General features: G+C 36.0%; 11 protein-coding genes across 13 annotated transcripts in view; 9 read left to right on the forward strand and 2 right to left on the reverse strand.

Annotated features, from left to right (window-relative positions):
• Positions 1-852: 852 nt before the first annotated feature.
• Positions 853-7,004, forward strand: LOC145237524 (synaptosomal-associated protein 25-like). Its single transcript, XM_080100427.1, has 7 exons — positions 853-1,102; positions 1,538-1,579; positions 1,995-2,043; positions 3,665-3,782; positions 4,010-4,147; positions 5,320-5,464; positions 5,792-7,004. Exons 1-7 carry the CDS (start codon positions 1,031-1,033, stop codon positions 5,855-5,857), a joined length of 630 nt encoding a protein of 209 aa, XP_079956553.1. The 5' UTR covers positions 853-1,030; the 3' UTR covers positions 5,858-7,004.
• A 19,593-nt stretch (positions 7,005-26,597) lies between these two features.
• LOC145204873 (uncharacterized) lies at positions 26,598-28,029 on the forward strand. The gene has a single exon (XM_080077488.1). The coding sequence runs from the start codon at positions 26,659-26,661 to the stop codon at positions 27,631-27,633; it is 975 nt and encodes a 324-aa protein (XP_079933614.1). The 5' UTR covers positions 26,598-26,658; the 3' UTR covers positions 27,634-28,029.
• Positions 28,030-30,073: 2,044 nt separating this feature from the next.
• LOC145214194 (uncharacterized) lies at positions 30,074-32,740 on the forward strand. The gene is made up of 3 exons (XM_080082712.1): positions 30,074-30,361; positions 30,894-31,432; positions 31,966-32,740. The coding sequence occupies exons 2-3, from the start codon at positions 30,926-30,928 to the stop codon at positions 32,554-32,556; spliced, it is 1,098 nt and encodes a 365-aa protein (XP_079938838.1). The 5' UTR covers positions 30,074-30,361; positions 30,894-30,925; the 3' UTR covers positions 32,557-32,740.
• LOC145214280 (dehydrogenase/reductase SDR family protein 7-like) lies at positions 32,722-34,800 on the forward strand. The gene is made up of 3 exons (XM_080082811.1): positions 32,722-33,277; positions 33,542-33,704; positions 33,965-34,800. The coding sequence occupies exons 1-3, from the start codon at positions 32,723-32,725 to the stop codon at positions 34,195-34,197; spliced, it is 951 nt and encodes a 316-aa protein (XP_079938937.1). The 5' UTR covers position 32,722; the 3' UTR covers positions 34,198-34,800.
• A 1,495-nt stretch (positions 34,801-36,295) lies between these two features.
• Positions 36,296-36,992, forward strand: LOC145214370 (U6 snRNA-associated Sm-like protein LSm3). Its single transcript, XM_080082913.1, has one exon. The coding sequence runs from the start codon at positions 36,367-36,369 to the stop codon at positions 36,682-36,684; it is 318 nt and encodes a 105-aa protein (XP_079939039.1). The 5' UTR covers positions 36,296-36,366; the 3' UTR covers positions 36,685-36,992.
• A 33-nt stretch (positions 36,993-37,025) lies between these two features.
• Positions 37,026-78,424, forward strand: LOC145214060 (lysosomal-trafficking regulator-like). Of its 2 annotated transcripts, none has more exons than XM_080082531.1 (64): positions 37,026-37,091; positions 38,041-38,123; positions 38,317-38,437; positions 39,282-39,369; positions 40,723-40,842; positions 41,258-41,379; positions 41,727-42,084; positions 42,368-42,534; positions 42,925-43,042; positions 43,208-43,958; positions 44,333-44,608; positions 44,984-45,109; positions 45,487-47,026; positions 47,450-47,598; positions 48,296-48,510; positions 49,214-49,435; positions 49,674-49,856; positions 50,333-50,442; positions 50,878-51,100; positions 51,492-51,590; positions 51,708-51,849; positions 52,140-52,269; positions 52,579-52,775; positions 53,341-53,506; positions 54,113-54,292; positions 54,674-54,903; positions 56,193-56,403; positions 56,898-57,017; positions 57,385-57,481; positions 57,827-57,958; positions 58,413-58,571; positions 58,823-58,948; positions 59,412-59,630; positions 60,281-60,543; positions 61,470-61,672; positions 62,011-62,314; positions 62,699-62,824; positions 62,934-63,050; positions 63,178-63,297; positions 63,660-63,745; positions 63,954-64,223; positions 64,312-64,419; positions 64,849-65,004; positions 65,209-65,286; positions 65,358-65,496; positions 65,886-66,029; positions 66,588-66,782; positions 67,033-67,221; positions 67,569-67,708; positions 69,425-69,643; positions 70,154-70,298; positions 70,523-70,675; positions 71,064-71,308; positions 71,675-71,830; positions 72,118-72,323; positions 72,967-73,070; positions 73,521-73,634; positions 74,100-74,277; positions 74,357-74,436; positions 74,831-75,090; positions 75,538-75,706; positions 76,142-76,379; positions 76,754-76,985; positions 77,319-78,424. In XM_080082531.1, the coding sequence occupies exons 2-64, from the start codon at positions 38,044-38,046 to the stop codon at positions 77,461-77,463; spliced, it is 12,459 nt and encodes a 4,152-aa protein (XP_079938657.1). In that variant the 5' UTR covers positions 37,026-37,091; positions 38,041-38,043; the 3' UTR covers positions 77,464-78,424. The 2 variants fall into 2 exon arrangements, with proteins under 2 accessions (XP_079938657.1, XP_079938730.1); XM_080082604.1 differs by having other exon boundaries at positions 62,970-63,050.
• A 553-nt stretch (positions 78,425-78,977) lies between these two features.
• Positions 78,978-82,736, forward strand: LOC145227120 (mevalonate kinase-like). Its single transcript, XM_080092339.1, has 7 exons — positions 78,978-79,235; positions 79,630-79,878; positions 80,138-80,297; positions 80,455-80,611; positions 80,985-81,075; positions 81,142-81,252; positions 82,046-82,736. The coding sequence occupies exons 1-7, from the start codon at positions 79,107-79,109 to the stop codon at positions 82,319-82,321; spliced, it is 1,173 nt and encodes a 390-aa protein (XP_079948465.1). The 5' UTR covers positions 78,978-79,106; the 3' UTR covers positions 82,322-82,736.
• A 247-nt stretch (positions 82,737-82,983) lies between these two features.
• Positions 82,984-87,816, reverse strand: LOC145227078 (small ribosomal subunit protein mS27-like). The gene is made up of 9 exons (XM_080092335.1): positions 87,686-87,816; positions 87,151-87,367; positions 85,950-86,140; positions 85,463-85,645; positions 85,212-85,313; positions 84,840-84,922; positions 84,538-84,633; positions 84,052-84,306; positions 82,984-83,297 (listed from the first exon to the last, which is right to left on the reverse strand). The coding sequence occupies exons 1-9, from the start codon at positions 87,759-87,761 to the stop codon at positions 83,145-83,147; spliced, it is 1,356 nt and encodes a 451-aa protein (XP_079948461.1). The 5' UTR covers positions 87,762-87,816; the 3' UTR covers positions 82,984-83,144.
• LOC145227094 (membrane progestin receptor gamma-like) lies at positions 86,105-95,538 on the forward strand. Of its 2 annotated transcripts, none has more exons than XM_080092336.1 (9): positions 86,105-86,170; positions 89,083-89,233; positions 90,271-90,402; positions 92,048-92,193; positions 92,952-93,125; positions 93,439-93,598; positions 93,724-93,878; positions 94,527-94,650; positions 94,949-95,538. In XM_080092336.1, exons 1-9 carry the CDS (start codon positions 86,164-86,166, stop codon positions 95,088-95,090), a joined length of 1,191 nt encoding a protein of 396 aa, XP_079948462.1. In that variant the 5' UTR covers positions 86,105-86,163; the 3' UTR covers positions 95,091-95,538. The 2 variants fall into 2 exon arrangements, with proteins under 2 accessions (XP_079948462.1, XP_079948463.1); XM_080092337.1 differs by lacking the exon at positions 86,105-86,170 and adding an exon at positions 87,860-88,243.
• Positions 95,539-114,235: 18,697 nt separating this feature from the next.
• LOC145217370 (sodium- and chloride-dependent GABA transporter 3-like) lies at positions 114,236-117,479 on the forward strand. The gene is made up of 6 exons (XM_080084669.1): positions 114,236-114,428; positions 114,910-115,014; positions 115,545-115,794; positions 116,311-116,443; positions 116,505-116,639; positions 117,336-117,479. Exons 1-6 carry the CDS (start codon positions 114,236-114,238, stop codon positions 117,477-117,479), a joined length of 960 nt encoding a protein of 319 aa, XP_079940795.1.
• A 4,743-nt stretch (positions 117,480-122,222) lies between these two features.
• Positions 122,223-122,254, reverse strand: part of LOC145217460 (receptor-type tyrosine-protein phosphatase C-like) — a 6,387-nt gene continuing 6,355 nt past the window's right edge. The window contains exon 17 of the mRNA XM_080084765.1: positions 122,223-122,254. This exon is cut by the window's right edge and continues 46 nt beyond it. Within this exon, the coding sequence (XP_079940891.1) occupies positions 122,223-122,254 (32 nt within the window).

Consider the following 122,254-nt stretch of genomic DNA (forward strand, 5'->3'; position numbering starts at 1 on the left):
GTAGAGAGTTTGTTTAAAAATCTATTTTTAGTAATTCGTGAAGTTGAAGTGATGTTTTTTCTATTTTTAAATGCGAAAATCGAAACGGCGAACTTGCGTCCGATGAGACATACATCGTCATCCAAGAGAAGTAGATGCTCGAGAAAATATTTACATTTGAGATTTGAGTTCGGTTCAGCGGTTCTATGAACTTATTTAGTTTATGCACAGCATAGGCTGGTTTTTCTGTTTATAGATGCGATTTTTCTCGATAACTCGGCCCGTTGGTGATGGATATATTAACTTCTTTTATGTAAATTAGGTTAGAGACGACGGTACGACCTATTTAAATTGCAATTTGCATTATTTAGTGAAATTTTCGAAGACATAAGAACGTTTTAAGACATACTGATCTATTTTAATTTCACTTACTAACAATAAGCTGATGGATGAACTGCAGTATATTATCAGACAGTTAAAAATGCCTGCTTTGTTTTTTTCCAAGAATGAAATTAAACCACTAAGTTTTAAATACAATAATTAGTTTAATATTAATATTGTGTTGTTGTTAATCCTGATCAATATTTTGATTTTCTATGTCTTCGTTTTTAAGACTTTAACTTTTTTTTTTCTGTTTGAAATATAATGTTTTGGAATTATATGACAATTGAGCGAATCAAAAAAACTGATCAAAATACTCTTAAAAATAAGTTAAATATAAAATAACATATCATTTGACCTTATTCCTTAAATTTCACTTAGAAAAAACTAACTGGTTCAAGACCAATTTTTGACATTTTAGATACGGTGGGTTTTGTGAAAAGAGCTGCTTTTATTGTGCCATGTATATTTTGGTATTTCACTCATTTCAAAATAATTTTTTATTACCAGGGTGTTTTTTAGGCTTGTAACACTAATCTATTACCATATATTTACATTTTCAAACTGAGAAACAAAACTTTTTGTGTGGCTCAATCGTTTCTGGTAGAGGGCAAGAGGAACTAGTAAACATTTTGTTTCTGGAAATACAAACAAACCGACGTCGACAGCCATGGATAATGACGATGATGTCAGAGATGAACTTGCTAACATGCAACTGAGAGCGAACCAAATCACAGATGATGTAAGTATATGTTATGTATTGTTAAATCTTTGGTTTGTAAGCCTCCAGTTAATAGGAAATCAACAATACAGTTATATTTGTATAAGACATAGATAAATAGCAGGGACCAGCCCCAAAGCATCGATGCTATTTTGGTGAGATGCTTTAGGCCTGGTATAATATTATTTCTATATTTGTATAATACGCATTATTTTTTTTTTTAAACACTGATTATATTTACATTTGAGACTGTTTATCTAAACTTTGAACCATTTCTGTACCTAAGGTTTTTGACACCCATTGTTTTTATAGTACTTTTGGATAAACGTTTTTGTAATATTATTTGTACCATAAGTATTCTAGCCAGACAATCTTTTGTGCAAAAAAGTATTTTTTTTAAATCAAGGTAAAACTAGCCTAGTTTTTGGATATTGATGTTATCCATTTTCATTTCAGTCTCTTGAAAGCACTCGGCGAATGGTGGCACTCACAGAGGAAGTAAGTATTGATTTTGTTCTAATCTATAAACTGCCGTGACTAATAGACATTCACTGATATTGCTTGGTAGCAGCCATTGTTCCTCTGTTTAAAATTTCCTTCTTAGAAATCAGCTGTCGGTAATATAAATCTGTTTTTTTCTTTCGCTATGCATTTCCCGTTGTTTGGTAAAAAGTGTTTATTCTATCAAGCCAAAAAACACATTAATTATATACTTGTTACATCTAGGGTCTTTGTTCCACCACATTTTCGATTTGAGTCATAAATAAATAATTTATATTTCTGATCAACAGCTGTTATTTCCTTGGAAACAATCTATTCTGTACTTAACATGTCCTCTTATCCCCAGCCCACAAAAACCCAAGAGAATATTTTGTATTGATTTTGCTTTAAGAGCTCTTTTGTTCATTTATAGACTCAAGATGCTGGTATTCGAACTCTTGTTATGCTGGATGAACAAGGAGGTCAGTTGATTCACTCAAATGTTTTTTCCACATACTCTTCACGCTTGCATTTGTCATTTTGTGAATACAAAAAAACGACATAAACTATTTGTTTGTTAGCAAACCTTTCAAATCTTTATGACATATTTTATATATATGCGAGATTTTACACAGAAATTATATATATGTATCTTAAATGTACAATTAAATTTGATTCATTTTAATGGTTTTGTAGAACAATCTTAGATTTTTCTTTCGCTCTCTTGCTGATTTTTTGTTTAACTTCAACATTTAAAGATGGAAATTCTTGTATATTGCCTATGTGTATAGAGAGAGTAATTTTCACTTTTACCCGGATACATTAGTTCACAAATTCTTAGTCAAATGAGTATATCCTTGTTAGTCGTACATACAGTACCTATAAAGTCTTCCGGGAAACTTGTTTCAACCCTTACGTCTGTTTTATTACTTCCTTATGCTGAACATTATGTGTAACCATCCAAAGGAAGGTACTAAAACCACTTAACCACAGGATTGGAGATATATGCCTGAAAGTCCTTATTTTTCCTCGTGTGTCAAAAGCACCGTGTAATAGAGGCAACAATAAATAATTTAAACACCTTTATTTCTTAGGGTTTAAGTCACTGTTGCTCATGTTGTGGCAAAATAGATTGAAGTAAATTTCAAGCCTGTCTGGACATTTTTTTTTCATGTGCTCTGTGTGTTATTGACACAAAAGTGCTTGGAAATTGTTCGTAACATAAAAACACAAACAGTTTAATTGGATTGAATGTTTTTGTTGTGTTATTGGGTTTGTTTGAGACAAATGTTACAACATGTGTCATGTACTGCACAAGGTTGATTCATTACTGTTTTTTATTCCACTAATGTGTTTGACACAAATGGAACAGACCTGCACATAAATCATCACGTTTTTACATTTTCCAACATCAACCATGGTGTGAACTTTAATATTTATGGGATAGAAAAATATGGGATAGAAATGTCGTATGGGATTGAAATGCCTAGTTTTTGTGCATAAAATTTTCTGTAAATTTACATTATTCTCTTTGCCATAAAACTGCTTTTACTTCTCATTTACTTTGTATGTAAACATTTTACTTTATATGTGTAAGAACTTGACCTTCAGTGTGGTTTTTACTAGTGATGCACCGAACCCGCCTAAAAAAGTTCGGGCCGAAACCGAATATTTGGCCACGAGGCCGAATAATTTCGGCCGAATCAGGCCGAACCTAAAATCCCCGTTTATTATGGATGTTTTCAACTGAACCTTGGGTCGTAGATGCGAGTGAAGTGAATTATTCCAAGTCAAAGCCACTTTCACAATGCGAAAGTTTGACTAAACTTGTAATATTTTGTAGACAATGTGGCTCGTATTTTATAAACACAACAATTAGGTAATTTATTACGTTTCGAATAGGCGAAAATGACAGTTTAGGCATTAACTCCACGCAATCAAAAAAGTTCGGTTTCGGCCGAATTTCCAAAAAAAGTTCGGGCCGAAACATCGAAAAACAGCGTATTCGGCCGAAATGTTTCGGCCAACCGAAACTTCGGTGCATCACTAGTTTTTACCTTCAAAACCAGACTGTTACAAAAGTTTTGTAATTTTTTTATTCAGAACAACTGGACAGAGTTGAAGAAGGAATGGATCAAATTAACAAAGACATGAAACAAGCTGAAAAGAATTTGGAGGGATTAGAAAAATGTTGTGGGCTGTGTGTCTGTCCATGGAACAAGTAAGAAAAACAATCTCTTCACAATTAAAAAAATAATATATAAATGTCTATGTCACTTCTAAAATTTGATTTTATGTGTTTAGTCCAGTTTACACCTTTTTTATATTTATGTTTCAAGTTTTGGATTCTTAATTTTAGAGTGTCATAGGCTTTTGTTGCATAATGTTGAGTGACCTTAGACAAGAACATAAGACTCATTTTATATTTAATGACACTTCTTCGTTTAGAGCCAAAAACTTTGAGAAAGGTGACGAATACAAGAAAACGTGGCAGTCGAATGAAGATGGAAAAGTTGTCAGCAATCAACCGCAACGAGTACAAGACCCAAGAGAACAAGCTCAAGTTGGCGGCACTTACGTACAAAGGTAATAATATATATTAACAAGGCTTGCAAAAAAATTGTAAAATTGGACAACCCAAAAAAGTTATTTTCTCAAAGCTAAATGTTGCTAGGTAGAAAAATTACATGCTACAAACTATGTAATTTACAAAAAGTTTTACACAACTAAAAATATGCTCAATTTTGTTTTTGTGTGATAAAAAAACACTTTTGATGACAACAACGGTGAACATTTCAAAGTGTGCAATATGGTGTAACTTGCATACAAGAACCCTTGCATTTTCGTTACATATAAAGTTTCTTTTTGTGTCTGTTGATAGTGATACACATGCTTTTTTGGGACATGTTGTCAGAATTAGGCTATGTTTTTACTGTGTTATCATAAAAAAACCCTTTTGATGGGTAGAGATTTGCGTGCTTTTGTGCAACTGTGTACACAATAGTGTACACAATAGCTATGCTCTATTTGTTCTTGGCGAATAATGGTTGTGATTGGAATGACACACCCTTAAAAGAATTAAATGGATTAAAGCAATATGTAGTTTCATTAACTTGTGCAATGTTACGGTGTTCAAAAATTGTTTACTGGCAAATACTTTAAATTTACCACACAATGCATAAATATATCTAATGCAAACATAAATAGAATCATTTTTTGGTCATTAATCGTATGTACTATTTGTTTGCCCTGTCTTTTGTTTTTTACTTTCTAAAATGTACATATGCAATATATATATGTTGACAGGTTTTTTTTAAGGTTTGGTTTGGGTGACCGCTAAGTAGTTTTAAGAGACCGCAAGTGTTTCATTTAAATACCAAAAAATAGCCATATTTGCTTAAACGAATTATTTATTAGGCTACTGGCAAATTTTGGGAAACCGCTGGAGAAATTTGGGACACCTTAAAAAAAACTGTAATGTTGATATAATACAATTGCACCATAGCCAAGCAGTCAAACTTTGCGTTACTGCATTATACATGCACGTGGGAAGAGTGATGATGTCATTCCTAACATATTATTTGCTCCATCTTTTATTATTACTTGCTAAAATTTTACATAAAATATGCAATATATGTTGGTGTAATGCAATTGCACCATAACCAAGCAGTTTAACTTTGCGTTACTGCATTAGACATGCAAGTGGGAAGAATGATGTCATTTCTAACATATCATATTGCACTGTGTGTTTATGACAGAATCACAAATGACGCTCGAGAGGACGAAATGGAAGAAAACCTCAACCAAGTTGCTGGTGTTATTGGAAACTTAAAACACATGGCTATTGATATGGGAAATGAAATTGGCGCTCAAAATCAACAAATCGACAGAATAAACACTAAGGTACTAATCTTGCTATTTCCAATTTTCCATACAGTATCAAAGTTTACGGTACATGTTTACTCAATTTTTATACAGCTATCAATCAAACTTTTACGGTCATCAAAAGTGGTCTTTTATAGGTCATTACTAATCAAGTAGAAAGTTGTCAAATTTTAATGTACTATTTGTAGTCTGTTTTTAGCCAAACAAAATTGGTCAAATTGACTCATTTTGCCAATTTTTCTGTTTATAGTACTGTCTTATTATCTGCCAAGAACTTAAATTTCAGATTTTATTTTTTGTGTTACTGTTCTGCTACCATTCACCTTTTTGTTTTTCCCCTTTCAGGCTGAATCAAATAACATGAGGATCAGCCAGGCAAATGAGCGTGCCACCAAAATTCTCAAGAACTAAGGCAAAACTTATTGATTTGCTAAAATGTTCTATTCATATACTTGATTGTATGACAACCACAACTCCAGTATGCAAAGGAATAACAGACAGTGTTAATTTCACACTTTGGAAAAATAGTTCATTCTTTATTCTGCTTCAATTTCTGGACTATTTTGTTGGTAACGTGCAATTTGTTATGTATATAATATACATATATTCGATAGATGTAGTTTATGTTGTTTGCGAAAGAACTACTCAATTTTCCAAGTATTGATCATCATGTGTTTTTACAATTTTTAGGCTGTGATAAGTGCTTTTTATCTGAATAGAAATGCCAACAAAAAAGTCAATTCAAAATATTTCATGATCAATTTTGTAGGTAGAAAATTTAGAGAAAGTCTTCAAATTTATTGTTTATTAAAAGTAAGAAAACTAAGGCAAAGCAATGAACTAAAATAGTAATAATGTACCCGAAGTTTTTTGATTTGTTTTTGCTGTACATAACGCTAATAAATTTTGTTTAGTGATAAGTGAAAATTGTATTTTTCATCCTAACGATTTTACTTGTTAACGTTTGCGCAGTTTTTATTGTGAGCCCTATTTATTTTGGTGTTAATACATACAATTAAACAACAAAAGTTACTAGAACTGTTCGTTAGATGTGTAGTGGTAGCGGGTAGTGCAACAAATTCTTTTAAATTTTGCACCTTTTGTCCAGTACAGGCAGTGTTTAGTTGCAAAAACTAACCTAGATATTGTTTTACTAATAAATATGCATTTAGCAGAGGTAGATTATAAATTGTACATTAAAAACTTGTTGTCAATGATATACCAAACTATCATTTCATCGACTAGAATTTGTTTTGCATTTGACAAATTGATTGATTAATAACATTCCTCAATAACAATTTACATTTTTTCCATTAAATTCGACCTTATTTACTGGGTATTGCAATATTTATGGTCATTAGAAGAATTGGTTTATGTCTTGAAGAGTGTGGCTGTCATTGTGATGTAATGTTTTATTTTGCAATAAACTTATCGATCGTTCATTTCTCGTGTATTTTCAGCCAACTGCCGTCACAGCTTGTGTCATTCCAGAATGTCACGTTTGTTTTCGTTAATGACGTCACACTTTCCATTGTTCAATAAATTGAATGTGTTATGATTCATGAAAATGTTAATTTGTTTTGTCCACCGAGGTGACCTTTGCCAGTACCAGAAATTGGAAACCATAATTTGATTTGGGAAATGTGTTTTTCATCAGATACTTCCGATATTGCGGTTTTGAAGGGCACGTTAGGGTTGAATAGCTCTTCATATAAAATTGGTTTTCAATCAAAACTTTTGACAAGTTTCGCTACACATGACTGACCAAAGCTGGTTTCTTAACTGACACAACATTATGTAACAAGTAATTATGCCCTTTAGGCTTCAGGAAGAGGGGCCCATATTGTTTTTGTCCGCATTTTTTTCTGACTTACGCTTGTTTGTTCCACGCGTTTGGTCAAGAAAAAATGCCTCAAACTTATTTAAGTTTACACACATGTTAGTTGGTTATGCAAAGTTTGATTCTTGATGACCCAACGATTCACTAACAGGCCCCAAGACGTAAAAATTTAAACGACTGTATTACTAAAGTACATGATCCAGGAGGTTCATACTTTGTTGCTTGGTGCATTGTAAAGTATTTTAAATCATTAAATTGAGTTTTAAAGTGGGAAGTATTACCGTTTTTGAGGGCCGCTGTCGATTTCACTCGATTGCATTATGTTACAGTTTTACGATGCTTTGACAAGTAGATCAATACATCGATTTCCAAATATATCCTTACTGCAAGACCTCTACAATCTTGCTTACAGTCAGCTATTTAAACTTTATCTGATCGCGGTTTCACCCACTTTAATGGATCACTTTTATGGCCGTCTTGTGCCTGCAAAACTGCCCCGAGATGCTCTGGATAATGAATTATTTAAACTCTAAAACTTGCGCATTTGACAAACTGAAGGACAGGCACTGATTTTGCCCGTTATATCAATTATTTAAAGCCAGCGTCGTTTAACAAGAGTCAAAACCACGAAGGACTTTTCGATTTTACTGCTTATAATAAGTACGTCGTTTAAAATCACAAGGGTATTTTGGAAGGGTGATAATCTTTTGAACAGTATCACATGCTTTTGACAGCTATAGGGACAAGATTTAATGAAGAGAACAAACTAAATTCCAAGTAGGCCTATATTTTATCAGCTAAAGGTTGGCTGTATCGAACACATGTATGAATTTAATGTAGCAATGATTTCAGAAAATGCTCTGGTTTCGCCAGCATACACAAATTTGTAATAATTGTGAATACACCAACAAATCAGCTGCCCAACTGAATGATCCAAATAAGTATTTTTAGAAAGTGTCAAATAGGACTTTTTAGCCAGGCAAGTAGCAAATATTTTGTGAAAGGTTTTTGGCATTGAATAAAATTTGCTAATGTCTGTATGTTAAATCTGATTTTTTTTATGCGTCGTCAACAAAACCATGTCTACATAGTGACATCTTGTGGCGAAATTAATTTGTACGAATTAGGCTATAGAACAGGGGTCACCAAACTACGGCCCGCCAGGTCATTTCATCCGGCCCGCGACCACATTTTTTGGTTTGTCAAATCGTTTTGATAACTTTGTAACATAAAAAAATTATTCTACTCCTCACGAAAGTTGTTGCGATATGTAGAATTTATATTACCTAGTTTCATAGAATTACAACGCCCAGGATTGATTCAAAGCCTGTTTATTACGTGCGGTAATAAAACTACGTTGAAATTCGTTTCTGTGCAACGTGCCGGTTGAAAAAAAGTTTCAAAAGTGAGACATATTCAAAAACATTTCATGTTTAGCTGCAGACAGTGCACACTGTTTCGACCTATAAGGTCTCATCAGCCAGCAGCTGGTGACGAGAGATCGGCCGCATTGGCTAGTGTAGCCATCCAACGGCACTCCAGTTTGTTGGGAGCAACAGGGTACAACCCCATGCATCACCTAGTCTGTGCGATGCCACAACTGGGCATACAGCACAGATGAAACTTATCATTTATTGGCTCTATGCTTTTACATTTCATGTTTAATGCTTTGAATTTTTAAAGTTTTTGTTGCGTTCAGGGGGTAAAACTAACCACTCGCAGTAGGAAAAGAGGATACGAGTTCGACAGGTTCATAAATCTTTCAAATAGTTTATAGGTTGTTACTGTAGGAAGCTGCAACAGTACTTGCGCGTGCAAGGTTGCTTTTATCGATATGCTACAATCTGAAATGTCATCCATAAAGGTCCTAGATCTTCATGTATTTTTGACGTTTGTGTGGTTAAAGGTTTTGTGCAAAAATGAAATCGATTTAAGCCGATTTGATTAAAAAGATCTTTCTTGAATTTTTTGCGAAAAGAGATGTCGCACGTGATTCGTCAATCAAAATTCTTGGCAACGTGCGCCGTGTCAGATAACCTTAGTTCAGACCCAATCGCATATGCAGTGTTGAGGTTATTGTTGATGAGAAACAATACAGGACTATATTACGGAACTATATTGTATGAGATTACAGCTTGGTAGATAAAAACTGTAATGAGCCGGATGTCCACATGCAGATTTAAGTTTATAAAAAACGTTAAGTCGTGCGAATGACTTAGGCCCCATCCACACTGTTTATTCTTTGTTTATTAATGTTTTTTTTGTCGTGCGTCGCTCGCAGCCGAATTGAAAATCCATTGTTCGGGCAGCGCGTGCAGGCAAAAGTGAACGAATTTGCTATGCAGGGGTTGAGCCACATGGTGTTTATTTAATAAATTATTTCGTTCAACTGGTGTAATTCTAAACAAAATACTAGTTGTTGTTTTCAAGAACTTGTATTTTTGCTGACGTTTCGTCCACCAGAACGGTAGGACTTCTTCAGAGCAATGAACGAATAATACAGCGGGCACAGAGACGAAAATGTATGGAAACAGCGGGATACGATGCACAATAATTACATTAGGACAAAGGCTTTCCGTGAAGAGTTGCGTGTGCTACAAAACCACAGGGCGTAACTAATGTCGGATTTTTGATGGGGAAGTCGGACGCAAAACGTCGCGTTCCAATTAATGCGGTGGTCGCATTCCAAAATGTGTTCGCATAAGGCAGACTTGCTAACATCCATGTTTTTGACAGCCGCTTTATGTTCTTTGAGGCGTGAATTTAGATTTCGCTTAGTTTGGCCAATGTATACCATATTACAATCACGACAAGGGACCTGGTAAACAATTCCTGTACGATGTTGTGGTATAGTGGCATCTTTGGGTTTTGGTAGCAATTGTCCATTTGTTTTAAAGAGGTTTCATCGCCACTTTTACCCCAGCGTCGTTCAGGATTCGTTTTAGGCGTTCAGTTACACCCTGGACGTATGGTAAGCAAGTGAACGATTTGAACTGTCTGTTTTGTGCGGTGGTTGTGTTACGTGTCAAGTTGTGTAAGTTTCGCGGGAAGCCGTTATTCCCTAACACGCGTGCAATGTTCTTGCATTCGTGTTTGCGAATAGCCGTATCCCTGATGTGTGTCTTGACTCTGTTGTAAAGTGTTTTGGCGACCGTAAGCTTTTGGTGCCGAGGATGGTGCGATGTGTAATTTAGGTATCGATCAGTGTTCGTGGGTTTCTTGTAAATGTTTGTGGTGAGCTTTTGGTCTGGCTGCCTGGTGACAGCCACATCCAAAAACGCAATGGTATCGTGTTGTTCGGTTTCCATGGTGAAAGCTATTGTTGGTGATATGGTGTTCAGGTGTGAGTGAAATGTGTTTACCATGTTACTGTCTATAATGGTGTTTATGTTAGTAAAACTGCATATATTTGTTCTTTGACATATTTTGTGTATCCCAAACGATGTTACATAAATACCAGATAATGTTTAAACTCGTTATGTTGTGCTAGCTTGTAATCACAGATCAGCAAATATATAGCAATGAGTAATACAGCAAATATTATTCAGGAAAAATTATGTTTAATAATCTTATGCGGGATTTCATATCATTTAGTCTTGACAAAATGTTAGCAGTCAACCAAGCATGAAGTAGACAATGTGGTCAACGCCGACGCAATTCCAAGCCAAGCGAGCGATCGTGCGTGCGAGCAATCAACCAGTGTGTTGAAATGAACTGTTGTGGGAAATTTTCGCTGTTACTGTTGTTTGCCCTAAGTGTTATTACTAACCTGGTGTATATCTTTTACGCCTAAATTGTTTCTTCACTACGTACAATAATCCAATACTGCATTACCTACGCAACGTGCACCTAATTGCACTAAACAAAAAAGCATTACTAAAGTGCATCTGTGATTTAATAATAGATGAGTGATTGGAAATGGTGCCAAAATCTTTTTATTTAGCAGCAAAACGTAATGGATCGAGGTTAGGGCATTTTCAGGTACTTCCTATCTAACAGAGCAAAGGGTCGCGTTGACGATTTAAAAATAACAACTAGCCTAAAAAGGAAGTTGACCAAGTAATGGGAAAAAATAGTCGAAACATGGTTGTCGACACGTAGAGGGAATAAAAGGCCAGTAGTGTTTTCCTGGAAAAATTTTGGCTTGTCACCGCGTGCTTGAAAAGGTTGCACATTTATACTTCCCACAGTATAAGGCAAAACCTAAGGTTAATATGCAGCGGTAAATATGCCCCAAAATCGTTTAAACATAATTGAATAGTTTGTTTTACGATTTGAAGCATTTTACACTATTTTCAAGCATTTTTAGAGCTGTATTGAGCCTAAAGTCGGACAAAGTAGCTGGTTCTTTGAAAAAATGTGACTTTTGTTGAACTTTGTGAACCATCTGTTGTCACATGTCGTCATTTCCACACCGACCCATGCACACTAGAAATAGTTTGCGGAACTCACTACGTAGTAACGTGCCTTTGTTGGACAAACCACAGCCCAGTTAGAAGCAGGAAAAGCTTTAACCTAATTGCATTAAAATGCCTTTTTGCTCTGTTTGTTATACAAGCCAATTACTGTTGAGCTGCATAGAGTGCAAAGCTAAACTGCAACATAGATCTTTTTCAAAAAGCCTTTTAAAATGGGATTTGAAGTTTGTATACACTCTTAAAAGAGCCATAGCTATGCTTCAGTTGCATGCAGCTGAGTGTTTCCTGGTGTGCTTCTCAATATTGTTTTGTTTCGGATGGCTGTATATGACAAAACTGGGACCGTCAAATTTTAGTTTTAAAGTGTGTTGTGCATCAAAACAGCTTGTTATTTTAGTGTTACGTCAGAAGCTATACAGTGGTCATTTTTTCAGAAAACCAGTATACTTCTTTCTAGGCGCTGAAAACCTGAAACATGTAACCAAGACACCGTGTTTAGCTGGCAAGTATCTTTTTAAAACCTCACGTTGCAATATACGCTGTAAAGGGTACCTTGCGGTGTATAGTAATTTGCGCAAACGTTGCACATTTCCAATTAACAAGATACGTCACTTTCTGATCTTAAAATACAGCTTCGATGTAGCTCTGAAAGAGACAAGTTGCTCATAACTAATGTTTGTGTAATTATTCGCAGACGATCACTTTTGCAAAGAGTGAAATTTGGTTTATCAGTAATCAAAGACATTTTAGGTTAAAGCAAAGTTGGGCAAGGTTTTGGCTTGAGGACAATCTGCTGTAACAATCGTTGCCATAACTGGGTGCTTAAGGTTTGGCAAACTTAATACTTTTGTAACATGCCAGAGAGCTTGTGTATATAGCGTGGAATATTTATTTCTAATAGAGCTATTACAATCGCATATCATAAATATCCATGCTCAATCGCTGCAACATGTCCTCGTAATAGCGCTGTTATATTTGTGATTAAACTACTTGAGATTAGTCAAGTTATTTCGCTTGGTGAGAGAACGCATACAATTGCACTCATATAACACAATCACCAAGCCGGAAATAGCTGCGCAACGTTAAAACGGTATGGTGCGCATGACAATAGATGGCACATTGGTGAATCATGACTAAACGCGCTGCAGCTACACCGTATTAAGAAGCGTTGTGTGACTGGAGCTTACAAGAGAGTAAGTTTTGTATGAGTAAAATATGTTCGTGCACAAATCAAATCCATGTAGAGCAGCGGTTCTCAAAGTGGGGTCCGCGGTCCATTAGGCGTCTGTGAGGCAATTTTGCATAAGTAGCTAAATCGTGTAATCAACTTTCGTTTTTCTGAAATATACATTCAGGTTTAAGGACCGCGAGCCCTCGAAATAATGGCGAAGGGACCGTTTTGAAAAATTAAGAACAAGTTTGAGAACCACTGGTGTAGAATGTTACTATTACTTACAAATTTAGTAAAAAACGAAAATTCTGGTCAAAGCTGAAATAAGCTGCAAAACACACCTTCATCTCTAATTATGGGTCCCCTTCCCTGAAGGGGACACATATTGTTTTTGTCCATATTTTTTTTTTCTTTTTTTCTGTTTTCTTTTTTCTTTTTTCTTTTTTTTCTTTCTAACGCAGATTTGTTCCCACGTTTTGATCAAGAAAGAATGGTTCAAACTTTTTCAAATTTACACACATTATAGATATTGGTCTAAAGAGGGTCCATGTGAATTTTGACCCCGTTTGATCCCTCGGTTCACCCACAGCCCCCCAAAACGTAATTTTTTTAAAACGGCTATACTTGCTAAAGTACTTCATTTAGGAGTTATATGCTTTGGATTTTGGTGCAATATAAGGTATTTCAAAGAATTTTGTACCTTAAAAAAAGATTTACCCATTTTCACCCCTTAAACCCCCAAAATATTCGTTTCTATCCAACACTGGTTTGTTAATTGCGTTTGGTCAAGAAAGATTGCTTTAAATTTATTCAAATTTGCACAGATGTTAGTTATTGTTCCAAATTTGATCCTCCTGAAGTTTGACCCCAAACGACCCCAAAACGAAAAAAATTTAAAACGGCTGTATTGACCCAAGTACATAATCTAAGGGTTTCATGCTTTGTTGGTTGGTGCAATGTAAGCTATTCTAAATAATTTTGTAACTTTTTATTGGATTCACCCATTTTTACCCCTTAAACCCCAAAATAATAAGTTTTAGGCAAGAAATACAAGCCCTAATGTGCTGAAATGTTAAACAATTGTTTGCAGTAGGTTATTCGTTTAGTATTTAAAAATTTGCCTTAATCGGCCAAATAGTTACTTTTGCAGCCCATAATATGTGTACACTGTCAGTCAGATTGAAGTCTCAACTCTCAAGGGAGTAATTCACTTGTTTACGATTAAGGCGTGTGAATGCAGCGGGAGTGCTCAGCTTGACGTCCGCCGGACGTTTTACGAGACAGTCGTGTTGGTGATTAGATATTAGCTGTTTTTGCGCAGCTATGCTATGTCGTTTTTCACTTTACACATTTTCACTTTTTTCCTTAAAAATCTAAAAATAACCAGGATGTTTGTTTACCATAAATCCGCACAAACGCGCGTGTGGGGACCCATTCGTTTTTGCTTGCAAAAACAATCATATGTGTAGATCAAATGATGTGTATAGTAAATTGGTAAATATCTAACAATGATTGTGCCCTATTTTTACTGTTACCAATTCGCATATTCATATGTGTGGGGACCCATTAGATTATGCTTGCAGAAACAATTATGGTATAAAGTGCCAGGAAAAAGATAGGGACCCAATGAAATGTAGGTGCCAAATATATATCCATTATAAATATAGTAAATGGTATATGTGATACATCGTTAAATATGATATAGTATATATAAACTGGCAATATATAGAAAAACCACTATTCTAGTTTATTATTGTTTTCGTCTAATCTTTATTTCATTATCAATCAACCGCAATCAGTGGCAAAAAATCGCAACCCCCACCTATAATGGACAACAAATTAGGATGACGCACTTTGACGTGAATAGACGGTAAGGTAAAACCACCGGACGTCGTATATAAGTTTTTTGTTTACGGTATTAGATTATAGTGGGTATTTTTCTTAGCCAAGGTAACCGTTAAATGCCACAGGTAAAAAATTTTGTGTTTGTACCTAATTCTTCATTTAGAACATCGTTTGAAAAGTGTCCTTGCAAAAATGCACAAACCAACAGAAAGAGTTGACTTTGTTGGATTAGCACACCCAAGAGAGCAAACAAAATTTTTGCAAAATGTGCATACAAGCCCCGAGAAGTGGCGCATGAATCTACGTTAGGGTATACGCAGGATTACCATACTCTCCTTATTTCTAAAATTTCTCAATATTTTGAAGTGCAATGTCGTAGAAACGTCCTTATTTTGGGATCCATGTCGATGGCAACCCTATAGGTGTAAACATAACTCAATAAAAGAATTATTGTTGGATAACGTTGGATACTGACTGATCTCAAATATTTCGATTTTTAAAGATACCTGAACAATATACAAACAATTCAATCACCAAGCAAGAAATACCCGTGCAACGTTAAAATATACATATGCCCTCAAACTAAAACTGGTTTAGGGGGCTTTCAGTTGTTTATGTGCTCTAACAGGTTTCTTTAACAATATGAAAATGTATACAACACGCATATTGTGAAGTAAGGTATGTTAGCAGCATGTGCGATCGGTACAAACTGTTAATATGTGTTTTTTTTTTTATTTGGGCAGTTACACTTTGAAAGAAATGTCAATGCAGCGTTTTTCTGTGTTTTGGTTTCTGATTGCTGTTTATACTTTATTGTTACCCCCAAAGAGCTTTGACGGTTTAGTGATCATATTGAAGTTTTAAATCATCGTTTATAAAATCATTATCGTTTATGCGACCTGTAAACTTCGGATTTTGCACAGTATGCTTTCAGTTTAAACTCGTCGCATTTCTCTTCACACCACACAGGTTTAAAAGGCATTTGTAATACGGTTTTCGAAAATAAACGAAATCGTTCAAACATATATATATACACCAGTATAAATAATAACGAGTTACCAAATTAACAACACTCACTAACTGGTTTTTGCACAGGTCGAAGAGCAAATTCCTTTTTTTAATTTGCACAAGCGGTTTAACGTCTGTAAGCTGCAACATGTGTAAAGTAGAACAGCACTTTGTCTTCCCAGTAAACCTAGCATTGTAACCGTTTATGACGTCACACACAAACAATGTGATAAAACTACAATCACCCGATAAACGTTATTTAACATAGAGATATTGCATTGTTAATTAGTAAAAACAAAACGTGCTAGAGCCATTGGTTTAACGTGTACTTGATGTCACTTTGGCATGATATTGGTTAGGCAGGAAACATCTGGACCTCGTTGGCTAAAACCGCTGTATAGGAGAAACAACGTTTTGAGGCTGAAGAAACTGATCATCTCAAAAGCGGTTTTATTGTGTTAGAAACTGAAACCGCTAAAGATTCAGTCAATATTGATTCTTGCAAGTTCCCTACATGGTCTTTGTTTAGTAAGTTTAGAAAGTGTTGATAGTTTGTTTTGTTTTTGTGTTGTTTTGCGTTTTTGTTTGTTGTTAATATCGGCAGAAAGTCTTAGCATTGAAATTGAAACGTGAGCATAATGGTAGAGAAAGGCATTTTGAAACGTCAGCCAAAGTTTTAAAAAGTATAAGTTGAGAGTGTTTTTTATTTGATGGCTTGTTAAAAATTAATAAAACGTGTTGTAATTGTTCCATACCAGGCACATTGCCATGCAAAAATGCACAAACCAACAGAAAGAGTTGACTCTGTTGGATTAGCACACCCAAGAGAGCAAACAAAATTTTTGCAAAATGTGCATACGAGCCCCGAGAAGTGGCGCATGGATCTACGTTAGGGTATACGCAGGATTACCATACTCTCCTTATTTCTAAAATTTCTCAATATTTTGAAGTGCAATGTCGTAGAAACGTCCTTATTTTGGGATCCATGTCGATGGCAACCCTATAGGTGTAAACATAACTCAATAAAAGAATTATTGTTGGATAACGTTGGATACTGACTGATCTCAAATATTTCGATTTTTAAAGATACCTGAACAATATACAAACGATTCAATCACCAAGCAAGAAATACCGGTGCAACGTTAAAATATACATATGCCCTCAAACTAAAACTGGTTTAGGGGGCTTTCAGTTGTTTATGTGCTCTAACAGGTTTCTTTAACAATATGAAAATGTATACAACACGCATATTGTGAAGTAAGGTATGTTAGCAGCATGTGCGATCGGTACAAACTGTTAATATGTGTTTTTTTGTATTTGGGCAGTTACACTTTGAAAGAAATGTCAATGCAGCGTTTTTCTGTGTTTTGGTTTCTGATTGCTGTTTATACTTTATTGTTACCCCCAAAGAGCTTTGACTTTAAATTCTTTTTGGAACAGAACTGCAAACAGTGCATAATATATTATTGTGACAGAGACATTGAGAAAGTAAGTTTAACAAATGTAAACAACATGATGCACTTCAGTTTAGACAGTGGGATATCATGTGATATTATAACTTCGTGCAACAAACGTAACGGAGGCCAGGAACCTAATCATACAACACAACCGAGTGGTGCGGATGGCGACCTTTAAAGTTATTACTTGTTGCAGGAAGTCGGAGTTGTTGTTTATTGAACGAGGCTATATGATGAACACATAAAGCAAAGCTGTTAATGTGGTTACTTTCTGTATTTGGAGATATAGATTTTATATGTTCAGCATTAGTTACAGCTTTCTAGGCTTTGTACAACAAGTTTTGGATTATGTTTGTAGTTAGAACAGTCACCGCAAAACATGCAATTTTAGGAGTCGATTTTAGCAAAAACTCTATTTGATCAACAATGTTTTATGTTTCAACATTTTTTTGTTGATTGTTAAGACAAATATACTGCAAGGTAACCGTCGAAGCAAAGCAATTGTAAACTGTCAAAAAGTTAGTGGTTTAACAAAATCTGCGTAACTTCCTTGTTGAGCGCTTTTTCAAAATGGAAATTCCGTGTAAATGTTGCCATTGCTTATTAAAAAGTAAATTCGGAAGCGAAACAAAGTATGTTTTTCTACAAATTAATATCACTGCACAGTATGCACTGCGCAGGACTGAGTTTTGCACCAAGCATCTGACAATTTGTGTAAAGTTCTTTTTGAGACATCACATGCTTTCAGTATTCGTGAAACTTCGGACATTGTACAGTAATAGTAATTTTGGCTTAGAGGGAAGCGCTGAAATTGGGTCGTGCCTTGTGTTCTATAAGCTGGTAAACAGTTTGTTGTTTTCTGTTTTGAGATTAGTATGACTGAAAACTAGAAACATAGTTAACAGTTTGTGTTATATAAAAGCAAATTAAAGTCAAAGTTTGTGTCACTTAATTTACATTTACTGTATTAGCTTATAATGCTCGCATTGACATTTAACAAAGGTTTAGTACTTGAATTAAATAACCGCAATTGATGGATACATTATGCGTCATAATGGGCCATTGTGTTTCAGCAGAAGTGATGAGTTCTAAAAATACTTGCCAACGCATTAAAGTTTAATGCAAAGATATCTTTTGTTTACGAGCTGCTGCACAATTTCCGATGTAAAAAACGAAATTAAAGGCAGTCGAAGAAAGATAGAATGCAATAATGTGGCGGAGGGCATGAACTGCGAGCACTTAAAGGAAATTAAAGCCTGGTTTCTTTTTAAGCTTGTGGTTAAGGTCAGCCCCTCAGTGACACGCACTCTTTGACAAATCCACTCCTGGTGTTATACATTAATATTAATTGTCAACGTAGGTCGCCAAGCTCTCATGGGTTTTAATGCCTATAGATCAGATGTATTATTAGCGCTGGGTGAGCAGTCTTGACTCTTGCTAATGATAAAGCGATAAAGGGAATTTTAGAGTCAGGGTGACAGCTACGACGGACAATGATTGTATTCTATCTGTCTAGTTTGGATTATGACCAGTAACAAAAAGGCTTATGCTGCGTTTTTTATTTTAATTTAAACGTAGCAATAACATGCTGGTACGCTGTTTTTACTTAAATAATAGCAATAAATATAATAGATGCGATACATTGGTATTTTTTGGTAATGTTGTTATGTAACAGATTTAGGTAAAATATTTATCACTGAAAAAGTACGTCGCTGTTATCCAGATATTTTACATGACTTGACGTTTTGTGATGTAAAACTATTTTTCTCAAAAATTTTAATTAACACGTTTAAGCTCATAAATAGCATTAGTTATTCTTTGCTTTTTGAGAAGTGTTTCGCTTTTTTAGAAGCAGTATTCATTCTTGTAACAAACTTATTGAAATAAAAACAAACAAATTTAACGTGCGTAAAAAACGAAGCTGTTTCCTCAGATACCGCCGAAGTATCGAACGCGTCACACAGTTTACATCAACGGGTTTCGGTGCGGAAACAGTAATATCATATTTTAAAGGCGGTTATGATGATTAAGTCTTACTTCAAGACGCTCAGTGATAAACGTCTTTAGCAAATTTACTGGCAAACTTATTGTAACAGTTTTGTTGCCGCTGTGTATTTAAATTAAAGCATAATTTGTCAGAGGGTGGATATATCAGAGGCCAATGTCATAACCATGTAACCAAAGTTGTTTTGATTTGAAATGGAAAAACATTTTTTAGACTGCAGAAAAGTGCATCTTTTAGTATTTTATTTGCTCTCACTCTTTTTTGCCTTTATTTGTCCTTTTCGGCAAAAAGAAAAAGTGACTTTGTCAGTCACTTAAATTAGGATTTGTGTTTGCTGGATCAAGCTCTCTAATCTTATCCACGCGCAAATAGTTAAGATCCATTTTAGTTTGCAGTGCTGTGACAAACATTTTGCAAGATTATCTTGTCAAAAAAGCTTTTTTCTGACAATGTCCATGCGCTGGCATAGTAGGCAAATCTTATTGTGTGTTGTAATGTGTTGCTTAATTCGCGAAATTATCAATAAACTTTAATGACAATAAGGCATCAAGAATGTCATTACATTCAGACTGAGTGTGAGGGTTTGATTTATTCGTTTAAACTTTGTTTTACTTACTTGGACTTTGCACATTAAAATATCATTTTGATGATGCAAACTGTATAATGTCATAAGCCTCATTGGAGCATGCAGCCAATGAGAAAAATACTGTGAGGCAGAATTTTGCTAATTAGGTGTCTTTAATTAATCAAGATTGCAGACCTAGATTTGTAAGCAGGGTTGAAATTCAGATTCGGTTTGGTTTACCAAGATTAAATTTGGAAAAAATGAGGCCAAGTGCAAAGTAATGACCGAGTTTAATTAAAGCTAAAGATTCGACTTACAACACTGGTTTTAAGTTATCACCTTGATCGGGGCTCTTGAAAGGCTGTTTCGTGGAACTTTATGGTACACCGAGTACTACTCGCTGCGGTTGCATGGTTCCGCCGTGGTTTCCCGAGATTTGTGGTAAAACTTTAAACAGAAATAATTTATACGTTTTGTTACAAACAGCAACGATCAGCAGTACATTGCGTTATTTTTGTGACGCGCATAAAAGCAAAAAGTGTCGTTTTTTCGATAAAATGTTACGAGGATGCAGGTATAAATTTCATTCTGGGTGGAACCACTTAATTGTGTCTGTTTTGCATAATTTGGGTTGCTGTTAAGTTATAACTTTATAACTTAAGAAAATTTCGTTATTGGGTGAGAAAGATTTCTTGTTCAAACGAATCTGACATACAGCGTGTGTACATAGAAAAATCGTTTTTCACACCTTTTGGAGAATCTGGTACGCAGTTTATATCCTTCGCAAGTTTGGTTAAGGTTGTTCATAAAAAGCAGGGGTGTCCAACACGTGGCACGCGGAACATTTGAAAATGGCACGCAAGCTTTTGCACAGTCAGGTGGATTTGTCAGGCAATTATTTTTTTTCTATTGATTCTTCTTGGCCTTTATTCTGAATTTAGTAAAGATATTAGTATCAAGGTTACATAAACCCACTAATTTAATTGGTCGTTTTTTGAGCCCCGATGCAAACTATTTGTATCCTGTGTCGCATAAACGGAAGTGTAGGTTTCTGGTGTATCATAAACAAGTTTACTCGCTTTCGACGGCAATGCTTTTAATTTTTTTCTAAATAGTTAAAAGGGTTTTATATATTGGAAAATTTTTCGGATTTCGTTAAGACGTTTAAACATGGTTTGGAAAAAGTACCAAACGTTGGCACGAGGACACATTTCAAAACCAAAATTGGCACGGCGGTGTTTTTGAGTTGGACACCCCTGATAAAAAGCAATAATAAATGATGATTGTCAGCTCACACCTTCCACTTCATAGGCAATATTAAAATTGTCCATACTGTTATAACGTGTGTGTGTTCAAAATTGGACAAAGAACCGCACAAAAAGTTTTCAGCGTTGTAATTACATAATGAATTTTTCATGATGTTTTTAGGATGTGAACAAGACCGCATTTTCTGTTATTTTTGTACTTCGCTACTTAAGCTTTTGACAAGCCAACTCAAGACGTACAATAGGAAAAAAATTTAAATCAGTCAAGTAGTTCAAAAAATTCTTGTGGTAAATGCAGCGAAAAAGTTTCTAGTTTGCCACGAAATACTTATTTTAGCAGGGTGCAGCTATTATCATAGATTCAAGGCTTGATGCTGGTGTACATGGCATCGCTAGAATTGTTACTAAAACGGTTTAGTGATCATATTGAAGTTTTAAATCATCGTTTATAAAATCATTATCGTTTATGCGACCTGTAAACTTCGGATTTTGCACAGTATGCTTTCAGTTTAAACTCGTCGCATTTCTCTTCACACCACACAGGTTTAAAAGGCATTTGTAATACGGTTTTCGAAAATAAACGAAATCGTTCAAACATATATATACACCAGTATAAATAATAACGAGTTACCAAATTAACAACACTCACTAACTGGTTTTTGCACAGGTCGAAGAGCAAATTCCTTTTTTTAATTTGCACAAGCGGTTTAACGTCTGTAAGCTGCAACATGTGTAAAGTAGAACAGCACTTTGTCTTCCCAGTAAACCTAACATTGTAACCGTTTATGACGTCACACACAAACAATGTGATAAAACTACAATCACCCGATAAACGTTATTTAACATAGAGATATTGCATTGTTAATTAGTAAAAACAAAACGTGCTAGAGCCATTGGTTTGACGTGTACTTGATGTCACTTTGGCATGATATTGGTAAAGCGGTTGCCCCCTTTGCGGTCCAAGTACCTCCCTGGGAGGTCCTTATGGTTTGTGTAATAAGATCCAAGTACCTCCCTGGGAGGTCCTTTGTTTGCGCCAGCGTTTACAAGTCCAAACACCTCCCAAGGAGGTCTAAGTTGCGCCATCGTGGCTACTGCGGAGCAACGGAGAGGAGCAACGGCGCGGCGCGGAGCAACGGCGCAACTCAAGCGTTGCAAAGGGAAAAAAGGGGCTGAAGTCTATGCAACTAAAACCCGGGTATTGCTTTGAGCTGTATCACACGCTTCAAAGTTACAAACGGTGACTTTTATGTGCAATATCATCGTTTACTTTTGTTGACTGAACAATAAACTTCATGTTTTTTGTTTGGTGTATGGTTTTGGTTGATTTTAGAATTGATTGGTTTGGTAAAAAATAAGGCTGTTTTTGCATTGGCTACATAGAAAAAAGCCATATTTGAAATGTGCATAAAAAAATAAATCATTTGTATTGAGGAATAAAACCTTTTATATAGTGTTTTGTGTGTATTGTGCTATTTGAAAAAACAAAAAAAAGAATTTGGACCTCTATGACTTTTTGGGTCAAAAAAATTTGGTCTGCAAAGGGTTAAGGCCCGTTTACACTATGCGTATCGCACTCGCTCAAACCTGCGTAAGTTTGTTTGTTTCATTTTTTCTGTCTGGCTTCGCGCTTGACTGATTTCGGGCGCTCATGCTCGTAGAAATGAGCGAGCGATCGCCTGCCGAGCGTTTTTCTGCGTATCAAGCTGCTTGAACCTGCGCAAACGGTTCGTGATATCGCTGTAGTGGTTTCTGATTTGAAAAAGTTGATTCATTTGGGCAAAATAAATGATGGCACGCCATTTGCCTTCAATTTAATTATTTATTACATGGTTATAATTTCATGTTCTGTTTTTTTGTGTTTAAATATTGTAATTAATTGCATTTAAAATGTACATTTACCCTAGCACAGTGGACTACATGTTGTAGAAACATAAAAGTAAGATAAACATGCCACCAATCTATACAACAACATCTCAAACAATCCTGTATGATTACCAAAATACAAAATCATGTTTACTAACAAACTATGATGTAATTTACATTTATGTAAAGCTTTTTCGATCTAGAATAGGTAACAATCAATTTATGCGATGATTTATGTTCATCAACAGTCACTGTGAGCTAAAAATGACGTCGAGTATGTTTCTTAGTACACTTAGGTACGCACCGAAAATCACAGTGTAAACGGAAGGGGTTGCAAGGTAAGGTTAGGTTAGGTTAGGCGCCGCTAAGCATAGTGTAAACGGGCCTTTAGGCAGGAAACATCTGGACCTCGTTGGCTAAAACCGCTGTATAGGAGAAACAACGTTTTGCGGCTGAAGAAACTAATCATCTCAAAAGCGGTTTTATTGTGTTAGAAACTGAAACCGCTAAAGATTCAGTTAATATTGATTCTTGCAAGTTCCCTACATGGTCTTTGTTTAGTAAGTTTAGAAAGTGTTGATAGTTTGTTTTGTTTTTGTGCTGTTTTGCGTTTTTGTTTGTTGTTAATATCGGCAGAAAGTCTTAGCATTGAAATTGAAACGTGAGCATAATGGTAGAGAAAGGCATTTTGAAACGTCAGCCAAAGTTTTAAAAAGTATAAGTTGAGAGTGTTTTTTATTTGATGGCTTGTTAAAAATTAATAAAACGTGTTGTAATTGTTCCATACCAGGCACATTGCCATGATATTACTTACGTTCAAAATACTAGATATGTTTATAATTCTTTTAATAGTTGCATTGACCCGATGGAATGGGCGTTTTTACGATTTTGCAGCCTAATGTTTACCACTTTTTCGTCTAGTTTTTATTATTCTTGCTAATACACTTTACGTATGTTTGATTGTGCTTACTAAATAAACCAAACCAATAGGTAAGCGGTAGTTCATCGGTAATATGGCTTAGGTTTTTGGAAATCCCCAGGTATTGTGTACAACTTCCAGGTGTTGCGTTTAACACGGCAGCGCACCTTTGTTACGAAATCCCCCGTTCGCGTTTGTCACAGGTAAGGCGGAACTTCCAACTAAAACCGTGATGAAGTCAGATCCTCATTATTGTGTCGAAAACCACTGATGCGTGACTCGTTGTTCAACTAAGGGTGACCTTTTTCACATTCTTTCAAGCGATTTTTGTTCACTGAGATTAACTCCCGTTTAGGAACCGATTCTCTAGTCTATTCAAACCACGCTGGCAGCTATCGTGTGATTCAAAATAGCTTGGTTGTTTTGTTTCATTGCCATTCATGCAATGCCTAAGCGTTAACTAGTAGCTGCCTGTGGGCATTTTCAGGAACTAGTAAACAGCAGATTTTTGTTTAGCGTTAGTATACGGTGTTTTATTAAGTGTAGTTAGATGTGTAGGCTTGGAATACGTACGTTTGTTTTAGGTCGTTGTCACGTCACAAGAGTTAAATGAAACAACAACATTTAACTCTTTCTACATTTTCAAGCTCATAGTTACGTCACAAGTGTCAGTGGCAAAAACAACAAACAATAAAATATTTTCTTTTATCTTGCTATTTTGGACCAATTAAAGTACCCTTCATAAGCAATATTATTAGAAAAAGTTGTTGTGAAGCTTTGCATTCTTGGACAAGTGTATAGGGTGTTATGGTAGGATTTTCTTAATATTAGACGGTGTATATTTTCTTTTTTCGGTTTTCAGTTGCCGCGTAGTTTTAATATTGCGTTGTTCGTCATGCTTGGGAAGTCACGTGGTAAAACGTTCCCATTTAATACAAGCCCCAGAAATTCTTCGTTGCATGTAAAGCATGGACTTCGTATTTGGTTGGACATAACAAATGGAATCTCACCACCAATTGTCCGATTTTAAAAGAAAACTTCCCTAATTTGATGAGAAATTACTTTTAGTCTATTTTAAGCCCACTTGATTTAGCGGTGGATGTTTTGTATCGCGAATGCTAAATAAAACTAAAAAAAACTTCAAAAAAAACAACAAGTCAAATTCTTTACAGGCTGGTTTGAGTGTTCATTTCCATTTTACAACAGACAGCTGCGCATTCTAGTTCAAGTTTAAGTAGATGTTTTGACTGTATAGGATCTGCAAGTGACTCGACAAATATGCGACGTGCAAAAACCGTGAACGGATTAGAATGCAGTGGCCTTGCAGCAATTTATAAACCGACATTACCAACTGCAGTTTTAAGTCAGAACAGTTTTTTTAAAATAGCATGGCCCTTTTTATCTCTACGTGTTTTGTAGACTTAATTATGCAATGTAGCGTTTCCTCAGCAAAGTTTGTGTTCGAAACATACTCATACATAGTGTGCAAGCAAGCCGTAATGTAAAGTTTATAGAATCACTTTCAGTCAATGTTTAGGTAGCGACTATACCAGGTCGGCAATTTCCTTGTTGGGTCAATAGTAATGACTTAGAGTGCTAACTTTACTGTTTGTAATAGTGGTTTTGGCCAGCTGATTAGAAAGCTGACATATTTGTGTTTATAGTGGGCGTTTTTGAACCGATTTAAAAACAGAAAACAAGCGGCATAAAAAGTTTTAATTTTGTCAAACTATACCTAAATGTGAAACCTAAAATAAATTGGCGTGCCATGAAAACTTACCTCGCGTGCCAAGGTTGACTCGTGCACCAGAGGTTACCGACCCCCCCACTGTAGCGTGTTATTATGAGGAGGGAACTGGGAACATCAACTCTCGTTTTCGAAACGACCTTGCGTTTTGTTCTGTTGTATAAATTATGTTTTTTAGTCCTAAATACTGCATTACGAACAGTTGTTGTTAACCCAGGTGTTTGTAGGAGTAATTAGAGCCAGTTTCCGAGTTTAAACGGGTAAATTTCCTATGGGGTTCCCATGCTTCTCGTATTATTGCTTGTAATTCGAACCAGCACAAGCATTTAAATATGCTTTTCTCTTTACTGGATACAAAGCTCAATCAAGTGGGCGGTCTTGGCCGGGTTGTAAATGACTGACACTGGAGGATTTGTAACTATGTCAACAAAGGTGTAATTGATAACCTACATCATTTTTCACCCTACCTCATAAACATAGGCATGTGGAAACCAAGTATCGATTGAGGCCCAGTTGAATGACATAGGAGCTCTCTTAAAAACAGTGTGAAGATAATAGGTTTTATCGGAAAGCATTGACCGAGTAGCGGTTACTGGCAATGACGTCTGAATTACGGAGGTTTTGTTGAAAAGCCGAAATGTTATTGAGATTGTTGAACGGTTTCCAATGATGTTGATGTGTTTAGTTGTGGTGCCTTATGATAAGCAACATCTTCGTTTTCAAGAAAACCTTGTCAGATGATTTTTAAACCAGTACAGTTTTTGAAGTCTCGTTTTAATTGATCGTTTTTTAAAGACTATGTACAAATAAATTCGCCTATAAAGGCATCGTCAATCAAAAACAAAATATTATTCAAAAAGAACCGTCACTTTAGTAGGTTTTTGAAAATGAGGTTTTGAATTAGGAAAAACGTTTCAGTGTTATCGTAAATGAAAGAAATTAGACAGGTTTTGCAAAAAATGGCATGTTTATATTCGTTTATGTCGCAACAGTTGGTACAAAAGTTTTAAAGATTGTTTTGTACAAATAGATTGTTCTGAAAAAACCTAAATTTACGATTTTTTGTTTAGGTTTTTAGGCTTTATGGTGGATTAAAACAAAGCCACATGATGCTGGAGTGCTGTGACCCCTTCAGTAACGTCACAAACTGCTCTGTGACGTTTCACAAATATCACAATAACTCCCTGAACGATCTGCGTTACATCACACACTGTCAGCTGCCGGTCATAGCTTTCACCGCGGTCTCTCTGTATCTCCTAGCGGCCACAATTTACCTTGAATTCCGTCGCAGGAGGCGCAAGAACCGCCCACTGTCTCACCGCTTGTTGCCTGTCTCCATGTTAGCTGTTACTTTGTATTCAATTCAAACAGTTGTCGACTTATTCTCGGGAAGGGTTGGCTACAGCGGATGCAAAGCACTTCACTGGGTAGCGACACCGCTCTACGCTGGCGGAAGCTGCCTCGTATACACAATACTTTGGTCCCGGCAGAGAAAATTTTATTCGGATCCCTTGTTGAAGCATTCAGTGGGGAAAATATCAAGAGGCATTAGCTCAGTAGTAATATTCATCATCTATTTTCTACTTATTGGGACGGCAGTGGCATTCGAATTCACCTACTGCCTCGTGAGCACCACATCCGGGTGTGTAGTTGTCTGGGAAACACACCAAGGTACGGTCTCTGTGGTGCCAATCATTTTTATCTTCACAAGTGTATGTTTTATGTCGCAAGTAACTTTACTGTGTCTTATTGCTTATCCCTTGATCAGTGGCACCAACACTATTTGTTACGGTTTTGCTTCGATTTGCAAACCGGCTCATAACGACATTGAGGCCATGCTAAGGCGTTTGCTGTACTGTGCTCTATTTTGTGTGGCAACCACGCAAGTAGCTGGCTTGTTTATCTTGCTCGACGCTACAGGAGTCCTCAAAGTGTACTGGTCACTCGTTTTACAGCTAGATTTGCTTTTGAACAATTTCACGCTATTTTTTACTTTTGCCGATTGGCGACAGCGCCTCCTACCGGTGATGTATCCTGCAAAAACGACAAGAGAAAGTTCGTCAGAATCGGTTCCGCTTTGAAATCGTTAAGAAGTCTAAAATTCATGGTTCGAATCGCAACAAATTTTAAAGCTGTGTTGTTCTTTTTTTGTTCCCATGTTATTCAATTGATCGAGTTCATTGTAAATTTTGGACATTATTTCGTCATAGATATCACTACGTTAGTTCTCTTTTCTTTGTTTTTCATTTGTTCAAGATGTAGAAGAACCATTGTCACTTTTGAACATCCTTTCTTTTTCTATATGTGTTCTATTTTCATCTCTTACCTTCAGTTCATTCGTCACACACCACTGCCAGTTTTGCATCTTGTCTTGTTTCGTTGGGTGTTCGGCGTTGTTTCTTTTGATTTTTTATGCAAATTAAGTTTTTTGGTCGTTTTTATTTTGGTTAACTTTTGTAATAAAGCGAAACAACTTGTTTTTGTTTTCAAGCCAACTTTATTATTTTGAAAAAAATCTGAATCGCGGTTTTTCGGTCGGGATAAATTTGGACTAAAACACTAAGATTGTGATTAAAGCAAACAGAAAACGTATATATTGTAAAAGTGCGCGTAGTAAAAAGCTTTAGAAACCCTGCTGCTCTAAACCATGGAGGGATACTTATTTTTTCCCTCCATATTAACCTGAACTTTGTTTTAGGCGGGACAATGTAGGCTAATATAACAACTTTAAAAACAAACTGAAAAAAAACTTTATAATTTATGACAGTATTGTTTCTTTTAGAAAAGCCTATTGGTTGGTATTTGTTTGTTGTAAGGTATAAACTTGCCAGCAGTGACCTAACGTATATACACTTTTCATTAGTATGCTTTTATGTAAGACTTATAAGCCTGGTAAAGGATATAGGCTGAACAAGCCAGAGTTGCAAGTCGGGCCGGGCTTTTCGGGCCGTGTTCGGGCTTAGGTATTTGTCAGAAAACGGGCTCAAAACGGGCCTTACTTTAAGTTCCGTTGCCGCCATTTTTTAGTAACAATTCTCTGGCTTTGACCTAATGCCCACCCTACTCTAAAACGTATTGTTTACCTCATTGTCTACTAGAAGCAAGCTTATCGTTAAATATGCCGAGAGATCTGCATCAAACATATTTTCATTCTTACACATAACTAGAACCTAAACAGCGGCTTATCAAATCCTCTTTTGACCTAGATCATAATGTCAATCAACCAATAACCAGTGAATGTGTGAATCAAATTCATAAAGTCTCCAGCCAATTAACTACAGACCCCGCAAGCAATTAAAGCAAGGGTCTTATCGGAATAACTCCAATAAATCGATTTTTTTTCTTAAAGCCATGCAATTTACTCCTACATTGATTTCTCTTCACAAAGGAATTGAACTTTTTTTTACAAGGGTTTTTACAACACCACGATTTTCTGGGATTGAAGCGTAAATAATATGTCACCATGTCATAAATTCACATAGGTATTTTTTGCCCTTAAAACCGGTTTAAGTAGGGCATCTTTGCTTGCATTTATTACTATCACATAGTAATGAATTCTAACTTATCACTTAGTCAAATAAGCAGTTTAACAAGGTTGCTAAAATGGTATTTGTAAAATGGTAAAGAAAAGTGCATGCAAAGTGAAAAGGGTTCATTTGTTAGATAAAGGAATAACGCGCTGCAGAGACGCACGTCCGAAAGTAGCTAACCAATTACGTTTAGCACATTAAAATACACATTAAATGTCAGAACAATACTAAATTCATTAAGTACCATTAATCGAATGTAGATTCCAGAAATATCACATCTAAAACAGGAACCGCCAAAATCGTTTTTCTGTGATTTGTAAAGATAAGAGTATATCTTTGTTGTTTGTGTTCGGCAATCGATTGCTTTAGCTGCTTATATCGAATGGTTACGTAACATTGTCGTCTATTACGTCACAAGCGGGTTGAAGGTGAACTATTAATACCAAATAAATAAACCCTGACATTTCTATTTTTGCAAAACTTAATAAAAAGACCCTACACTGTTTTTTGTCCATTTATCAGCAATTTATCCAAACTATTTCCTTTTTTGTTTACTTTCCAGTCACATTTTTACTAAAAAAAATTTTTTTTAATTTGAACGCTAACAAGGCTATATAATGTTTGCAAATGCGAGTTTGCAGTTGTAAGCAGGCATTTTCGTAAGCTTTTTTGTAGTCTCTGCCATGAAAACTGAATTGACTTACAGACACCTCCTAAACGTATTTAATGTATTCGGAAACATAATTTGACGAAAAAATCAATCAGTGTAGAAATATAAAATTGCTTGAAATATTAATTACAGACAGATGCTCTAGCTTCACAAATTGCGACAATGCATAGCAAAGACATTTGGAAAAGCAGAAAAGGCGGTAACAGATAGTTGCACTACAGGTGGACCTTCAATTTACATCAGCCGTGAATACCATATGCGAGGAATTCATTACGACGTAAGGTCATCTGTTATCAGACCTTTATCCCTATTTTGCTCGGCCTTTAACCCGCATTCCGCAGAAGCTGATCCTGTCGCATATCGATTCTTCGTGTGAACAAGTCTGCCTCTAGCAATTGTTTTGACACGCCTGACAGCGAATGAACACCTGCAGAGGCTCGCTGCCATGCCTTTCCTCTCAGCCTAATTGCGAACCAGTGTGCAAATTGCAATTAAAGCTGTGAAACTAATTGGCCAGAACTAAGCTATGTTGTAAGCCCAGATTGTTAAACCACTGTATGTGGAAGGAGCTCTGCGCGGGCTAAAGTGGCGACATTAGTTTAGTAAAAGGTAAGGTTGGCTAGTATGGTGTTAGTTACATATTTATTTGTAAGTTTTAGAATTTGTGTTTGAGATATTTATTGGTAGTTGAAATGGGAAGTAATACACCACAAACGCGGGTCTTGGTATAATTCGTATAATTTGAATCTGCCTGATGTTGTCGATAAAAGAACACGCACAATCCAATTTAACGTTTACCTCGGGTATATAGCGTATTTTAAAACGACTGTTTGGCGACTGTATTCTATTTATCATAAAAGGTATCTGGATTAAAACAAAGAAGAACAGTAAGAAAATACTAGCAGTTTTAACGTATTTTTGAAATAGTACTATGTCACTTATTAACTATAGACAGTTTTTGTTAGACGGATACTAATACATTAAATTGAAATATAAACGCTTAAAAGATTTAAATGTACATGTTTTCTCCCTCTCTTACGCTATTAACTGTGACGAGTTTTATGCTTAAGTATGTCGTGACATGCTGAAAGATTTTTCCAAACTTCAGAAGCAAGACATTAAGAAATTATTTTTATCACAGAAATAATCCTCTCTATCCTGCTTGTTATCCACATGGCATTACCACACATAAAAGTAGCAGTACTTGGTGACACTGAAACCGGAAAATCGTCCTTTCTTAGACGTTTCAAGACCAACGACTTCGATGATGCTACATTGATGGATTGGCGCAACCGTCGGCCGGAATTTGGAACTCGAAAAGCCGCGAAACATTCTGTTGGAGTAGCTCTGGCCCGTCCAGTAAAATCAAGTTTAACGACTCCCAGTTTAGTTGGCTACCAAGCGGAAAACTGGGACAAACCAAAATGTTCTTCTATGTTTTGCACTGTGTACATGTCTCGTGGAAAGGGCGTAAATAAGGAAAACGATTCGTCGGAAATGGTGGATCTCAGTTTCATGGATGTTCCCGCTTTTCCACGTTTTCCCCTCAGCTCGTTGCAGGAGTGGGACGAAGATGGCGCAGTGGGAGTAAGATCGGCTGACGTTTTCATTATCCTTTATGACGTAACAAGTCGGCATTCATTTCGATACGCGCGAACGATGAAAGAAGGAATACTTGCGGTAAACAAACAATGTATTAAATTTTTACGCAAATCTTGGAAAGAAAAAATGAAATTACTTTTTACTTTTTATTTTTGCTGTTCATTTATAATTTTCTGTACGGACCCAAAACTTCATGATTTAAATAAGAGCCGATGAACTGAGATTAAAATTCCTACTGAGAAGTGACTGTTCAATTTGAGTGTAGTGAAAGTATTTTTTTGGTTTGCAGAATTGGTGTGTTTGAGAAATTTTGGTAATTTTTATATAAAATCTGTCAAACAATCCATTTAAATGTATATCAACCCAACTTTGTAAGTCGGGCAAGCAAATTTTCCATTAAATGATTTTTTTGCTGATCATGCTTACCTTTTTTATTTGCAAATGTTGTAAACCGAAAATATTCTCTTGCCCTTTTATTTATTTTCAGCCAATTTAATGGTGAAAATAACGGCCCAAATAGACGTAAAAGCGAAATGAACGGCCCAAATAGACGTAAAAGCGAAATGCCTGTCAATTTAGTTTTAGTTTTATGTTTATTTTTCTGTTTGCAGTCGTTTCCTCAATATGAAAGCAACACGCGGCGTTCGGCGCTGAGCAAAGTTCTGCGATCTTCGTACAATGGCGCCACCCGACGGTCGATTGATGAATTCAGAACCGGCCACTCGAGGTCAGACTCCTACTTTCGACAAATGTTTGCGCGACTCAGACACCGAATTTCGCATAGTTCAGACGATCGTCGCGTCAGCGTCCAGTCCGGTTTGATGGGAGTCATTCCTTCCGTGTTTCTACATTCCCTTGTGCCTATGACAATATCAGAAGACGATGAAGATAATTGCCGAAAGAGAAAACCTTATCCGCCAACTATCATGATTGTGGCAAATAAATGCGATTTGCTAACCCCCTCCTGCGGGAAATGCACATCCGTTGATAAGTGTTTCCTGCATTCCGACATTCAAGTCGATCCGATAAACCACGAGGTGGCGCAATTGGTGCGAAAATCCTGGAAATGCATGTTTATGGAGTGTTCTGTGAAAAGTGGCTGGAATGTTACGGACGTTGTAAAAGAGGCCGTCGACGTTGCTTTGGAAGCTCAAGAACAGATGTCCCGAAAAACTCAAAAACGATCCCAAAAATATAAATAACATCCTGAATTAAATTTTGAAATTTGTAGGTCTACCTCATATTGTTTTTTTGTATGTTAAAAGTTGCTTTGCTCTGTTTTTATAGAAATCGTATTTAATTTTGCGCGTTGGTGCGTAACGCATTTGTAAACATGCGTTTTTCTTGCGATTCGTTGGGAAATACAACATGGGTTTTTGCAGTTTTTATGGCTTCGTTGCTGTTATAATATGTCTAATTTGTGTTTTGTATTTGCGAAACCGAGCCCCAAGAAAAGATGAAAAGTTAAAAAAATTGAAAGGCAAAGTAGTTTTAATAACAGGAGCCAGTTCTGGGCTCGGAAAAGCATGCTGCTTCGAATTTCGAAAATACGTATGCAAAGTTGTTCTGTGTTCGAGGAATCTTGAGGAACTAAAGCGAGTACAAAAACAGTTGGAAGACACATATCCTCTGCCACCAGAAGAGGAGGGCAATGCATCATTAGTCCACAAGTTAGACGTTGCAGACATTGATACCGTTGCAGAAAATATCAGAAATGTTGCTGCATTGTGTGGTAACAGAATTGATATTCTAGTGAACAATGCTGGGATAGGAAACAAAGAATCTGCCCTTTCCAGTATTGTTGAGGTATTTAAACAAGTGTTACAAGTAAATTTACTTGGATCAATTGCCACTACCAAAGCAGTTTTGCCTCATATGGTTTCCCAAGGTTCTGGACATATTGTTGGAATTGGAAGTATACAGGTATTAAGGCTTGAATTTTTGTAGAATATGAATTTAATTACCTAGTCATTTTTAATTTATTGTACCATTACCTTCTAATTTTAAGGTTTTTATCATTTAATCAATGTAGTTAAATAAAAATCAAATGCAGAAGCAAAAATGCAATCTTTTGAATGGTAATGTTTATATTTCAACTTCTTTCACATAAAAACTTTATTACAGCAATCTGTTCATTTTCAGTTTGAATGAAATTAGGGTTTTGAACAAAAATAACTTTATTTTTAGAGCAAAGTAGCCATACCATTCAGGTCTGCATATTCTGCTTCGAAACACGGAGCCCATGGATTTTATGATTCTCTACGTCCTGAAGTTCACCAATATAACATCAAAGTGACAACAGTAAATCCTGGTTACATTAACACCAACATATCAAAAAATGCTCTTAAAGGTGAGAGTTGGATAAAATTGGATTTAACAAATTGAATGTCTTAAATTAATTAACTTTTGCTGTTAGTCATTGTGTTTTTGACAATCTTTTGCTCGAATAAAGTGTTTTAGTTACATTAAGTGCCATTTATTATCTGAGAAATGTAATACTATGTAAGACAGGGATTGCAGAAAAAAATGACTGGCACCTGCACATAAATAAATTGTTTGGGATGCAGTTGAATGTTAGCCTTGTTATTTTACATAAAATACAAATTTTAGCTGATGGTACAAAATATAGAAGAACTGAAAATGAGTACTTGACCGGAATGACTCCTGAATTTGTTGCTGAAAGTGTAGTGAATTCGGTTGTAAAGGGGTGGAGTGAAAACACTGTGGCACCGATATTGTACAAGTACGTTCCAGCACTTGGATTCCTCTTTCCTGGTGTACTTCTGTATTTTCTACAAAGGCGTGCTGCACAGCACAAACAAGGAACTAGAAAAGTTGATTAGGGTGTTCGTTAACATAAAGTCATAAACCAACAGAATTGTATAGTTTTTCTGTTTAGATATAAGAACTTTAGTTAATGTTGTATTTTTTCGATTAAATTCAATGAAGTTTTGGTTTGATTTCAGCATTTTTTTGCTTGGAGCTGCTATAAAGCAATGTTTGAAGTTAAAAATTGATTTCTATCATTGTTTTGTTTTCTAGTGAAGCTTTATTTAATTTTTGCATCAATTTATTTGTTTTTTTGTGTATGATTTGTAATATGCGCTGTCAAATGTTGTACTCCTCAAGGCCTAGCAGGTCACCAAACTTTTTGCACTGAAGTCTGAATGATGTTGAATGTAATTTTGCAAAATCTGATGACCCAGCTGTTATAAAGTTGTTCATGTTTCGAGAAATTTATTATACTGAAAACGATTACCTTCAGCACATCTGCTCATTAACGACTAATGTATCATGCCACTTACATCAAAGCCAATGAAAATCAACCTTTATGAAACCCTATGCAAATTTCAATTGATTTCATGTTTTTTGAAAATTATATCATGTTTTTTTCTTCTGTGAATTTTCGTTGTGATATTGAGAAAAATAAAAATGTTGTCACTTGAGTTGCTAAAAATACTGAACAAGCGTTCGTCCACCAGGTTGCATATTTAACAAATTTGTCATGCCGTTCTGGTGGCCGAAACGTCAGCAAAAAATACAATTAAGTTCTTGAAAAACAACTATCGTAGTATTTTGTTTAGCAGCACACCAGTTGAATGACAAATTTGATAAATACCGGTATGCAACTTGGTGGAAAATATTGTCAAAAATTGCTAAAACAATGAACGTCATAAATTTGTCTTAATTTAGCATTAACTGTTATTTGAATAGAATTTTTCGAAAGCTTTTGTTACCGCAACTGGACAGCAAAACGACAAATGCAATTTGTTGCTTTATCAAACATGTACTGCTATCGGTTCCTTAAATAAAATGCCACCTTCGCGGGTTCAATTTAATTACTCAGCAATTTGTGTTTTGTGCAAATGAGGCAGGAATTTTTCGGTAGATACTTTAACACCAAAAACTAGCGGCACTGGAGTCCGGTTTACTTTAGGTCAAATGACAAATAGTTTATGATAGTTTATAAGTGCTGTTTAAACCACCAGAATGCAACTGTTGCTGTAGTGTAGTGGAAGAAACAGTGCCTCATGCGCATAGTTTTTGGGTTCGAATCCCGTTTAATTTTTATCTTTTTTTGCAGACTTGTAGAAATGCCGGCGGTTAGGGCTGTTAGGGTCAGGTGAAGGTTTAAAATTATAAATAACGTTAAAAACAAGCATTTCCAAACATTTGACCTGACGTTACCTTCTTGACCTAAAGTAAACCGGACTCCAGTGCCGCTAGTTTTTGGTGTTAAAGTATCTACCGAATTTTTCAACATAAGTATCATAAAATGATTCAGTATATAGTAGGGAGTTGTGAATTTGCACATATTATGCATTACGTATATAGTAAAAACCGTTTCGCCTTCATATTATATCGCAGCTACAATCAAATTACACTCAAATGAATTACACAATGCGTAATTGTATAGGAATAGGATTCCGTTATTTATACTTTTCGCAGAAAACAAATAAACTTAACCGACTAAACCGGTCCGATGATCCTTTGACAGGAAAATACGTATGTCAGTGTTACAGTTAGAAATGATGATAATAGATTCTCCACGCAGAGTTAACAGTTAACACGTAATTTCGTGTTTTTAGACAGCCAGTTCAAAGTTTCCACTTACTATGTAGACTTGCTTGTCTTTATTGACTAATTCTTCATATCTATGCACGCAAAGCCAATGTTGTCTGTAAAATGTTGTGTTGGTTTTTATTTTTCCGCTATTGAAATTTTTAAGCCAATTCCTATGCCTGAACCATATTCAGGATTTTTTATAAGTGGTGTTTTTTTCACTCAGTTATACTTGATGAGATCTCTAAACATTTCACTTAGTGTTTAGTGCTTGAAAATTCAACATTATATTAACAGTAACTTAAGCGATGTGTATGTTGATCATTTTGGGCAAGTTAACAGTCCAGTATCTGGTAGTATGACTTATATAGAGTTTTAATTTATGTTGTTGTTTCCTGTAGCTTAAAATCGTGTAATAGCTTGAAACAAATATTGCTCAAAAACTCACAATGGCTGATGAAGAAGAACAACAACAAGCTCCTATTGTGCAAGCTGTAGAAGAACCTCTTGACCTAATTCGACTCAGCCTCGACGAAAGGGTTTACGTCAAGATGAGAAATGAGAGAGAACTTCGGGGTCGACTGCACGCTTACGACCAACATCTAAACATGGTTCTAGGTGATGTGGAGGAAACTGTGACTTTAGTGGAAATTGATGAAGAGACTTATGAAGAAATTTATAAACAGACAAAGCGTAATATTCAGATGTTGTTCGTCCGTGGGGATGGGGTTATTCTGGTGTCGCCACCATTGAGGGCTGGTGCTTAATTTTTGTAAAGCATTTGTTGGTTTTCAATATGCTGAAAGCTATGGCACATGGATGGAGGAATTATGCCAAACTTAAACACAAATAAACAAACCATTTTTGACTTGTTTTTGTTATTGGACCAGCTTGTTTATAATGCTTTTTCCTTCTGCACAATATAATGTTTTTTTTAAACCATCATTCACATGCTTGTGTGTTTAAATGACTTTGTTATTGACTTAATAAATGTCCCCAATTCAATTATTGTTACCATTTGGTTTTAAATTCTTATTAATGGTATTGTCAAAACAAACTAAAAGTTTCATTTTTACGTGTAGAATAAAATATTTTGCACTATATAGGGTGGTTAACTTATTCATGCTAACCTGAAGAAGATGTTACCACATTCATTCACAGGCCCACAATAAATGTAAGTATATTTTTTCTAGGCTTTATTTTGCATTAATATTTTTCAGTAATCATTTGTTCAAAAATTATTTGATGTCCATGACCATTAAATTTCATTGTTTAAAAGGCTCTGTAATCTAATATCTAAGGATAAATTTACATTGCTTTGTTGCTGTTCTTGGAACAAGTTGTCATATAAAGTCCCTCCACAGTATGTAAATGTTTGCTGAGTTGGCAACTTAACCAGAAGGATATAGTTGTCATTCAGCATGCAAAACTTTTCCTGTATGCATGTAAGCTTATTTCCCCACTTGCTAAACTGTTGATTCAAGCTAATTTGGCGCTAGGTGCCAGACAATGGTGTTTACCTGTTGCAAATGCAACTATTTGATGACAAGGACTGCCTGGCTGCAATTGTTTGCTAACCAAATACTGTAAACTTTAAACGTGTTTTTTGAAGGACTGAATGACGTTGAATACTTAAAACTAACTTGTTTTATTTGTTTGCTACTTGCTATGAATAAACAGCTGGTTTGGATGAGTGCAAGCAATTTCCTCTTAATCGTTGTTTTTCTTGGTAAACTGACATGTTTCCTAAAAATATTTTCCAAGTAACAGGAGTTTCATTGTCTTGTTTTGAGCAGTTTCTAGTTTCCACTGTTGGCGTTGCTTGTGTTTTGTAGTCCGTGTTGTACAGTGAACAGATGTTGCATGGCTAAACTTAACATTTTTTAGTGAATGGTGGTGGTTAACTCAGGGAATGATTGATCTAACAATAGCCAAAAAGATGTGTAGCATTTTTTTAATGTGTCACCAACAGATGTTTGAGTTATTAGATTTTAAACACAGGATATACCCTGACGTAATTAAAGTGTTACCTTACAACACAAACAAACTTGTCATTTTCTTTTCTACTTTGCATGTTGCTTCTGCTAGCAGTACAAGGCTTTGATATTTTTTGTTTTGCTTAGGTTATGGAGGCACTAAAACTGATTTCTGTTGAATTGGTGAAAGGTGTTGGGGCATGCTCTGAAGCTTCTTGTCAGCTACAAAGGTATAATTTTTTTGTTTTTTATTATTTTAACTTTGGCAGCTATTATTTTTGCTTGTATTGCAATGTTTACCTTATGATACGCAAGCCTTTGCAGTAAAAAATAAGCATTGGAACTTTTTAACTTTTAATGAATTAATTTAAACTTTATTTTTGAATTGGCAATGTGATTTTAAACAGTTTCATTTAATTTTAGTGAACAAAATGAAAATGAAGATTTGACAGAACATCACAACCTTGACAAAATCTTGTGTGAATACTTGGTACACGGAAGGGGTGCAAAGTTATTGAGATATCTTCATGAGCTTTCAAGACAGGTAATTCCCACAAAATCTTTCATATGTATTTTTGACTTAAATCTATTTTCAAACATGATATTTAATTTTTTGCAATGTGTATATTCTAGTCTTGGTCCAAAAGAAATAATAATTATTTTTTACTACATGATAATACTGAAATTGCTGATCATGCTATGACCTTTATATAACTTACTGTTTTTCAACACTAGACCTAAATTTGGCTACAATTTTTCATATTAAATCATGCCTTGTTTACCCAATTACTATAATCAACTGCATTGAAAGGCCAATTTCTCCAAAACTAGGTGCCCACTGAAAGTCATTTCGCTCTGAACCTTGTAATTTATTAAATCCCTACATCCAGTCATTAATCTGATTATCACCTTCTACTTAACACTTCCTTATCCTGGAATAAATCCTAATCCAATTCACATGCTGTGATGTAATTCTCATTGTGACTTAGCCGGTGCTTCCTGTTGCAATGAGTCATGCCATAACTGGTCTGTTTCCTTTGGTTGAATGTTTTTGTTTGCGAGAGTCAGCGTAAGTGGCATACGGATGCATGTGTGTACCGGTTTAGCTCGGAAAGTCTAAGGTTCAGGTCATTAAGGTGATTTCCTCTATTTACATTCTTAGTTTGAGGAAGAGGGGAATATATGTTAATTTTTTGTGACTTTACGGGTCATAAAGTTAATTTTTTTATGACTTTAGAACTATGCATGATATGATATTTTATGGTGCGTTAGTATGTGTGTTTTTGTTTAAAAATCAGATTTTTTTTAATCAAATGGAACTGATAGCTAAATTTTTAGGTTAGATTACTTTTTGTGAAGATTTGTCAAAGACTTTTGTTTTTATTTAGGAAATTCCATGTTCTTATGAAATTGCCAGTTTTTGTATTTCTTTTTTTCCATTGCTGCTAGCTGTACCACCAGAAGACTTCAAAAAAGGTAAGTACATTGACCAGTATCCATTAGGTTTTGCCTGCTCAATCAAAACATTAATCCTTACTTTAAACATCAGTGTTTGAGGCAGTTGAACAGTTTTAAAATCAGTACATATTGTTTTAACGTAGTTGCAATTAAACATTAATCAGAAGATTTTGTACAATTAAAAATTTTGTCCTAAACATAAAATTTCATACAATGTTTGGAAGTTGCATCCTGAAAATGTTTTCCTGAAAGCGCTAATAAAAAAAGTAATTAAAAATTGTTAAAATATATTTAGCACTCTACAGTTGATGTTTAATTCATGTTTCGGTTTGTACTTTGAACTTTCAGTTTCCAATTAGTTTAATTAAATAAGCTTGTTGCAATGTTATTACGTTTTTTGTTCGAATTACTATTCCTGCTTTATTAAATAATTGTTTGCGTAATTGTTTACAGTTCAGAACATAGTCCGCCAACGTCAAAAATTCATGCATTTTTTTTTACCGGTGAACATGCATTTTATAACATAGGGAAGGGCGCAACAGAGGTAGTGCAGGCTATGATAATTACGGTAACATTTGTCATAATGTTTGTTACATCTGTGCTGTTTTTCAAATCTTTACATATGGTGTACACAGAGTATTCTTTTGCAAGTGAGAGTTGCCATAAAACAATTTGATACTTTTTAGTCAAAACAGTAGAAATTTCAGTATTTTGTTATGAGGCCCCCTTTATCAATATAAACTTTAATGAAATGATTTTTTTTAATCAAAATGTGGACAATCTGATCATGGGATTAAAAAGTAAGAACATAAATGTCAGAGATCTATACTTAAAACCATCAGGATTTTGTTGCAGTGGAGTCTTGTTTATCATGGGTCAGTTTATTTAAACCAAACTAAATTACCACATCTTGAAATGTAAGTAGCCACTTAGGCCAGTTGCATAGCTCAGTGCGTGTTATGACTGCAAACGTCTGTGTGTAGCAGCAGGTAGAGATTGGAGAGGAAGGAGTGACTCACTTCGTTCTTATTCACATTTCGCTCTGCATATTTCTGTATCTGACTTCAGTGTGTTTATTTATGGGCAAAGTGTGTTGCGGGTCGCTATGCAGTTTTAGAAACTCTCCGCTTATGAGTAGGTGCATGAAATTCGATGTTAAAAGGTGAAGGCATTTGTAGTAGGTTTCTATAGAGCAGTTTTCTAAGAACTGTTTTATGTAGGAAGATTTTTCCGGGAAGATATTATGGAGGTGTTATGTATTGTATGTCATTGTACTGGTTCATTTATTTGCTAGTTATCATTATTTGCCTGTAGTAATATTTGGTTTGCTGTAGCCAGTAGTAAATAACCATTGAATTCATGTTTTTGCAGTTACGTCTGATGAAAAGTGTTGCGTTTGTTCCTTTAATCAAAACTCTCATCGCCTGAAAAAGGATTTTGTTTCATTTTACAACAATGGACACAGACATAAAAACAGGAAACAACCAAATGGTAAGCAACTTGTTGTACATGTGATCAACACAATACAAAACAAGACATATGATGTGATGTTGTTATTTGTTTTAATCTTGTGCTTGTAAATTTAGTAAAAAAAACTATTTATTGAAAGGGTTTGAGTTTGGGTTTTATGCAACTAAAAAACCTCTTGTTCTGCTTACAGCAGTGGTCAATAAATAATTTAAAAGTTGTTTGTTACATATCTTAAATTGCGAACAGTTCCAAAAGAGTACATAACATGTTCATATGATAGTTTGTTTTAAACTTTTAGGTTTAAAGTTCAGGATATTATTATTCGACCTATGATAAAATATAATTATGTGTGATCAAAGTAGGGCTTTTGATGTAAGTTGTATTTTTTTCTAAATACTTATGCAACTAAAAGTGATAAATGTTGCATTATTTTTAGGAGTAAAATCCAACATTCAAAAGCGAAGAGAACGATTTCGTCGTCTGTCTGGAAAACATTATCAGAATTATCAGGAAGATTTCTACTCAAGTTTGGAAAGCAGCTCAGTTGACAGCAATGAGGTGAACAGATTATTTACAGACAATGATTTGATTGCTTAAATTGGCAACACTATTTATATATTTTCAAAGTCAATTATTTTTCTACTAAACTACAATCTAAAGAAAAACCTCGGTTCTGTTCACTTGTTTCAAGTTACTGAAGATGTTGTGCAATAACACTGTATATGGATCTGTTTGTAAGTTTAATGATGAAAATTATGGTCAATGCTAATGCCATTCATATCACTGATGATAGCATCAGCATTTACCAAAATGTGTGCATAATAAAGCATGCCGCTTTTTACGTCTATTTGGCCAATGTGCCAATTTAAATTTTCTATTTTACATGGAGAAAATCTGTTTTTTAGGATCTAAGTTCGATCAACACAGTTGTACAGTCAGCACGGCAACGCTCCAAACGTCTTCAAAGTCGCTTCCAATCCAGCAACCAAAACTCTGAAAATCAAGAAACAAACTGTAACATGGAAGAAAACAGTAAAGAAAACATTGAGGTGCTAAACAAGGTGGACAAAATGAGGACTTTCGACGGACCATTCGAGCTTGCCAACGTTCTCTTGGAATTATTGCAAAGTTCGTTCTGTTCACAATACACTACTGTAAGCGAGATGGATGATATAAATACGAGAAATGCCAACAGTCAGTCGCCCATGTCGCTTGCAATTCAACTCATATCAGCCATCACTGCACTGCAACAGAACAAAGGAGGTACAGACTGTATGTTTTTGTGTTTTAAATTTTACCTTTTTGTTACCATTTGGAAATTGGCACAGTCTGTTTAATGTTGCTTAATGTACATGTACTCAATTGAGTCTCTGAAAGGTTAATCTAAATCTAATGACACACATGAATATTTTCAACTTCAAACTGTTATCATTTTTTAACAAAACAAATTTTATGAATAATTACAATCCAATGTAATAAAACGACAAAGATATTGTTTTTGCCAATTGCTTAAGCCTCTATTTGAAATATTTTCTATTTCAAACAGACACATTTTCACATGCAAATTCAATCAGCAACGACGAACTGATGTCAAAAATCTCCTATGAGGACACCCGGTGGACTGTCGAGTCACTTTGTCACCTTCAAAAACTTATTCTGCGCTCGGTTCTAACAATGTGTCTGGTAGGAATGAAACATGGAGAAGATCTGCAGGTTTGTTATTTTACTCAGTTCAGTATCCAACATACTTAAAATTCTCTTAATAGGAGGTTAAAGTTTTTATGCTTAAGTTTAAGTGAAGGTTAGTTTTATTGCATGGATTTAGGTAAAATTTGTCTTTAATCTTCAATTTTTATTGTTATAATCTTAGCAAGTAAAAGAAAATTAAAACTTATTCCTTAAACTAGTGGGGATTGTTCAAGCGTTATTACTCTTACTATTCGTTAGTGGGTTTCTGGTGATTTAATTACCACTATCAGTATTTTGTTTTTAAAAAAATCAGGTACCACTTTGGTGCACAAACCTTAATTACAAAACTCTTTTAGAACAATCTCTCCTGCTTGTTGCAACTTTGTGCTATTTATAATTTTGCTTTTTGTGCAGGAACTTGTGCAAAGTCAAGCAATAACATCTTTGGTTAAAGTTTGCAATGACATGCTGAATAAAGGAGGTATGATGCCGGATGGATGCAGAAGACGAACCAGTGCAGCTTTGCATCTAGGTTTGTCATCTAATTGCTCCTATTATATTTCCACAATTGGCAAATGCCTCTATTCACTTTTTTGTTCTTGCAGATATGTAGTTCTGAAGAATATGTTTTGCCGGCATACATTTTGATAGATACATTTTTAATACATTTTTGATAGATATTCTTTTTTCTATTTAGATGACTACCTAAGTGATGACAGCTTTAACGACAATGACCAGCTAAGTTCTACACCAAAAAAGAAAAACAAGCACTCTCACCAAATTTCAATCACCTCCATGGATTTTTCCACTGATAATAAATGTCAAAACAACTTGCCATCAGCTGCTCAGAGCTCTTGCAACCATTCTACAGTTCCAGGGAATGTGTCCTTTGTATGCAGCGTTGTCCTTGGAATATTCAACCTAATGACGAGAGTTTTGGATAGCCGGCCTGGAATTGTAAACCCCAAGCTTCTTACTGAAGTTGTTTCATTATTACAAGAGTTTCAAAATAGTGGAGGATACCGTTTATTATCCTTGCTCTTGTTACGACTTTCTGCCCAGAACAGCTTAAGCAATACCAGAACTCCGTCAAATTTGTCACCTATAACATCGCCAGTAAAAGGACACTCAAGGCAATCATCTCTGGCGCCACCACAGAAAAATTCTGACACCAACTTACAAATCATCACAAGTATTTTGGTATCGTTTCAAGGCACTTTGTCGGCCGTGCAAAAATCCAAAGTGGAATATATGCACAAAGTGATATGTTCACGTCGAAGTCATCGGCTTTGCGACTTCCAGAAGCAGGTACCCTCTCATCACAGCATTCTTGGTGCAGAGGCTCGCACGACTATGCTTGAAGAATTGGGAAGAGGCGACAAACGTTTTTCTTCAAGTTTTTCGGTGCCTTTGAAATTTTCATCGAGAGGTTCAAGCAAACAGGGCAGGTGGGGTTCTGTTTTTTTGGTAAAGTTTTTTGCTGAGATCTATGTTTCTATAATTTGATTTTTAAGCACAAAAGGTTATTGAGCTACTTAATTAAAATTACTTGAAAATGAAACAAAACAATGTCTAACTGCCTTTTTTGAGATCTTTTTTTTGAAAGGTTTTATGACAGGAAAGAAAAAAATAGTTATAAAAAGTTACCTAAAAGCAGTATCGGAGTGTTTTAGCAATAAATAGTATTAAGAGGTCAATAAAATATGCAACTGTTGCTGCTTGGCATAATATAAACCTAAAATAGCTCTTCTGCCAAATGCATTTTTACATACCGAGTTTGAAATATATGGTATACTTTAGCATTGATTTTGTTTTTCCACAGACATGATGAATCGATGTGCATTGTAGCTGTAGCCATTAAGTACCTTATCGACCTTGCCATTTCACTCAACACGGAGTCACCGTGCATCAAACTTATTCTTCAAACTGCCAACAACTGTGGTGTGTGTCACTGTATCACACCTTCTACACTGGTGCTTCCTCTGTTATGCAACCTGCCCATGTGGGATGAGCCAGTTCAAAATATTGTTTTTGCTCTCGTCGGAAAAATGCTTGTCCATCACTTTAATGAAGAAAAACATGGACTACAAGTTCCAAGGTACTGTTTGTGTAACTGACATTTATGTGATAAATTTAATAAACATTTTAATGCTTGGTTGTAAGGAAAGACGAGTACTTAATGAACCTAATCCAGCAGTAAAATACCAAATATGTTGCATAATAGTAGAAATATGTCAAACATATTATTATATATATGATGCCCTAACATTGACTGACATAAATATATCATATGTATGTTCATTACAAACAAATTTTATAATAAATCACTCATATTAAAACCACGAAGAACTAAAATTGATTCATTCTTTTGCAAACACTGAAACGTACAGCAAATTATGTGTTATTTTATTGCAAACATGAATTTATGTATTTGAGTGTAATGAATAAAATTGTGTTAATTTCACTCAAACAGTAACAGTTTAATGTCGACGTCGGATGCTCTCATCAACGTGTCATCGAACTGGCTCACCCATCCTCCACTTAGCTCGTATCTGAAATCCAACAAATCTTATGTCAGAAGTAAAAGTGAAACTTGGAGGTCAGTTTTAAAACCACTGACACGTTTCTCTTTGAAAAGAACAAATATATTTCGCTTATTCAAGTATTTTCAGTGTCTGAAAATGCAACACAAAAGGGAATAAAATTAGACAAGGCTAAAAGTTTATAATATATATTATTTTGTTTCAAATTATTTTAAAGAAAGATTGTTGTCTTCATTTGTCTTTGATATTTTACAGTTTATTTGGTAGAAGTTATGCATTTTCTTCTAAATATTGCAATAATAATGATTTGTTGAAGACTTGAGGCCTAAATAATCTTTGAAAATATATTCGTTGCAACTGTTAAAACCTTTTTCTACATTTTGATTGTATCGTTTACTCATCTTGCTCAAAACAATTTTAATACTTGTTTCAGGAGATCTCTACCTGGCGACATCCAGTTTACTGAAAGTTGTTCATCGAGTTTCAAACAAGACTTGGAAGATTTCATGCTTAACAAAAGCTCCGAACATCCCTGGTTATTTCTGGCTGTGTACAGGGCGTTCCTACAACTGGGAAACTCCCCAATATGCCAGAAAGCTCTCCAACATCTCCAAACTATTGCTGTGTTCCTTTCACCGGAGGCAAAAAAGTCTCTAACTTCTACTGTACTAGTTCCAGTATTACTGTCATTTGCTGATGTTGGTTGGGACGCTTTAAAAGATGATCAACCTGTTTTGGTGGAAACTTACACAGAAGCTGTAGTTACCTCACTGCTTGACATCTTAGTAACGTTTTTGGATACGATTGATGAATGTCGCTCAGTTTTTCTGCGACACGGAGGGTTAAAAGCGGTCAACCAGCTGCTTTACCTCAAAGGGTCTGAGGATGACAGCAATGTTTTGCATGCACGACTCCTGAAAATTGTCGAAGCTCTTATGACCAAGACAACATTGTTTTCACCACAGGCAGTTGTTCACGTCTTTGCTCCTCCATCGCAAGAAGGCCTTCGACGGAAAGTGTCAAGCGGCGATATCACCAACAATGAACCTGGTGCCATGAGGTCATTTTTTCGTGGCTTGTCGTTCTCGTGGGGAACAGACAACAGACGCCTTTTACGAGATCGTTCCATCAGTTTCACAACTAAACCGAAAAATATAATGTCGTCAAAGAGCGTTGATGTCCCTGACCCCAACAGTTTTACAAGTTCTAAAATTTACGTCGATGAACTTTCAGTTTTTTACGCCGAGGTAAAACGGTTTGTACAGAATGCTCTAAACATTACCGGTGCCACTTCATTTGATCGGAACAAAGATAAACAATCGATAGTAAGTCGATTTTCGCGAACCGATTCCGAATTGGAAAGTGAAAATAGGTCCAGAACTCGCCGTCTTTCAGAAACTTCTGGATATCGCTCAACAAGTCCAGATTCCGTGGAGCGATCTGCTGCACACGATGCCAGATCTATGCACAGCGTGACTTCTACGTCAAGTTACGCCACAGAGAGTGTTTCTTTACCTGACGACGACCATTTGGAACAATGGAAAAGTGTCAGCGATGTTTGGAACATTCTGGGTCTGGCAGTTCCTCTTGACCGGGAACTAGGAATGATTTTCAATGAGCTTAATGGTTTTGATGTAACAATGAGACTTCTCAACTTGATAACAACAAGTTTAAATTTTTACTTTGAATCAGACTTGGATTTTACTATTTCATCAAATGAAATGTACTTAAACAATTCAGTGACTAAACTCAAAGTAGAAGACACCACTTCTGGCGAGACAGTGGTACATAGAAATCCAAGTGAAAGCACACTGTCCGATCAAAAAGACGAAGAAGACCAAGTCCATGGCAATGAAGTGGATGCAGCTGATGAAGATGGCTTCGTATGGGATGAAGGAGTCTTAGAGACTAAACTTCAATTCTTTACATCCTGTCTAAGGATTTGCCTGTTTTGTGGCAAACTAACAAATGAGGTACATGCAACCTTCAGTATACTGTGATTGAATATCTTGCTTGCTTATTGATATTGCAGTATGAAGTGCTAAATAGAAGTTTATTAAGTGTATTGAGTGGCAGTATAGATTTGTTGTAATGTGTTTCTTGAGTCAAAAACAGATCAAAATTGTTTGAAATCCTTTTTTATAGGAGTGAATTCACTAATGTAAATGGTTAAACTCTCGCTGACAAGTTTAAAAGTTTGCACCCTGACTTGCCCCAGCCCAAAGCACAAATGTTTGTTCAAATGAGTTCCAAAGTCTTCTGTACTTTCTTGGCTTACTAACCTCTGTTATGTGTTCCTTAGACTTTTAATGCTCTTGTGCTCTACAGTACCACACACTTTGTTTTTGTTTAATAAAGAACAAGAGACTGTTATAAACAACATATTTTCTTTACAGTTTGACATTGATGTGGAAGATGTGATAAGCACAATAAAACCTGCATTGCAAGGTCGAATCACTTCAGTCCAGTTTGCCAAACAACTTTACAGTGCAATATTTCAAGCTTCAGTTAAACCTGCAACACCTCAAGATGTCAACTTTGCAAGGTAGGCTGTCTTGATGGATTTAGACCATTTTTTTTATCAATAGTCAAAACATAAATTTTTTATTCAAACAAAAGTTTTAAAAGTTAAAGTATATTATGTCTAAAGTATGTTATGTGTACATTACTTTTCATTTTTTAATGTCTTATCATATTATAGTGGTTTTTGTTTCTTTTCAAATAAATCATAGTTTAACAAGCTGTTCTAAATTAGTGTTTTTTGTCTATGGTGCAGGCCGAAATAGCTAAAGATAAAATATAATTTTTCATCTATCTAACATTAAAACATGTATGGGGCAAAGAGTATATTTATCTACACACTACTTTTCTTTTTTTATTGTCTGTTCAATTTCTAAATTTCTAGTCGATTTCTTTTTGTTGTTTTTTTCTTAAAAAAATCTATCATTGTAATGATTTTAAAAGTTGGTAAGAAGACTAGTTTTTTTTGCACTGAACTCTTAATTGTTTTCCTTGTCTTTTCAATTTTAAGTTTTGTTCATTAACATTTCAGTGTGACGGCCATGTGTTTATCTAAACATTACTTTTCATTTCATTGTCTCATTCATTTCTAGTGTTTTTTGTTTCTTTTCAAAAAATCTATTACTTAATGATTTCAAAAAGTTGCTAAAAACAACTATTTTTTACAATTGTTTTACCTTGTCTTTTCATTTTTTAAATATTTGACTTTATTTACATTCCAGTGAGACGGCCATTCTGCGCAACCTCCAAAGTATGATTGACAGCAGCAATCGATCTCCGCGCTTCACTTTCACCCACAGTAGAAACAACTCGAACACAAGTTCAGCTCAAGCATCGCAAACTTGTCACGCAAACGATGATGAGATTACACTCTCGGACACCGACACCACTGATGGTTATGAAGCGGGGTCGGAAACTGATGCGAAATTTTCATCAGGTTGGAAATATGATTTTGTTTTTGATTGTGTTGAAATTAGGTTACTTTTTGTGTTCTTCATATTATTTTTGTATTTTTTGGTGTTTTTGTTAGTGTATTTGTGTATGTTTGTAAGTGTTCAGACATTTGTCTATGAGTTTAAATGTTTAACGGAGGGTTCAAATTGATCTAATGCTGCATTTCATTGCTCTCCAAGTCGCAAACTGTAATCCATTATTAGTAAAGAAAATATTGCATATCCCAGTTAATTGTGCATTAAATTGGAGATGGAATTTACTGGGTTGTGCCTATTTAAAATTGTAGTTTCTCTCCATATTGTCTAATTCGGACGAAACTTGAGGTACAAATAATTTGTAATGTGGTAAGGCTTTAACTAATCGACATCGGTTAATCCAAATCTTCGCCTAATTTGGACGAAACTTGAGGTACAAATAATTTGTAATGTGGTAAGGCTTTAACTAATCGACACTGGTTAATCCTGATCTTCTCCCAACTCATAGTGATACCAGGTTTTGAAGCGAGTACCGATACCGAGTATGAGTACCACATGTATATACCTTCTATGCCGAGTACCGAGTATGGGTACAGGCGTCCACACACATGCAGAAAAATGTAATCTCCATACGATAGTGAAAAAAATATATGTAACCTGGCGGAACTTTTTTTCACCAATGATATGACATTTCAGTTTGCCATTTTCCAGATTTTACAACAATGTTCAGCGACACACCATCCAACCATAAGCATGCGAGGATCAAAGATTTTGACAAACTGACAGAATATGACCTTGACTTCACCAACGGCAAGGTCGTGCACCCTGAACTTTTGCTGCTTGTGTTTGATTTGCTTGGCAACAGTTGTCAGGGCAACCAGCTGAGAAAGTTTGATTCTGAAGGTGATCTTTTGGCTAAGGACATACCGTGTGGTAAGTATCAAATTTAACTAATAAATGCTGAAAATATTTTTTAATACCTATGTAAAAAGTCTTGAAAACACATTTTTAGTTAGTTAAGCAATGAAACCATTGCAAAAATAGTGTTTTACAAAAGTCAAACCAAAAATGATTTTTTTTCTTAGATGAAAAGGCTAATATTTACTTTCAAAGTACGTTTAAATTTTTTTAATTTTTTGACTGCTCCTAAAATTGAATTTTTGTGTTATAGAAATACCACTTGAAAAGAACATTGTCTACGACCATTTAATGATTTCCCTGATGCGATCATTGTCATGCTTGGCTGATCACTCGATCGAGAATCTGAAAAATCTTTGTGAAAAGAGCGACGTCACTTCAGCTTGTCTTTCCCAATTCTCTTATATACTGGGAAGCAGTGAACCACACTGGGAAGGTAACTAAGTGATTTTGATTTACATTGACGTCAATGCTAAACTATGTTAATATATACCGGTGTAGCTCCAGCATATTTAGTCATAACCCATCAATTGTGCCATCCACTATTTTGCGCTACATAACGTTTTAACAATGGGCAGCTATTCTTCAGCTAGGTGTTTGTTTTAGTGCCACTGTGTCACTATGTGTCCTTTTACCAAGCGGAATAAACTCAACTCAGATATGCCTAAACAAGCCTTATTTTAACACAACAAGTTAACCAAGGGTGTTTAAATTCATTTTTGCTATCTTAGTAGTTTTATTTGAAAGATGTTGTCGTATTTTTTTTCTTTCTTTTTTTCAAAGTGACTTAAATTTTAGGAACATGTACTTCAACAATAAAAAATACATCAGTGTCTTTGTTTTTATCCTTTTAAGGTGCAAATCTAAACTTTACACACACATATGAACTCATTTTTTTATTTTCCTCCCCAGTCCATCGCAAGTTGATATTATCTTTGTGTATGAAGTTTAACAAATTCCATCTTACCTCTGAACACCTCAAACTTCTTCTATCACTGTTCCATGCCAAAGACCCACCTCTGGTTTGTAAAACTAAAACCTAATCATCATATTAGTTTCATGACTTTACCGTCGATCAGCGTGTTTTTTTGACTGTATAATAAATTGTAGTCTTTTTACAGACCCTTTTTTGACAATCTGGACAAAGATTCAAAGTCATATTTGTTTACGATTTAGTGCATGTTTAGTTATAAGTTCAGTTGTGCATAGTTGACAAGATTAAAATTAGTAAATCATACAAAAAATGACACAAAGTGCAAACAAATTGACATCTACCATTTTTCCAAAGGGAAAAAAATGCCTTGCTTATTTTTTAATTGATTGCAAAAGCATACAATAGGTAATCTACAAAGTCAAATCATATGTGGTATAATATTTTAGTGAAAAAAATACATATATTTATTAACTTAAATCTTTTTTACTCGTTTTCATTTTATGTTTTATGTCATTTTATTTAGGGTGAACTTTTGGATTATTTGCTGGATCTCGTTCATCATCAGGAATTCGGTCCCAACAATTTTCTCAGCTTTCTCTGGTCACACGAGGGCATCACACACCTATCTGCTGTCAATCAAAGTGGAGACGAAATGGAAAGTAAGGCAGAAAACGATGACTCAGCAAATTTACCTCTTCATCGAACCATCACTGTGTGGAGGGTGGCACCGATGCGCATGCATTTAGGTAAGGATATTTGTTTTTAGGCATTGTTATTTGTTGAAAAGGTAGTAATGTTTGATTTTTGCTTGTTTTATCTTGTCTTAGAATGGATCGGTTGGTGTCATACTTTAGTGTGTTGTTACTAACATTTACTGCTATAGTCTGCTTTCTTTATTAGGATAAACATTTTTAACAGGTTTCTTTACATTTTTATGTTTAACTTCATATCTTTTATCTTTTATAAAGCCCAGTTTACCCGATACAAGGAGTTAAAAACGAATATTTTCTGTTTTTTAAGCCTGACGACCTGAAAATAACATTTTTTTCATTTATTTGTGGAAATAACATAAATGAACCAACTTTGTGTGCATCTTAAACAACTGTAGCATGCCAATTATATCTACTGCTTTTTTAGAAAACACAATAAGTTGGCCTCCACGGGATAGTGGTGTGACTTTATCAATGTGGCTTCGGGTGAACACAAATGAAAACAAGGACATTGCTTCACAATGGGGTAAGTCTGTTACGAAAAACTCTTTCAATGAGTCGTCTGCAGAGTAATAATTCCAATACGATACTAACAGTTTTGGTCAAGCCCGCACAAGTGTTTCAACTTTGCTGTACATTTCAGGTGAGGGTCACAGTTTAATTGTAGAAGCAGCTGACACAACACCCGAACCGATCCAATCTGTCCCATACATCCACTTGATGTCAGTAGGGAGCAAACAAACTATGCTGCAAGTCTGGCTCGAAAACACAACTCTCATATTCAGGTAAAGATAACATGTCTTTGCTATTAGTAAGTGACAAACAAACCTGCAGAATCTGTTATACAGAAATTGTTTAAAAGTAAGAGATTGCATTTTATCTTTTCGGAGTTTCTTACCAAAATCTGGTGTGCGTAACACCACTGGATTTATATTTTTTTGTTAGACAGACCCACCAATTTTGTATAAATTTCAAAATATTTTTGTCTTTTGCCTAAAAAATGTACTACAAAAAAAGTAAATTTTGCTATTGTTAATCCATTTGTTATTTAAACATTTTATTTAAACGTTTTCAGAGTATGTATTGATCCGAATGATGACAAACCAGTCGGTTTACTCGCCCAAGCTGAATGTCCCAATCTGCTTTTATCCAATCAGTGGCAACATCTGACTGTGACCTACACTGAAAGCAAAATGCCCGATAAGGTAAATTGTTTCTAAGCATCGTTAAACAAAAGAATAGTTGCATGAAATATAAAATACACGAAAGCTACAGCGATGACGTTATAATCAAAGTTTTTTTTACTAATAAATGTGTATTGCAGTTATATTGGACTACAAATTTAATATCCTTTGTTATACCATTAAATCATCATAAATCTAACCATTTTTTAGCAGTTTACTTAAGTTTTTTTGTTTATTCGCATCACATGCAATTCGTGATATTTCTACTTGTTTCTTAGTGTTGTAATCAAAACATATAATTTCACTAATACTCTGCGATGCTTTTTGAAGACGATTCTGGGCAAAGTTCATCTTATTCTCAACTGTTTCATCGAAACTGACGTCATACTCGAATTCAACCTTCCCGAGCCGAACACGAAGGGAATGTTGTCGTCATGGCGACAGACTCCGTCACACAACTCGCATACGTCACAAGTTGTTACTTTCTTTCTCGGTCACATCGACAACTCGGCTAAAGCTCAACCAAGGTTCGTTGCATATTATGTTGCTGCTAAACTTATTTATTGTTCGCATATATTATTGTGGTTAGAGGTTACCACTAGTTTAGGTTTTGGTGGAACTGAATGTAAAACTATAGTCTACATCAGTGATTCTCAAACTGTGTGCTGCTAAAGATTTCAAGTGTGTCGCGAAAAATTATTTATTTTAAAATATTAATTTCTCTGGTGTTGTAGGACTTGATGACGAAATTATGGTTTGCATGAAAACGTTTCGGAGCTTTTTTTGTTTGCTAAAAAGAGTTACTTGACCCACCACTATAAACTTGCAAATTTTTCAAGTTTTGTCGTGTTGGTCAGCAAAGTGTGCCATTGAAAGAAAGTTTAATTTTTTTAATGCGCCGAATGCTTAAAAAGTTGAAGAACCACTGGTCTACGTTACTGAATAGTACAACAAAATATTTTAATAAATAAATATACTCAGCGTTTAGATGCAAAAAGGAGTTGCAATTATACACAATTGTCACATGTTAACATTTTCCCTTCACGACTTTACATACGTCTGCTTACATTGAAGAAGCAAATGTTGTTACAGGTCATCCAATGTTTCGACTTGTTCGTTCGTGTCATCCAGTATAGCTGTGGGCAACATCATGATTTTCAACATGGCTAACTTCACAATGATTCAAGCGTTTCTTCTTGAACGACTTGGACCAGACGCAACATGTTTGTCTGAATGTCTGGCAGATTCCACATCACAGGTTTCCATGATATACTTAATATTTTGTTGTAAAACGATGAAATGTAAATAAGTGCAGGAGTCATCAACCTTTTAAACACCGCGTGCCAAATTAATCGTTAATTTCAAATGACAATGACTTAGCGTGCCAACACTTCTGTGTAAAATGGTGGTTTATGGTGCCAGCTGATTTAAACTCAATAAAAGGAGGCAAAAACGTGCTTGCAAACAGGTATTTAAGACTTTCGTCAAAATAAACTGAAAACCCGCAATGTATAAGTTTAAAAATTATTTTAAAAAGTACTTGAAAATGAATTAGCAAATCGGTTGGCGTACCATGAAAAAATCACCAGTGGTTTTCAACTCTTACAAAATTTGCACCGCAATTTGCACAACAGCAAATTTTCGCAGATAAATACGTTTTAAAGATCCCTTACCCCCAGAGAACATCTCTTGGAACAAAGACATGATTATAAAAAGCTAACAAATAAAATGTGTAATAATGCCATTTGCTCGATATATTTCGTGATCGATTTTTTAACGTTTGTAACACCTTTTATTTCTTTTCATCTTTAAATTGTATTTGTCATTATATAACTATTAAAAACAACTTTTTCGCTTTTTCCAGTCGAACCAGAACTCCGACTTACGAGTCCGTTTTTCTGCTGAGTCATCACACCCACTCCGGTCACGTGACAAGAAACCAACGAGTCGACTTTTCCGTCTCCTTCCACAGTCGATGAATTTCGATTCGGTTCCAGAAGATATTTTAAGCGGCGAAGTTGAGCTTGACCCACGACCACTGCAGGTGAACTTTCACCTACTTTTCTGGAACAGTTTTTTCGTCATGTACTTGTTTTCGCTGTAGCGAATTTAGGATTTAAAGTGGTAAAACATAAAGCACTCATTCAAAACCCAGAAAATGCCATATTTCCATATTTCAGTGGTTCTCAAACTTTTTTTTTGTTGCGACACCTCTGGAAAAGTTTTCTGGACTTGCGACGCACCAGCAAATTAACGTTAATGAGGAAACTTATTATTAAAGTTGTGTTTATTGGTACAACAACAAAAAGTTACGAAACGGAAATATTCTGCGACGCCCTTGAAAAATTGAAACGACGCACCAGGGCGTCGCGACGCACAGTTTGAGAACTACTGCCCTATTTCATCAAGAAATACTTTTTTGCAGGAATCTCTAGTAATGACGTTTAGTCCATCAGAGCCATCTTGCTTTCACTTATACACGAACAATCCTAACACAACTCCGACAAAACGGAGGAAAATATTTCGAAGGAACAAATCTCAATCTGACCCCAACGTCACCGACTTTGACCCCTTGACCCAATGCAGTTCAAGGGTTAAAGTTCACCGCCCCCATGGCAACGCTCTGAGGCCGTGCGTCTATCATGGACTCAATAGGTCGGTTGGATTTGTTGTTAAATTTGTTTTTTATTTCCAACCTGTCATGGGTTCGAATCCCACCGCTGGCTGTTTTGTTTTTCTAAAGCAGTGGTTCCCAAACTTTTTCATATTTTTTTCAAAACGGTCCCTTTGCCATTATTTTGAGGGCTCGCGGTTCTTAAGCCTAAATGTGTATTTCATAAAAACGAAAGTTGATTGCAGGATTTTAGCTAGTTATGCAAAATTGCGCATATCAATCATCCAAAGACACCATATGACATCACAAACAGGACAAAAACATTGCGATTGTGCGCGAACAATTGCATTTTTGATAGTTGTCATTCAATAAAGGCCATTGTTTAGCAATGGAGACAGTCGATTCTTAATTCTACTTTGATTTCAACTTATTTAATGGCACAAACTGACCCCAAATAAGATTATAGAATTACTTCAACCGCTTCGCGGTCCCCCCAAAATTGCCTCACGGACCCCTAAAGGACCGCGGACCCCAGTTTGGGAACCGCTGTTCTAAAGTAAGCCTTGCCATATGGGATTGCTAGGTAACCCGCTGATTTGGTATAACGCTCTGCAATGAATTACCTGACATGTAGGCTCATAGCACCTGAACGTTTGCCGACCTCTAATACAGACGACAGCAGTTACACTTGGGCCAATCCCTAACTCTTCAGAATTTGCTGAATCCGGAAATTTAAGAAATATCACCTTTGCATCAATTTGAATATAATTTGCATATCATAAAGCATCTCGCGCGGTAAGGAGTTTTAGGATAAATCCCACTTATGTCGTAACAGTGCGTCATTATCGTGGTTGGTAGAGCGCGAGCACCGTAAAAGCTCCTGTCGTGGGTTCGAATCCCACCACAGACTAGCTTTTTACATCTCATGACAGAAATGCTTGGGAGGACGGCATAATTAGACATAATGTCTTCAATAGGCCTTTAACCCTAATTCTATATGCAACATTACATGTTCAAAATAATAAAGTGGAAAATTGAATATAACTTTTGGGTTCTAAAACTTCTTATTTGGCCAGACGAATTCGCGTTAAAGCTCACCCGCACCAGTTTGTAAAAACACAGACAATTTTTGTGTTTTTCCCTATACCCGCTGTGTTATTTTGGATACAAAATGGCGTCCGCGTGGCCAATAGAGGGTTTATTTCATGTGTTGAACAACTTGAGTTTGTGTTTTATACACACTTTGTGTTAACTATAACACCCGACTTTTGATGTTTTTATTGACAAACTGTCCTGAAACAAATTACATTTGTGCTAATTCTGCATGCAGAGCTTTGAACCAGGTTGGAGGGACCAAAGTTTTTCTGCTTCTTTACGCCAAGGTCGTTGAGGTCACGACTTTGAGCGATCACGTGACTGGAGCGGCTGCATTAGAACAACTTCAGGTTCTCGCACTGAGTGCTTTGTTCGACCTGTGCAGCAGCGACACCAAGCGGAGAGAGGAGTTTTTGTCGGAGGGGATGGATTTGATGTTACACAAGGTGCGTTCAGTTGGTGGATGTAGTCAAAACAAAATGATAAGCATCTACTTATCTTTGGATTTTGGCTTCTTTGGCTCGATTTATGGTTTTGATTTTAAATGCCACATGTTTTAAAAGAGGTCCAATTTAAAGATTAAACAATTGTTAAAAAGCAGTAAAAAGTGTAAAGTAAAATACCACTATGCTATGCAAATAAAAAATCAACATTTTCGTGCGAAATTTATCATTATCAAATGTCGGTATATTTGTATACATTTAAAAATGATAAAAATACGGTTGCTCAAATACGTTAATAACTGACCGATTTGACTATAATTGATGGCATATTCCGTTTGATGGAATACTGAATCCTAAACTGCAGTATCACTGGTTGAAAAATGTTTCTTAATAACCGTAATAAACAGGTTGTCAAGCTGATGTTGTTATTAACCAGATTGTCTGCCATAACTTGCATTTAAATGACTCACACTTGACATTAGCTCTTATTATGACAGGTTATGACGAAACCAGAGTGCGTTGTGAGTTACCAGACTCTGAAAATTCTCTTCAACTCAGCTTGCTCTGAAGATGTCGTTACGAGTGAGATAGGTGTGGCTGGTGTGGAGGTTTTTATGGTGAGTGTGGAGAGACTGCCAAGCTCGAATCACTTCAAGAAAACCATTTTTTGACCAGTTTAGTGTAAAAAAAACACTCAAGTAATCATCTTATAACTGTTAAATTTTTGGTTGAATGCATTTGTTGAAGCTTTTTTAAGGCATTTTCCAATTGGTTTTATTATAACGTTGCAACTTAAAAACGTAAAATCCTTGAGTTTCTACAATTAAACGTACTTTTTTCTTCCTTTTTTTCTCTTCCAGAAACGTCAAAAACAAGTTTATAATTAGACGTTTAAACATTTTATTTAATGTTGTCAACATACGTCTAACCAAAATGATGAAACTTTTTTGTTTAATCAAACTGATATTACTTGATGTCTCACAGATCAATGGTGACAGTTCTGCGATTATTCACGACGATCAAATACTTCAAACATTTCTACTTGATTGGAGAATATGGCACAAAGCTGTCAATAATAAAGGTAGAATAGAGAAAGCACTTCCCGCGAAACAATGTATTTACGTAGACATTTACTTAAACATCCTTTATTTGTAGGACTCTTACCTAAAACTTTGCGTATTTTGTTTTCTTGATAGTTTTATTAGTTGTTGCGTAACTATGTTGAAAATATGTTGTTTAAAACAGTACATTCTGTAGCATTGGATGCGTTGTAAATGAAACCAAGTTGGTATGACGACTTTAATAGGCCTGACTTACTGTGATTTAAGTTGATTTTAGGGACTGTTATAAAAACATGTGTATTTAACTTTTCAAGCATTACCATTTCCATATTTTCAAATAGAACGTCAAAACATTATTTTTACAGGGGAACGCGACTTTTCAGTCTGGATGTTTCTTCTTCAAGGTTTAGAATTTCTCACTAAAGACGAACATCCGTATCAGAGGCTTAACATGAAAACTCTTGTGAAAGTTGATGTTGTCTCCAAACTACTTAACGGTAAATTTACGACTACATCACTAGAATTCCTCTTTCGATTACTGATATTCAACTTTAGTTCAAGTAAAATTGTTTTTGTTTTGAGCAATAATCAAATCAATTGTTAAAATGTTCCTAGCTATTTTCAGAAAGTGTTTTTTTTCAAAAAAAATGATTGACACACAGGTTTTTTTAAGGTTTGGTTTGGGTGACCGCTAAGTAGTTTTAAGAGACCGCAAGTGTTTCATTTAAATACCAAAAAATAGCCATATTTGCTTAAACGAATTATTTATTAGGCTACTGGCAAATTTTGGGAAACCGCTGGAGAAATTTGAAAACACCTTAAAAAAACACTGTTGACACATATTAACAATATGAAGTATGGACCCAGTTTTCATCGCCATTTTCTTATTCAAATAGAAAAATGCCTTTTGATATCATGATCTGTATGATCTTTATTATTTTCTTCCTCTAGGTTTTCAGGAGATGATCAGTGAGGGAATGCTTCCTTCCACTCCGACTCCCATCGTTCACTCCATCATATCCGTCATCCGCGGGGTCATAGGGTCACCACCAGATGTCGCACTACTCTCCACTCTCTGTGAATTCTTAACTGCTACTCATCCACCAGAAGGTTGGACGAAATAATTTTCTCATAACAAATTTACTGACAGTAAAAAGCACAAAAGAAAACGATTATATCTTTTTTGTTTTAGGTAAATTTCATTTAACTGTGGTAAACCTTGCCGTTTAGCGAAACTAACATTACCGTTTTCAAACATTTATCGTACAATGATTGCTTTATGGTTTATGGTAGCTTTTAAACAAACGTATGGACACATAAACCTACTATCAAGACGCAAAATCTTTCTTCTTTTGTTGCAGGAACTTTCGTTTGTCATTCGGTTTCTAGTTTTTACTTCAGTTTAGCAAACGGCAGATTCCCAACCAAATCGAGATCGAACAAAACAACTAAGCCATGGAAATCCCTCGATGATCTGGAGGAAAAACGTAAGTCTAAAATTTTATCAACTGTCTAAATTCAATTTCTTAAACCAAGTATGTAAGACCTTGTATCGCTTGCTGATGTTGTTCACACACTGTTGCCATATTTACAGTGCATAGAAAATCTATAATTTACACATATGTTTCAGCATCATCTGGAAAGTAAAAAAAACATTTATTTTGCTCAAAATAAACTCACGGAGCTTGTGTGGGCAGTGGTTCCCAACGTTTACCGACGAATCTCTCCCTTAACAATTCAAAGCATTTTCATTCCTCCCCAATATACTACATAGTAGATGCTAAACCATACCAAGAAACCACTGACCTTAACGTGCATTATATGAATTTCAGAGCTAGACACTGAAGTAGCCATCTGTTAAATTTTAAACACTTAAAACGATTCGGAAAGGTTTCCCCTATTTCAATACTTGAACGATTTTGCTGACCTAAGCATTTTTTGACTCTTCAGGCAGCACCGAACTTCTGTTAGCGAAATCAGCAACACCCGAGCAATCCCCGTTAAAACGTAAACTCTCCAGAGCTGTTAGCGCTCCCATCGACAAAACATACAGACCGATCATAGCGCACTCTAGTGTCGAGGATCATATTGATGAATCGGATGAGTTCAATGTATCGGATGAGCTGACGGTTGAAAACAATCATTTCTCTTCAGGGAACACGAACGAAGGTAAGTTTTACAGAAATAGTTCAGATTTTTTGTCACAACCTATCTTTGCTTTGAAGTGCAATCAAAATTGCTTAAATGGTACAAATACAAGATTTAAAATTTAATTTGGAACGCTATACACGGATCTGTTCATACGTTAAAAGAGGAAAAAAGCGACATGCTTTATTATTCAAATATAACGACAAATGCTCATACCATCACCTTTTTAACAATCTTTTACGTAAACAAGTGGTTAAAAACTATTTGGGCCGTTATATTCGTCATTAAAACTTGTTTGAAAAAATGAAACAATTTATAGTAAAAGTATGTGAGATTGCAAATATCTTGACTGTTTTTTAGGAGCACCAAGCTATTGATATTGTTGCTGCTAAACTAAATTTTATATGCGAAAAAGTTATAAATAATGAAAAATTATTTGAAAACGTTACATTTGCGTGACGTTATAATTCAATTTACTTGGCCAAAAATTGCATGATATGATTTGCCAAACTGTTAACTTACATAGATTTTGAAAATTCTGCAAAAAAAGCAACTGAACTTGTTGTGCATTTTAACTTTTAACACAAACCTCAGGATTTTTACTTAAATTATGACAGGCTTTTGCGATTTGCGAATTTGCGATTAACAAAAAATCGTTTGCACTTAAACAGCGCCACCGTGTGAGCGACAGAAGTCGACTCCGATGTTGGAGACAATCAGTGAAACTTCATCCCGGCCTGATTCTCTTCCCATCGTGTCCTCCTGTGAAGATCCATCACTGGATGTGGAAAATGGGATCAAGAACGGAGGATGTGAGGTCCTCCAACAGGATGGGAATGTCCTCATCTCGATGCAAGGATCGGATGTTGCAGATGTTGAGAGATGGGAAAATCTTCCTCACTTGACTCCGATTAAAAACATTCCAACGTTGGAGGTAAGGTTGGCTTAAAGTTTTTTCACATGAAGTGATTTTGTGGTACAACTGGGTAGAATGACGTAACTGTAGATCACATGTGTGACGTCATATTTATCAATGTTGTTAATTTTTCAAAATATTTTTCTTTTTTGCAAAATGGTACATTAACTTTCTATTTAAAATTTTGTTTTTGATTGTATACAATGAATGCCAAAAAGCTCTAAAGGCATTGGTTCCCAACCTTTTTTGACGAATTCTTTCCTTAACAATTTAAAGTATTTTTAATCCTTCCTAATAGGGATGTGCCAAAACTGCAAATGTTCTGTTTGGTCGAGCACCGAGCATCTCACATTAATGCTCGGTGCTCGGCCGAGCACGCTCGGTGCATTATGACGTCACAAAAATCCCCTTTCTACGTTTTAGCTCTACAAGAAGGTATCTTACGTCACCAGCCGTGTATTAAGCTATACAGGCCTCAGAAGTACACGTTTTTCACCCATCTAATACATTTGAAAAATTATTTGTTTTTGTTCATAGAAACCCCTTCGAACACTAGTTATGTATGTTAGCAGGGCATGAATATGCAAATTTAATGCTCGGGTCAGTTTGTGCAACTGCTCGGCCGAGCACCGAGCATCAAAAAAGGCGATGCTCGGTACCGAGTACTCGGGTTCTGGCTCGGCTCGGCGCATCCCTACTTCCTAATATACTACATAGTAGATGCTTAACGATAGAAACATCATTTAGGATTGGGCATTTTATCAACTTCACAGGTTTTATTCCTAAAGCTTAAGTGTCTATTTAAAAACCACATGTAAAAATTAAATTCCTCCCCTCAAGGTTTAAAACACCTCCCCGGCTGGGAACCACTGTTCTAAAGTGACGACGTAAAAACTAAAAATGAATTTGGAAAGTTAAATTACCCAATCTTTATATTTTTTCAGAATCTTGACGACGGTTGCCTGTCAGCTATGGTGAATGAAATTCTTAAAATCCTGTTTGTTGCAACGATGACAATGAAAGATATGGACGTAAATAAACTGTTCGGAAAATCCCTTACATCGGATGTATTAGTTGTGCTCACACATCATAAAAATCCGGACGTTCGCGCTGCGGTCATCCGAATGATGGTCGCCTATTTTTCAAGGTCAGATGAAGGTCAAGACATGTGTGTCATAAAAAGTTGCATGATAAAGGTGTTTTTTAACAAACACTTTTCTGCCATTTTTTTACAGCATTAATAAATGCATTTTGTAACATATAACGTTTTGAACAACGCTATAAAAAATAATTAATACTTGTGTTAAACAAAACATTGTGAACTAACATATTGCTTGTCACTAGAAAAAATGTAAAAAAGTTTTCAAAAATCGGGTTTGCTTTTCATGTTTTATTTACACTACATTATTGGCAAATGTATTTTAAAACAACCAATCTTCCACAGGTTAACATTTTATTTATCGAAATTATATAAAACATTTTTAGATGTTCAGCGGAAGAAAAAAACAATTTCCTCCAAAAGAAGGGATTCCACCTAATAGGCAACCAACTTCACCAGCATCCAACCACAAAAATCATAGCAGAAGCTTGTCTCTATTTTCTCCTCGGACACCCAGTGGCCATAGAGGAGCCTCTTCCACTTCCGCTAGACGGCGCCAGTGAGAACTACAACGCAATGCTCCCATCTCCCGACCCGTTCACCAATCACGCCGTTGTCGTTCTGCTCGCAATTCTAGAGAAGAGTTTTTTGCACGGACCGGAGTTGTGCTGTTTCCTGCTTGCAAGACTGGTGAGATTTTTTAATGTTCTCGTAAAATCCAACTGTTTCATTACAATTCTTCATAAAGATGCTGTAGTCTAAACAACTGTAAAAATATGGTCAACCTAATCGAAAAAAGGCACACACAAGCAGTAAATTAGTTTCACTTGTATGTTGTTAAAATAAACTGTTTATAAGATGATGGCAAAAACTTCCTAATTCGTATTTTCATGGTAGATATGTATATATATATATATGTGTGTGTTCATGTAAAAATGATGATTAATTCCTTGACGTCAAAGTAGATTTGCTGAATAACCCATGTTGTTGAAAGAGAAAACAAAGCATCACAGAAACAATATATGTAATTTTTATTTAGTGGGGTTTTCTTACCATGTGACAATATATTTTCAGACTGAAATATTTGAATGCATGGGCCCAGCAGCAGATGTTATGCTTGACAATGGATTAACCCTTGCACTTTACAATCTACTTGCAAGTGTTGGTAACCATATTACGTCATCTACAGCCGATAAACAGGTGCAGAAATAAAACTGTATTGAACAGATTTACAACTTGGTTAAAACTTTATTTTCCTCTCCTATTTGTATTCAACCAAATATTAATGGTCAGTCTTCTTGGCTTTCAGATATCAAATAGCTGTCATATGTCTCTCTACATACAGGTTATATTCGATGCTGTTGAACACATCATGATATCAGTGGCTGTAAAATCGTGTACTATTGCTGGATCTGGACATTTTCAGGTAATTAAAGCTTGAAATACATGTTTTCTTTCCGTAAATTATAATTTTTACAGAACATGTTTATTTATCTGATGATTGAATTATGCTTTTGTGGATTAAATAACATTCTCCAACCACCTTTTTTTAGGTGTTTGAGGATCTTATGAATTTGCTGATCGTCCTGCAAAAGAAATTCGCCAAAGTTTACGGGAATTCATCAGAGCAAGTTTGTGCAGTGCAAGATTTGTCCAGTAACCTGCTACTAAAAGTAAGAACCAAATGTCGCTGTGTATTGAGAGGATTGGTCCGATACTGTAAATCATCTTATTGTTCGAGCATCCCCGAAATTTAATGACGTTATGTTTTTGTGTCATAATAATATAACAGTAGCGACATTTTTGTTTCTGAAAACTTAATTTAAGGTTTTGTACAGATATGTTTGGCATTAAAAGTCGCTATTTAGGTGTTTGATAAGTCTAGTCTTCAAACGGTAATGCATAATACTTTTATCGTTATTGCAAGACTTTTTAAAAAGATTTTTTTCCGAGCACTTGAAATGGCAATGTTTTACGATTGCTATAATAAATAAACTTTAACGGAGTGCTATAATGAGTTTTTCCATTTTTCAAGGTTTTGGAAGCAATGAAGCAAGCGAACGGTGGCCGTCAGACAAATGTTAGGATGATGAGAAAATCCCTCCAACAATCTGATTCGAAGTAAGCTGTGTTGCAACTTGTTGCGTGATAAGCAGATGATGAAATATGCTTAACTGATGTCTTAAAGCTTTTATCGATTTGGCTAAACTTGTCCTTTTTACTATTTTACCATGTTTAGCATGTATTGTTTCAGCACCGAACATTAAAAGGATTGCTTAAATACTGAATTGACCCATTCATGAACTATGTCTTTCAAATTATTTTCCAGTGCATCAATATCAAGTTTCCATTCTGCCGCTTCGCCCTCGAGTTACCCCTCGATATCCAGTCCAGCTTTGACCCCGGGTTACTCCTCGATCTTCAGCCCCTCGTTGACCCACGGTTTCCCGCCGATCTCGAGTCCGGCTATGACCCCGGGTTACGGCTCTGTGTTCAACCCTTCGCCAACCCAGAGCAATTCTTCAGCCCCGTCAAGTCCAGTTCTGTCGGAATATTCCCCCGCTAGGGGATTCCCCGTTCCGTTGTCGCCGGTCGCAAGGTTCGGGTTTTTATGAATGAAAAATATTTGTTTATTAAAAGAAAAAATATATGCTATTTTTTAATATTTTTTGTGTTTGAATTTTCAGTTTGAAGACACACCGTCGGGTTTTCAGCCTTGGTAGCGAGGCGCCCTCCAGTGTATCTCCGACTGCGTCGAGACCATTTGCGTACAAATCCAACAACGAAATTCCATCGTAAGATTACGCTTCTGATTCTTATATAACATTTTTGAACAAATAGCTTTCGTTAACTGTTTTGAAATTCACTGTCCGATGACGAAAAAAACTTCTTTTTTGTCTGTTGTGATTGTCAAAAGCAGATAAAATATTTCTAATTAGCATCGTATGTACGTTTTTAAATCTGTGTTCACAAACAAAATGTATCCGCAAATTTTCTATGTGTGCAATTACCCAAAAAAAATATATTTCTAAATATTGAAGTGCACGCAATGCGAGTGTTGCAATCCCTTTTTTTGCAAGTTTTAATAATTCCCTAGAATTAACATCAGAAAATGCCTGGTAGGTTTTGTAAGTATTAAGTTTTTTGTAGTTGTTCACAAAAATCAGCCAAACATAAACTACCGATTTTTCGATTATTTTAGCAATTCTTGTTCAAATTTGTAGTTTCCGTTCCCGGGTGACGCGCATGGGTTCAAGGTCGTTCAAGGGCAACCAACGTCGACGAATCAACGAAGCCGAAACTGCAAACAGGTTGCAGAGAGTTGTGAACATCGCGGTTGACCTTGTAGTGTTCCCTGATCAACAGACATTTGATTCAAGGTAAAACAAAAACAAATCAGTCTTTTTAATCACAAATGTAAAAATATATTTCAAGTAAGACTTTCTGAAAATGTGTTTTTTTTGCGTTTTTTCCCAAACATTCGATTAAAGTGAAGAAAAACGAAACAGTCTTATTTTATTATTTACAAATATATTTCAAATGACACTTTGTCAAAAATATGTTTTTTTATTTTTTTAATCAAGTTTCGAAAAAACCCGGACTTTTGCACCAATTCATGACTCTGGTGACGTCACCGCTCCTGACGTAAATGACGAAACCGGGTAAGTCCCCTAAGCGATACCAGCTCTGATTTTGGTTTTAAACAGTTTTCGTCAACTTTTTTTGCATGTAGGGACTTTCCCGAATTGCTCTTCGATGTCGTCATCGAGTGGTTGATGACGTTGATCGACAGTGGCGGTGAATCCCCTCAACCGAAATCTGTGGCGTGGGAAAGAATTCTTCGCATCGTTGAACAAGACTTAGCTGCGCAGGTGAAACTATAATGTTTACTTTTATGTTCAAAATAAGCTGAGAAATGAGCTGCAATAATTTTGTAGAATAACGTGTTTTATAAATTTTATAGGGTTTTAGTCACTTATGCACATTCTTTATCGCAATGACAGTATTACCGTTGCGTTGAATTTATTATGGTGCATCAGTACACTTTGTACTGAGAAAACTTGTTGACTCGTTGGCAGTTAACGTGTTTTTGCTGGCTCATCCACTTTTGTTGATTGCGCACATTTATCATGTGGACTATGATGATTTTTTGTTTAATATTTTTGGGGCCTAAAAGAGTGCTAGATTTTAAAACTAATGAATAAAGCGGGCAAAGGTTTTGTTGTGTTTTGTTGGTAATCTTTCTTCTCCGTGTTTGCAGGCGGCAAGACTGGTGGTTTATTTTCTTCAACCTGTCCATGATGACCTTGAGAAGCGAACTTATCCGTTTAAGGTCATTAACCACAGCAAGTGTGAACATTTGCTTGCACTGATGTTTGGACAGGGATCGACTAATGGTCACAAGGTTAGATCTTAATATTTTGTTAACTTCGTGTCTATTTTTGTGTATTTTTGTCTATTTTTTAAATCCTGGGTATGAATCCCTTGTAATTTTCGGTTAGATTCAAAGTGACTTATCTATTTTTTCTGATCGGTACTAAAGAGAAACTTTTTTAGGTTTATGGTTTAAAATATGTTCTTTACTATTGTGGGTTTCAACTGAAACTTCAATTGTGTATAGCGCAGTTGGTTCTTAACCTTTGCATCACTGTTATTTCTGAGGGCAACCAGATGGATTTCATACACTCGCCTTTAAAAAACGAAAATAACGGGCAATGACGTCATAGAAACAATACTAAAAAATAATAATGTTATTACCCCCTTTGAAAAATGTCAAAATATCCTTCAGGGGTAATTACCAACAGGTTAATAACCATCGGTGTAGTTTTACAGTCGGCGTGTACTGATTAACGATTATGTTGTGCGTAACTTACCACACAACATACGTCTGTTTTATTTAATTCATTTTCCCTAATAAACTTAAAAGCGGCACCTCAAATATTTGTTTTTAATTCTCCACTAGGTGTCAGTATACCTACATGCGTTGCTTTACTACTACAAGCAACAGCTGAGTAAAGTTGACAAACACAATGGTCGGAAGATGGCGAAGATTATGGCCAAACTCGGCCACAGGGTGTCGTCAGAGCAGAGGAGAGCCGTGCACAAAGCGACATCAAGTGGCGAACCGCAATCGCCAGGTCCCCTAGACGAGTATCAGGTACGGGGATTCACCTGTTTCTTTGCTGCAGATTCTTTGTTTAAACTTTTTTTTAAAACATAAAATGGTTTAAAATGGAAAAATTACATGTACAAATTGTTTTTTCTGTGTTTTTCGTTTTCCTTTTTGATCAATTTGTTTAAGATTGTACTACTCAAAGGCAAAAATCAAAAAATAATATTAAAAGTTAAAACCTAGGAATAAAATAAACTAAAACGTTACCGTTGGAGAATTTTTGTTTTGTTTTTAGACGAAATTTGACAAGGAACACACCCGATTTAAAAACGAATGGCGCAAATCGTACGTCACACAACACGAACTGTTACGTAATCGCACGTCACGCCTGGCTGAGCACGTGTCGCGGCACGCCATGGAAGTGACGCAATTGGTCGTGCTACGTCAGAACAACCAACGCAAGAAGATGATCAGACATATGAAGGTGAAAAAGATTTTTTATAAATACGTACATTAGGTGGTGTAAAGCAGCTCGTATGAGAGAATGCAAATACAGATAAAGCCGGTTAATAGCAACTATGTTGACGATTCCTACTGTTAGCACAGAATTTAGGTAATCGGAAAAACCGGTTACTTTGCAAATTGAAAAAAAACACACTCTAAAAATGGATCGCGATGAACCTTTCCTCTGTAATAACAAAATATTAAATATGTTCTTAAAATAAAAACAAAAAACACCAACAGTTAGCAAGTTGAACAAATATACTCAAGTTAATAGTAAAGAACTGTATTTTAGTGTGTTACATAATTGGTGACTTGATATTGTTTCAGGACATAATTTCGAACGACCTGGTGATTCGTAAGAAATGGACAACTTTGCTGGAACAACTTGCCCACGAGAGGGCGGTATGGTACAATCCTGAACAATATCCCAAATCATGGCAACTTGATCCGACAGAAGGACCATGCAGGTTTGTCATAATGATGTTTAAAATCCTGTCTGGCGAATGAATTAGTTTCTCTCGCAACAAAACACTGTTTCGGCCTATAAAGTCTGATAAGGCGAAACATTGTGCTCTCTCTGCAGTTTATCGTCTGTTGACTTGATGCATCAAATAAAATTGATGTAAAATAACAACAAAGATTTTTCGAAACGTTTACAACAGCTTGAACTGTTGTCCTCAGGAAAAATAAATTATCCCTTCAGGGAAAGGGACACATGATCTACTCGAATTTTTTTTTCTTGTTTTTTTTTCTTCCCGAAGTTTGTCCGACTCGTTTTTCCGTCAAATGTTTGATGGATTTGGATGAAATTTACACAGATGGTAGATATGGGTATGTAGATGTGCATCCCACTTTGTTTTTGTTGATAACCGCAGTATTTACTCCACTAGCCCCCTAAAATGGGTTATTTTCTTCCCAAAGTTCGTCCGACTCGTCTTTCCATCAAATGTTTGATGGATTTGGATGAAATTTACACAGATGGTAAATATAAGTATGTAGATGTGCATCCCACTTTGTTTTTGTCGATAACCCCCAGTATTTACCCCGCTAGCCTCCTAAAATGGGTTATTTTCTGCCTAAAGTTCGTCCGACTCATTTTTCCATCAAATGTTTAATGGATTTGGATGAAATTTACACAGATGGTAGATATAGTTATGTAGATGTGCATACCACTTCGTTTTTGTTGATAACCCCAGTATTTACCCCGCTCGCCCCCTAAAATGGGTGAGTTTGTAAACAATGTCGGAATTGGCTGAAATTTGGATAGCTTAGAGTATGACATTTATAGGTGTCGATTGTTGTGTTCAACCCTGTAGCCCCAACATTTACCCCACAAGCCCCCAAAGTGTAAAACGTATTTGTATATTACTGGGCCTACAAACGAAAGAATTCTGTGGCGCAATAGTGTTACAAGTGCAACCAGTTGTATGTTACTCGTTGGTGGGTTGCTTTGTGGACGTTTTTGTGCCATGGCAGTTAGGGGGCTTGTTAATAAACCAATGACGTCAGAAGCATTAACGGTTCTCGTTCAAAACACCTCTAGTGGTCGAAATGTCTTGAACATTGGCAGGGTCGGCTGAAATTTTGCAGTACTATTGCTTGAGTCATTGAGGTTTCACATTTTTTTAGTTTATTGTCAAACCCCATTAGTTACCCTACTAGCCCCCTAAAATGGGTAAGTTTATAAAACAGGGCCGGAATTGGCTAAAATTTGGGTAGCATGTGAATTATGGTTATCTCTTGAAATGCATTATTTTCAACTTTGCATATGTGGGGACCCATGAGTTTCTGCCTGCAAAAACAACTAAGGTTATAAAAGACGATGGCTAATATGGGACCCAATACAAAAAAAGCATAGGAATATATTTATGTTTTAAAATAGGTTATAGTGTAACTGTAAATGCAACAACAAAATGTGCTAAGCCACCCTTCTAGTTTGTTTTAGTTTTGCCTTTAAGTCGAGACTCTCGAACTTTTGGCAAGAAATGGTTTTTTAACCCAGTACACCAGTCTGAGGATACTGTATGTAATATTAACCTGGAAGTGGTAAAAAGTTTGCACGTGTAGAGTAGTATTTTGTTTTCACGCACCTCCTGCAACCAACCCACCTACTCCATGGTCGTCTTGAACCGGAGTTATATTTGTAGGGAAATATTACATAAAACGTTTGTGCTTTTCAACAGAGAAAGGCGACGACTGCAGAGATGTCACATCGGCGTCGACAAACGATTTATGCTCAACAAGAACAAAAACGCATCTAAGAAGGGGATTCCCGTTTCCATGGGAACGCCGGTGAGTGAGGGAGGCAAGGATAAAAACTTTCTGGTGGGTCACATCCGTCCTCTTGCTTTCCTCTTCAAAGACGATTCTCATTCGTCAGACTCAGTGACGATACGAACAAGGTTAGTTCATGTTTTTCTATAGTGTGAACTTTGAACCAGTACTTGCCATGTTGTTTTGACTCTCAGTGATCTACTAATGATTTTAAGCTTTGTTTGTGCTATGCAGTAGCCAATCAATTCTGTGTGCTTGACAATTTTTTGAGATTTTGAACAAGTAGAGGTGTTTTGGTTCACAGTGATACAGTTAATTACAGTGGGAAAAATAGTTAGGATAAAGCATAAGAACGGCTCGATAGTTGCGAACTACTGCTACTGCCTAAAATTTTTCATGGATACATTAGGAAACATTTGAGTTTTGAAGAACACAACACTATACACGGATCTGTTGATTAGTTTAATGCTCATTCGTCTTTATACAATTAAGACGAACAATTTACTTTTTCGTCACACTTGGGAAAAGACATACATACGTGTGAGGTCATAACAACATGGGCATGCCTGACTAAAAAGAGCACTGCTTTTTAATCGCTCTTAACTTGTGGGTTGATATTTTTAACGCATTGATTGCAGGTTACAAATGAACGAACGCATCAGCATGGTACAATCTTGCACCAACGTCACAACTGCCCGTGAGACGAGCGGGGAGATTTTAATCGGGGAAAATCACATTTACTTTGTGGGAGAGGAAGCTATTATCGACCCTTCACTTACACAGGTACAAAACATACTAGGATGATCTTTCGAGTGCTCGGTACCGGAATTTTGAATGCTCGGTACTTGTTGTTGAGTGCTCGGTACCGGAATTTTGAATGCTCGGTACTTGTTGTTGAGTGCTCGGTACCGGAATTTTGAATGCTTGGTACTTGTTGTTGAGTGCTCGGTGCCGGAATTTTGAATGCTCGGTACTTGTTGTTGAGCAACCAATTTCGGCTTTTCAAGGTGATTTTCGGCGAAAAGGAAGTGCTCTCGTTGTCATGGCAGCACCGTGATGTCCTCGAGTTCCACAAGAGATGGTGGAGGTTGATGGACACTGCTCTGGAGATCTTCCTCATCAATGGGAAGACCTATCTTCTCGGATTCAAATCCATTGCTGTAAGTTTTTGAATTATGTTAAAAACATGTCTTAAGCATTAACGAAGTTTCATCACACGTAACCTAGAAATGATTAAACTGCAGAACGTACAAAATAATTCTGCTATTTCATTTTTTGATGTGTGCCATAATGTGCAACCGTCGAAAACTAATTCTATTTATTTCCAGTCAGAAATATGTGTGGTCATTTTTTTCACATCTTATTTTAAACCTTTTTTGCCGACACAATACGTAAAATTTCGTTTAACGTTTTTGTTAGCGGATCAAAATGGGATTTGGACACTTTTAAAAAAAATTACCACCATAAACGGGCTAAATTCCGTATTGCGCCTTGGCTGGTATGCTTAGATTTGTCTCTATCAATGTGTGGCATTTTATCTGATACCAGGAACGCGATTTAATCTACAACGAGTTGAACAAATTGGAACTTCCAAATCTCGCTACAGTAGAAGACGTTCAGTCAATGACAAAAGCGTGGTGTCAAGGTCACATCGGGAACTTCGAGTATTTGACCAAACTAAACAAAGCGGCTGGACGTTCGTTTAACGATCTCATGCAATACCCGGTTATGCCGTTCGTGTTGTCAGATTACACGAGTCAGATTGTTGATTTGGAGGGAAGTGGCTCATACAGGTATGTTGATTGTTACAGTTCGAAATAATATGTATGTGAAATCTATCCTTTTTAAACAAACTGATCAAAATCAGCCATGGAAGGATGGAAGGACTTACGGTCGTAAAAAGTACATTCCATTGTGTCTACTGAATCCCAAACTGTATCTTTCGTTGAGTTCATATCTGGTTATTAACATGCCCCTGTAAATCGCATTGACAAGCTTAACAATTCGAAGTTACGTTTAATTAAAAATGTCTGAATTAGGGTGGGCCACAACTGCTAGTTTAAGCTTGTTTAAATTACTTATATCAACTACAAAATATTCTCAGTAGTTGTCATGCATTTTTTTCTTGGGTGTTACTAAAATATCTCTTTGACCTTTAGGTTGCTCGGGAAACCGATCTCAGTCCAAGATGTAAACAGGGAACAACATTTCAAAGATCGCTACAAATTTCTTGAGGAAGATTACAAGAATTGTTCGGAAGATGAAAGGGAACTGAAAACTCCACCGTTCCACTATGGATCACATTATTCAAACAGGTATGGATAATTTACATGAAAATATGAAAATACTCGAGTTAAATTTTTTATGTCGTCTTTCATGAACTGTTACATTTTGCTTTTGCACGTTTTTATCATGTTTTTTATGCTAAAAATATTCTTGCACTTTTTTGCTTTTTGTTGAAACTTTTGCCTGTTTTGAAACCATTTTCGCTTTGTTTTTTTTTCTAGCGAGCGAGTTTTATTTAAGTCCCAAATATGTTAGCACCTATGTTTGGATATAAGCACTTACGTAGAACCATAAAAAATACTTTATTTTCTTTCAGTGGCACTGTTCTTCACTTTCTGGTCCGTCTTCCCCCTTTTACTCAACTTTTCCTGGAATATCAAGACGCATCTTTCGATATTCCTGATCGAACTTTTCACTCAATGGCCACAACATATCGACTCTCATCGTTCGCATCCACAACTGATGTTAAGGAACTGATTCCGGAATTCTTCTTTTTGCCAGAGTTTCTATGCAACTTGGAGGGTAAGCAGATACTAGTAACTAATCACACTTATGTAGCATAACATTTAGTCATTTCCTGGTTTACTTAAACCTTTCGACCGGAGTGTCATCATCCGACAGGGTTTTTCGATGGATTCTTTTCCTCCATATTTCCTGGCACGGGCGGTTCGGGCCCCTTCGGCTGGTGCCACTAACGTTTCCACCCAGTCGTGTTTACCAACACTGCGCCAACCTCACTTTCTTGCGAGCCCCAGTCACATAACGCTTTGTAATACGGTGTTGCTGCACTGCGTTTAGTCATGATCCACCATTTTTTCCTTTACTTTTGAGCGCTCCATAACGTTTCAACGTTGCGTAGCTATTTCCGGCTTGGCGATTGTTTCAGTGCAATTGTGTCGTTATGTTGTATTTTACCGAACGAAATACACTCAATTCATTGGCAAACCTGTTAAGATCGGTACTGGCAACATTACCGGAAGTTCTACATTATAAATAAAACTGTGCTTGTTCACCTGTTTTCAAATGTAAATGCTACAAAAACCTGATATTAACAAAGCGTAGTTACAGAATATTTAATCATTAAAAACATGCATTTTTTAGTTTTTAGTGAAGCTGTTCTATACCACACTTTACCGCAGACATCAATTTAGCTTTTTTTGTTCAGGATTCGACTTCGGATTACGTCAGTGTGGATTACGTGTTCATCACGTGACCTTACCACTGTGGTGTCGTGAAGACCCGAGATTGTTTGTGCTGATTCATCGACAGGTAAATTACGGTTAAGTGGTGAGGCATACAAACTCCCTGCCAATGTTGACTAAATGTGACTAGCGGTTAAATGTTTGTGACTCAAGAGTCTTTTATGTTTCCATTGCCCAGAAGCAGTTTACTTGCGTTTAAGAAAAGAAAAAAATCTAAATATTTCGAACACGTCCGTCAAAAGCAGCTAAATAAAAAATATTGTCGATTGTTGAGACGGCGTCTGGAATTAAACGTTTTTTTTACAACGTACAAGTAGTCTTTCACGGGGTCCAACGCCCGGACGATCCCGGGGACGAATCCCGATCATCTTTTTTTTAATGTCTGTATGCGGGTCAGGTGCTTGGACCGTTCGACCAAGTTTCTGCCCCTTACAAGTTTTTGATTCTGACCGTCTGTTTTTGATTCACTTTCTGACACCGCAACAAACAAAATGATATGTGATATATCCGCTTGTAGGCGCTGGAGAGCGATTACGTCACAGCTAACTTACACCACTGGATCGACCTTGTGTTTGGATTCAAGCAAACTGGACAGGCTGCATTGGATGCCGTGAATGTGTTTCACCCTGCGGTAAGTTTTACAATCTTGCTAAGAACCTCTATTAATTACTTATTTCTTTGAAGTACATTTTAACAGTATTAAGTACTTAGTGCTTGTTTTAGTCTTTCATATGAAACCCATGAGCTCCAGTGTCTTTAGAAATCACCAAAAATGGTGGAATAAACTATTAAAACATGAACAATACGATTTCTTCTTTTTTGTAAAACCGTTTCCTATTTCATCGCACACAAGTAAAACAAGAGGATTTGTTCGTCTGGAGATGACAATAACAAAACGATTCGGTGTTTTACTGTCTTGCATTTTTCAATACACGATATTTTACATCTGTAGTATTTGTATCTTAGTATTTGTTTCTTATTAATGAAATCTCCTTTTAAAACGATGTGTATCTTAGTTTAACAATTTTCACACAACATCAAACATACGAAAACCAACATCAATTCTAACCCAGACTTCACGATTTTTTGCTTCCAGACATATTTCGGGATGGACATTTCCTCAGTGGAGGAGCCTGTGAAGAGAAGAGCGCTTGAAACGATGGTGAAAACGTACGGACAAACTCCCAAGCAACTCTTTACATCTCCTCATCCAGCATGCTTGTCCGATTTCGATGTCGGTCGTCATGGTGACAACTCTGCCGGCACGCCACCAAGTGAGCAAAATTAGCTTTGTTTCGAATTTAGGTGTTCAACTGTTTCAGTAAATTTTTAATAATTCCGTCATCTTCTCAGGTGAGGGGATTTCCCAGTCTATTCTTGGTTCGTTCCGAAGTCAGGAAACGAAAGGTTTTAGAAGAATCCGGAATTCGAAGGTAATTTTTGACTTCGGCTATGCAGATATTACTCTGTTTTAACGAACGGCACATACATACAGGGGCGTATCCAGAACTTTTTAAAGGAGTGGAGGGGGGTGGGGGGGCAACATTATATTTTGGAAATTTCCCTAATGACGTTATTAGATCTGTTTGGAAAATTTCCCGCACAAATAAGCTAGACCGCACGAGACTGAATACATAATTAGAGACTGAATAAAATAAGCTAGACCGGAATATGCTAAAACAGCATCGCAAATTTCGACAAGCATGGCCTGGCTGCCGGTTGCGTATTTTCTACTGTTTTTTTTTTGTACATTTAACTTTTGTGTGCAATTTGTTTTTGTCCATTTTATTTTTTGTCCATTTTTTAAACACTGTAATTTACTCACAGTTGCCCCGTCCCATTGCATCAGTAAAGGGGCTTCACTGGGGTGAATATGTGGGATCTCCGGCTGCCCCAGACCCCACAGTGTTCCTGCATAAACTCGTCACGGGGTCGATTGGGACCCTGATAGCACTTGAGACGAACGACGTATGCGCGTTGGCACCGAAGATGGGATTACTGGTGGTTTATGCTCGCAGCAAAGGAAGTCAGACGAAACAAATCGACATAAACTGGTCGGCGCTTGTCACATACGAAAGACCAGACAAGTAAGAAGTAAAATATGCTGAAACTTGTATAAAAAGTTTAACAAGAAACAATCAGGCCAATATATTTGTGTAAAACATGACGTTTCGACAGCAACTTGTGTTATCCTCAAATGAAATAAATGTAAAAACGAAGCAAATAAAACCTCATTTAACAGGGGTTATTAACAGTTTACTTGTAACTGTAAAGAGTATGATTGCTTTGTCCATGTGCAGCTAGTACATTTTATGCACAGTACAATTATGTTTGCTTCAAAATCTAATGTAAGGGACTTATTAACCCTAAAACGATAAAAAGAAAATCAGAACGAAAAATAAAAACCTACAAATATTTCATTTGTATCATTATTAATGGTATGGGTGTTTATCGAAACGTTTCATAGACAGAGACTACGTTTGCTATATTTATCAGGATCAGCATATTTATCATAAAATGTGACCTTTTTTCAGCATCGTAAGGTTAAAGTTGAAACACAACGCACCAGGAATCAACCTTGTGCGTTTCTCTCCTGATGATCACGTGACTTCATGCATCGCTGCACCCGACTGTCGTTCAATTATCTTCGGGACAAATTTGGGAAAGATTGTAGCGCAGAAATGCAATACGATGCCTGAAAAGGTATTTTACAAGAGCTAAATCACTTAACAGCTCACCTCGTGCATTTTGTTACGATTGACAATTTGTCAAATAATTCATGTTGTTTTAAATATTTTCGTGACTGTCTTCAAAAAAACACAAAAAAACACACGAGTACTTTCATTAAATGTGTTTTATTGTACATGGCGTGTCCCTTGAAATATTGCCACATATTATTAAAAAAAAACACTACATTGGCTAAATTTGAAATACTTTGGGGAGATAAATAAACAAAAGCAAAAAAGATGCGGGATTAGTATGTTAAAGATACTTGCTGTTAAATGTTATCTTAAATATCTGCCTTATCTTAAACAAAAAAGCGAAACATATGTCTTGAACTATCGGTCAAAAAACTTTTTAGTGTTTTCTTTTGTTTTACCAAAAGCAGGCAGTCAAATATATTTTTCCACATCACAGGGTTGTGACCTTGAATTCCTTCCTCCCGTGACCTTGCATTGTCACACGTCACGCATCACGTGTTTATCGGTGTGCCGGGCATTTCGAATATTCGTGTCAGGTTCGAAAGATGGAACAGCTGCTATCTGGGACCTCGACGCTCTTTGTTACGTCAGATCCTTGACGGGACATTCCAATGCTGTGACGTCACTTGCTATCAGCCAAACGTCAGGAGACATTTGCACAGTTTGTCCTTCTAGTAAGTAGAACGTTCGGTGAATTTAACTACGAATGTTTGTAAAATGAGAAATACATTTTCCTAAGACAACATGATATCAGTGTACGTTGTTTTAAATAAATGGATAAATAAAAAAGGCGTTTTCACGAAACAAAACCAATCAAGATAAAAAAACTAGAAGCGTTTTATTTAAAGTAACGTTTTTAGTTTATCTTTCAATAAAAAGCGCCTTACTCTGGTTTTTATTCAAATAGAATCAATCAAAAAAACGTTGGGATTTGTAAAAAATGACCCGAAACTAGGAAAAATACACACATTTTTTGAAGTACAATTTTGTTTTCCAAAGAGAAAAATATATACACAGAGATTAAATGGTTAACATTTTGTTACTTCAGGCAACGACAGTGGAAGTCACATTCGTCTGTGGACAATCAACGGTAGTCTCGTAGCAGCCCAGGATTGTAAGATTCCCGTTTGTTGCGTCACATTCAGTTCAGCGCCAGAGGGAAGGTCAGTTAATGTGCTGGCCGGTGGACTGGAGAACGGATGCGTCAGACTCTGGTCATCATGGGATCTTACTCACGTCCGTGACGTCACAACACAGAGTATTCATCAGCCTATTGTGAGGTAAGCATCGAGTTCAGTCAATCATCATCGTTTAAAAAATGTGAAAAAGAAGTTCGATAAAAAACAATTAAAAACGAATGCTGTTTTGAAAAAAATAATGCTTTTATTTCCATACTTTGGGGCGAAGTACAGTGATACGAACAACACTATACAATATTGTGGTTAATTGCGAAATGAAGAGTTAGAAAAGTTAAATTAGTTGCTAGTGACAAAGCAAAAAAGGCACACTTTTTAAAAAAAAATATTTGTTTTCTGTTTGATATTGAAACAACATTTATGTGCCATAATGGTACACAATATAATGATAATAATACATTTTTCCACTTTTCTTAGCATCACGTTCAGTTACAACAGTATGGTTTTGTACGCGGCTACTGAGGGTGGCTTTCTTGTCGGCTGGTGCAGAAAAGACAAAGAAAAGGAAAAACAACCGATGCTTATCACCTTTCTCGACTCGAAAACTTCTTCCTTTAACTGAGACCAAATAGTACGAATTTCCCTATGAGATATGTGATTGACTGAAAAACAAGGGCGGAATTACAATTATTTGGTTGCCGACATTCAACAAAATACCATAACTGCAAACACAGAAAACTTAGGAAACTGTTTATCAGCCGAAACGGTCGCATAAGCCAACTTCAGGTTATGAGATATGATATAAGATCATGAATCATATGTTTTTCACCAACATTCCGTGATTGCTGTTACATCTCATCGCGGCAAATTCATGACTGCCTCTTGACAATTTTGTAAAGTACATTCTTGCCTTTATATGTTGGTTGTTGATTTGATGAACGTACCAACGACGGTTACTGTTCGTAAAATATCTGTGTGTTTTTTAACATTCCCAGTTACTTTTTATTATTTTATCTTTTTCTGCCTTCGGTTTTATTCTCTCGTTTCCTTTTGGACGTGTGACGCAAAAAGTTCTCTCAGATGAAAGTGAAGTAACAAAGTACGATTGCTGTTTTTTGATGCACTGTGTATTTACTTATATATTGCACCGCCTTATATTAACTAAGTATGACCGTTCGACGGATATCATTGCAAAAATCTGCAACACCTTCATACGCTTGTAATATGTTTGTGCAATGAATTGAAAACTGCGTGGCAATGTTACTCAAAAGTTAACAAAGCTGTACGTGACAGACTGTTTGCGTTAAGAGGACCATTTTGTAAAACATCAATTGTGCTCAAATTTTTCACTGTCCTTTTGACTTGCTATGTCCCAAAATTTTGTACAGCTTTTTGACGTGCGACAACGATAATACGGGTTGTTCTTCATTTATTCTCTGTTCAGCTTGGTGGTACGCGTAGGGGTAATGAAAAGCCCCCTACCATATTTCTTTGTCCTTTCGTTGTTTCTTTTTTCTGTTCAAGTGCAATAACCAAGAGTGAAAAAATATCAATGCAAATAAAACGTGCATATTGCGACTAAAGTTGGTTCGAAGCTCGTCCAAATGGTTTTAAAAAAAAAAAAAAACTTTGTTTGAACTAATTGTAAAAGTTAACTTTATCATCAGATTCTTTCTCTCAAAAGTGCTTAACTAAATCTTAGTTTAACGCTAAGAACAAGTAGCCCACTTATTACTGGGATCAGCCCTGAAGCGTTCATGTAGGTCAGAGGTAATGGCGTAGCCTACACCAGTGGTTCTCAAACTTTTTTTGTTGCGACGCCCCTGGAAAAGTTTTCTGGACTTGCGACGTACCAGCAAATAAAAGTTAATTAAGAAACTTATTATTAAAGTTGTGTTTATTGATACAACAACAAAAAGTTACGAAACGGAAATATTCTGCGACGCCCTTGGAAAATTGAAACGACGCACAGTTTGAGAACTACTGGCGTACACATACGTAAAAACTGGTCTATTAGAGGCGTTATAAGGCCCGACTTACATTTGTTCTCAATTTGAATAGCAGAAACAAACTTTCCGCTTAAGTTTAAAAATGTAGGTAATTTCCCTTACTTTAAAATCCAATGATTGAAACATGACATGATTGTTTACAATCCCGAGTTAACGCGCCATTGAACATTTGGCACGAAGTTTGGTTTTGCTCGATTTGTTTGACTTTGCCATTGTGAAATAAAATACTTCTCAAATTGTATAGTTTAACACTCTTATGAACTGTTTTACTATGGCTGTGAAGAAAATAACAGTTCGTGCACCGGGAAAAATCATCTTACATGGCGAACATGCGGTTGTTTATGGCAAAATGGCGATCGCAGCAGCCGTGAATGGTTTTATGGAGGTAGGAATGTTTTGATTTGCGTTGTGTATGACTTATGGTTGTAAATACATTAGGTGCATAGAATACAGCACATTGCTTAGGGCAGAAAAACATGTGTATTGCAGTACAACTCTTCTTACAAACCAATCGATGCTTTGCAATGCATTGTTATTAGTATTACATTTGTAGGATATTTTTTAAAACTATGATCAAAGCTGTGTTCCACAAGCTTAACAAACAGCTTTTGTTGCATAAAATCACTGCACTTATCTGTGTAGGGAAAGTTAAACCTTTACAACTGTAATATAATACCTTATATACTGAAAAAGCATTATATTTAATTGCGTTTATTTTATTACATATTTTTACCTGAACGCAAATCCCTTTTTGATGATTGATTTATTGTGTTGTGTAGGTTCAACTGGAGGGACGATACTCAGAAGGTGGTCTTAATTTCAAGATGTCTGATTTGTGTGAAAAAACAGTTGTTATCTCTCTTGATTTACTAAAAGCGATTCACACGAAATGTTCAAAACAATGTCCCTTAAACGAAAATCCGGAAACATGGAAAAATTTGATCAAGGAGTTTATTGTTGAATGTTTTGCAACAGAAAATGAGTTGTTACATATTGCACTTACTGTGTCTATTTATTGTTACTTTAAGGTAAGAATTCATTCTGCATTTTAATGTGAAAAGTCTTTTTGTATGTGTTTTGTGGAATTCTTACTACTATCATGTTTTGCAGAATATGTTGCATTACTTCTGTAGCTGGTATAAAACTTTTTTTTAAGCTATGTTAACAGATTTTTGTGTACGATTTGCATTTTGTGTGTTTAATTTAATTAGTTTGTTATTGACAGTAGAGATGTATCTGTAAAAAACTTGGGATTGGCAGATTTTGACACTTTGTTTTGTATTTCAGACATTTAATAAAGGACCTGGAAAAGGTTTACCATCATTGGACATTACCGTTACAAGTAACAATCTTCCAATTGGAGCAGGACTGGGCTCTTCATCGGCGTTTAGTGTTGCACTTGCTACAGCTTTACTTATATATACTGATACTATAAAGACATCAGATGGTAAGTATGTCTGTAAATCCAATTGTGTGTTTCCCTATATTCACTAATTATGTTAACAAGGGTCTTAAGATTGCTTAATAATGCTGGTGTTTCCTACTTTATATTATTGGTGCTTATGTTAAACTGGTTGACATGATATATATATTGCTGTCAACAGGGTATACCCTTGAAAAGGACAGTTTATTTGAAATTAACAATCTAGCATATGACTTGGAACAAATTGTTCATGGCCGACCATCCGGTGTGGATAATGCTGTTTCTACTTATGGTGGAGCTGTTAAATTTGAAAATGGGAAGATCAACCATTTTAAAAGGTAGTTGACTTTAATCTGGTTTAATTAAATATATATATAGTTAGAAAACAAAGATCACACTTCATTTCATGGTTGTGATTACGTAGTTTCTTCTCCTTGTCTTCCTAATTTTTTTGTCAACTGTGAAAGGTGTATTGGCTCCCCATACAGTCTCATGATACTAAACACAGCATTGTACCATATGGTACACGTAACTTGTCTTGAGAAATAGCCGATAGTTTAGGGCTATTTGAGTTAGGGCTGTGGGTTGTAATTCAAATATCTTTTTATTCCATTCTAACATACACTTTTATTGCACATATTCTCACATTCGGTACCATGTGGTGTTTAATATTACCCTCAAAATCTGAATAACCTGTTTGTGTAATTTTAGTTTTCCACACATACGTATTATGGTGGTTGACAGTGGAGTAACGAGAAACACAAAGGCTATGGTGGCTAATGTCAAACGAAAATACGATGAGGTTAGACACATTTTTGGAGTGAATAATGTCTTTACCTTTTGTGGTGATTTTTTGTTTCTGTTTCAGGTTACAAAAGTAATGCAACCAATTCTGGAGAGTTTTCATGAGATTAGTAAAGCAGCAGAAGATTTGTTCACAAATTATTCACAATGCAATACATTTGATGAACAATTTAAGGTAACAAATAAGCTTTTATTGTTAAACCTACCGTATTTTACGGACCATAAGGCGCAATCTAAATCCTTTTTTTTCCTCATAAATTGATCGTGCGCCTTATAAGCCGGTGCGCCTAATGTATGGATCAAGTAGTGCTTAATTGCCTAGGCTACACTCAAAACCAGTACCGATACTATCATTATATAAATAAACCACCGTCTTACACAAAAACTATGGTAAACGCAACTACCAACTGTGATATTCAGAGCTTTATACGGGACTTTACTGAGCTTTATACGGTAACCCATACTCCTTAAAATACGTTGCGTTCTATAGTCCGGTGCGCCTTATGTATGAACAAAAAACTAATCAAAGCAATTTATTGACAGTGCGCCTTATAATCGGGTGCGCTTTATGGTCCGTAAAATACGGTAAACACTCTTTTTTTTAATTAGTAACTACAATATTGTGGCTACTCCTCCAGCTGCAAATAAAACAAATATGTATGTTTTAAATGTCTTTTTGCATGTCTTAATTTCAGTAATGTTTTACAGACATTTTTTACATATCTTCGTACACAATTATAGTATGTCAGGCCCATTATAGGCATTATACTAGATCAAGTTGGGATTCGAATTCCACCACAGGCTAGATTTTTCTAGTATGTGCCTTGCCATATGACCGGCTTGATTAGGTATCATACTTTCAATGGGCTTGACATAATATGATTTAAGAATGAGTATGACGTGATTGCTGGTCTGCATGGGTACTTTGGAGCTGCTATTTGTAATTTTTAAATATGTTTTGGTTTCAGACGTTAATAACAACCAACCACCATTTACTAAATGCGATTGGAGTTGGACATCCAAAACTCGATGAAATTAATGAGATTGCTACAAACAATGGTTTTGCGAGTAAACTAACTGGAGCTGGTGGTGGGGGTTGTATGTTCGTGTACCTTCCAAGTTCTGCATCAGATAAAAATGTGGAAAAATTAAAGCAGAATTTATTGCAGGGTGGTTTCAAATGTTGGGAAGTGACTTTGGGGTGTCCTGGAGTAACTGTTGTTCATCTTGAACTTTTAACATAATTCAGAAGATTAAATTTTAGCACAATTATACTGTATCACAGTAGTTGTCAAACTGTGCTTCGCAACGCCCTGGTGCGTCATTTCAATTTTCCAAGGGCGTCGCAGAATAGTTCGTTTTGTGGCTTTTGGTGGTTGTATCGATAAACACAGCTTTAATAATAAGTTTTCTCATTAACTTTTATTTTCTGGACCAGAAGTTAACCCTGCGTCGCAAGACCAGAAAACTTTTCCAGAGGCGTCGCAAAAAAAAGTTGTAACAGATCCTGGGACATGCCCAACCTGGTCTAACAACTCTTTTATTCTTTTAAGTATATATATTATTTCACCAACACTTTTTCACCTTGACTTTGTTTCATTTCTATCCTTTGTGAGCAAGAAAATGCCTGGATGTATTATATATGACCTGTCTGCATTACTACAAGTTTGTTCATTTCAATATTGATGAGGAGATGTTCTACTGGACAAAGTCATATCAGTGTTTAATGTATAAGTTTACACTACACTATAGAGGATATTTTAGTAAGGTTGTGTCATGCTTTCAAAAATTTTCTTAGCAAAGATAATGCACCACTTTGCATGATGATGTAGCATGTTTCTGTTGCACTGCAAAATATCTGGCTTCTGTCGTTTCTGAATTTATTCACACATCAACATTTGACAAATTATGAAAAAGACCATCGTATCTCTTTGTTTTATTGTACCAAGGTTCAACCCAACCAATATTGTATTTGCTAAAAATCTTGCTTGTTCAAACTTTTCATGCTATACTTTCCATTGGTTACAACTGTCATTATTAATGCCATAAAGTTGCCATTTTATTGAATTATGACATCAAAATGATTGGATCTTTTTCAATGTTTTGTTTTTCTCTGAAAGCCTCTATTAGTTCAAGTTCACTCATGCAGCCGTCCATGTAATCTTTCTGAAGATGAATAAACTTTTCCTTTTCCTCTTTGAACAACACATCATCAGGTTTCTGAGGAAAAAACACATTGGAAATCAAGAAGTGATGTTTGTTGCCATTGGAAATATACAACTTAAAGATTTAAAACTTATCATTATATCACCGGTTGTGCAATAAAGATATTGTTTGTAAATTTATCATGATCAAATGCTTAGTACAGGGGTTCCCAAACTTTTTTGGTCTGTGGCCCATGTGTCTATTGAATAGCGATTTGTGGCCCACCATGTGCTGTAAATTTGGGCACAAACAAAAAAATAACTCAAAAACAGGCGAAATGGTTTCTAGCAATTTACTTTAATGAGATACATGCTCCTGAAATTTGGCTACAAGAATCGGAATTCTTTGCAAAAATTATGTTTTTCAAAACAAATGCATAATATCTACAATGTAACAAAACAGTAGAATCTGTTCAAATGGCTCGGTGGCCCATTGAAAATGTCTTGGGGGCCCAGTACTGGGCCATGGCCCACAGTTTGGGAACCACTGGCTTAGTACCAGTAAACCTCATTTAATCCCGACAAGCTTGAACCCAAAAAATTGTCCAGATTAGGCAAAGATTCAGAAGAACTGATGTCTTTAAGGCCTTACCACATTACAAATCATTTTCAGCACAAGTTTTATACAATTAGGTGAAGACTTTGATTAATGAATCCGGTTTGACCAAGTTTTACTGTATTTTAAAATTATGTGTTATTTTCTAGTTTTGACATATTATTTATTAACCAATATAACCAAATGTTCTGCCACATTTACTGGATCGTCTTACCCTGCTTTTAAACCAATATCCAAGTTTAGAGACGGCGTCATCATGAGCTTGTATTTCAATCTCTTCCATCTTCTGTAAGTTAAGTCTCTCCTTTGTTTTCTTCTCCACAAGTTCCTCTTCCACTTGGTACATCGTCTCCCGTTCTTCCAGCCAGCCAGAAACTTCAGTGTCGAGATTTTTCTGGTCTGTTTCTTCAAATAATTTCAGGTCTTCCAAAAGTTTGTTCGAAATGTCTTTCAGGTTCAACCCTGTGTCCTAAGACAGAGGTGAGTAGAGTTTATTTTGCTTGGTGAACGAAACAATTGTATCAAAAGATAATTTGGCTATTTAATTCAAAATACATTTGTCGATAATTCCTCTGCACCAAGTGCTATTAATCAAAATCCTTTGTACCAAAAACGTGTTAAAACAAACAATAGGATTGATTTCTTGTGTTTGTTTTAAACACAGAAAAGTTTTACAATGAAAGCTTAGTTTTTGACTTACCATGACTAAATTTTTTTCTTTGCATTTTTCTACAATTTCCAGCACATGTGTGGACATCTCATTGTCTTCCCCAATGCACTTCACAAGTATATCAACCTGCAGATCAAACAATGTATAACTAAGACCATATTTTGACGCAAAAATATTTGTTGTTTCATAGGTCTGCAAAACAAGACTTCTTTTTGGGTATTTTGTCTAAACTTGACTGTCAAAATGTGTGTTTTTATCAAACCAGATATTTGAGTTCATAAATAATTATCCAGCACATTTACAATCCTGCATTGCAAGAAGTCATCACTTACACATTCCTGTGAGATTGGTTCATTTATTTCTTGGAGTAAACCACAGGCTTTCTGCAAGTATTCCTCTGTCCACAAAAGGGGACCTAGACAACAAGATCATGTAGGTAACATAAATACCTGTGTCCTGCTTGTAAAAGTGCTTTGTTTGTAAATTGAGTATTTACAAGTCCTTGTGACATCAAATATGACGTTTTTTTACAATTTTATTCTTTGTTTTGTTTGCTAGAAGTGAAGCATAACTTCAAGAATCATCAATACAGCTTGCTTATGACTAGTAGAATTTATTTAATACAAATAGTGCTATAAAATATAAACTTAACCATATGCGTTTTTAGAAAGACTTGACTATTAAGAACCTATAGCAAGCTTTACCCCATGGATTTTGAAACACAGCATCCATGCCATGCTCCTTCTCAATGCTGCCTAGAATTGCTGAGCCCAATATTTTCAGCGATGGATTTGACATATACTCGCCTACACACAAAAGCAGATTTGAAACACATTACAAATGATGGTTCTTTAATATTTAGTAAGGTAAAAAGACTTGCTCTCATTTCATGTTGATTATAATACAACCAATCATTCTACAACATAATTTTATCATTATTTGTGTGTTTTTTTACCTATACAATATATACACCCGGCAATATTTCTTTTAGTCAGGATATCTTCAAAAGCAGGCAATTTACTGCCTTCCTGTTGGTTTTGCTCCCAATACATGGTGATTGCTTTCAATACAAGGGTTTGTGTTGTTTTGTGTTCTAGATGTTCAAGGACGAATATTTCGTGAACAACTTGCATGGCATCTACACAAAAATGCAGTTGATCTATGTGCACAGTGACCTCTTCATTCATTCATTCATATAAATTCAACAGAACCAATAACATATCAAAATTATGGTTTGTTTCTGCACACCCACTATACCGGTGCACATAATGACACATGTAAGCTATTCTAGTAATAAAATAATAATGAAGCAGCAGCATTGCTTCTGTATTAAAATCCATGAAAAAAATGTTTTGCAAAAAGTATTTTTAAATTTATATCGTTCACTTGTGCAGGCATCATCAATGTCTTATGATGTGTCTAAGTAGAAGCTGTATTTTTACCTTCAAAGTTGTTTTCTTTCAGCAGCTTGTCCAGAACAAGGTTGCATATAGTGTAATGTGGAAAGACTCCATATTGGGGTTTTGATTTTAAAATTTCAAACAATGTATCAAGACTGTGCTTCAAACATTTGTCAGTAAAAACATACTGTATCCAGTCATGAAGGTAATATCCATTGTCCGAATGGCGATATCTGGATTGAAATGAATTGTTGTCATGAAATGTAAGTACGAGATATTCATACAGATTAACTATTTTTAACTAGGATTAACTATGGTGCAGCGGCGCCCCCCCAAAAAAACTATCCAGCCATGCTCCAAAGTAGTGGTAAGCAGCAGGACAGTCACTGACTTCTAAAAACAGAACTGCAGCGAGGATAAAACGTATATTATGAGGGCAAATGAATTCCCCTGTTTTTACCACATTGATGGTGAAAAAGAAGCAAATTAACAACAATATCCTATTCTTACCCACTAGAACACATTTAAAGCCACATATTATTTCGTAAACCAGCTTACAATACACAAGTTTGGTGGTTACAGACATATACATACATATGTGACTTATCAGTCATTACAATGCTGATGTAGTACCAGCTGTGGCCTATGTTCCCTTTCAATTAAAGACCTTTTGGTGCAGGGGCGTGCAACATACGGCCCGTGGGCCAGTGTCCGGCCCGCGGAACCTATTTTCGTGGCCCTCACAGACTTCAAATTACTCTATAATTATGAATACTTTTTACTGTTAGAGCATGGAATGCTATTTGTACACCATCACTGGTATTTTTAATTTTTGTATAACGTCACACTGTGATAAGGTTTAATCAACTGTGACGACATATTCCCTTTGTTGCATCATAGTGCACATTATGAAAGAACAGCCTTTCTAGCAATGATTCAGTAACAAGATTTATAGGTGCAGTAAATATATTGAGATTTATTTTACTAAACGGTTAGCAAATGTCCCATTGATCAAAGAGTACTCAAAAGTAACTTGTTTGTGTGCGCATTGCTATTTAAGTAAACTGTTTAAAAAATGTATATGTTGCTTAATTGTCTGGCCCTTAGCACTATTTTGACTGTAAGTTGTGGCCCACTGCGATAAACAGTTGCACGCCCCTGTTTTAGTGCTTTATGCATGTAGGTAATAAGATGGCTATTTATTTTATTTTTAAGGGGTAAAACACACAAAAAACGTTTTTACTTGTGTAAATAATATCTCATTGACTCAACATGCTGATGGTTTTTAATTGATCTGAACACTCGATCGAGCATCAGCGATGTCACAGGATAGTTCTTTTCGTGGCACTGATCAATTCGCAAACATTGTAGCGCAAGTTCTGGTTGGTTATGAGAGGGCGACATTAAATCTGTCACTTTCGAACTCTGGCCATAACTCTCAGATAAAAAGCTGCGACAACCTGAAATGAAAAGTATAGCAAACAAAAATGAAAGTAAAGAAATATGTTGCATTAGTGATCTAATAATGGTCAAGTATTGCTGTTGTTCACTGCTGAAACACGCTATATTGTTTAAGTCCATGGAACAAAAAACACAAAAAGTTATGTTTTTAACTTCTATACAAACATCGAAGTATTAGCTAGGCTATTTTTATTCTACATACCCAATAACTAGTTTTTTTTTCAAATGATATAAGGTCAAAAGAGACACATGATGTAAGTATGCTTTTGGGGTAAGTGGTAACTAGCTTGAAAATATATGCTTTTAAATCGCATTACCTATCAATCTGAAAGCAGGATGTATCTCTTTCCTGTTGTATAATCTAACAGCAAATCGTTGCAACACGGAAGCCATTTCCGACCGTTAGAAAGTAATTCAAGATCGATTTTATTTCCCCAACACGTGCAAAAACACCTGGGGAATTCCCTGATGCTATTTGTACGAATACGTAGATTTAGTTCTAGTCAGTTTTTTGTCACGTTTGTGCTTATGGTACGTTTAAACATCTGCTATCATATCGTTTTGAACGATGTATGCTTTTAATTTTGAGTAGGTAGGTTAGTGAGTGGACTAGTAAATGCCGGTCAGTGATGAGATAGCATAATTTCCTAACTGCACGACTTTGTTGACATTTTGACGTCACATGTTGTAACCGGAAACGAGCACAGTGTGTCATTGTTCGTTGGCAGATGGAGGTTTTAAAATTTTCCTCTGATAACAGTTTTATTGTTAAGGTATTCATGCTGTGACGTGTAAATATGCTAAAAAGATTTCTGACATCATTACATATAAAGCGTCATTACGGCGCCTAAAAGGTTTTAAGACAGTGGACTTTGGTAAGTCAAAAGTTAGGCAAAAGTACTGTTATTATCTAGTCTTATAGAAGCTTTTAGTGCAGGGGTTCTTAACCTGGGGTCCATGAACCCCCAAGGGGTCCGAGAAGATGCATTAAGGGGTCCATGAAACGAAACACATTTTTTTGCTGTCTACAAGTTTTCCTCTGTCCACGTTACTACTTGATCACAACAGCAGCCAAACATGCACCTCGATTAGTTTGCGCAATTGCGAAACCGCCTTTGTGATGCAATAATACATATTGGCTACTATATTGCAGGTCTGGCAAAGAAGACATTTGCAATGTGTTTCTTGCAAAGGGGTCCATAGCTTTTCCAAGAACGTTTTAGGGGTTCGTGATTCAAAAAAGGTTAAGAAACACTGTTTTAGTGGAATTATGTTCGATATTTTACTAACTAAACCTACTGTACCTTTATTCTATGTACTAAATGTCGAATACGGGTGAAGTAGCCTAGCTTTAACAAATCTTAATTCTAACAAACGTGATAGTTTCATTCTGGTAAACAGAATGACATTTAAAACTGGTTTTGACTAATTGCGCAAAACACAGTACATGGAATGACTTATGTGTCATATCTCCCACTGTAGTATCACAAGATAGCGAACTTTGTAACCACGCAATTGTTTGTGATCTATACATCACATATGACGCCCAGTTTGCACCACCATGGAGTTGGTCATAAGCTGTAGTGACGTCGCCGCATCGAGTCAGCATTTTGATTCTGTTGTGCGAAGGCTTGTTACAAACCTAACGACTGTTGAGTAGAGGCCCTCTGCGTCATCGCATACTGTTGTCTTATTATATCCTGTCGTTCTGCAGACGTACGGCTTGGATCAACACTAAAAGCCACTTGTGTTATTTTTTTCACTGTGAAGACGTTTAGTATGGCGTTAGCGAAGGAAAGTTACGAAAATGCGACAAAACCGGCGCCCAACAGCGAACTGGAAACGAAACTGCTGAAAATATATGGGTGAGTACTGTTGTATTGGTTTATTTTTATGACAATACATTTGTGCGTCAAAGTATGTGTTTAATACTTAAGTAAAAGTACTGTTCTCACTGATGGTATGCGCTTGGCGAAAATACATGTCAATTATTGCTAATAGGCATTTCGTGTACTGCATGTTCGTTCTTGCGTGATGAGATTTCAGTTTAACCCATACTTTTGTCTGGCTACAAGCCATAACACTCAAACTGATCATGTGTTAGTAACGCCTTCCAAAAACGTAGGCTATATTATTCACCAGCCTGTAGCCTGTTTTACACGCTTTTCCTGGCATTGTAATGCTTGTAGGACAATTATTGGAAAGCATTTTAACAATATGCAAACCGGAATCATAAAAAAGCAACAATCAGGCCTGCGTAAATTCGGTTGTTGGCTTTGCATGATAATAAGGATTAAGTTACCAGTAAACGTTAGCTTACGTAGTACTGTCACTTGTATTATAACCTTTACCACATTTATAGCTCTGCTACATGTTGTGCAAACACACGAAATCAAAGTTATGTAAGTCCCGAATAAGCCGATTATATAACGCCGCGATTTGTTAATGTTTGACTAGTTCGTAATAAACGTGTTTTAGTGGAATTTTAGTGCCAAAACAATAAAGGTATAAAAGGGTAGTATAAATATTTTATTAGTGAGGTACAACAGTGATATATCGTCTGAACGGTCATTCAACAAAAAAACGGTCGTTAGCACAAGTTAGCTAACAATACAAGGCAGTCAATCGTTCACCCCGTCAAACCGTAACTGCCGACCTTTTGAAACACGTGTTTGATACATTCATGTCATACATTCATAGCAAACTATGGTAAATGTTTATCACTTTTGTTATTTTTGCGATCGGTATTGTTTACGGTTTCCATTGCCGTTTATCATATTTCAAAATCGGTTTGTGTGATTACATGTAACCTATCGTGGAACGTTATTTTGCCCACATATGGAAAATTAACAAAAAAATGTCGTCAATACTATCGGCAAATTATTGGGCGTAACTTTTGCAGAGGGAACTACGGGAATTGGATCCGATCATTCGGACTTTTGCCTTCTTGGAAGATGCCAGCAGATTGTTTGGAGAGATTTATTTGGCACGGTTACAGACCAAACCCTAATACTTACACTTTCTGCATAAAAAGGTAAACTACAATTTTAGACATTTGAATTGTTACAGTGTAAATTTACACTTCCCAGACTTAAATCGTTGTTTTAAAATTCAAAAGCACCGTTCGCTCATCTTTTTTGTGCAGCGTAACTCCAAGTATACAGAAACCGGGCGCATCCGACCTAAATTTGAGTGTCAAAGGTGATGGAATTTATTGTAGTTTTCAATTGAGAAAAAATCAGAAATATTAGGTTTAATCTTTTAGGATCTATTACGCGGAAAATCTTACTAACACCATAACTGACGTCAGTCGCACATTTAGCTAATTTTCGATAGGTGGAGCAAAGAGCACAAATCCTATTGTCAACGGTATATCTCATAATATGATGGTTAGGGCTATTAGGGTAAGGTTTAGGCATTATCATTAAAAGTTTAATAAAATTTAAATAAATGTTGCCCCTATTTAGCCGCTAAGTAAATAATTCAGTTTTGCGCCACTTATCGAAAATTAGCTAAAAGTGCGCCTGACGTGAGTTATGATGTAATTAGCTCTATAGAATAGGGTCTACCCTATTACGCTCCAATTCCTAAAACTGAATGTTTCAAAACAGTTGATTCTTGAAAACGTTTTTTCCCCTAAAGAGTCGTATTATATTAGTGTTGTTGTTTCTACATTTGTCCGCTGTTTATATTTCACGAGAGGGCCCATTCTACTCGAAAATTGTGTTGTATCCCGTTTAGAAGATGTTGTTGTAATTTTCACCAAAACGTAAAAAAGCATTAACGAGTTTTTTCCGGCAAGTTACCAGTTAAGCAAATAAGCGGTTGTTTCCAGGCATAATGTATATAGACAAGTATGACTCTTCCAGCTGTTTTTACCAAGTGTTGAATGAGCAAGACCCGTTTACCAGTTTTTATTCCTTAACAAATGTTAAAATATGTGTAAACCGCTTTCACCTGTTTGTATTCTAAATTTAAAAAAGATATGTTTAAGCATGCACCAGTACTCGAATTTGCATAAGATTGACTGTTTTGCATATTAGACTTCCATGTTCACTTCACGTACAAGGCATTACGCTTGTGGGCTACTTGTATGTAAAGGAGTTAAAACTGTGGAGAAGCCGTCACTTTTTTAAACGAGAAAATATTAAACAATCCCCTCATGAAAATATAACAGGACGAATATAACGATCAGAGATGATGGCATGAGCCGTTTGCCGAAACGTTTAAACCAGGGGTTCTTAACCAGGGGTGCAAGCACCCCCAAGGGGCACGATAACTGTTCCTAGGGGGTGCGGGGATGATGTATAAAAATTAAATTACAATGGTTTTGTTATTTAAGCAATTACAGAAAGGGGTGCGAAAATTGGTTGGTGTTTTGAAAGGGGTGCAGGAAGGAAAAAAGGTTAAGAAGCACTGGTTTAAACGATAAAGCATGTCGCTTTTTACTTTTGTTTGGGCCATTATATTTTACACTAAACGTAATTTTATTTTTGTAAAAGATTTAAGCACGCGCTATCTTTATGCATGTAAACTTTAAAGTTGTTATTAAGCAGTGTTTGGGACAAAATGTCGTTTTTAACTATTACTCAAATTTTCAACCTAATTCAGCAAACAAATATTTAAGTGAAAATTTGTTTCTGGACGAAAACCCATAAACAAGTTATTTTTTCTCCCAGTGCATTTTATCCGACGAACGAAACTTTCAACTTTTGGACTCATTTTGTTGCGTTTTTGTTCTTTTTGTGGCGAACTTTGTGGCTGTGGAATCAGGTTGAAGAACCGTTAAGCAGCAGAAACTGTCTTGCCTGGCTCAGTTGTTTTGGTAAGCAACATATGCATGATGTGTGTCACTATCTACTGAGGCAATTTCGGACGTTTTTGTTTTTACGAACGCCTCGAATGGTTATTTCAATGCGTTGACTCACTACAAGCGGGGTTTGGGCATTTAGGAAAAATTCCAACTAAATAGTCAGAAAATTTTTGATACTGATGTTGTTGTTACAACAAAAAGAACTTGAAATCTAACCGGTAATCATAAATCACCCGAAATCGGTCAATAAACTTGTTGTTTTTTGCAGTCACGTTGTAGATATTTTACGTGCTACGTAAAAGATCAATTACGTCCAGTTTTTTTAAATTGACGAGATTTTGGCAAACTATTCGAATATTTCGTTTCCTGCTGCGATTTATTCCACGATTTACTAACCAACATTGAAAAACATGTATTTCTACAAAACAATCAATTTTAGATTTCAACACTTAAAATTCGCCTATCTGAGATACAAGTACGTTTCTTAAATTTCAAGTTGAAAAAACACCTGGGGAAAAAAAAGGAATAATTTGATTGAAATGGGCTCAAATTTATACTGACGTTATTTACATTTATTCTATTTCGATAAATCTTTCGGCCTAAACGGGCGTTTGGGGCCACTTAAAAATGAGTTTTTTTCCAACTAGCACCTCACGTTGCATTGTAAGCTGCACTCTTGGGTAACTGGATGACCATGGAACTTTGTATTACAGAACCAGCTTAATTGTTTATTGGCGAGCAAAACTAATAAAGAAAGTTTTGCTTTTCAGGATGTTTATACGTTTTGCTGGCCAGCAGTCTTGCCCATCTTTTCAACTGTAAATCTCCCACAATGCAAGAGTTTGGTTTTTGCCTTGACATGAACGCAATTGCGGTTTTCGCCGGTGCAAATTTCTTTATGAATATCAACCACGTTTGTCCGTTATATTCTAGCGAATATCCAGGTAAAGTAAATTAATAAAATCTGCAGCTTAACTTTCCCTATTTAGTTATACTGCGGAGAAAAAGAAAATGTAATATAAAATAAAATAAGCTTACGTATAAAATACTTTTTGAATTGTTTAAGTTAGCAAAACTTAACACGTGTCCGGGCATATATACAAGCTTCCTGAGTGCACTGAAAACCACTGTAGGCATCTTTAGATGTGCACGCTGTGACCACACAACAGATTAAAGCACAGCTGTATGCATATTTTTGTGGCTAGGTAAACGTCAAAACAAGCACATGAAAGAACTACGACTTTTTTATTATTTCAGACTTGTCGGTGTATTTCATTAAAGGGGTTGGGTGTTTGTGGATTCTTATGCAATTTGTCCAAGTATTTTCTCGACACGAACGCTGCGCTCACCCGGTATTTTTTCGAGTAGTGATTCCGTCGGTTTTGTACGGGACCATAATGCTGCCATGCTTTATAAGGTATTATTTATCTACTTTTTAATTTATCGACTTAAATTTTCGTTACTCTAAACCACGATGGTATCTTTCGTTACGCTTCTTTATTACGTTGAAATATTTATTGTCCAATTTTGTTCCTATTTTAGATTTGTATTCCCTGAACTCTTGCAATCAACCGCTAGAGGCGCAGCTGAGTGCGGTGAGACGCAGTTATTTGCGAAATATTTTCGATACCACTTTATACTTTGTATTGTGAGCAGCATTGTAAAGACGAAACGATTTCCTGAACGACAATTCCCAGGTATAACTGTTTAAAACCGAAAAAAGGCCTTGATTTAAACAATCCAGAGCAAATAAAAACGAAACAGGCCTGATTCGAACTCACCCCCGGCAAAACTTGTGCCGCAATGTTACCAATATTTCGAAATAACCTCTTTTTGAAAGACAAAATCGGGTTTGGTCCGAGCTTCGGGTTGAACTTCGGGTTCAGGCTCCAATTTCGTACCTCTCTGAAATAAACGTATCTGTTCGATTAAAGCATAAAATGCTGGTAAACCTTGAAACATATGTAAGAGAAAGAAAGGAATTCCGTGCTCGCTTGAATTTACGACTGCTGTGACGTCAAGGGTTATGACGTCACCAAGGAATATTCTTTTTTATTTCTATTGAAATGTTACGGTTTTGACATTAGCTAAACGTGTAAATGGAAAGAAAGTAACCTAAGTTTTAACCCCTAATTCGTTTTTTATTCTGTTAGATGTAGAGTGAGATATTTTTATACTCTGGTTAAATTTTGATTTAAAGATCCTGTTACAAAGTGCTGTACACAGTGTAAAGCATTTAAAAACTTTTAGTAGGCATAAAAACGAATATTTACACGAACAAAGCAATTAAATCATTATTATCATGATATAAATAAAGCTGTAAAATGAGTTGTTATTTGTTTCAGGAACTTTTGATATTATTGGTAGTTCTCATCAGATATTTCACATTACGACAGCTTTAGCTGCTTACTATCAAAACAAACTAATTGAAGTTGTCTTACTCAATCCCGATTCGAGTTTGCAACAAAGGTATGTTTTGAATTTTAAACAGTATAGTTATGACCGATTGCAGGTTGAAAAATTGTCAGTTGTCTGACACTCTTCATAATGAAGTCAAGTAAGCAAGAAGTTTGTCTAAAAAGTTCCTGTCGTGGGTTCGAATCTCACTGCCGCCATTGATTTGATGTTGTGCGAACTATACACTTCTGCCTCAAAAATAACAACTTAGGTCGATTTGTTTTCAATTTGTGCCAATTGTATTGCTGGCACTAGGGAATCTTTACAATGCCATCGTATATTTGTGTTTATTTTTTTCTCCTTTTTTCAGCGCTCCTTTAAGTCTCTCACCACAAACAGTGTTCTACAGCATTGTGACGTATTTCGTCGTGGTTCTTCCGATTATTAGTCTCGCTTCTATGGATCTTGGCCGAGCGATCGAACTTCGCAGAACGTTGAAGAAGCAAAGTTGACCAATTTACTTTTTCAAATGTTACTTTTGTGAAATCCGCAAAAACAGGGGACCATGAGAAAACGAAAATTTTAGTTTTTTATGGAACTTAGTCATTTTTATGTTTACCTCGTACTGTCTGTCACAGTCCACAGATTGTTTTGTTTATTTAAATATTTTTTTTCTATACCTCGAACTTATTTTATGTTCTAAAAACTTCCTTATTGAGGTTCCATCTCTGACTTGTCTCAACTTTTAGGAGTAACAAACTTATTACTCAAATTGTTCGATATTCGTTTGTCTTGGGTTTAAGTTTTTCCTAAGAAATCGAGCAAACTGTGTCATACGCACTTCACTGATGCAGTAGGTGTTTTAAACACCACCGAAAAAGTTGATTATGTTTTGAAATCAACTTTTCCATATTTTTGGTTAAATTTAAAAATAAAAATAAAACTTTTTTTTGTATTTGAGCAATTGGGCGGGTATCGTGATGAGCATGGAGGCCGCTAGAAGATATCGGTTTCAGGTTGGTTTAACACAAAAATAGCGAAAACAGATAAACCTCGAGTATCCTAAAATTATTGCAGATTTCAAGAGATGTGATGAAATATCGATTCGTTTTCGTCCATGATAGAGGCATATAAGCTGATAATTTTTCATTGTAACCATGAGATGTCATTTGCACATTTTTCTTGCTATTCTTATGATTTTTATGTTCTTAAGGATATTGTAATATCAGACCATCTAAACTGGTTTGACTTTAGCTAAAGTTTATTTTTTGATAATTATGCACCAAACAATGCGAGTTAAAATATGCACCGAAAATTCGTAAAACAAATTCTAAAACGAATTCTACACAGAAATGCAGACTATAGGAAAAAAATACAGCCTTATTCAAAAACTTAGAACTCTATCAGTATAGTTAAATCAACATATGAAACTATTCGTACGACGTTTTAAAGGACTTTTTAGTATTTCTTTCCATGTTTCAAACGTCAGCACCAGGGCAATTAGATTAACAGTAAGTACCGAAGAGAACATGGCTTTAGCAACACTAAGGCCTACGGAGTTTATAATAATGCAGAATATAGCGACCTGGTCAATTATAATGCAAACAAAAGTCATAACAGCGGTTCTTTTCATCATTTGCAAGCCAGCAGACGCGTTGAAGTCTTGGTTGGCGCATTGGAAGGGATAGAGGAAAAGAAATAGAAGAATCATTTGCCCACAAACATCGATGGCGTCTGCTGTAATGATCGGCCATATAATGGCACCTCCGTTGTATTCACAGCCATCTCCGACAGAGTGAAATCGTTCGACGACATCATACATTATAAGAGACGCCATTATGCCCACGATCATACAAAAGATGCTGAAGTAACTCATAATTTTAATTCTCCGTTGGTAGAGGTGGCTTAACAGGCAGCTTTTGTAAAAGTATAACTGCTTGAACCATAGAAACAGATAAACTATGGAAATATCGATCCCAAATATAATTGCCATCAGTTTCAACGTTACTTGACAAGCGTACGTTGCGTTGGGTAGATAACCGACATATAGCACTACTATATCTGTCAGGCTGAACAAAGCTGTGAAAATACTTGCAAGGCATGCTAACTTAAACAGCACATGTCCGGTCTTTTCTCCACTGTTGAACTTTTTGTTCGCCAATCCATAGCACACAAGTGACGTCAAGATGTACAAGGTCACCGTCAAGGTTATGGACTCGATTGCAAATCCAATAATTCTTTTTGGCGGAAAAAGTTGTGTTTTGTTTGATATCGCATCTTGTGGCAATGACATCACCTATACACATTAGTCTATAAATACCAACAATACAGAAATGATTAATTAGCTGCATAAATATAAAAGTAAGGGATGAGTACATAGTTTTTAAAGTAAACACACAAACAAACATAAACTGCAATGGTTTCTAAACTTTTTATGAAGGAGCATCTTATTTTTTGTGCATTTAGCGCAACGAATTTTTTTTTTGTAATCAATTAACAAACAAATCTTTAAAACTCACTCAAAGTACATCAAATGCTGCATGACGTATTTCTAAATTGCGTTTGAAATGTTTAGCATTTTTCTTGTCTAATCGCAATTTATTTTCTGATATATAAAAAACAAAATATGTCAGTAAGTTTTGTTGACTTAAACAAACCACTTTCTCCAACTTACTTACATCACCCATATTGAGCAACAGTATAATTGTTATTCAGCAGCGCACTACACTCTCACACGTACTGTTTGTCTGTGTATTGCCCCGAACTTTTTCTGCGAAACTTTTTCCTACTGCCGCTGTTTCAGACCCAGGACAGCGACAAAAAGTGTTGACGCCAAACTTGCTCTCTGCCTTTTAAATTAGCGGAAGCCTCTTGGTAATTTCCTATTGCACACAGCTGTGTAATGTGATAATTTGTTTTACTCTTTGACACTGCGGCGAATTTTGGTTCACGGATTTAAACCTTTTTTATGAGTTCAGCTTGGTTTTCGCACTTATCCCCAACCGTTTTTTCCAGTTGTATTTATTAAGTGATAATTACATTAACCTTCTTTAAAAACGTTTGATAATTGTGGTCAATTTAACTTAAATTGGCAGCAACATTTTTTCCTACCCTGTCAGTTTTTTTTTGTAATTTTCGTAAATTATTATATTTTGTTTTTTGAAAAACAAATCTTTAAAATAACATAAAGTCAGCTACTAAACCTTCTAACAATCTAAACCGGGTGTTTTCGATTGATGGTAAAAGTGGAACAAACACTTTACAGCAGGATTCGGTAAATAACACTTCGTAAGCGATTTGTTACAAGGCAGCGCGAAACTGTTACTATAACTGAGCTATGGGACACAATAGGGGTTTTATTGACTTTGAGTTGAAACGGTAACTGCATATGCACCGGACAACCTATATGAAATTAAATTCTGGCCCTCAAAATTATGCCTACTCTAAACTGGTCTTATCGCCTATCTTGGCTAGCTTTGACTTGCTTGTTCTATAATTTATCCCCGACTAACATCTGCTCCCAAACGTACAAAAGTAATTTAGTAACCTTTACATAACCATTATTTGAAGCGGCATTTTCGCTTGACATGATCGTAATTGTGACGCTCTTGACTAAGCGTTCAAGTTATTTCTGGCGTCATAGAGAACATGACGCCAGCACGGTTGCGTAGACAGGTAAAAATTCTAACCTTGACGTTGTCACCTATATCGTGAACTGATAAAACCCAAATCAAAATTCGATTCAACCGAATTTGAAACGATTTGAAATAAAATTAGTAACGATTATGACTTTAGAAACGGTGATGTAATAAAATAAAATTTTAATTAAAATTGAAATGCATTAAAAATGAAATCTCGCATTGATTAAAAGCGCTGTAAATGTGTAGCATCAAATTGTGGGATGTAATTTTGTTAAAGCTAAGACCAATGGTTTCCAAACCGAGATCCGAGAATCCAAAAGAGACCAGTGAACTGGTTTTATAAAAGTATTAAACCAAAATATTCCAGCAATTCTTAAACCATTCCAGCAATTCTTAAATGAATTTCTTAACCTATTACGCCTCATAACAGCATTTTGTCGTTGAATTGATAAGTCGGCTACAGACGGTGACAAGTCATTGCCGTTGCACTGTTGCTCTGTGGTGTATGTTAAGTTGTGGCATCGGACAAATTTGCTGAGCATGTTTTTTGCCTGTTACTTCCAACAAACTGGAGTGTCGCAAGATGGCTACATGAACCTATAATAGCATTGCGTTGATCATACTTCACTGATGATCTTATCTGCCGAATGGTCCTGTGTGCTTGACCCATATGCGAACATAAAAATACCTGATCGGGATTCGTCCTTAGGGTTCTAATCCGGTGAAAAAAGCTACAACGGTTAGACCAGTGGTTCTCAACCTTTTTGGTGTAGTTTCCCACTAAATTCAACCACCAACTTCGAATTTCCCACTTGTAATTTAATGATGTTTTGTGCCCTACTGTGAGAGATTAAAGTTTTTGGAATATTGAAGAGTCTCCTCTGCTTGCAATAGTCATTTATTGCATCACAATCAACCAAGGAAAGGCTTTTATTCGCGCCAAATATCAAAGTCATTGATACTTTTAGTCTTGCCTGTGATGTAACAAACGGCCTTCGGATTTGTATGTGTCTTGTAAACCTAGGTGAAATTAATCTTACATGTTGGTGCGGAAAAATTTTAGTAAAGTAACTTTCAACGGTTAATTTAAAGCCGGATTCGACCCTCGGGACCGAGTTTGGTTACCCGACTTACATAATTTCCCTCTGAAAACATTAAATTTCCCACTAGTGGGATAGAACCACTGGGTTAGACCTTATTGGGTCCAAACAGTACTCATTGTCTGCAGCTTACGCTTGACATATTTTGCAAATGTTGTGTTAAGGTAGACTATTTTGCTGGGACTAGACATAAAAACCTGTAGTTAACTTACACAAAATAACCTCAAGCGACAAACAGTGGTTTCAACAATTTGAATTAGTTTATTTTCTTTGTTGAATCAAATGTGCCAATATCAAGACGTGCTTTGAAATACAACGATGCAAAACGTTTACTTGAAGACAAATGAACAAAGTTGTACACAACAACAATAACAAATAACAGAAGTTTGCGGGAAGTTATCATCAGCCACATGGACTTCTTATAATATCTCGCCATGTCTCAAAAGTGAGTACCAATGCCAGAAAGTAGACGGTGAGCCATGCAGAGGTGGCCACGGTTAAAACGTAAAGCGGCAGAGTAGGGAATATTGCAGTTGATACTACAAACCCTACATCCATTGCCATGCAGAGTAAAGTCACGTTAAGTGAGCGTTTGATAAATCGCAGACCCACTTCAGGCCGAGCAGGCTCGCGCGCGCAGTAAAAAGGATAAAGGAAAAGAAATAAAAGCAGCATCTGCGCAAGAATATCTAATCCCAGGCCCACAAATAATGGTCCAGGGACATAACTGTTTGCATATTTGCAACCGCTACCAAATGAATCAATATCTTGGACCACACGTGATGCTATCATCGTTGCTATGGGACCGATTGCTAACCAACAAACGGACAGGGTGCTGAAACATTTGATCCACACTGTGTACAAATGGTTCATCACTGAGCTTTGACACAAACAGAATTGCTTGCACCAGATAAAGAAATACGTGCAGTGCAAATCAAAGATCACTAAAACAGAGCTGATCGTTACAGCGAAGTTACACTGTGCTGTGCTGAAAGGTGCGTAACCAATGTTGAGTATCACCAAGCTATCAAAATTGTAAACACAAATAAAAAAGCCGGATAAACAAGCTAAAAAGTAAATGACGCGTCCGGTTTTCTCTCCACTTGTGAATTTCTTTTTTGCTAATCCGTAGCATATTACGGAGACGAATATATAAACCGTTAGAAGCTGGATACACGCTTGAACCGTTGTGCAAACAATCCACAAGGGTTGCGATAATCTTGATCCGGTTGATTCGTTTCTAACCACAACTGATTTGACAGTTGAAATGTTGTATTCCATCGTCGTGATTTTCATTTTAGTTTGTATTGCAAAGAAAACAAAGCCACACCGGTCTACTAAATGTTCCCAGTAAATAAGGTTTAAAACTGTCTGAAAAAAACCTGAACAATGTCTGTATGCAGTATTTTTCATTAGTGAGTTAATTCATTTAAGTTTAGTGTAAGAAAAACAAGACCGCACTGATGTAGCACAAGTTTCCGCAATGATTAAAACCAGTGGTGAGATTCAGTCGGTTCGTACCGGTCATATAGAACCGTCTCACGAAGTTTTAGGAGATCAGCGAACCGGTTAGCATTACTGGTTGAACAGACCCGGCTGAAAAATGTGACTTTTGTGATAGAACCGACTGGCAAAAATTTGAATCCCACCACTGGTTTTAACAATTAAAAGTATACAGAGATTGCTGTTGCAGAAACGTAGTAATTTCATAATTCAAAACATCCGACCTTACAACAGACAAAGTTTACCAAATAGCGATACATTATATATTGGCGTTATATTTAAATTGGCGAAATTAACACTGAAACTGCGATAAGTTTAGGAAGCAAAAGTATGGTTAGGCACTAAGTTGATAAGTTGGTTTTATAGTTTGTTTTTTATATATGAAACCTCCATCCCTAACCCAAATATTTTCATTCTAAAACCGAAATTAATATTCGTATTTAGCAAATTTGTCTGATTCTACGGGTTCTTACGTTACAAGAATTCCCGCCCTCACCAGTAAATTAATTACAAAATGTTAAAATGACAATCTTTATCAAATTTATATGACTATGTTGTTCCGAATCAAGCTACCTTTGCGGTCGGTACCACGTAAACTCAAAGTAATGGCCGTTATGTTAGCTACAGTAATATTCCAACTAACTTTTTTTTGTCTTCCGAACTGACAAACCTTTAACTTTCATTTCGTTATCTTGGCCTTCTTATACCTATACTGGTTCTTACACAAACAACCAACTAACCTATATAGTCTACCTTTAGAATTTTATGCCGTTTTTTTTCTCTGTGATTTGATATTCCGACTTCCCGCCAAATATTTATTGCATTATGACGTAATACATACTACATTAGTAGCGATTACATGGTGGGTTAATGTGATAAAATTTCCCGTCACACAAGGTCAATGTTATTTGTGGCTAAGATATTTCGTCAGCATGATTTAATTCAAGGCGTTTCAACGTGTTTTACCCCTTGGTCTACTTTAAAGCCATTTAAAAAAATAAAAAATGCTTTTTTGTCTGCAAACGCTATATCACATGTTGTATTAAAATGTTTTTTTCTAAGTTTTAAAGCACTGATTCACACGGTTTTACGATTTCATATGTCTTCAAAACATGTATCTTTGAAAATAAGTAAGATCATAAAACTCGATCAAAGTACTTTTGATGTTGGGACAAAAACCAATTATCACTCTAACTGTAAATTGGTCATGATTTTGTGTTGATGCCCAAAGTTTGTCGGTCTCGCCGTTCCCACATAAAGTTGAATTTTGTACGAACTGAATAAATTTGAACAAAAAGAGGTGTTTTTCAGCAAAATATACGACGAAAGCCAACACAATTTTTGGTTCCGGAAATCTGTTTTCCAACATGCTTCATACATTAGTATTGAAATAAATGAAGCACGCAACATACTCAAATAAGATAAAGAGTCACTTTACTCAGACTGCAGCAAAAATTGTGATAAATGTGTGAAAAATGTCTATTGATGCAAAATAATATTCACCCCTATACTGAATGGAAAATATTGCTGAAATATCTTAACCACTAAACCACAAGCCGCATGATATGAATAAGGCTCTTTGTAAGTGCATGGTATGATAGGTGACAGGTTGAGCCCAACAAATAACCACAAATAATTGATCAGGCTCACAACGTTTGCTGATATTGTTCTTTATTGCGGTACAGAGCGTTGTGGGCTGCAGTTTTCTTATATTTATGCTGCATTTTTTCAAAAAAAAACACAACATGTGTTTTCTTGCTCAACCTTGCTTGCAAAATTTTAATGTCTTTCAGAATCGTATGGCTAAGGTGTCTCAAATAGAGATAATTTAGCTAGATTGTGCAATATAAATGAACAACTTTTTCATGGATTGTCAAATTTTCATGATATTTTCTTGTTCCAAAAATTGAAAGGTTTTTGTTATGGATGACTTTAAACCATGAACGCTTTAGCTTTTATTTCAAAACATACCACCATTCAGCAAGTTTGCTATTCATTACATTCGTAAGCTAAGCAACAGTGTTGAAACTGAAGCTCAAAACATATTGCAGTCACGTGATTTTCATTTTTCGAAATAGGAACTTGACATCACTTCTGCTCACGTCAGCGTTAGCAATTAAGTTCATACAGGAACTTTGCTGTTAATGAGTTTGATGGAAGGTTTACTACACAACCAGCACCCTAGTTTATGTTAAGGTAGTGTTTATGTTTCACAACAATGTTTGACTCCAAAACAAAATTTAGAGAAGTAAGAAGATTTTAGAGTAGCATTTTGTAAATGAGAAACTCTAATAAGATGTTACTAGAGAATGCAAAAATAATCAGTCGATAAGTTAGTTAGAAATTTTCCAAATGATGTGCCCAGTTTACTTAACGTCTTAAAAATTAGTTTTTGATTGGTTTGTTCAGCATTGTTTTCTAAAACACTAAGTTATTATAACATTGCTAACACAACTTTTTCCTAAACAGTATTTGCTGACTACTTTCCGAATATACAGACTGTGGTGCAATAGTTGTCTAGTGATTTTAATTACGTGTTTACAGTTTGCAAGTTTTAGAATGACGTAAAAATAAAAAATTGACCATATGAAATAATAGGACTATAATGCAGTTATTGCTCTAGCGAAAAGGTCAGAACCAGTGGTGGGATTTGAATTTTTTGTCAGCCGATTCTTCCACAAAAGTCATATTTTTCAGACGGTAATGTTACAAAAAGTCCATTGAGAGTAACCAGTAATGCTAACCGGTTCGCTGATCTCATAAAATTTCGTGACACGGATCTATAGAACCGGTGCGAACCCACTGAATCCCTGCATCAGTATCAATACATTCTGTTTGTTTTGTGTATCATAGAAAACATAGTATAAAGCTTGATATATTTGGACTTTTCAAAACTTGACATGGAAAACAATTCAATATCGGTGGAATTACCAGTTCTTCAGAACGTTTCGATCAATTCAAGATTTCAGCAGACATCATGGATTTCCTGTTTTGCGTTTCTCATGCTTGCAACTACAATCGGAGTTTACATCTTCATTGCCCTGATGTGTTACGGATTTACACATAGCAAGTTTACTAAGGGCCAAGTAACTGGTCGGATTTTGTATACTTTGGTGGTGATTGCAAATGTACTTGCATGCTACCACAGTTTTGCTGGCCTAGCGGTATTGAACATCGGTTATAACACAAAGGAAGAGACATATACCTGTGCTGTGTTTGTTAAATTCAATTCCTTTGTGCTCGGAATAGCGTACTGCAGCATCTACTTTTTTCTGTGGTTTAAACAACGATGTTTTTATCACCATTTCCTTATGAGTAATCTCTACAAAGGTTGGATCAGGGCGTTAAGTTATCTAAGCATCGGTTTTGTGGTTTTCGGTTTGATGATTACCTTTATCATGTGGAATATATTACAGCCTGTTGGATCTGAAGGGACCGGATGTGTATTTTTGGGCGAGGTTATAGCATGGCCATTTCTTGTTGGAGGATCAATAGACGCTTGTGGCCAGAGCATTCTGTGGTTTTTATTCATTTTCCCTTTCAAATGCGCACGCCAAAAACTGGGAGTTTCTGCAGCATTTCGTATGATGCGCCGAACAGCCATCATGACTCTATTTTGCGTGGTTTCAGATGCTATTGCTGCTGTTTTAACTGTTGCGACCAATTCGAAGTTCGTCGAAATTACTTTGGCCGCACTTTCGATGTCAGTAACTTTTAATGTTATAGCTTTGGTGCTGACTTTTCAAACCTGGAGGGATATTTTCAAGAGTCCGTTCCTGTGCTTAATGCGACCGTGCACTGATATCTAAAGATGTTCAGCTCTTGCCACCAAACATAAAAAACTTATAGTTGTGTATTTGTGCAATCAAGTATAAACAACATACTAAAACTTAAAGGTTTTTTTTCTAAAATTTTGAAATAAGTTTATAAATATTGTTATAAGCTTATTTCTTGTTTATTGTGTCCATAACAGCCATTACTGTAAATTTCATGCAGACAGTGCACACTTTTCAGCCTGTTATTTCCAACAAACTTGATTTATGTAGCTTGGCTACACTAACATACACAGTCAATGTCTTGCCACCAGCTGCACTCATGGCAGGTTGAAGAAGTGTGCAATGTCTGCAGATAATTAATAGTGCTAAACGCATTTAAAGAAATGATCCACTTTGCATGATGTGACAATTATAAAATACGTAAAGTGATGCAAACTCGTTTGAACAAGATTTTGTTTCTCATGATTAGTTACAGTCTTGTAGCAGGTATCATAAACGTGCTGTGGTTTCTGATTATAACAGGAAGCAATCGAATTTGCCCTCCTGTCAATCAATGTGCAATTAATCTGTCTTCAAAATCCATGCAAAAGCGTTTGCTCGGAAATTCTGTTGTTCTCAACCTGGGGTTTACATACCCTGAAAGCGTCAGTAAAAGGCTTTAAACAATGTAAACAATCGAGGCTGATCTGGCAGGAAGGTTTTAAATGTTACCTTAAAAATAATAGTGTTGTTATTGCGAGCACTAAGTTCGACTTAAAAGATGAATTTTTTAGAGATTTTAACAACGGTCTATTCAGATCCAGTTTTGAAACAGTTAAAAAAGACCCATTAAGTTTATTCCCATTAATAAACGGCAATTTTCACCAAAACGAACTTACGAAGCGATAATGTACTGTTTTTGTCTGGTTTAATAACACAGTAGTGTTTGTACACAATTTGTCTGCAGATTTCTTGCAATCGGGCGATGTTAAAAGTGCTGTAGGTTGGGAAATATGCTTGTGTGTACAATGGGACGCAGTTGTGGGTTCCGTGTTATTTAAAACTGTTGCGAGGTTAAGATCCAACCACTGCATATGTGGTCTCTAAACAACCGCACTTAAACCATCAACGCTTTAGCTTTTATTTCAAACTTACATACAACCATTCAGCAAGTTTGCTATTCATTACATTCGTAAGCAAATTACCGGCTTTATGAGAAATAAGGCAATAGTGAAACAGTGTACAAGCTGAAGCTTATAATAAACTACGGTTTAAAAAACTTTTATGTGATTTTCGCCTTTGCAGAGAAATAGGAACTTGACGTCAATTCTGCTTACGTCAGCGTTACCACTTAAGTTCAGGAAGAAACTTTGGTGTTAATGAGTTGATGGAAGGTTTTCTGCACAACCAGCACGGTAGTTTGTGTTACGGTAGTGTTTATGTTTCACAACAACAATGTTTGACTCCTAAAGAAAAATCAGAGAATGAAGAAGATTTTAGAGAATAAGTTTTTAATTTAGTGACCCTTTAAAGATGTTACGAGATAATGTAAAGATAATAGATCATTAGGCTAGGTAGAAACATTGCTAATACAACGTATTCTTAATCAGTATTTGTTGACTACTTTTCGAACATACAGAATGTGGTGCAATAGTTGTTAGTGAATTTAATCAGGTTTTTACGGTTTGGAAGTTTTACAAAGACTGCGTGAGAATGAAATATGGACTATAACAAATATTAGGACTATTATGGAGTTATTGTTGTAGAATGAAGGGGACAGAACTAAAAGTTGTGCTATGCAATCAACTATATGCATAAGTATTAATCCAATGCAGTTTTTGTGTCACAGAGTACATTTTACAAAGCTTGAAAAATATATAAGTTATTTGAACTTTTCAAAACTTCACATGGAAAACAATTCAATATCGGTGGAAATACCAGTTCTTCAGAACATTTCGGTTACTTTAAGAAATCAGCATACATCATGGATTTCCTGTTTTGCGTTTCTTATTCTCGCTTCTACAATCGGAATTTACATTTTTATTGCCCTTATGTGTTACGGATTAACACATAGCAAGTTTACTAAGGGCCAAGTAACTGGTCGGATTTTGTATACTTTGGTGGTGATTGCAAATGTACTTGCATGCTACCACAGTTTTGCTGGCCTAGCGGTATTGAACATCGGTTATAACACAAAGGAAGAGACATATACCTGTGCTGTGTTTGTTAAATTCAATTCCTTTGTGCTCGGAATAGCATACTGCAGCATCTACTTTTTTCTGTGGTTTAAACAACGATGTTTTTATCACCATTTCCTTATTAGTAATCTCTACAAAGGTTGGATCAGGGCGTTAAGTTATGTAAGCATCGGTTTTGTGGTTTTCGGTTTGATGATTACCTTTATCATGTGGAATATATTACAGCCTGTTGGATCTGAAGGGACCGGATGTGTATTTTTGGGCGAGGTTATAGCATGGCCATTTCTTGTTGGAGGATCAATAGACGCTTGTGGCCAGAGCATTCTGTGGTTTTTATTCATTTTCCCTTTCAAATGCGCACGCCAAAAACTGGGAGTTTCTGCAGCATTTCGTATGATGCGCCGAACAGCCATCATGACTCTATTTTGCGTGGTTTCAGATGCTATTGCTGCTGTTTTAACTGTTGCGACCAATTCGAAGTTCGTCGAAATTACTTTGGCTGCACTTTCGATGTCAGTAACTTTTAATGTTATAGCTTTGGTGCTGACTTTCCAAACCTGGAGGGATATTTTCAAGAGTCCATTCCTGTGCTTAATGCGACCGTGCACTGATATCTAAAGATGTTCAGCTCTTGCCACCAAACACAAAAAACTTATAGTTGTGTATTTGTGCAATCAAGTATAAACAACATACTAAAACTTTAAGGTTTTTTTCTAAAATTTTGAAATAAGTTTATAAATATTGTTATATTTCTTGTTTATTGTGTCCATAACAGCCATTACTGTAAATTTCATGCAGACAGTGCACACTTTTCAGCCTGTTATTTCCAACAAACTGGATTTATGTAGCTTGGCTACACTAGCATACACAGTCAATGTCTCGCCCCCAGCTGCACTCATGGCAGGTTGAAGCAGTGTGCAATGTCTGCAGATAATTAATAGTGCTAAACACATTTAAAGAAATGATCCACTTTGCGTGATGTGACAATTATAAAATACGTAAAGTGATGCAAACTCGTTGAAACAAGATTTTGTTTCTCATGATTAGTCACAGTCTTGTAGCAGGTATCATAAACGTGCTGTGGTTTCTGATTATAACAGGAAGCAATCGAATTTGCCCTCCTGTCAATCAATGTGCAATTAATCTGTCTTCAAAATCCATGCAAAAGCGTTTGCTCGGAAATTCTGTTGTTCTTAACCTGGGGTTTACATACCCTGAAAGCGTCAGTAAAAGGCTTTAAACAATGTAAACAATCGTGGCTGATCTGGCAGGAAGGTTTTAAATGTTACCTTAAAATTTATAAGTGTTTTTATTCCAAGTACGAAGTTCGACTTAAAAGATGAATTTTTGAGAGATTATAAAAAAGGGCCCTATTGGGATCTAGTTTTAAAACGTTTACAAAAAGACACATTGTGTTAATTCCAATTAATTAACGGCAATTTTCACCAAAACGAACTTACAAAGCGATAATGTACTGTTTGTGTCTGGTTTAATAACACAGTAGTGTTTGTACACAATTTGTCTGCAGATTTCTTGCAATCGGGCGATGTTAAAATTGCTGTAGGTTGGGAAATATGCTTGTGTGTACAATGGGACGCAGTTGTGCGTTCCGTGTTATTTAAGGATGTTGTAAGGTTAAGATCCAACCACCGCATATGTGGTCTCTAAACCACCGAACTTAAACCATCAACGCTTTACGTTTTTTTCAAACTTACATACAACCATTCAGCAAGTTTGCTATTCATTACATTCGTAAGCAAATTACCGGCTTTATGAGATATAAGGCAATAGTGAAACAGTGTACAAGCTGAAGCTTAAAATAAACTACGGATTAGAAGACTTTTATGTGATTTTCACCTTTTCAGAGAAATAGGAACTTGACGTCACTTCTGCTTACGTCAGCGTTACCACTTAAGTTCAGGAAGAAACTTTGGTGTTAATGAGTTGATGGAAGGTTTTCTGCACAACCAGTACGGTAGTTTGTGTTACGGTAGTGTTTATGTTTCACAACAATGTTTGACTCCTAAAGAAAAATCAGAGAATGAAGAAGATTTTAGAGAATAAGTTTTTAATTTAGTGACCCTTTAAAGATGTTACGAGATAATGTAAAGATAATAGATCATTAGGCTAGGTAGAAACATTGCTAATACAACGTATTCTTAATCAGTATTTGTTGACTACTTTTCGAATATACAGAATGTGGTGCAATAGTTGTTAGTGAATTTAATCAGGTTTTTACGGTTTGGAAGTTTTACAAAGACTGCGTGAGAATGAAATATGGACTATAACAAATATTAGGACTATTATGGAGTTATTGTTGTAGAATGAAGGGGACAGAACTAAAAGTTGTGCTATGCAATAAACTATATGCATAAGTATTAATCCAATGCAGTTTTTGTGTCACAGAGTACATTTTACAAAGCTTGAAAAATATATAAGTTATTTGAACTTTTCAAAACTTCACATGGAAAACAATTCAATATCGGTGGAAATATCAGTTCTTCAGAACATTTCGGTTACTTTAAGAAATCAGCATACATCATGGATTTCCTGTTTTGCGTTTCTTATTCTCGCTTCTACAATCGGAATTTACATTTTTATTGCCCTGATGTGTTACGGATTAACACATAGCAAGTTTACTAAGGGCCAAGTAACTGGTCGGATTTTGTATACTTTGGTGGTGATTGCAAATGTGCTTGCAGGCTACCACAGTTTTGCTGGCCTAGCGGTATTAAACATCGGTTATAACAGAAAGGAAGAGACATATTCCTGCGCTGTGTTTGTTAAATTCAATTCCTTTGTACTCGGAATAGCGTACTGCAGCATCTACTTTTTTCTGTGGTTTAAACAACGGTGTTTTTATCACCATTTTCTTATGAGTAATCTTTATAAAGGTTGGATCAGGGTGTTGAGTTATCTAAGCATCGTTTCCGTGGTTTTCGGTTTGATGATTACTTTCATCATGTGGAATATATTACAGCCTGTTGGATCTGAAGGGAACGGCTGTGTATTTTTGGGCGAGGTTATAGCATGGCCATTTCTCGTTGGTGGATCAATAGACGCTTGTGGTCAAAGCATTTTGTGGTTTCTATTCATTTTCCCTTTCAAATGCGCACGCCAAAAACTGGGAGTTTCTGCAGCATTTCGTATGATGCGCCGAACAGCCATCATGACTCTATTTTGCGTGGTTTCAGATGCTATTGCTGCTATTTTAACTGTTGCGACCAATTCGAAGTTCGTCGAAATTACTTTTGCGGCACTTTCTATGTCCGTAACTTTTAATGTTGTAGCTTTGGTGCTGACTTTCCAAACCTGGAGGGATATTCTAAAGAGTCCATTCCTGTGCTTATTGCGACTGTGCAATGGTATCTCAAGTTGCCTTCAGTTCTTGTGCCACCAAACTTGAAAAAACTTATCGTTGCGCATGTGTGCCTTCAAGTAAAAACAAAATACTAAAACTTCAGTTTTTTGTCTTGTTTTATTAATAAATTTGAAAACATTTGCATTAATTACGACTATTGCTCATGTCACTATAATATATTTCTTGTTTATTGTGTCCATTAAAGCTATTATTTAAAATTTGCTGCAGACAGTGCACACTTTTCAGTTTGTTACTCTCAACAATATGGATTGACGTAGTTTGATTACATTGATACACACAATCAATGTCTTGTCACCAGTTGCACTGATGACAGGTTGAAATAATGTACACTGTCTGCCGATAACTAATACTACTTGTTACACATTGTTAAGAAAGTTTTCCACTTTGCCTAATGTTCCAATTATAAAATACGTAAAGCTGAACGATCTGATTTAAACGAGATTTTGTTTCTGATGATTAGTTCCAGACCTGTAGCAGGAATCTAAAATGTGCCGTGATTTCTGATTATAACAGGAAGCAATCGAATTTGCCCTCCTGTCAATCAGTGTGCAATTAATCTCTCTTCAACAGCCATGCGAATCCATGAGATTGAAAATTCCGTTGTTCTCAGCATAGGGTGTTTACAGACCTTGAGAGCTTCAGCTAAAGGTTTTAAAAATGTAACCAATCGTGTCTGATCTGGCAGGAAGTTTCAAATATTACCTTCAAAATCATAAGCATTGTTATGCCAAGTACTAAGTTCGACTTAAAAGATGAGAGATTATGAAGGGTCTATTGGGATCTAGTTTTAAAACGTTTGAAAGGACCTATTAAGTTAATTAGCATTATTAAACGTCAAATTCCACCCAAACGAACTTACAAATCGATAATGGTTTAATAGCGCAGTGGTGTTACGAAACTTGTCTGCAGATTTCTTGCAATTGTGCGGTATAAAAATTGCTGTTGGTGGGGATTTATGCTTGTGTGTACAATGGAGCGCAGTTGTGGGTTCCGTGTTATTCAAGGCTGTTGTGAGGTTAAGATCCAACCACCGCACGTGTGGTCTCTGAAACCCTGACCTCAGCACAGAAAATGATTGATTGAATTGGCAAGTGTTGCGCCACTAATTTACATCTTGCCAAATTCAGTTGCTACTAAATCAGTTTTGAATTTTTTTATTGTTTCAGGCTTTGATTGAAACCTCAACGCTTACAATGTTCGTTCTGCTGTAAAATTTAAAACCCGGTTTGGTTCAAGACAGGGACATTTTAATTTCAATTAACACTCGTAATCATATTAATTTTGTCATCTGGTTGATTAATAAAAACTATTTACTTGGCCCTAGTTACTATTCTGGCATACTTTATTTTTATCTTCAATTGCAGGTTGGTTAATAACTTACATGTAATAATACCACTGCACAACCAAAGCAACGCAGATGTATCTTTTACGTAGATTTTTTTATACAACCATGACAGGAGGAAGATGTCGCAAGGACAAATGGAGAATTTGTTTCCTTGCCTGGGAATCACTGCAGCATAGTAACATCACCATTTGTGTACCTAACAAAAATACACTCGTCCTACAGTAACCGTTAAACGACAATAGTGGGGTAAAAAGGGTGTAATTAGTGAAATCCCCCTAAGATGCGAAAACTTATTTCAAGATCCATGTCAGCGTGTACCGTTCAAAAACTCATGCACCTTACGCCAGCGCAACCGACCAACGTATATTGCTTGCTGTCATTTACTTTCCATCACGTAGCTTATTAAAGGAAAACCAACACATTTAATATTTTTTTTCTATTGTTTTTGTCTATATAAAGTATTTTGTAACTTATTAAGTTGATACAGCACAATTGGGTGAATGTAAGTGTCTCTAATCTAAAGTTTGGTTTAAAAATATAGTTATTTTTATTAAAATTTGGCAGTCAACCTAGCGAAATGCCACTTGGAGGGTGTCATGCTGTGACTTTGCAGTTTCACGGTATTTCTGTGGAATCACAACATTTTTATTAACCTGGTCATTACCATCTGGCAGCTGTTCACACACCCAGGTGAAATTTCGATGAAAAAATTGTTGACAAGTTAGATCAGACAGGAGGTATAGAGTTCACAAGTTACGATGAGATGTAAAATTCGTCTTTTCCATCAAGATTTGCGCAACCATTTTAGATGATTTTTACGACAGTTGAAATATTTGTTCTTCTGCTTGCAATTTACATATTCAGCGCTCTGTTGCACTATGGAGTTACCAACAAGAAATTCACAACCGGAGAGAGGAATAGCCGAAATCTGTCCTTGCTAGTTTGCCTTACAGCTTTACTGATCACCTGCTACATCTAAGCTTACAAATGCCTGGTGCTTATCAACGTTGGTCAACTAATTCGGGTTTCGCATGTCAACTATGGTTTAAAATTGGTTCAACCATCATTGCTCTTGGTGTGACATTCCTGTGGTTGAAACAACGTTGATTCTACGAAAGCCCTAATTTGGAGCATCTTCATACAGCATGGATACAAGACTGAGCTACTTGAGTCTGTTCTTGATGATATTCGGTGTTATGACATCTGTTGTAACATTATACCTTGTGATCACGGTTGGAACTTACGGAAACGGCTTTGAAATTACAAACACAAAGTTTTGTGGCCATTACTTACTGGTGTAGCCATTGACGGTTGCGGGCAGTCAATGCTTTTATTTATTTGTTTTTATTTACCCGTTTAAATTCGCAAAACAGGACGTAAACGTAAGATCTGGGTTGCACATGATGAAAGGAACCGCTTTTATGACGTTGGTTTGTATATTTTCTGCCTCAGTTGCGGCTGTTTAAGCATCACTGTAAAACTTACACAATAATTGTTGGATTATTTGCGTTGTCTGTGTGTTTCGTCGTCAACCAGGTGGCGCTAGTAATCACATTTGAAACTTGAGTGAAATTATTACGAGCCCTGTTCAACACTTTCGCACTCTTTAGAACGTTAACTGCTGATGTTTCCGTGATTAAACAAAATCTGCATTCCAACCGTGAGTTTTAAAAACAGCAAAATGAGCACAATACCAGTGGCAAAATTAGCATAACATATACAGTTTGAAAAACTTGTGTAGTTTATTATTTTAAGAAATAGACAGCAGTGTAGAGTTTATATAAAGTGAAACGTATATTTTTGTTGCTTCAAAGAAACGACTTATGCTTTGTAACCGTTTTTTTTTATTTATTTAACAGACTGAATGTTCATTTGATTTAAAGCAAAAATCTTCCTTTTATTGTATGCGGGAAATTTATCTAACTTACATAATAAAGTGTAAAGACAGACGCGTTCCAACCAATAAGAGTTTGTGTGATATTGCGATTCCAACATAATGTGATGGCAACACAGACGAAAACAAATTTCCGTTTCCTATAAAATGTGATCAAGTTTCAAACTGCTCACTGTATGTTTTGCAAACAAAAAGCAGGATGTCATGTTCTTTTTTTCTCGGATTGTGACAAAAACGTTTAGGCCCGCCGTTGTTAAACAAACAAGAACCATACATTTCAAAGATGGATGATTTATGTATATGTTCTCGTAACTCTCGTAACTTTTATTTGCATGTATTCTCTTTTTAGAGTGTAAAAAACCTATACGCAAGCGGGGGAAAGGATATTAGCGAACCAACGCTTCGCCTTAGCTGCATCGGGGCAGATGTTGTATGTTCAGGGTTGGGATTGGTTGTATTAAGACTATGGCATAGCCTAACAGTTTGACAAGCTTTTTGTTGAATTGTTTGTGTAATCTATGATGTGTAGTTAATATTGTTGTCTTATTTTGTGTGTAATCAGATAATCTGCATTTTTTGCCCAGTGTGTCGTCGTATCTAAAGGTTGTATACATTTAGGGGCATTGCCCTGCTAATTAGTTTAACTTTAATTTAAAATGAAATTAGCACACAAAGATCCATAAGCGTAAGAGTGAATTCACGCTTGACTAAGGAAGAATTGAAAGACTTCTTTGTTAATAGACAGATATTGCAGTCTTAATAGGCTAACTAGAAACGTTACATTCACTGATCCAAAGCAATTTGCTTTGGGGTTGATTTCAAATACTACGTGACCAACAATGGATGAAAGAGATTTGTCTCTGAGTCTGAGTGAAGAAAAAGAAGAGAACACTAGAGCAGTGGACGAAAAAGGGATACGAGATCGGCCGACGTGGAGGAAATCTTTAGACTTTTTAGTTTCGGCGATTGGGTTGAATGTGGGACTTGCTAATGTTTGGAGGTTTCCATATCTGTGCTTTAAAAACGGCGGAGGTAGGATATGTGTTCACATTTTAGACGGTGTCGATCAAGAGTTGGTAACGGCCCGCCAAGAAAAGATATTAGAACTGACAAACTTTTGGCTATTTTTTATTGGTGGCAAAACGCAGCAAACAATTTGATGAAAAATGTATACGTTAAACTCAAGAGGTTTAACAAGATGGCAAACAGAAAATATATCACAATTGAAAGCAAAAAAAATTTTGCGGCCTCTGCTACTCGCCTAAACTTGGTTTTGGCCCCTGTGTATAAAAGGTTGTCGAACCCTGATTTAGATATGGTTAACTTCGCTCAAAAACTACACGCATGTAGGAACTGATCGCGTATCTTGAGTAACCACCAGAAAAAGTAAGCATGTGCTCGGGATTAAAGTGAATAACTTTTTATAGCTGAAATCGTGTCGCTGTATTTAAATGTACAAACAAATAGTGAGAACAGCGTCCAATATCTAAGTCTTGCCGCTCTTTCTTTGCAGGAGCATTTCTTATTCCTTATCTTCTCTTTACTGTCATGATCGCAATTCCTGGCCACGTCCTTGATATCTCGATGGGCCAAAGATTCAGACAGGGACTCGTTAAGAGTTGGAGCATTTCTCCCATAATGAAAGGTCGACATTACCCTCAACTATTTATTAGACTGGTAGCCAACTGTTTAGTTATAATGGATATGGACTTAAACTACACTCAAAAAAAACTAAAACTGCCAGATAATTTGTACTCAGAGAACACAATTTCCTTCAGCTTAAAAAACGCTGTTGATACATGGTTGTCTGCAATATATTTCAAAAAACGTTTCCTGCATACAAGGTCTGGCAACTTTGTTTTAATCACGTTGATTTTTGAGGTTTCTAAACCTCTTTTTTTCACTTTGAACTTCAGAATTTCAAGATACTGTATGCAAGTTTGTAAGGTCGCTACTTTTTACACAATGTCGATCAAATTGTCACCTACTTGTAGACATAGAACAAATTGCTTGAACTTATCACTATCTTTGTTGATAGGCGTGATTCGCTTTGCTGTAACGTAAGAAGTGTTTTAGCTTTTTAACTCAATCATATGCTACAGGGTTTGTTTCATTCAACATAATATCCAAGCGTATTATTTTTCACAGGCATGGCATTCGCACAAATCGTCCTAATGATTCAATTTTCGATCTCTTACCCGATAATTCTAGTTTGGGCTGTTAAGTATGCGGTGGCGAGTTTTTCGACCAATTTGCCCTGGTCCACTTGTCACAACGATTGGAACACTGCCAACTGCGTCACGCCGAACGATGTGAAGTTAAACGCCACAGAGTTGCTTGGCAACGGAACGGCGGGAAATTTAAGTGGGAAAGTGTCTGCGGCCATGAAATTTTGGAAGTTAGTGGTCATTATTGCGATCTGGAAAAAAGTTATTTTTCGTTAATAAATAAACATGGGTTCAGATGAACATAAATTCAATACTGGGATCAGCTCGAACCTATGTAGCCCAGTTAGTAGAGCGCGAGTTTCCGAAGGGCTCCGGTCGTGGATTTGAATCTCTTCGCATGCTAGATTTTTCTAGTCTACGCCTTGTTATGCGTTAGAATGCTTAGTGACCGGCTAATTCGGTATGGTACCTTCAACAGGCCTGAGTATTATGAAATATATATTATTCACGCAATTGATTGTTTTTCTTGAAACCGATGATATGGACAATTTCTTTTTGTGATTACATGCACAGAATTGTTAGTTCGAAGCAAGACTACACAGGTTTCAAGTTGTCTTTTATTTGTTTATATTTATATGATCAACAAAATATAAAAGATTATTACGTTAATCCTCCATACCGCAACATTTGGGTAAAATTTTTTAATAAGTGTTTTAATTTACAATTACAGTCTTGCGTCTTTTTAGCCTTCAAGTTCTCCAGAAATCCGCCGGTATCGAACAAATAGGAAGTTTGGTTCCCGATCTGAGTGTTTATCTTCTTGTCGTATGGATCGGACTTTACTTTTGCACATTCAAGGGTATTGGCTGGTCTTCGAAGGTAAACTTTAGAATGTTATTACTTACTTATGATAACAATTTTCGTTTACGTGATAATGCAGATTGTCTACGTCACAGCGACTCTCCCCTTTCTTTTTATTTTCGCCATCCTCATACGCAGTTTGCTTCTGGAGGGCGCTAGTGAGGGGATCAAGTTTTTCTTGATTCCTGATCCAAGAAAGTTGTTGGACCCTTCGGTAAGTTTTATAAACATAGCGACAATGGTTTACAATTGAATCACAACCAATTGACTCAGGGGTGAACAACCTGCGGCCCACGACCACATGAGGTCGCAGCGACAAGTTTGTGCTGCCATAAACATGTATATCAAAATATACGTACTGGCGGCTGTGACAAACATAAAAACTCTTGTGTCAAAGATTTTGAATCTTAAACTGCTCCAAACATATTTTATACCAGCCGATCACCCATACGCGTTAGAGTTTTTGTACGCCTATTGTGTGCAAAGAATGCGAAAAAACAGATACCGCAATCGTCACAACATAGATTAAGACGCCTTAAACAGTTAAGACGGATCGTCAAACTGTTTCTGTGCATTGTGTTAGAAATTAATCTCTGCTTTTTATGCGCCATTTGATGGTATGGATATATTATACCCATTTCTTTATGTGAGTAATTTTGAAGCAAAAGCAAGCAGGTAATTGGCGGCCGTTACAGAAGTCAGGATTTGCGATGCCGCCGTCCTAGCGAAAATGTTGTGCATCCCTGAATAAACTGAACAACGAAAAAAAATCGGTGAACTGCTACGCATTAGGCTCACTTGAGTTAACAAGATTTCAATCAACAAATTATAATTAACATGAATGTTGCATTGTGCATTAATAGCAAATTGTACATAAATGGAAAACCTTATTCAAATAAAATCATTACAGGTTTGGGTCAGTGCTGGGTCTCAGGTTTTATTCACAAACGCTGTGGCTTCTGGCGTTCTTTTAACGCTCAGCACATTCAACGACTATCACCACAACCTATGGAGGTATGCCTGTACTTGTAGCGGTTACGTTTATGGAGGGTAATGTCGGGGGTTCATGGAAAATATTTAAGCCTATTGTGGTTAATCAAACAAACATCTATTGTAATTTTCCCGACAAAACATGTTGATTTTGCACAAGAATACTAGTAATTTATAGTAAAATCAAAATGGCAAAATCCGTTGCTTTGTATATTAGGGTTGCCATTCGGTGTGTTTACATCTGCGTCAGGGAGAAGTGTTAAAATGTACCTAGTCCGGAATTCAAGAAAAAATCGCGCAGGTTAACGTACCTGTTACTGTTTGATGTGTGTGCGCGCGTAACAATACCGGTTTGTTACTAGATGTTTAACAATAAGCGTTAAATGCACAAATAAAAATCCGCGTTTCAAGAAAACACAGCATTCGAAGCTACATGAGTACGTGGAAAATTTCATTTAACTGTGTAACTATAATATGCAGGGAACTAACTAACAACTAAAAGTCATTTTTACAGTGGAACATTTTTACAGTGGCATTTTTACAGTGGAACATTTTTACAGTGGCATTTTTCTTCAAATTTAAAACGCTCCTTATGACTACCATCGTTTAATTTTTTTGGTTAAAAAAAGAACTTAACTGTTGACAAGGATCAGAGTATCGTATGTAACGTTTTCTCGTGTCGCTGTCCGTGTGACTTCCCAATATTCTAATTTATCCGGGAATAGAAGTGTTTGGATCGCAAAAATGATCAACGCAGCGGTTCTCAAACTGGGGTCCGCGGTCCTTTAGGGCATTTTGCGGGGACCTCGAAAGGTGGAAGTAATTCTATAACCTTATTTGGCGTCAGTTTGTGTAACTGGATAAGTTATAGTCAAAGTTCAAGTAAGAATCGACCGTCTCCATTGTTAAACAATAGGTTTTATTGCATGACAACTAACAAAATGCAATTGTTCGCGCACAATTGTAATGTTTTTTGTCCTGTCTGTGATGTCAGATTTGGATCATTGTTATGCGCAATTTTGCATAACAAGCTAAAATCCTGCAATCAACTTTCGTTTTTCTGAAATACACACTCAGACTTACGTCAACACATTTAGACTGAAAGTTTGAGAAAAACTGGGTTCACGCAACCGAGATAAATTTTGTCAGGGATTGTGTTTCATAAAATATGGCAACCCTATTGTATATGAAGACTCTATGATTCTATTTGAATAAGATTTCTTTTACTCAGAGATGCTTTTCACATTGTGGGAGCAAACCTTGTGGCAAGTTTTACAGGAGGATTTGCGGTGTTTTCCACACTAGGATTCATGGCCAACTACCAGGTATTATAATCTCTACTCTGAAAATTGCAATACAGGCTATTACTTAGTTTTTGAATCTTTTGAGCTTTCAAATCATATCGAGTTCTCACATGTGAGTTCTTTTTTGGTTCGTTGTTAGAAGGTATTGTGATAAAATCGTAGGTCTATTTGTTACTTTTAAGGTCTGACATTATTAATCATTTTGAAACAGTTTTAAGCAGCAAAACTGTGGAGTGTTGAAACGTTTTGTTAAAACAAGATCAGTCAGTCCTAATGTAAATAGAAAATATACTTTCATGTTTGCACAATCAGTTCCTTATTCAAATATAATACATGTTTATAGTTAAAAAAACAGTGATCGTCGATTTATCCTTATACTATTTTTTAATCCTTTTGTTAAAATGTTGTTTCTGTGTCAGTGTTGTACTAAGGTGCCTCATTACGAACACAGAATAAAACCTTAGATGAAGTCGCCACTTCCGGTCCGGGCTTGGCCTTCATAGTTTACCCGGAAATCCTTTCACTTCTACCAGCTCCACAACTCTGGTCAGTTCTGTTCTTTCTCATGATTCTGTTCCTTGGATATGACTCTCAGGTACAATAGAGTTATTTTGTGATCAAGATGGGTTGTATGTGACATAAGATTATCAAACGTTTGGGTACATCTACATAATTCATTGTTATGAGCATTTGACTGCCTCATTCCTTTGATTTTTTTGACTTGTTGATCTCAGCATCACGAAAGTTTTTTGAGCTATTGAAATAAAGTCCGCTACTAATGTTTGGAGAAGGTTTATGTAGCTAATTACGATTGTTTGGAAAGAGTGGAATGTAAAATGGGTTTACTTTTTGTTAAAAAAGCGATAAAATGTCAAAATACTTCCCTTAAATTGATAAGATTGTTTGCATGTTGCCCCACATTTAGTTTGAACTTAGCTTGTGTTTAGTTTGTTTGCTTGGAAGCATTGATGGCGACAATCATGGACAACTGTCGCATGTTGAGACGATATAAATATGGAAGGGAATTATCACAAGCGATACTCTTTACTTTTTTCATCCTACTCGGTCTTCCAATGGTCACACAGGTTGGTTTTATTTAAGTTTCCGACTTCGTTGAACTTTCAACCAACGCTGTCATACTTCAAACATTTGAAAATTGATTAACCTCACTTTTGGTGATTTGAAGCACTTTGTGTTAAAGAGACGATGGGGCAGTCGTCCCAACATTTGTTTCGGACAAATCGTTTTGTAGTTTTATACCAATTGGTTTACAATGTATCCTCAACATAGGGAATATTCGGGAGAAATACAATAAGTCTTTAGCTGTGCCATTAATCTCGAGACGCGTTTTTCACATTACAATGGATTTTATCTACTTTCTCTATGCATAGGCACCAATAGCAATCACGGAAAATTCACATTACGTCTTATGCTTCATGAAATTCTCTTGTAATACGACTTTGCAATCTTCACCAATTCTGCTATACTTAAGTCATGCAGTACCAACATTTACATAAACTGTGGTTTTATGATTATATTTGAATAAGGAAATAATGATACCATTTTGGGCGAAATGTGTATTTCAACGTTATGCATAATCAGGCTTCGTTTGTTGGAAATCTGCTTGTATTTTTATCAAGCTATGATGTTAACGTAAATTTTGTATCTACTGAAGGGAGGTGTTTACATCTTTGAACTGCATAGCTCTTACGGTGTTGCGGGTTGGTGCTGGCTTGTTATGGTTATGTGTCAGTGTGTGGCCGCCTCGTGGTTCTACGGATTCGACAGATACTGGGAGGATTTGGTAAGGATGATTGGCGAGAGGAGAGGAAAGATGTGGATCAAAATATCATGGAAGTTCATCTCACCTATAACTTGCGGAGTGAGATGTTTAAAATTGTGAATTGCTTCTGTCCTAAGCAAATTTCCGAGTGCTCACAGCGGCACGTTGTAGTTTTTGTTTTGTATTCTTCGTTTGTTTTAGGATACAAATTCTCTACTGATAAGATCATGTTTGGTCAGATTGTAACTGAGTCTTGTAGACTTCAGTGGGGACTTTTATATTTCTTTTAACTCATTTACTTACCAAATCAATTATCATAGTTTCCACACCTTTCTACCATTTACATATTTTTGGTTCTGCTAACTATATTGATTTTTACTTAAGTTTTACTGAATCACGCCGTCTTAATTTTAATGCTTATTATCAGTTTTAACAATATATAACTTACCACTTACACAACTGTTCAAAGCATCTACTTTGTCTAAATGAAAGAAAAGTTTAACGGTAAAACTGTAAATCTTTCAAGGGCTTGAACAGTTAACCAATGAGCATGTTAAGCATGTCGTCTGATCTTAAACACAGGCGATGGCAATCTACTTAATGGCGAACATCAAACGTCCAACATATGATGACTATACGTACCCTGTATGGGCTGAATGTATTGGACATCTCACAAGTCTAAGTTCAATTGCGTTTATACCTGGTTACGCAATCTACAAACTTGTGAAAACTTGCAGAAGCGGTGGAAATATTAAACAGGTTTGTACCAGTAGTCCAGGCGAAAAGATCATATTTGTTTTATCACAGTATACCTGGCCTATAAGATGTGAAATGATTCGATGTTTAAAAACATTTTCGTTACCAGCCGAGGCGTGATTTAAGATATGAATGTGTCCTTATCGTTAAATACAAAACTTTTGCGTTTGATTGATTAAGTTACTGGCTGCGCAGAAGATGAACGAAGAACCAACATCCGGGTTACCAACCGCATCTGCATCTGACAACAAAGAAACGCTGATTTGACCTCAATCTGACCTTCAGTCTGATTAACTATACTCGTTTACTTTTAACTGGATGTTACGCTTTACATAGTTTTGAGCACGAAAAAAAGCTTTCATTTTCCAATTTTTGAGAACACAAAGCTAATTACATTTAGGTCTGCTTTAGCTGTTGTCGCAATCAAAAACATGCAATCTTTTAAATTGCTTCTGCAGGATCTTTAAACATATTTCAACATTGGTTCGATGCCTTATGTTTGGCCGCAATTTCTTTTGGATTGTCAATTACAAAGAGGATGTTTTTTCGCTCCTTGCAAGAGAGGAAAGACATACTTTAAATACTCCTTTTTACTGATCCATTTATAATTGTAAAAAGCTCTCCTTTTTAACACATTGCATTATAGACAGGAGACGACAAAAATTACTTTCGCCCCTTTACGGTCGGTCGTCACTATGTTGAGGCGGGGCGGGCCTCTACAATAGAAGAAAAGAAATAAAAGACAACGAATCAAATGAAACTAGCTGAAATGCTTAAATTCTTATGACTGACTCTTGCTTTATACCTCCACCATGTGGAGTTTTAAATTAATTTTGGGAAGTTTGTGTTTGGTTGACATGCATTGTATCTGATTGAAAACGCATCATAGTTATAAACTTGACATATAGATTCACAAAAAAACTTGACAGACAACATTTTTTTCACCAAAAAAAAACAGCTCTTCTTAACGCAAGTTTGCGTAGTTGCTGTTGAAAA

The sequence above is a fragment of the Phallusia mammillata genome, chromosome 1 (assembly GCF_965637545.1).
Source record: "Phallusia mammillata chromosome 1, kaPhaMamm4.hap1.1, whole genome shotgun sequence".
NCBI classification, from domain to species: domain Eukaryota; kingdom Metazoa; phylum Chordata; class Ascidiacea; order Phlebobranchia; family Ascidiidae; genus Phallusia; species Phallusia mammillata.

Excerpts from the sequence above, each read along its gene's own strand:
- LOC145214370 (XM_080082913.1), top strand. The coding sequence starts at position 36,367 with ATGGCTGATGAAGAAGAACAACAACAAGCTCCTATTGTGCAAGCTGTA.
- LOC145204873 (XM_080077488.1), top strand. The coding sequence starts at position 26,659 with ATGATGCTGGAGTGCTGTGACCCCTTCAGTAACGTCACAAACTGCTCT.
- LOC145227078 (XM_080092335.1), bottom strand. The coding sequence starts at position 87,761 with ATGGCTTCCGTGTTGCAACGATTTGCTGTTAGATTATACAACAGGAAA. Across the intron at positions 85,314-85,462 it reads CGGGTGTATATATTGTATAG|GCGAGTATATGTCAAATCCA; the intron begins GTAAAAAAACAC and ends TTTTGTGTGTAG. Across the intron at positions 83,298-84,051 it reads GATATTGGTTTAAAAGCAGG|AAACCTGATGATGTGTTGTT; the intron begins GTAAGACGATCC and ends TTTTTTCCTCAG.
- LOC145214194 (XM_080082712.1), top strand. The coding sequence starts at position 30,926 with ATGGCATTACCACACATAAAAGTAGCAGTACTTGGTGACACTGAAACC. Across the intron at positions 31,433-31,965 it reads TGAAAGAAGGAATACTTGCG|TCGTTTCCTCAATATGAAAG; the intron begins GTAAACAAACAA and ends TTCTGTTTGCAG.
- LOC145237524 (XM_080100427.1), top strand. The coding sequence starts at position 1,031 with ATGGATAATGACGATGATGTCAGAGATGAACTTGCTAACATGCAACTG. Across the intron at positions 1,580-1,994 it reads TGGTGGCACTCACAGAGGAA|ACTCAAGATGCTGGTATTCG; the intron begins GTAAGTATTGAT and ends GTTCATTTATAG. Across the intron at positions 5,465-5,791 it reads TCGACAGAATAAACACTAAG|GCTGAATCAAATAACATGAG; the intron begins GTACTAATCTTG and ends TTCCCCTTTCAG.
- LOC145214280 (XM_080082811.1), top strand. The coding sequence starts at position 32,723 with ATGGGTTTTTGCAGTTTTTATGGCTTCGTTGCTGTTATAATATGTCTA. Across the intron at positions 33,278-33,541 it reads TTGGAATTGGAAGTATACAG|AGCAAAGTAGCCATACCATT; the intron begins GTATTAAGGCTT and ends CTTTATTTTTAG. Across the intron at positions 33,705-33,964 it reads ATCAAAAAATGCTCTTAAAG|CTGATGGTACAAAATATAGA; the intron begins GTGAGAGTTGGA and ends TACAAATTTTAG.
- LOC145227120 (XM_080092339.1), top strand. The coding sequence starts at position 79,107 with ATGAACTGTTTTACTATGGCTGTGAAGAAAATAACAGTTCGTGCACCG. Across the intron at positions 79,236-79,629 it reads CCGTGAATGGTTTTATGGAG|GTTCAACTGGAGGGACGATA; the intron begins GTAGGAATGTTT and ends TGTGTTGTGTAG. Across the intron at positions 80,612-80,984 it reads AAGATCAACCATTTTAAAAG|TTTTCCACACATACGTATTA; the intron begins GTAGTTGACTTT and ends GTGTAATTTTAG.
- LOC145217370 (XM_080084669.1), top strand. The coding sequence starts at position 114,236 with ATGGATGAAAGAGATTTGTCTCTGAGTCTGAGTGAAGAAAAAGAAGAG. Across the intron at positions 115,795-116,310 it reads GCGGCCATGAAATTTTGGAA|CCTTCAAGTTCTCCAGAAAT; the intron begins GTTAGTGGTCAT and ends GCGTCTTTTTAG. Across the intron at positions 116,640-117,335 it reads GAAAGTTGTTGGACCCTTCG|GTTTGGGTCAGTGCTGGGTC; the intron begins GTAAGTTTTATA and ends AAATCATTACAG.
- LOC145214060 (XM_080082531.1), top strand. The coding sequence starts at position 38,044 with ATGGAGGCACTAAAACTGATTTCTGTTGAATTGGTGAAAGGTGTTGGG. Across the intron at positions 54,904-56,192 it reads GTCTATCATGGACTCAATAG|AGCTTTGAACCAGGTTGGAG; the intron begins GTCGGTTGGATT and ends TTCTGCATGCAG. Across the intron at positions 63,298-63,659 it reads CCAGTAACCTGCTACTAAAA|GTTTTGGAAGCAATGAAGCA; the intron begins GTAAGAACCAAA and ends CCATTTTTCAAG.
- LOC145227094 (XM_080092336.1), top strand. Across the intron at positions 89,234-90,270 it reads AAACTGCTGAAAATATATGG|AGGGAACTACGGGAATTGGA; the intron begins GTGAGTACTGTT and ends TAACTTTTGCAG. Across the intron at positions 94,651-94,948 it reads GATTCGAGTTTGCAACAAAG|CGCTCCTTTAAGTCTCTCAC; the intron begins GTATGTTTTGAA and ends TCCTTTTTTCAG.